Below are 144,179 nucleotides of genomic sequence, written 5' to 3'. Positions count from 1 at the left end.
TTATGCTTAGGAGCCTTACTGCACCAGTGGAATGTTTATTTATTTCCCCAGTTGTAACAAATAACTCTTAATGGCAGCGTAATGTTTTCTCTCTAGCCTCATCATGTTACAGAATCTCCACTCTATTCTACTTTTGATTTATTAGATGACACATTCAGTACCACCTAGCATACCATTGATGTGAGGATAATTTCTATCTGTGTCTGACCAGTAGTGCAAATAGCTTGAAGTGGTGAGTGAAGTGAAGCAGTACGACTAAATATAGAATGATCCAGTACTTATAAATACACTACCCTATAGATTTAAATTAAGTGAATTCCATACTTTTGCACAATGAAGTAGTAATTTTAAATATGATCATGAAATGTCTTTTATGCAATGGTGTACGTTTATGCAAATTATTGTTGACTCTTAGCTGTCACTCATTTGACTAATTTATGTCAGCCCATTGCACATGTTTCGTCATAGCGTTTTACTTTTATAGTAGCCAACTGGTCACAGCACTCGGTGTTGCTCTCCTTACTCTTTGCAGTTGCACATCTCATAGTGATGAGTGTGGTACCCAATACTAAGTATTGATGGACAGGGTCTTGTGAAAATCTCGGAGAAGACTTACACTTATTGGGACTATCAACTTACTCAGCCTCACAGGAAAATGTGAAGAACAATTGGACCTTATGGAAATGAGAAAATTAATAATACTGGGAATGTGTGAAATAAAATGAAGAAATGAAGGAACCAGTACACACTGTATTGGCATGGAAATAACAGAGAGACGAAGAATGGTGTCAATTTCATCATGAATAAAGATCTTAAAGGAGTCACTGACATTCAGTACATTAGTGAGCGAATAATAGAGATGACTGTACATTTAGGGAAAGGAAAACTAACTTTTGTACAGGTGTATGCACCTCAAACTGGATGTTGTCAAAAGGATACGAACAAGTTTCTTGAAGATTTGCATAAGTCATTAGTTAAGAGAGAGTGATCATTATAGGAGACCTAAATGCACAGATTGGGACAGGTAGAACACAATATGAGAATGTAATGGGACCCTATTGATATGGTAGAAGAAATATAGAAGGTGAGCATCTCCTTGGCGTCTGTATGAGGAATGAGTTGGTGGTGTAAAACAGTTGGTTTGAGAAGAGACAGAGCCATCACGATACAGTTTAGATGGATTACAAAAGACTGTAATTGATTATGTCATCACACATGAAGAAAGGAGTAGAATGGTAACTAATGCCAGAGTAACTCCTAGCGAGAGCCTTGACAATGATCACTGTGATCACTCATTGGAGCAAGGGTGTAATAATTCCTCTGGTAAGAAAGGTAGCAGGTGGAAACCCACTAACTATATAGGAATAACCCTATTGTCTCATGGGTTGAAAATACTTGAGAAGATCATAGAAAAGAGACAGAACTATCATAAAACTACAGATGGAGGAGGAACAATATGGCTTCAGAAGTAACAGATCAACAATAGATCTAATTTTTAGCACTCACATGTTGATGGAAAAATATTGAGAGAAAGGCGAGAACCTGGTCATTGTATGCCTGTATATAGAAAAATCCTATGATAGTGTTATAAGAGATAAGATCTGGGAATGCCTGAGGAGAAAGACTGTGCCTGAAAGACTAATAAGAAAAATCCAGATGTTGTAAAAAGACTGTACTAGCTGTGTACGAATTGGGGAAGGATGATGATCGTGGTTTGAGACCAAGAGTGAAGTTCAGCAAGGAAGTGCCAGGTCCCCACTACTATTCATCACTGTTCTGGATAATATAATGAAAAACATCAAGGAGAAGTCAGGTGAACGGAATGGATTTGCCTCTGCTGATGACATCATGATATGGGGAGAAACTGAAGAGGAAATACAGATCTGACTAGATGAATGGAAATTTCAGTTCCAGAAATATAACCTCAAGATCAGCAAGACCAAGACTTTGGTGATGGCAGTCAACAGAGATGGACAACCAGCAAGTGTAAAACTAGGAGACCACCAACTAGAGTGTGTGGACAGTTTTCCTTATCTTGGAAGTGTAATCTCCAGTGATGATTTGGTCAGAAATGAAATCATCAACAGAGTGCAAAAAGAATCTGAATTCTACAAACAAATAAGATCACTTTTATGGGACGACTTCATTCCCAAAGCGACTAAACTGATGATGTTCAATAGCTATTTCATACCAATATTGAGGTATTGAAACATGTACCCTCACAAATAGAGAATCATCAATGCTGCAAGCATCAGAGATGAAAATTTTTAGATGCACCATCCAGGAGACAAAGATGGACAAGGTAAGGAATAAAGACATCCCTATTAGATCGAATTGGCACATCAAGATGTCGATGGTACTGGCATGTCATGAGAAAGAAACCAACTAGAACAGATAAAGGTGGATGCTAAAAGCCCTCAAGGGAGACCTCATACCTAATGAATGGACTTGATTAAGGCTGATGTAGTGACCAGAGGATGGACTGTGGATTATGTTCTCTGTGAACTGGTGTATTTGCACAGGATGAAGTGGAAGAGGCTCATTACCAGTACCGGTACCCAGGAAACTGGAACTGTTAAATGATGATGATAACTAAATATTGCAACCATGCATGTGCCACTCTGCACCCAAAATCATCATAGCTAGTGTCGAATCTGTCAAAATTGGATTACAAAGCAGCACCCACAATGCTAACTCCTAATGAATCGCCAATGTCTGTGCTCTACACACCATTCCCAGTGGAACTGACATGCATGATGTAACCAATCCAAACCACCAAATGCTTTTGACAGAACTAGATGTTCATTTATTTTAAGTTAACATTTATATCCCGTGATAAATTTTAAACCCAACTAAATGACAATTACAGTTACACACATACAAAAACAATTTAATTACACTAGCTCCTCATTATCCCTACCTTGAACTGATTGATTGCCCTTTCCCAACCTCCATCTGCCTCGAATCACGCCAACTATTCTTAATAAATCCTTGTGTGAAATTGTAAATGCTTCCTTATTCTTTCAATTCCCTTGAGCACTATTAAGATCAAAGTAACTCAAGACATAAATATCCTATGAATATTTTTATATTAAACATGTATTACTTAATAATTTTATGCATCATAATTGTATATCCATTATGTACAGTAATGGTGAGTGAAACAGCTCCTCTGTGATGGAGTCTGGGGTGATTCTCAAATAAAAATGCATTGTTTTCTGTTCACCACCAAGCATCTCGTTCAATATAATTCTTGCTGTTCTACCTTCTTCTTCGAATTTTAACCATTATTTCATATAACTTCACATCATCCTATACTTCATCATAAAATCAGTGCACCACACATCTTTTATTAAGATGTTAGCGCAAGAGATGTGGATGATTAATTCTTTTTCAAAGATTGTGAAATTGAAAAGATGTCCGTGGAATGTCTATGATGTGAATATCAGGGGTCAGGCCTCAGAACAAGGACTTAGAACCGACCTAATTTGATACAAATGGAGGGTACCATTAATTCCAAAGGAGTGCTCTTTGGTAGTTACAAATACTTAAACATTAACAGAGATTTAAGGCCAAAAAATGTTGGTGAAAGTGATGTGACATTTTCCGTATTGGCTGAGATAGTGGAACTGTTAGGTTGGAGGAATCAGGTGAGTTGTTGTTGGAGGAAGATGAAACTGTGTGGTAAATATCGATGGCAAGGCTACTGAGAGTAATATGATGGAAAAAATATGAGTACATTAAATTCTGTTGAGAGCGTCGAATCAGACTTTGAATGACGAAGTCCAAATGGTTTGTAGTACAAATGATCCAGAAAAGTAAACTAAAGATGAATAGTATTTATGTAGTCAAAATTACAGACATCAGAAGGGTATGTGAGATTTTGAAAAGGCCAAGATAGTGAAGGAGATTGATAAGAGAACCAGGTGTAGAGGAATTACTTGATAAATTAATGGAAAGAGATAATGAGTTTCAAGACTGATAGAAGAGATGAATACAGTGTAGGTGCAAAGAAATAGAAAAGAATCCACGAACAGCAAAATGTTTGGAGGATGAAGAAACTGAAAATGTACAGCCAATCATAGCAATGAGTGTTTGTGACAAGAAAATACAGGCACTTATCAGTTCTAAGAACAAGGTGTCATCAGTGTTCAAAATTTTGTTAAATAAGCATAAGACCAAGAAATTGGTAATTTTTATCGTAACTGGGGAACAAATTAGAACTGCAACAGGTGTGTTGCGCAAGCCCATAACAGAAGAAATGTTAGTAGAATTGCAAAGTCATTGATTTCAGTTCACAATGAGTTGGTTTATTGTGAGAGGATTAATAAAAGATGTTGTGTTGGGCACTGATTTTGTGATGTACGAGGTGCATTCAAGTTCTAAGGCCTCCGATTTTTTTTCTCTGGACTGGAAAGAGATAGAAACATGCGCATTGTTTTAAAATGAGGCCGCGTTCATTGTCAATACGTCCCAGAGATGGCAGCACCGTACGGCAGATGGAATTTTACCGCCAGCTGCGAGAATGAGAACTGTTTTAAATACTTAAAATGGCGACATTTTCCTTACTTGAACAGCGTGCAATCATTCGTTTTCTGAATTTGCGTGGTGTGAAACCAATTGAAATTCATCGACAGTTGAAGGAGACATGTGGTGATGGAGTTATGGATGTGTCGAAAGTGCGTTTGTGGGTGCGACAGTTTAATGAAGGCAGAACATCGTGTGACAACAAACCGAAACAACCTCGGGCTCGCACAAGCCGGTCTGACGACATGATGGAGAAAGTGGAGAGAATTGTTTTGGGGGATCACCGAATGACTGTTGAACAGATCGCCTCCAGAGTTGGCATTTCTGTGGGTTCTGTGCACACAATTCTGCATGACGATCTGAAAATGCGAAAAGTGTCATCCAGGTGGGTGCCACGAATGCTGACGGACGACCACACGGCTGCCCGTGTGGCATGTTGCCAAGCAATGTTGACGCACAATGACAGCATGAATGGGACTTTCTTTTCATCGGTTGTGACAATGGATGAGACGTGGATGCCATTTTTCAATCCAGAAACCAAGCGCCAGTTAGCTCAACGGAAGCACACAGATTCACCGCCACCAAAAAAATTTCGGGTAACCGCCGGTGCTGAAAAAATGATGGTCTCCATGTTCTGGGACAGCGAGGGCATAATCATTACCCATTGCGTTTCGAAGGGCACTACGGTAACAGGTGCATCCTACGAAAATGTTTTGAAGAACAAATTCCTTCCTGCACTGCAACAAAAACGTCCGGGAAGGGCTGCGCGTGTGCTGTTTCACCAAAACAACGCACCCAAACATCGAGCTAACGTTACGCAACAGTTTCTTCGTGATAACAACTTTGAAGTGATTCCTCATGCTCCCTACTCACCTGACCTGTCTCCTAGTGACTTTTGGCTTTTTCCAACAATGAAAGACACTCCCCGTGGCCGCACATTCACCAGCCGTGGTGCTATTGCCTCAGCGATTTTCCAGTGGTCATAACAGACTCCTATAGAAGCCTTCACCGCTGCCATGGAATCATGGCGTCAGCGTTGTGAAAAATGTGTACGTCTGCAGGGCGATTACGTCGAGAAGTAACGCCAGTTTCATCGATTTCGGGTGAGTAGTTAATTAGAAAAAAAATCGGAGGCCTTAGAACTTGAATGCACCTCGTAGTATAAGGGTGGTGCTAAGTTTTAAGAAAATATGGCTGGAATCCAAACAAGAAAGTAGAAAGGAAGAAAAACATCAACAGGATGCTTGGTGGGAAACAGGAAACACATTTGCATGTTACACTTACCCCAGACTCAATAACAGATGAGTTGTTTCACTCATCATAACCATGCATGTTGTATATACAATTATGCATGAAGTTATTAAGTATTACATGCTTAATAAAAAAGCATTCATGGGATATTTATGTTTTGTGTTATAGTGATCTTAATAGTGCTAAAAGAACCATAAAGAATATGGTGGGACTTATATATTCACACCAGGAGGTATTACAAACAGTCAGCACAATTTGAGGTGTGTGGAGTTTGTCAAACAGCTAGGGGTTAATCGGTTCAAGTATGGATAATGAGGAGCTAATGTAATTCAATTGTCTTTGTGTGTGTATAATGGTAATTGTCATTTTTTTTAGTTTCAAAATTTCTCCAGGGATATAAACGGTTACTTAAAATAAATGAACATCCAATTCTGTTGACACATTAGGTGGTTGCATTGCCTCTTACATATGTGTCGATTCCACTGGGGATGGTGTGCGGAACACAAATTTTCGGAATTCCTTCAGACTTAGTATTCTGGGGGCTGTTTAGTGATTCAATTTTTACAGACTATACATCATCTTTGCTGATGGTGGGTGGAGAGTGACACATGCATGACCGCAGTGCTTAGCCTCAGGTACCACACACATCACCATGAGATGTGCGGCTGGAAAGAGTGGGCAGAGCAACACCACATGCTGTGACCATTTGGCTATTATAAAAGTGAAGTGCTGCAATGGAACATGTAATATGGCGAAACACCACGGGCTGGTGTAAATTATGCAAATAAGTGAAAGCTGAGTGTCAACAACAACTTGCATAAAGGAACACCATTGCATAAAAACACTTTCACAATAATATTAAAAATTGCTTCCTGTTTGTGCAAAGGTATGCAGCTTTAAATCTACAGGATGCTGTATTTGTAAGTATTTGATCATTCTTTAGTTAGTGGTAATGCCTCAGTCCCCACTTCAAGCTATTTACCCAACTGGTTCAACACAGAAGGAAATTATGCTAACACCAATAGTAGGCTAGGTGGTACTGGATGTGTCATCTAATAAATCAACTGTAGCATTAAATACAGATTATGTAACATGATGAGGCTAGAGAGAACAAATTACAATACCATTAAGAGTTACTTGTTAGAACTGGGGAAACCAGGAAATTTTCCACTGCTTCGGTAAGCCCCAAATTGTAAACAATAAAAGACACTACTTAATGAGTGTTGCATGGAAAACCAGAGCAGCAAAAGAGCATAACCAGTAGTTTGAACTGCTGAAGGACGGCAGGGATGGTTCTCTTTCAGGAAATGCATTCAACTTGGATTTAGTATAAAAAAAATGTTGATTGTGCTGTATATTTGGACAAAGAATGGGTAAACAGTAATGGGTTCAACTGCGCTTGACATGACGAGGACCTGTGGAGAAAGGGTGTATTAGCAGGAGTGAGAATCTGTCCTTAAGTGGTAGGGACTTACATGAAAAAGCCAAGAGGCCGGCGAACAGCTAAAAATATCCCAAGCTGTGTTGTTTGGAAACACCAAGTCTCTGAACAGAACAACTACTCTAATAACTTAGAATGAGACAAGAAACATTAATGCAGTAAGCATAACAATTTTATGTCAGTCCAACAAATTCAATTATATGTACACTAGCACCAACTGTAACTACAAGCATAACTAAACTCTATACTGTAGGCATTTACACATAAAATAAGGCAGTCCTACAATATAGACATTATATCAGATAATGCATTGCACAGTAATTATTAACCAGTAGCAACACAAATTTCATTATCATCATTTAATATGCTACGATGATAAGTGTTTACATTAAGTGTGTCATACCAGAAAATTACTACAGACATACACTTATACAGGAAGCAGTACATAGTTAATTGTATATCAAATTAATTTAACTTATTGATCTTGTCGACAGTATTTGATTGAATGTGTGACACATACACATTCTTGCTTATGAAAAGCATACATCTGTGCTTAAAGGAACAGTAATTAGTATAAGTCGACTTGGTATCAAATAATGTAATGTAACATATGTAAATTAGTTGTGAAATTAGTAGTGCAGGAAAGGGGTCCAATTCCGTTTACCATTACATCTACATCTACATTTACATTTCCAGGTCATTTTCACTCCATTTCAACTGCACGCAATCTATCAATGTGTTGCAAAAAGTGCATAATGTGGTAGGAAGCTAATAGAGATCCAATTAGTTATCTTTGGTAACTTTACTGGACATGGTGATAGGAGATGTGGTCTTGGGAGCTGCTGGAATATGCAAGGACCAGTTATGTTATGGCCATCAGATTATGGCCATCAGACAGAGAGAGCTGGTTTGGTTTTTCTGATTATGACCCTCATAAAAGTTTAATTTTCATGATCGGGAGTCTAGCGAAATCACAGATTATAACAGGGACTTCAGATTCTGACTTTGGCTGACACAGTATGGGTCTGTATTGCATTTTATGTGGAGTTTAGTTTATGCACCTGAGAGTGGGGTTAGAAGACCTGGAGTATAGACATACTTAGCAATTTAAGCATATTAAGTGATGACTACCATCACGCGTGTGCTGCTAGTTATGTTGCAAATGGAACATTCTTACTAAATAGACTCCCAGTTTTGTTTTATTAATCACCACAATTCAATAGGAAGCTATATCTAGCTAAAACCTGTTACATAAAATATAAATCTGGAGTAAAGCATATGCTATTACTGCCATTTTCCTAATATGTTATGTTTAATAATCTTTACTTGCATTATGTGTCTGCCCTCAACTATTTGATGGAAAGATTTCCAGTGCAGTAGACGGATTGGTTTCTGCCATATCAGGGTGTAATAAAGAGTGTGTATGCCACAACTCTGAAAAAGCTATGAGCCAAATTTTTAACTAACAGAGTCATGCATTAGGCCAAGGAAGTTAAGTCACAAATGGGGTCTTTCTTGTCTGGAATGTGGTCTTAAATTTATTTAGTTCTGAATTTACAATCAAGAATGTGTTGTCCCAGTCCTGAGAGGTGTAAACAATTTTGTATAGGGGCTTCGAGCTTAGAAACATTCAGCAGTAGTAGTAGTAGTACACAAAGTTGCTAGTGATATTAAGCAGTGGAGGAGGGAAGATGATAGCACAATGAAAGTGCACTGGACAAGTGTCATCAGGTTCAGCATCAGAGATCAACAGTGCAGAAATCAGCTACAACCATGAGAGCTCCAGCATCGTCATCAGCAGCAGATCCAGAATCGGCAGAAATTAAAATCAATGTAGATGTTATGATTGAGTAGAAGTTAAATCAAATCAGAACCAAAATTGACAAAACTCCCAATGAAGAAGGCTGTGTGGACGAGGAAATAAATGATGTTAAAAAGATCAACGGACCTAAAAGTGGAAAAGATGCATAACTGTTTTCTGATGCAGAATGCACTTTTGGGGGAAACACAAGATGTGATTCAGAATGTGTCTGAAAGAACTGTAAATTGCAAAATGGTCATTGGAAAAAAAATCACTGGTGTTTGGAGGAGACGAGTTTGAAAGTAGATTTTTTAGTGATGGATCAGGTCACCGCGTTAATAAATGTACCTTGTGGTGGACCAAGATCTTCAATATGACAGATTTTCTCGTAGCATGTAAAGACAGCTGCACACCAGGAATTTCTAATGTGCGAAAAATAAAACTAGTGGAAAAATAGTTAGAAAGTTAGAGCGAAATGTGCAACATTTGGAAAAACTGTTCAATGACTTGTTTAGCAAATATAAGGAATCTGAAAAATGTTTTGTAAATAAATCCCAGAGTGAGGCAAAACAGACGAAACTTCAGAACAAGTTCTTTAATGGACCAATTTACAGACATGGCAATACATTAATGAGAAAGCTTTGTGTATGTGAAGTAGCTAAACCCATGCACAAAACTTGAGTGCTGGATGTTCTAACTGAAATTAGAATGCTCAAGTGACAATTTCCAGAATCGATGCAATGGGACTTAATACACAGCCCAACCAACCCAGTAGCCAAATTCTTGGAATTTGTAGTGAAACTGGAAACCACAGGGTTTCACAAGCAGGCAAGGGAATGGGAACTACAATGTATATTTTAATTAGGACAAAGGAATCAATCCAATATATTTCACAGGAGCAGCAGTAATTATGGAAATAATTAATAAAGGGGGAATAATGAGAAAGAAATTTTAGACATCAGGACAAAGAGTAAAGGTTTAAACAACCAGCAATGCAAGGACAACGTAACCACACCAGGAGAGCAGAAAACTAGATTTCTCTGCATCTCAGGTCCAGAGATGTCAATCTAAACCAGCATGGTAAAGGACAAGATGGGTAGCCAAGCCAAAAAAATATAGTGAGTTACAAACAAGGTTGAAATAATGAAAATGGAGATTCTAAAGGAGGGCAAGAAAGTAGGGACAAATCAGATGCAGAGTAACAGCAAGGAAAGAGAAATACATGGAAAAGATGTATCAAATGACAAGAAAATCATGTACACTTCCTTTATAAGCGAATGTGTGGAGAATTTTCTGGTATGGCTCAATTAATGTGCACGTTCATTATCATGGTATTTTAAATAACAATAATATAATTTATGTTGCTACTCATGATAATGACTATTGTGCATAACCATTATCAAATATTACGTCTACCTTGTAAGACTGCTGTGTCTGTTATTTATAAGGACTAAATGCCTACAGTGCACAGTCTAGTTATGCCTGTAGTTACAGTTGGTGCTTGTTTACATAACATTGCATTCCTTCGACTGGCATATAACCCTTTGGATTACTGCCTCAATATCTCTCATCTCATTCTAAGTTATTAGAGTGTTTGTTCTATTCTCAGCTTCGTATTTCCAAACAACACTGCTTTGCACATTTGTAGCTGTTAGCTGCACTCTTGTCTTACACGTAAGTGCCTACCATTTAAGACTATATGCTCACTCCTGCTAATCCATTCTTTGACCATAGGTCCTCGTTACACCGAGCTCGGTGTAACCATCGCCATTTACCAGGCTACATCCATATACTTAGCAACATCAACTGTTTCCTATAGTAATCCCATATTAAATGCATTTATCAAAGGAGAACCAAAGTAATGTACTTCAGCAGTTCAAACTGATGTTATGCTCCTTTGCTACACTGGTCTTTCATACCACACTTGTTAAGGAGTGTCTTTTATTGTTTATGTTCAGCGGCCTTACTACAGCAATGGAACATTTACTTATTTCCCCAGTTTTACAAATAACTCTTAATGGCAGAATAATGTTTTCTCTCTAGCCTCATCGTAATACAGAATCTCCACTCAATGCTACATTTGATTTATTTGATGACACATTCAGTACCACATAGCATACCATTGATGTTAGCATAATTTCTACCTGTGTCTGACCAGTAGTGTAAGTAGACTGAAGTGCCGAATGAAGCAGCAGTGATAATTATAGAATGATCCAGTACTTATAAATACACTATTGTATAGATTAAAAATTGAGTGACTTTGCATACTTTAGCACAATGAAGCAGTAACTTTGCATATTATCATGGAACGTCTTTTATGCAAGAGTGTACCTTTCCGCAAATTATTGACTCTCATTTGTCACTTATTTGAAACATTTATGTCAGCCCATTATACATGTTTCATCATTGTACTTTACTTTGATAATGGCAAATTGGTCACAGCACCTGGCATTGCTCTCCCTACTCTTTCCAGTTGCAAATCTCATGGTGATAAGTCTGGTACCCATCAGTAAGTACTGTAACCATGCCTGTGTCACTCTGCACCCAACATCAGCCAAGATGATGTAGAATCTGTCAGAATTGGATCTCAAAGCAGCCCCCACAAGTCTAAGTCTGAATGAATCCCCAAAGTCTGTGCTCTGTACATCATTCCCAGTGGAATTGACATGCTTGTAAGAGCCAATGCAAACCAGCTTAATGCTTTGACAGAACTAGATGTTCACTTATTTTAACTAACATTTATATTCCTTGATATATTTTAAACCTAACTAAATGGCAATTACAGTTATACACATACAAAAACATTTTAATTACATTAGCTCCTCATCATCTCTACTTGAACTGATTGATTGCCCTTTACCAACCTCCACTTGCCTCGAATGAGGCCAACTATTTGTAATACCTCCTGGCGTGAAATTTTACGTTCCTCCTTATTCTTTCAATTCGTTCGTGCACTATTAAGATCACCATAACACTAATATCCAATGAATATTTTTACATTAAACATGTATTACTTAATAATTTTATGCGTAATTTTATATCTGTTATAAACAGTAATGGTGTGTGAAAAAGCTCATCTGTGATGTAGTCTGGGGTGATTCTCACATACAATTACATAATTTTTTGTTCACTACCAAGCATCCCGTTCAATTTTATTCTTGCTATTCTATGTGCTTCTTTTCATTTTAACCATTTTTCATATAACATAACATCATGCTATACTTCATCATAAAATTAATGCACATCATCTTTTATTGAGATGTTAGTGCAAGAGAATTGTATGATGAATTCTGTTTAAAATAATGTGAAATTGAAAAGATGTCTGTGGAATGTCTACAATGTGAATATCGGGGGTCAGGCCTCAGAACAAGGACTGAGAACAGGTCCTAGTTGTATAGAAATGGAGGGTCCCATTAATTGCAAAGGAGTACTGTGTTGGAGCTACAAATATTTAAACATTCACAGGGATTTATAGCCACAAAATGTTGGTGAAGGTGATGTGATGTTTTCCTTATCTGCTGAGATAGTGGAGCTGTTAAGTCAGAGGAATCAGATGAATTGTTTTTGGAGGAGGATGAAAAACGTGAGGTAAATAATTAAATTATATGTGTAGATGGTAAAGATACTGAGAGTAATACAATGGAAGAAAAGATGAGTACATTAAACTCTGTCAAGAGCACTGTATTAGACTTTGAATGACGAAGTCAAAATAGATTGTAGTACAAAAGATCTGGACAGGTATACTAAAGATGAATGGTGTTTATGTAGTCAGAATTACAGACATCAGAAGGGTATGTCAGAGTTTGAAAAGGCTAAGATAAGGAGTGAAATTGATAAGAGAACCAGGTGTGGCGGAATTACTTTATGAATTAATGGAAGGAAATAACAAGGTTCTACAGTTTTGCATGGGGAAAATACAGACTGATCTAATAAATGAAATTTCAATTGTAAAAACCAACTACATTCAAAGACAGATGAAGCTAATTAAAGTGGATATAAATGGTATAATTGAGAGGAAGTTAGCTCAAATCAGAACCAGCATGCCACATGAGAAAATAAATGATGTTAAAAAGTCAATGAGGCTAAAAGTGGAAAAGATGCATTACTAATTTAGGGGTGGTGTTAATAATTGTTTGCTGAAGCAGAATGCACTTTTGGGGGAAACATGAGATGTACTTTACAATATGCCTAAGAGAACTGTACATTGCAAAATGGTCTTTGGAAAAACTCAGTTGGGTTTGGAGATGAGCTTGAATGTAGATGTGTTAGCGACTGATCAGGTCGCCACTATAATAAATGTACCATGTGGTGGACCAGGATCTTCAATATGCTTTCCAAACAATGGAAAGTACCATCTGATAGATTTTCTTGCAGCATTTAAAGACAGCTGCACACCAGGAATGTCTCATGCGTGATAAATAAAACTAGTGGAATGACAGAAGGAAATGTGCAACAGTGGGAGAATTGATGAATGACTTGTTTATCAGTTATGAGGCACCTGAAAAATGTTTTGTAAATAAAGTCTGGAATGAATCACAATGGATGAAACTTCCGAACAAGTTCTTGGATGAGCCAGTTTACAGACACAGGAATACAAAAATTAGAAAGTTTTGTGTATGTGAAGTGGCGAAACTGATGCACAAAACCTGACTGCTGGGTGTGCTAACTGAAATTACAATAGTCAAGTGACAATTTCCAGAATAGATGCAATGGGATCTAATACACAGCCCAACAAACAAAGTAGGCAATTTGTAGTGAAACTGGAAACTGCAGAGTTTCAACTGCAGGCACGGGAATGGGAACCACAATGTAAATTTTAATTAGGACAAAATGAATTGGTCCTATGTATTTCACAGAAACAGCATTATTTATGGAACTAATTAAGAAAGGGGGAATAATGATGAAGAAAATTTTAGACATCATGAAAAGGAACAAAGTTTTGAATGACCAACAATGCAAGGACAGCAGAACCACAACAGGAGAGCAGAAAACTAAATTTCTCTGAATCTCAGGTCCAGAGATATAGATCTAAGCCAGAATGCAAAAGAGAAAGATGGGTAGCGAATCCGAAAATATATAGTGAGTTAGAAAGCGAGGTTGAAATCATGGAAATGGAGATGGTAAAGGAGGGCAATAAAGTAGGGAAAAATCAGAAGCAGAGTAACAACAAGGGAAGAAAAATACATGGGAAACATATATCAAATGACAATAAAATGGGAGTAAAATATTTTTTGATTCAAGGGAGGAAGAGGCTAATGGTAAAAGACTTTGTAAAACAAAATCACTACCAGTTATATGACCAGAAGCAGATACAACCTTGGCAGAGACTGAATGGAATCTTGTCTCAATCCATATAAAATGCAGCAGCAGTAATCATTGTGATGTCAGGTGTAATTCAGTGAACATACTGGTGAATGTTCAAGGTGACACTAATAGAATTTCACATGTAGTATTGATGTATGTAGAGAAGGTTGAATTTATGTCGACAACAGATGTAATTCATTCATCGTGAAAAGTGAGGAGGAGATTTCAGAGAATACAGTAGTGGGTGAGGATTGTAATACTGCTGGATTAGATGTGTCAGAAGAGAGAATTAAAGCATTCATTTCTGTAGTGGATAGTGGGCTAATTGTTTTATATGATGATAAAATGTCAATGAGAGGTTCTAAGTCAGACCCACAGACCAGCAAGAAATTATGAGGAAACTATTGAGCGGGATTATGAAATTAGTACTGAGTAGTACATAAAGGAGGAAGTAGAATACAGTTTTATGATAGGAGATCATACTGGAAAATTTCAAAATCACTATCACTGTAATTGTGGAACAATAAATAGATTAAGGTGATGAAAGTGCTTATTACAAGGAGAGAAAAATTAGCCCAACAGAAGTATATGATGAGTTCTTATTAAAAGATTGTGAAATTGAAAATATGTCCATGGAATATCTGATGTGAATATCAGGGGTCAGACCCGAGAGGGGTGGAGAACAGGTCCTAATTTGATGGAAATGGAGAATCCCTTTAATTCCCAAGGAGTACTCTAGTTTAGTTAGAAATATTTAAGCATAAATGGAGTAGCTCACTACCAGATAATGCACTTTTACAAACTTTGACAGATTGTGTGTGGATGAAATAGAACGAAAATGCCCTGGAAATGTAAATGTAGGTGTAGGTGTAAATGTAAATGGTATTGGACCCTTAACTGCAATAATAATTCTACAATTAACTTACACATTTTACATTAAACCTTACTTGGTACCATGTATACGGATACTAATTACTATTCCTTTAATTACATGTCTAAGCTTTTCATAGACAAGAATGTGTGTTTATTGCACTTTCATTCAAATACCATTCATTCACAAAATCAATATTTAAATTAATCTGTTATTAATAATGTACAGCATCTTTTATGTGTATGTGTGGAGTAAATTCTGGTATGACACAATTAATGTTAACACTTATAATCATAGCATATTAAATGATAATAACATAATTTGTGTTGCCACTCATGATGACTACTGTGGAATGCCATTGTCCGATATTATGTTTACCTTGTAAAGCTGCTGTTTTTGTTAATTATAATGTGTAAATGCCTACAGTGTAAATGCCTAGTTACACTTGTAGTTGAAGATGGTGCTGGTGTACATAGGATTGCATTCCTTCAACAGACATATAACTGTTTGGCTTACTGCATCAATATTTCTTGTCTAATTCTAAGTTAATAGGGTTTTTGTTCTATTCAGGGCTTAGGCATTTCCAAACAACATTACTTTGGGCATATGTAGCTGTCCTCTTGTCTTTTACATGTAAGTGATTAATGCTTAAAGCTACCTGCTCACTCCTGCTAATATATTCTTTGTCAATAGGCCCTCACCATGCTGAGCTCAGTGGAACCCATTACCATTTGCCAGGCTACATCCATATGCACAGCAGCATCAACTGTTTCCTATAGTAATGCTGTGTTGAATGCATTTCCCAAAAGGGAACTGTCCTTGACGTCCTTCAGCAGTTTGAACTAATGGTTTGCTCCTTTGCTGCTCTGGCCTTTCATACAACACTTGTTAAGGAGTGTCTTTTATTGTTTATGCTTAAGGGCCTTATGGCAGCAGTGAAACATTTACTTAATTCCCCAGTTTTAAGAAATAACTTTTAATGGCAGTGTAATGTTCTCTCTCTAGGCTCGTCACGTTACAGTATCTCCACTCAATGCTACATTTGATTTATGAAATGACACATTCAGTGCCACCTAGCATACCACTGATGGTAGCATAATTTCTATCTGTGTCTGACCAGTAGTGTCAGAGGTGAATGAAGCAGTACTACTAACTGTAGAATGATACAGTACTTATACCTGACAGAGAAATCTTATTATACTGTGGATGAATATCTGAAAGAAAATGTATACCATCACTAAACTTATTGTGTCTAGAAGTAGTTCAATTGATCTTATTGTGCATTTGGGCATTAGCACACTTTTTGTAACAACAGATTGGCTGTATATGTATTTACTCTTGTAGGCCTAATATCTGATTTAACTTTGTGCTCTTATCTTTAACCTTTATTTGAAACTCCTTTTTCTGTTAAATGGTTGTTATGTTATCTAGCTGACATTGTATCTGTTACTGTATTTATAGTATGTCTTACTTAAAATATGTACAATTTGCCATTGAATTGCCCTTGTATTTATTGTAAGTTTAAATTGAAACCTGTACAATTTGACACGTTCCGTATCCTTGTGATTGACTCACTAACTGGATCTACGGAACAAGAAATAAATAAATAAATAAATAAATAAATAAATACACTATTCTATAGATTTAAAATTAAGTGAATTTGCATACTTTTCACAAAGAAGTAGTAATTTTAAATACTATCATGAAAGGTTTCTTATGCAATGGTGTTCAGTTGTGTGAATTATTGTTAACTGTCAACTGTCACTTATTTGAATAATTTATACCAGCCCATTTCACATGTTTCATCATAGCACTTCATTTTCATAATAGTCAATCGGTCACAGCACCTGGCGTTGCTCTCCCCACTCTTTCCATTTGCACTTCTCATGGTGCTGAGTCTGGTACCCAACACTTAAGTACTGCAACCATGCATGTGTCACTCTGCACCCACCATCAGCAAAGATGATGTAGAATTTGTCAAAATTGTTTCATTAAACAGTTCCCAGAATACTAAGTCCGAATGAATTCCCAAAGTTTATGCTGTGCACACCATTCCCAGCAGAACTGGTAAACATTGTAGGAGCCAGTGCAAACTGCCTAATGCTTTGGTAGAACTGAATGTTCATTTATTTTAAGTTAACATTTATATCCCTTGATACATTTTAATCCTAACAAAATGACAATTACAGTTATACACATACAAAAACAATTTAATTACATTAGCTTGTAATTATTGCTACTTGAACTGATTGACCTCTTGCCCTTTCCCAACCTCCACATACCTCAAATTCCGCCAACTATTTGTTATACCTCCTGGTGCAAAATTGTAAGTTCCTCATTATTATTTATATTCCTTTGAGCTCTATGAAGGTCACCATAACACGAGACACAAATATCCCATTAATATTTTTATATTAACATGTAATAATTAATAATTTTATGCATAATTGTATATCCATTATGTACAGTTATGGTGAGTAAAACAGCTCCTCTGTGGTGCAGTCTGGGGTAATTGTAATATACAAATGTGTTGTTTGTTGTTTGCCACCAAGCATCCCATTAAATTTTATTTTTGCTTTTCTAGCTTTTTCTCAAATTTTAACCATTTTTTTTCGTATAACTTAGCACTGTCCTAGACTTCATCATAAAATCAATGCCCAACACAACATCTTATTAACTCTTTCAGTATTAAGCAACTCATTCTGAAATGAAATCAATGACTTTGCAGTTCTACTAACATTTCTTCTATTACTGACTTTCTGAACCCACTTGTTGCAAATCTAATTTTTACACCAGTGACAGTAGCAATTACCAATTTCTTGGTTTTTTGCCTATTTAACACATTCTCTAAAATTGCTGACACCTTGCTCTCATAACCGATAAGTTCATGTATTTTCCGATCACAATTATTGATTTCTATGATCTTCCCCAAACATTTTTCCTTTCACACATCATTTTCTATGTCTCTGTCCTTCCAGTGCATACATCTTGTCTGTCAAACAGTCTTGAGCCTAGTTATCTGGTTTCATTAATTCATCAAGTAATTCCTTCACTTCCGATTATCTGATCAGTTTCCCTACCTATCTTGGCCTTTTGAAAATTCCATATACCTGTATGATGTCTGTAATTTTGACTACATAATCACCATTCCTCTTTTGTGTAATTGTCTATATCTTTTGTACTCCCATGTAATTCGACTTTTGTCATTTGAAGCCCAATTTGATCCTCTTGACAGAATGTAATGTACTCATCCTTTCTTCTATCACATTACTCTTCATAGCTTTACCATGTAAACATAAAATATAATTATTTACCTCATCCTTTTCATCTTCCTCCAACAACACTTCATTTGATTCCTCCAACCTAACAGTTTCACTAACTCACCTGATGAGGTGTTTGGTGGCTGCGGTGGCAGGGTGGTGGGTGATTTACTCTTGGGAGCTGCTGGAAAATGCAAGGAATGGTTATGTTACAGCTATCAGATAGAGAGGACTGGTTTGGTTTTTCTGACATGAGAGACAATGTTTAATTATAACCATCAGAAACTTGTATTTTTCGTGATGTGGAATGGAGCCAGGTGATAGATTGAGAACAGAGACTTGAGACTGTATCTTTAGCTGATGGAGCATGTGATTGCATTTCATTATATATGGATTCTAAAATCCATATATAATAAAAAGCATTCACGTGCCCCATCAGCTAAAGTCTGCTTCTGATTGTGGGGTTAGAAGATCTGATGTATAAATGCACTTAGCAATTTGAGCATATTAAGTGGAGATTACCATCACTCGTGTGCAGTTAGTTAGGTTGAAAATACCACATCCTTACTTGATGGGGCCACATTTTTATTTCATTAAGGACCACCATTCAGTAGGATTCTGTATCTTTCTAATTAAATAAATTACATAAAATGTAAATCTGAATTGCAGCACACATTATTACTGTGATTTTCCTGATCTTTTATCTTTAGTTATCTCTAACTCCCATTACATGTCCACCCTTAATCATTTGACAGCAGGGTCACAGTGTTTTGACTGATTGGTCACCACCATATCAGGGTGTTTCATCCCTGAGACATCTACGAGTGGAGCTTTTAAAGATCACCACCACCACCACCACCACCACCATTATCATCAGCTGAACTGTGACTTTCACATTCAAAATAGAATTAAGAAACAATGATTTTCATGTAGACTTCACCCTGTAGTTTAGGGTTGTGAATGGAGTCCTCTGCTCTGGTGGCAAGATATTCAACAAGTTTCCACACAACATAAAGAAAGAAACTCTGAGTATCTACCAATTCAAAAGAAAATTAAAAAGCATACCAAATTACCAAACTTTCTACAAATTACATGAATGCCCTAACACTGGGAAATGATAAGTTGTTGCCTATAAAGCAAGTATCAAAGTGTGACTAAAAACTGCATAACAAGCAGTTATGTACTCTAAATAGAACTCAGTATATAAAGCTTTAGGTACATATTTCCTTTGAAATATACCATTCTAATAAAGTAAATATTAAGCTATCAATATCAATAAGCAGCAGCAATATGACACGATTGAGATGGCACCATCCTTTTGTTCAGAGAAGCAGATTTCCTTAAATTTAAATGATAAACAAGGAAAGTGTTACACAGTGTAGTGATAATTTAGAGTTAAAGCAGTATAAGGATAAGGTTTCCACAATTTCCATGTCTTTTCTTAATTAATTTTTATCTTAGATCATTTCACATCCCTGAAGGCTATCGTTCTTGATGGCTCTACGAAACATGATGAAGAAATGAATGGAACTGGATTTACATTTATCCTCTAATTGTCTTACGTGTGGATATGAGGAATCAATGAGCCCCCCATGTATGAGTTTTTTCAAGAACCTTCTCCAAAGAGCTTAAATTGCACATGACACCACTGGGCCTTGATTTTACTTAAAAAATGCTATTGTAACATGGTAATCATTTCCCAAAAAGTTTTGAGCTAGTTCTGATATTCCCCCTTTTGTGGCTATTAGCCAGCAATAAGATCTTTATGGTCTTCATAAAAGTTTTCTTCCCACACCGACTGCTTGAAACTTCTTGGGTTCTCTGAATGCTTTTGCCCTCACATGGGGAGGAAACAATAGCTAGGCTGGAAACTTCAAAGTTTTAGGGGTCCATGTATCAATAATCAATTTAAGCTGGAAAAAAACACATTTTGGAACTCTTAAAAGAACTTAGTTCACCTGCATTTGCACTTCAAATCATTGCAAATCTTGGAGCCAGATGAATCAGCACATTGATATATTTTGTGTATTTTCATTCAGTAAGATCATATGGGATAATGTTCTAGGGTAACTCATATTTGCTCAAAAATGTGCCTGCAAGAATAATATGTGTTCACCCATGATCAACATCTGTTTAAGGGATTAGGTATTTTGACTACTGCCTGAAAGTCTATTTATTCCCTCAAGAAGTTTGTTGTAACTAGTCCACTGCCGTTGGATAGGCATAATAATATACATATTTACAGTGTGATATACATAATCACAATATCAGAAGACAAAATTACATAATTACATTCATTACTCTGCCTAACGGTTGTTCTTAGCACAAAAAACTGTGCATAATGATGCCACCAAAATTTTTGGTCACTTTACCTATGATGTAAAATATCAGACAGAGAGAAAAGTTGCATTTTAAAATAAACAGAAAAAGATTCTTTACTTAATGTGAACTTGTAACGAGAATGTAGAATGTCTTATTCCACATTATAATGATTAATTATACAAATGCTCCATGGAACATGTACCTAAATCAGTCTCCAAAGCAATGAAGCTATCAGAGACAAGTAGAATGAAACAAATAGATTTGGAGCATCACCTTGATCTTTGTACAGATTTAGAAGGCTTGACGGTGATCCAGTGTTCTAGTCTAACCATAATATTACAACTGCAGACCGCAGCTCTCAAAATTGCCAACTCTTCTTGCACTACTATCAAATTGGCACCTAGTTTCAAGACAAGCTGCTTGTTTTTCGAACACTTTGCCACAGAAGAGACAGTCACTGTGTTTCTAGAAGTGACAATTAATGGTTTGTCATGTATATTGCATTACAACATCCCAAGCGGAGGAAAAAAAAGTAAGAAAAAAAGAAAATGCTTACATTCCTCACACTTGCTGCCATTTATGATGATTCTGTAGGAGTAATAGTAGTAGTAATAGAAGAAGAAGAAGAAGAAGAAGAAGAAGAAATAGTAGTAGTAGTAGTAGTAGTAGTAGTCATCTGTGTATCAATTTTACAAGGATATTGGACATAACACGGTATTACAATTTAAGAAAAACAAAAATAAAGTAGTACACATATACAGACATTTGCATACTTACAGTACAGTATGGCAAGGATGCAACAGGTACTTGGCTGTGGCCTTGCAGTAGTAACCACCTGAAATCCTGAAGTAAATGAGAGAAACCATGGAAAACCTGAATCACAATGGCTATATGAAGATTGGAGCCTCCATCCTCCTGCAACAATTTGCACACTTGTTTATTGTAACACTCATGGTAATTGGTTAGAACGCTATTTTAAAGGAAGATAATGCACACGGGATTTGTGCAAAACTGTTTGAAAATAAGAATTATTTTGGGGAAAATTAGTTACATAATTTAAGAGAAGCTTTTCAAGTTTAAGTACTATTCGCATCACAATGAAATTTATTTTACGAGAGAATATGAATATTATTTATTGGTGAAGATTTTAAGACAGATGTAAATTCTCTTGTCACAGAAACGAAGGTTAGGTTAGTTCACAGCTACTACACAGTCGTGATAAAATGAAGTAATCTGATGGTATTCAACTAGTAATTTTGTGGATACTGGCGTTATACTAAACTATAGTATAAATAGTACCGGCAACTGCACAAATCTACTGATATTTTCCTAAAACTACATGCTAAAAGTTGGCTACAGCTTTGTTTTACAACGTCGATGCGATGTATTTTCTCCCTAACACATATAATCTACTAAGCACAGATAAACTTTATATACTGCAATAGCTGTAACAACGAAACTTTAAATAGCCGCGTCTAAACTATAATTATGACTAACCAGAAAAGCAATTCAGTTATTAGAACCTTGAGTTACATTACAAACCTATATTTCACAACAACCTCTATTCAAAACAAGTAATTAAGAGAAATGTCGAATCTGCTGTGCTGAAAATTCAAAGGAAGATTAACCTCCGTAAAACGTCGAACAATTTCAATTCTAGCGCTTCGAACGTTTCGCTCGTTCCACGTCTCTCATTGGCTGCCGAAAACAGTCCTCCCATTGGCTAGGGGACTGACGCAGTGCCAACATTTATCAATTGTAATTGTTTCAAAGAAATTGCATTTTTTGCATGCTGCACATCGAAATTTTTATTTATGCACCCAGACGTAAAAAATGGAAAAATCATGTAATATATCAGGACACCCACTGAAGATGCCTTGCAAAAAAGGCGAAAAATACAAATTTCGATGTACAGCATGCAAAAAATGCATTTTCTTTGAAACAACTGCAATTTATATACAGCTGCTGCGAAAACAACCACTACAAGAAACGTGCCAACATATATGCTCGGAATAAAAGTAGTTGTTGACACTACCTTGACACAGATCGTGACCCCAATATGAACTGGAAAACTGGCATGTTAGATTTTATTTCTGCCAAGCATCTGTTTTGCTCTTGAAGGGCCAACACACGCACGAATTTATTGACCGGCCGATCCCCCACACCATTTCGTCGAACACATCATGTCTTGTGCAGCGCTGTCGTGACAAGCGTCCAACAAAAGTTCAGATACCGGTCATGGGTAATCGGCGGTTAAATGTATCAGGAGACATATGACACAGTACACGAATGTTGACTGTCCTTTATCATTTTGGTGTAGTGAGGAACGTCCTCAGCTGCGCGTAAAGAGATTAATTTCCAAATACGACAATGCTGTTTCTCGACCAGTCATGAATAAAAATGTTATTGTTTAGCTTCACGTTTCAGATAGCTTCTGCGACTTATCATTGTCAATAATTTACTAATTTACCATGAAACACGGAAAATGAGAATGATTTATACGGCAAAAACAAACTCCCACTCGTTGTTAGAAAAAACACGAAAAAAGACTGATCCATAAGAGAAAGAATTAACAGATGACTTAGTCTCACTGTCAGTCGCCTGTAGGGTCTAAAAGAAAATTTACAAGCTAGTAATTTTAAGCGACAACTTTTCCAAACAAGAACGTCTTCAAAGAAAGCACTTATGCCGACGAAATTTATTATGGTACTGGTACAGGCATATCCGTGCCTGTGTTTTTTTTCTCGTTGTTTCAGTTACTTTCAAGAGCGAAGGTAGCATGTATTAACAGTGAACTGTAATTTTTCGCAAAAATTATAATGTACTTCATCCAACCAACACACTTATTTAGCATTGGGGGAGCTTCTGAAGTACTTTTCGTACTACATACCAGTAGTAGGTTCTCACTTTTCAAGGAAAAAAAAGGCAGCAACAGTCTCCAAGTTTGCAATGAATAAACCAGATGAACATGTAAAGAGCTCCTGCTTTAATTTGTCTGTTAGAATAGCTGCCATAATCACGATTGTACCTTGATAACTGATACATTTATTGATGCCTTTGAGAAAGGCAAGATATATTTTTGAAAGGAGCGCAGCTACATTACCTCTCGTGATGTGTATAAAAAAGGCATGTAACACTACTCTCTGCACTGTTATGCAAATCTGGCATGGACTCCCGCTCCTCTCTCCTTTTACTTTTATCATGCCCAACAGATCCTCGAATGCCATGTGCTCCGCCCGGTATTTGGGCTCCACTTACCCCCACCCCCCCTGCATTCTCTGCCAACTTAAAAATTCCCCAGACTACTCCTTCATCATGAAGACCCCCATACCATAAACTCGACACTACCCAACCCCTAGCACTCCATCCCTCCCCCAATTCACTGACTGTGCTACTCTGCTGTACCTCTATCTCCACATTTCCCCCCCCCCCCCCCCCCCCTCCATCACCATCTCCGCACCTCACCTCCACATCTTGTCCCAATGAAACTTTAACTGCCTTCCTTTCCCAACCACGAAATCCACCCTGAAATATATGTATGCCCATCCTACCAGATCTAATAGATCCCTACCACCATCCCATTGTCAGGGCAATATTCCTTTCCAGTCCTCTCCACCCAATACCTAAGTCTCAATGTCGATTCAGAGCACTCCCTCCCATTTCACCCTTCACCAGTCCTTCCTTCAAACATCCACCCACACATCTGTTTTTATATTTTAATTACTCATCAAATCAACCTTTAATATTTTAACTTACACAGCTGATAATCTGTCTTTTTATTGTTCAAAATGTTTACTCATCACCATTTCTAATCTTTCTTCTTCTGATCTAAAATGAGTTCCCAGATCTTAAAATTATAGGAAACATCATTCATGCGACATACGAAAATAAATACTGATGCAGCCAACAATGAATTAATTTCCTGTGCCAACCTTTTCATATCAGAGAGGCACTTACAGTCTACATTTCAATTATTTGCTGGATGTGTCCCAATCTCTGTCTTCCTCTACAGTTTTTACCCTCTGTAGCACCCTCTACTGCCCTGAAAGTTTTCACTGATAACTTAACACCTGTACTGTCATACTGTCCCTTTTTCTTGTCAGTGTTTTTGATATATTCCTTCCTTCGTTGATTCTGTAGAAAACTTCCTCATTTCTTGCCTTAGCAGTCCATCTAATTTTCAACATTCTTTGGTAGCACCAAGTCTCAGATGCCTCTATTCTCTTGCATTCTGGTTTTCCCACATTCTGCGTGTCAGTGTCGTACAGTGCTATACTCCAAATGTACCTTGTCAGAAATTTCTTCCTCATACCAAGACTTATGTTTGATACTAGCAGACTACTCTTAGCCAGGAATGTCCTTTTTGCCAGTGCTGGTCCTCCTTGCTCCATTCATCATGGGTTATTTTGCTGCCTAGGTAGCAGAATACCTTAACTTCATCTACTTTGTGATAACCTATTCCTATGTTAAGTTTCTTGGTGTTCTCATTTCTGCTGCTTCTTATTACTTTTGTCTTTCTCGGCTTACTCTCAATCCATATTCTGTACTCATTAGACAATTCATTCCATTCAACAGATCCTGTAATTCTTCTTCACTTTCACTGAGAATAGCAGTGTCACAGTGGATCTTAACATTTATATCCTTTCACTTTGAATTTTTATCCCATTCTTAAAACTTTCTTTTATTTACGTAAACACTTCTTCAGTATATAGATTGAACAGGGCAAAAGACTGCAACCCTGTCCTACACCCTTTTCAATCTGAGCACTTTGTTTTTAGTCTTCCAGTGCTGTTGTTCCCTTCTGGTTCTTGCAAATATAGTATGTTACCCATCTTTCCATAGAGCTTACCCCCGTTTTCCTCAGGATTTCAAATGTCTAGTACCATTTTACTTTGCCAAACACATTTTCCAGGTCAACAGATCCTATGAATGTGTCTTGATTTTTCTTCAGTCTTGCTTCCATTATCAACTGCAACATCAGACTTGCCTCTCTGGTGCCTTTACCTTTGCTAAAGCCAAACTGATCATCATCTAACAGTTCCTCAATGTTATTCTCCAGTATTCTGCACATTATTCTTGGATGCATAAGCTTTTCAGCTGTTTGAGTGATACTTCTCACATTTGTCAGCTCTTGCATTCTCGGGAATTGTATGGATCCATTTTTCTGAAAGTCTGATGGTATACTGCCATACTCATACATTCTATACACCAGTGTCAGTAATCATTTTGTTGTCACTCCCCCCAATTATTTAGAAATTCTGATGGAATGTTACCAATCCCTTCTGTCTCATCTGATTGTAAGTAATTCAAAGCACTTCTAAAGTCTGATTCTAAAACTGCATCTCCACTCTCTTCCCTATTTATTTTTGTTTCTTCTTCTATCACATCACCAGGTAAGTCCTCCTCCCATAGAGACTCTCAATGTACTCTTTCCACCTACTCACTTTGTCCTCTACATTTAACAGTGGAATTCCCATGAACTATTTCTTCTGTTACCCATGTTTTCTTTGCAGTTATCTTCCTTGCACCCATGTTTTTCTCTCTAACTTCTGTGACTGCCCATTTTAGAGATGTCCATTTCTCCTCAACTGAGCTGCCAACTGAGCTATTCATTATCACAGTATGTATAGCCTCAGACAACTTCAAGCGTATCTCTTCATTCCTTAGTACTTTCATATCCTACTTCTTTGTGCACTGATTCTTCCTGACTGGTCTCGTAAACTTCAGCCTACTCTTCATCATCACCAAATTGTGATTTGAGTGTATATCTGCCCCCAGGTACGTTACAGTCCAATATCTGATTCTGGAATCTTTGCTTGACCATGATGTAATATAACTGAAAGATTCCTGTATCACCCAGCCTTTACTAAGTGTATCTCCTTCTCTTGTGATTCTTGAGCAGAATGTTCACTGTTACCATCTGAAATTTATGTCAGAACTCAATTAGTCTTTCTCCTCTCTCATTCCTATTACCAAGCCCATTTTCTTCCATAACCTGTTATTCTGCTCCTTCACCTACAACTGCATTCCAGTCTCCCATGACTATTGATTTTCATCTCCCTTTACATACTGAATTATCCATTCAATATCCTCATATACTTTCTCTATCTCATCATCTTCTGCTTGCAACATCAGCATGTATACCTAAAATATTGTTGTTGTTGTTGGTCTGCTGTCGATTCTGATGAGAATAACCCTATAACTGAACTGTCCATAGTAACTCATTCTCTGTCCTACTTTCCTATTCATAATGAATCCTACTCTCATTATTCCATTTTCTGCTGCTGTTGATATTACCCTATGCTCATCTGACAAGAAACTCTTTTCTTCTTTCCATTTCACTTAACTGAACCTACGATAGTTATTTTGAGCCTTGGCTTTTATCTTTTCATATTTTCAAGCTTCCCTACCACATTCAAACTTCTGAGATTCCCTGCCCCAACTTGTAGAAACATTATCCTTTTGTAGGTTGTCCAATCTTTTCCTCATGGTCACTTCTCCATTCATAGTCCCCTCACAGAGATCTAAATTGGGTGACTATTCTGGAATCTTTTGCCAATGGAGAATCATTATGACACTTTGTGAGCTGCAGGCCACATGTCCTGTGGATATATGTTATCTGTCTTTGACGGGATGGTTTCCATTGACCATTGAATCCAGGTGCCATTGATAATTGTTGCTTTACCATGATGCATTTCCTGTACACCTGTAACTAATGCCGCAGATTTCAGGAATAATTTTACACAATACCTGAATTAGAGATCTTGCTAAGTTCTGTTAATAGCTAGAAAACTTGATACATTGAAGAGCTGCTCCTCACAGCTTACTGCTTCTCTTATCACTGTACCAGTATCCTTTTTCATTGAGTGTAACTTAATGTGCTTCAGCAGCTTGGAAAAACACTGTATTGTATTGTATTGTATTTTTTATTGGTCCTGTTGTCTACATAGCAGCTTATGCATAAGACATTGGACAAGTGAAGTTATAAATATACAGGCCGAAAGTCATTTCAAGGCATACATATTTATGGTTACAATAATACACTTTACACGTAAGTATTTATATAACACTTTTCATAAATTCAAATATTCTTCAATGGAGTAAAAGCAGTGATGCTGTAAATATGTCTTTAGAGATTTTCCAAATGTATTGACCTTTGTGATAGCTTTTATGTTTTCAGGAAGTTTGTTATAAAGCTTAACTCCCATGTGAAAAGTACCTTTTTGGCACAATGCTGTGCTGATTTGAGTCATATGTAAGTTTCTGTTTTGTCTGGTAAAGTGATCATGTATATCACTGTTTTTTTGCAGTCTCCAGTCCTTACCTGTAACATTTAATTTAAAGAACAAAAGGGTTTCCATAATGTATACACATGGTAATGGAGGAATACCAGATTTCTTAAACAGGGGTTTACAAGAGTCTCTAGTCTTGCACGCAAACAAGATTCTAATGGCCCTTTTTGTAGTTTAAAAGTGCTATTAGCTGTTTTAGAGTTTCTCCAGAAGGTGACCCCATATCTAAGATGAGAATGAAAGTATGCATGATATGTATTCAATACTGTTTTCTCACTACAGCGTGATTTTAATGAACAAAGAAGGTAACATGTTTTGCTCAGTTCTGCATTGAGATATTCAATATGCTTATTCCATCTGATGTTACTCTGCAGCCAAAGTCCTAAGAATTTGATTTCAGTATTGTTACCAACTGGTTTGTCATTGATAGAAACTGATGGGATAAACATGTCCTTGTTAGGCACATTGCGGAATTTTAGAGCAATGGTTTTTTTTACTGTTTATTACAAGCTGATTACCCTGTGCCCAGCTGCTAAGTTGTTTTGTGACCACGTTTACTGTCAGCTGTAACTGTTCATTTTCGCCTCCTTTTAGTAGAATCGTGGTGTCATCTGTAAATATGATTGTTTTGTGTGCATCAACATTTAAGCTTAGATCATTTATGTACAGAAGAAACAGGAGGGGTCCCATTACTGATCCTTTGGGTACACCACATTTAATTTGTTTATAGTCAGATAAGTGATTATATACAGTTTTTAGTTGAATATTTGTGTGCTTGATGCACACTGCCTGCTTACGATTAGTCAGGAAGGAACTGATCCACTTGTTGGTCAGACCTCGAATTCCATATCTTTCAAGCTTTGATAGCAGAATTTTATGGTCTACCATGTCAAAAGCTTTTGACAAGTAACTAATTACTCCTAGTGTTTCCTGGTTTTTGTCCATCGGGTTTAGGATGGAATTGATGCACTCATAGACAGCAGTTGTCATTGACCTCTTATTTCTGAATCCATGTTGTTCATTACATAGGATGCTGTTTTTATTTATAAATGTCATAAGCATCTCTCATCAAGCCTTCCCTTTATGAAGGATGCAATGTTTTTGTGTGACAGCTCTAATATTATTTTTCTGCCATCAAGCTTTGTTAAGAATTTTAAAATACACTGTGCCTTGTGGGACACAATACCACTTCTAAAGAATTTTATTCAAAAATGTATGGTTTTCGAACCAGTTTAATGTAAAACATAGGAAAGTAAAATCAGCTATAGAAGAGTCGCAGTGAGCTGAATGATGTAAGTAAAGAACTGCATATTTTCTACTTTACTTAAATTAAACATGTCATTTCCCAAACGTCAGGTACATTTGACTATTCTCTATGTGATTATTAGGCTCACAGCTACCTCACGATCGAAATGTTTCAAATTTATGACACACATTTGTGATTATGTTGCACTTAGCAGTACACCTACTGTGGTGTTATTAACCGAAGCCTTCGATACCACTTTACCAACTCACAACCAAACTGCCACTTTGCAGACTAACTTATGCATCAGGCTACACTACAGATCACTATGCCACCACAAGGTTTTTGTATTCACAATAGTCGGCTTTGAAGAGTCACAACACAATTTTCAACTTTCAATGTAATCCATGTCTTGCAAAAGAAGAAAAAAAACTGTCAGTGAGCGGTTCTTTTCCTTTGTGCATGTATGATGCTACACACCATATCATCAGCATATCCCGAGATAATGCTGACATATGGTATCAATAGTTTCAGTTGACCCATATTCATGTACAATGATGTGTACTTAACAAGCAAGGAAATAAGAACTGCCACAATCCATTTTTTGTTTCTAAAGATTCTTGAAATTTCATATATCTTCAGTGACTAGTTGATGACAATATACTTTCCCACCAACATATTTTTATGAACTTTAAATCTCGCAGGTATACAAATCTACCTTGTGGTATTATCAAAAATTATTGATGGGAGACATCTTTGTCGCAGAAAAGAATGAGAGTCTTAGGACATAGTGGACACTCATCAGCAATAAGCACTGATGACAATCATGTGATATGTACTGTTAAGTATTAACTTAATACAAAAACGGTATTTTGTAGGCCTTATATGTGTAGCATGTAGAATTCAAATTCAGTAACGGAAAGAAGTTTGATTGAAATTACAGAAATTGTAATGAAAGCTACTCCTGATGTAGAAGCTGCTTTTTTACATTCAATGAGGATGCAAGGGATGAAGTAGTGAAGGCAGCAGAGGATCAAGTAGGTAAAAAGACGACGGCTAGTAGAAATCCTTGGGTAACAGAAGAAATATTGAATTTAATTGATGAAAGGAGAAAATATAAAAATGCAGTAAGTGAAACAGGCAAAAAGGAATACAAATGTCTCAAAAATGAGATCGACAGGAAGTGCAAAATGGCTAAGCAGGGATGGCTAGATGACAAATGTAAGGATGTAGAGGCCTATCTCACTAGGGGTAAGACAGATTCCGCCTACAGGAAAATTAAAGAGACCTTTGGAGATAAGAGAACGACTTGTATGAATATCAAGAGCTCAGATGGAAACCCAGTTCTAAGCAAAGAAGGGAAAGCAGAAAGGTGGAAGGAGTATATAGAGGGTCTATACAAGGGCGATGTACTTGAGGACAATATTATGGAAATGGAGGAGGATGTAGATGAAGATGAAATGGGAGATACGATACTGCGTGAAGAGTTTGACAGAGCACTGAAAGACCTGAGTCGAAACAAGGCCCCCGGAGTAGACAATATTCCATTGGAACTACTGACGGCCGTGGGAGAGCCAGTCCTGACAAAACTCTACCATCTGGTGAGCAAGATGTATGAAACAGGCGAAATACCCTCAGACTTCAAGAAGAATATAATAATTCCAATCCCAAAGAAAGCAGGTGTTGACAGATGTGAAAATTACCGAACTATCAGCTTAATAAGTCACAGCTGCAAAATACTAACACGAATTTTTTAGAGACGAATGGAAAAACTAGTAGAAGCCAACCTCGGGGAAGATCAGTTTGGATTCCGTAGAAACACTGGAACACGTGAGGCAATACTGACCTTACGACTTATCTTAGAAGAAAGATTAAGGAAAGGCAAACCTACGTTTCTAGCATTTGTAGACTTAGAGAAAGCTTTTGACAATGTTGACTGGAATACTCTCTTTCAAATTCTAAAGGTGGCAGGGGTAAAATACAGGGAGCGAAAGGCTATTTACAATTTGTACAGAAACCAGATGGCAGTTATAAGAGTCGAGGGACATGAAAGGGAAGCAGTGGTTGGGAAGGGAGTAAGACAGGGTTGTAGCCTCTCCCCGATGTTGTTCAATCTGTATATTGAGCAAGCAGTAAAGGAAACAAAAGAAAAATTCAGAGTAGGTATTAAAATTCATGGAGAAGAAATAAAAACTTTGAGGTTCGCCGATGACATTGTAATTCTGTCAGAGACAGCAAAGGACTTGGAAGAGCAGTTGAATGGAATGGACAGTGTCTTGAAAGGAGGATATAAGATGAACATCAACAAAAGCAAAACAAGGATAATGGAATGTAGTCTAATTAAGTCGGGTGATGCTGAGGGAATTAGATTAGGAAATGAGGCACTTAAAGTAGTAAAGGAGTTTTGGTATTTGGGGAGCAAAATAACTGACGATGGTCAAAGTAGAGAGGATATAAAATGTAGAGTGGCAATGGCAAGGTAAGCATTTCTGAAGAAGAGAAATTTGTTAACATCCAGTATTGATTTAAGTGTCAGGAAGTCATTTCTGAAAGTATTCGTATGGAGTGTAGCCATGTATGGAAGTGAAACATGGACGATAAATAGTTTGGACAAGAAGAGAATAGAAGCTTTCGAAATGTGGTGCTACAGAAGAATGCTGAAGATTAGATGGGTAGATCACATAACTAATGAGGAAGTATTGAATAGGATTGGGGAGAAGAGAAGTTTGTGGCACAACTTGACCAGAAGAAGGGATCGGTTGGTAGGACATGTTCTGAGGCATCAAGGGATCACCAATTTAGTATTGGAGGGCAGCGTGGAGGGTAAAAATCGTAGGGGGAGACCAAGAGATGAATACACTAAGCAGATTCAGAAGGATGTAGGTTGCAGTAGGTACTTGGAGATGAAAAAGCTTGCACAGGATAGAGTAGCATGGAGAGCTGCATCAAACCAGTCTCAGGACTGAAGACCACAACAACAGCAACAACATTCAATTGTTTTGTTGTGATACTAAGCACTGCATTCTGTGCTCCAATGAATTTTATTGTGTTTTACAATGTACACGTGTGCAGTGAGCCCTTTGATGAAATATAGTTTCCTTTGAGCAGTTCCATGCAGAAGTCATCACAAGATTCATTCTTTTGTGAGTCCATAGAAGCTACAGTACTGTTGTAGGTGTATTGCAGCCAATAGGCTTAATTTACAACCTCAAGAATCACCACAAGGTCAGCAGGCTCCGTGTGCTACTCCGAGCAGAGGGAGTACACATAAGAGGAGTACTGACCATTACACGTCAGCAGTTGGAGTAATTGCTGGAAAAAAATGTGTGCAACACTAACACTTCAATTTTTTTAATCATCAGTCTGCTGACTGTTTTAATGCAGTCCGCCACGAATTCCTCTCTTGTGCCAACCTCCTCTTCTCAGGGTAGCACTTGCACCCTGAGTCCTCAATAACTTGTTGGATGTATTCTAATGTCTGTCTTCCCCTGCAGTTTTTTACTCTCTACAGCTCCCTCAAATACACATGTGCTGTCATCCTGTCTTTTCGCCTTGACAGTGTTTTCTGTATGCTCTTTTCTTTGCCAATTCTGCAAAGAATCTACTCTTTCTTATCTTATCAGTCCACCTAATTTTCAGCACCCTTCTACAGCACCACATCTCAAACAATTTGATTCTCTTCTTTTCCAGTTTTCCACCAATGCATGATTCGATATTGTACAATGCTGTGCTCCAAATATACAGTACATTCTCAAGAATTTCTTCCTCAGACTGAGACCGATATTTGATACTAGCTGACTTCTCATTGCCAAGAATACCCTCTTTGCTTGTGCTAGTTGGCTTTGTATGTCCTGCTTGTTTCATCTGCAATGTCTTATTTTGCTTCCAAAGCGGGAGAATTCCTTGAAAATGGAAATGAAGTCCCATGCTTCTTTACAGAGCGTAGGGGAACGATGCGGGAGACCCGCACCGCCTTACGAGGTAGTTTGCCGTTGCCTTCCTCCGACCGTAATGGGGATGAATGATGATGATGAAGACGACACAACAACACCCAGTCACCTCGAGGCAGGAAAAATCCCTGACCCCGCCGGGAATCGAACCCGGGACCCCGTGCTCGGGAAGCGAGAACGCTACCGCTAGACCACGAAGGGCGGACCGGGAGAATTCCTTACCTTTGTCTAATTCACATTCTCACTTTCCATTGTTAAGTTTATTGCTATTATCATTTTTGGCACTTCTCTTTAATGTTGCCTTTCATGGATTTTCTCTCAATCCATATTCCATTCTCATTAAAATATCTGTTCCACTCAGAATGTCCCTTAATTGTTCTCCTCTTTTGCTGCGGATATAAATGTCCAATGTCATCAGTGAATCTTATCTAATTTTAATCCCATTTGAAAGTCATTGCTTCCTTCCTGTCTCACACCCTTCTTAATCAAAACCGCTTCAGTCTTGTTCTTCCATTCTCTTTGTATGCTCTCACATGGTAACCTCCCTATCACACCCCCCGCAGATTTAGTTATAAGTTGGCACATTGGATAGGCCTTGAAAAACTGAACACAGGTCAATCGAGAAAACAAGAAGAAGTTGTGTGGAACTATGAAAAAAATAAGCAAAATAAAATAACCTCACAAGCTTGGACAGTATGAGGAAAGTAGTATGAACCATTTGGTTTCATTTCTTGTCGACAGACACTACACCTCAACATGGCCTCTGTTCTAATGAATGGTGCAAATTTTTGAAATGTAAGGAAAGTGGGGATGCTTATACCCATAAAAATAACCATCCTTATGAGGTTTCAATGGCCATTAAACCAACTTTTAGAGCACTGACTTCACCAGAACTGCTAGAAAAATGTCTGCATGGGAAAACACAGAACCCAAATGAAAGTTTCAATGCTCTTATTTGACAAAGATGTCCAAAGACTATGTTTGTTTCCAATTTGATGGTGAAGATTTCTGCTTTGGAAGCTGCAGTAGTGTTTAACAATGGGAATGTGGCAAGATTTCACATCCTCAGCAAGTTGGGCTTTACTCCTGGAGTCTTCACTGAGCAGATACTGCAGATCATCGATAAGCAAAGAATCGCGAAGGCGGAGAGTTCAGTCGAGGACATACAAAAAACTGCTAGGCAAAGGAGCAGAAAAGCTAAGAGAGCTGTAGAGGATGATGAAGAAGAAATGGAATATGGATATGGGCAGTTTTAGCTAAGGTATGATAGACTTTTTTTTTACATTTCATCCAAACTTTATAATGATTTTTCTGCAACTTAAAGTTTTCTGCTTTCAGGAACACAAATATCAGAAACTACTGGAAGGATAGCAGTGAAATTTGGCACACCTATTCTTTTACTTTGAAGTAATATTTAAGTGGAACAAAATTTTAATCGAGATATTATACACAGTTTTGTGGTTGATAATATATTGAAAAGTTTGCTTGTAAAAAATGTTCGAATCCAAAATGCCACAGAAAGTAATAGCATTAATTTACCAAAAAGTTACTGCACTTAATTGTACACCTTTTAGTGTAGATTATTTTGCCATTAAAAAAATTTGCCTCAAAATTATGAAAAAGTGTACCTTAAAATAGTAATGCAATAAAAAATTCAAAATTATCTCACTGCATTAGATTGTTTTTAAAAATTCTATTTAAAAAAATCATATTAGATCTCTATACATAAGTGTGCAAAATTTCAATGAGATTGAACAAAAATGGCAAAGATACGAATTTACAAAAATATCAGTGCAAGACTGCCACCGTCTCCCCTTAACATTTGCAGTCAGTAAAGAGTTTACTTACTCACTGAACAAAGCCCAGAGCCCAGTGGAATCCCTACCAGATTCTACACCTAATTTGCAGCTCAGTTAGTCCTCTGTTAACTGTACTCTATCATAATACTGTGAACAAAAAACTTGGAAGAAAGACTAGATTTCACCTACATACAAGCAGAAGTGTCCTCAAAACTACCATCCAATATCCTTCAAATCCTTTGTTGCAGAATCTTAGGACATATTCTGAGCTCAAACATAATGAGGTACCTCACAGAGAATGGTTAGCTCCATGCCAGCCAGCATGGATTTCGAAAACATCAATCATGTGAAACCCAACCCTCACTTTTCTCACACGACATACTGAAAGGCATGAATAGATGCAGTCAGGTAGATGTATTATTTCTCAATTTCTAAACAGCATTTGACTAGTACCACACGTACAATTATGATCAAGATTACAACTGTAGGGGGGGGGGGGGGGGGGTAATCAAAAGAAATTTGTGGCTGTGCTAATCATTTTTTGTTTGGGAGGATGCACAAAGTTATCTTAGATGGAGTCATAGATACTGTAGGGAAATGTGTTGAGACCCTTGCTGTCCATGTTGTGTATTTTAATAGCAACCTCAGATTTTCACAGATAATGCAGTTATCTATAGCAAAGTGCTGTCTGAAAGAAGTTGCACAGATATTCGTTCAGATACTTCTAAGAGTTCAGTGTGGTGCACAGACTAGTAACTTACTTTAATTGTTCAGAAATGTAAAATTGTTCCCTCCACAATACGAAAAAAATGCAGTATGCTGTGACTGCAGTAGCAACGAGTCACAGTCGTAATTGGTATACTCATATAAATACCTGTGTGTATCTTTTTATGGGGATACAAGGTGGAATGATCACATAGGCTCAATAATGGGTAAAGCAGGTAGCAGACTCTGGTATACTGGTAGAGTAATGAGGAAGTGCAATCAGTTTACAGAGTAGATTGTTCACAAATCACTTATGTCACCCATCCTAGAATATTGCTCAAGTGAGAGTGGGATCCATACCAAGCAGGACTCATAGGAGATATTGATGTATACAGAGAATGGCAGCACGAATGGTCACAGCTTTGTCTGACACTTGGGTGACTGTCAACAGAGATGCTGGTCAAACTAAACTTGAAGATAGATCTTGTGAAAACCTACTTACAGACTTTCAAGAATCAGCTTTAAATAACGACTCTAGGAATATACCACAAGTCCCTATGTATCAAACCCATTGAGATCATGAGGACAAGGTCAGACTAATTACAACATACACAGAGGCATTTAAACAGATATCCTTCCCATGCTCCATATGTGAACGGAATGGAAAAGCCCTTACAACTGGTACAATAGGACATATCCACAGCCATGTACTTCAAAATGGTTTGCAGAGTATAGATGTAGAATTGTGTACAGATACCACAAAATAGAGAGACGTTAAATCTTGGATGTAGTTTTGCAGAGATTTTGCTTGGTCCTCTTTCCTTTAAATCAGTTCATATTATCGCAGAAGGAGCTGAGTAGTACCATGGTTTAGTGGTTATGACCCTAAACTGTTGAATGGTGGGTTGTGAATTCAAACCTCACCCGGACTGTACCATTTTAATTTCTATATTTGGTTCGAGTACATTCTAGAAGTATCCACAAATGTCAAAAATCACTGTACTGGGATGTTCTGTAGCTGTATATATACTGTATGTGTTGTGGCTGGAGGCAGTTCGCTCCACGCTCTTGTATGTGCAAGTGCTGAATAAACCTTGGTTAAGTGAAGTTAGTGTTCGTCATTCATCTAAGTATACCTTCTTGCACGTGACGTTATTCTGGTGGAGACGCTGGGTATTGGAACTTGTGAGAGTGCACATTATCAACAACACAGTCGTTCCCATCAGGCCACAACGGAGCCACCGTTTACGTGGCGAGAAGCCCAAGTTCGAGCCATATTCAGCAGATCGCAATCTACCGGAGGCAGGAGAAGAAGACATTACAACAACAGCAACTGTGTGCCACCACATGAGACATCCTTCCGGGTTCTCTGGTGATGATGGCCAAGATCCAAATAAGTGACTGAAGGTATATGAACTATATGAGCATATTGCCAAATTTAATAAATGGGATGACACTTTGTGTTTGGCTAACGTATTTTTCTACTTGGAGGGCACTGCCAAGCAATGGTATGAGAACAACGAGGAGAAGTTCACAAGCTGGGAAGTATTCCAGGTTGAACTGCGCAAGTATTTCGAGGACACACAACGACAGAAATGCAAGGCTGACGATAAATTAAATTGTAGGGCACAGCGTCCAGTAGAAACAACAGCATCCTACACTGAAGACGTCTTGGAGCTGTGTAAAATAATGGATCCTAGAATGAAGGAGGAAGATAAGGTTGCATATCTCATGTAGGGTGTTGCTGAGGACATGTATCGAGCCCTACTCCTGAAGGGGGTTTCGACAGCAGACGACTTCATAAAATGGTGCCGGTATATCGAGACAAAGCATCAGAAAAGAAGTTTGAACAGCTTCCAAATGTCGTATCGATGTCTGTGATGGAGGAAGCAACTGATTTCACAAGTGTTCTTCGTCAGGTAGTGAGAGAGGAAGTTCAGATGGCACTTGGATTGCACGGCGAGCAAAAAACCGAGACGCTTCAAGAGGTCATAATGGAGGAAGTGGAACACATTGAAGCCAGTCTTTCGTTCTTCATTTCCATTTAAAACGGTGAAAAAGTCGAGACCCAGGCGGACTTACGTTCCTACAGTGCTGCATGAATAACCTGTTTGGGCACTAAGGAAGACTGCCTTCTGGAGGACCCATGATAACCAACCAGTATGTTTCCACTGCGGACGACTGGGACATGTGGTGCGCTATTGTTGAGAAAGGCGGTGGATATTTGATGATGCCCGTGCCAGAAGACAGCAGACCGATCTTAGCCGACGCCAACTCCGGGATGACGAAGATGAACAAGAAGATGTCGGTGCAGGACGAAGTAGGTCACCATCACCGCAAGCTAACTGCTGGAGATGACGCTCCCCAACACGCCGATCAAGGTCTCTATCGCCGTTTAGAAGCTCCAGCCGATCACCTTGCCGCCGCAACCTGGAAAACTTGGACGTGAGGCCGCCGAAGAGAAAAATCCTCCACTGACGATCACTACAAAAATGATAGGAAACTTGGTCGATATCCTCATGGATGACCGACCAGTCCAAGCTCTTGTGGACTCTGGAGCATCATACTCAGTCATTTTGGAGAAGTAATGTCGCCAGTTGCAGAAAACCGTATTCGTCAACAAAACATCTCTGCTGAAGGTGGCTAATGGGATACATATAAAACCTATAGGAATATGTAGCATTCGTGTGGGTATAAGTGGCCATACACTTACAAGAGTGTAGTCATGATGTCATTCTCAGATGGGACTTTTGGGAGCTTCTCAGCCAATTATAGATTGTGGTTGCACTAAGATTATGCTAGACGAGATGAGATACTGTGGACGGGAAGATGCGCATCCGTGTGTGTGGAGACTATGTGTGCTGGATGAAGTGACCATTCCTGCAGTCAGCGCTAGAAAGGTGATTGTCACGTGTCATGCCATGCATCAACCCATGGATCTTGTAGTGGAATGTAACAGAAGCATACCACCGAAGAATGACTTGGTCATCCCAGCTTCTGTCGTCTCGTTTAAGAACGGATTTGGTGAACTGTGGATAGTTAACTGTCGCCGAGAACCAGAGATCCTTCCGAGACGCTGAGCCGTTAATTGAAGAACAGCTGAGCATCATAGAAACCTCCCATGCCTCATCTGTGGGCGAAATTAGTGCTACCACAACGAGACAAGATCTTCTAGCTCGGCTATCACCAGATCTCACTAAGGAACAACAGAAGAAGCTACTTGCCATTCTTCAAGAGTTGTCTGAATTCTTCAATCCACAGGTGAAGAGTAAATTAGACAAATCGACGGTGAAGCACCAGATTAGCGCTGGAGACCATCAACCAATAAGCCAGAGAGCATACCTTGTGTCAGCAACGGAACGTTGAATAATTTGTGACGAGGTAGAGAAAATGATGACATCATTCAGCCTTCGCAGAGCCCATGGTCGTCACCAGTGGTCCTCGTCAGGAAGAAGAATGGCAACTGCTGCTGTTGTGTTGATTATAGGAAGCTTAATAAGATAACTAAAAAGGATGTACACCCTCTTCCACGAATTGACGATACACTAGATTGAATGAAGGTGGCTAAGTTTTTCTCAACCATGGACATGTACTCGGGATACTTGCAAATCGAAGCAAGTGAGGCTGATGGTGAGAACACTGCATTCATCACCCCCGAGGGCCTGCGTGAGTTTAAGGTTTGTATAATGGACCAGCAACTTTTGAAGGGATGGTGGATAACTTTCTATATCACCTGAAGTGGATGACATTATAGTGTTCTCAGAGACATTTGATGAACATATAAAAAGACTGAGGGCCGTTCTTAAATGTCTCCAACAAGGCGGACTGAAACTTGATCCAAGAAAGTGTTTCTTTGGAGCAAAAGAAATCAAAATACGTGGACACCTTGTGTCAAACGAAGGTGTGCAACCAGACCCAGAAAAGGTGAGCTCTATAACGGAACTTCCTATTCCTAAAAGTATTAGAGATGTGAGAAGCTTCCTCGGATTATGTTCTTATTACCGTCTTTGATAAGACTTTTGTATCAAAGCCAGGGCACTCCCAGAGTTGTTAAAAGCTGATGCTAAATTTATATGGGGTGGTGCTCAACAAGATTCTTTCGATGTGCTGCGGAAAGCTCTGACGACTGACTCTGTACTTGGTCTGTATGATGAGAGAGCACCTACAGAACTTCACACGGATGCCAATGGGTATGGGCTTGGTGCTGTTCTTGTGCAAATTTCGGATGGAAAAGAGAAGGTTAATGCTTATGCTTCTAGGACATTTACAAAAGCCGAGGGAAACTACTCAACTACAGAAAGAGAATGTCTTACTGTGATGTGGCCCATATGCAAATTTCGACAGTATCTCTATGGAAGACCGTTCACAGTTGTTACAGACCATCATTCACTTTGTTGGTTGACAGAAGGGTCCAACAGGACGACTCGCCAGGTGGGCTCTATGTCTTCAAGACTATGAAATTACCATAGTGTACAAAAGTGATAGAAAACACCAAGATGCCGACTGTCTCTTAAGAAACCCTGTGCAAGACCATCAAGACTTTGATGAAGATAGTGACTGTCTCGCTACACTCCAGGATCTCTCTGCTGAGCAGAATAAGGACGCCAAGATATCTCAAATTATGCTTGCCTTAAATCGGCCAGGGGATGTGAAAGGACAATTTAAGGTAGTTAATGGATTACTTTGCAAGAAAAACTTTGATCTGTTTGGAAAGAGTGATTCCTAAACACATGTGTTTAGATGTTCTACAGAAATTCCGTGACACACCTGAGACCGGACATTTAGGATTTATTGAGACTTACGATAGAATCCGCAAGAGAATTTTCTGGCCAGGTTTATTTAGGAGTGTCCGTCACTATGTGTCGCAGTGTTGAGAGTACAAGAGGAGAATGGCAGTTCCTCAGGAACCACCTGGCCGACTCATACCAATCCCACGAGCCGAAACGCCTTTCCAGCATGTTGAGTCTGACCTCCTCGGACGATTTCCAACGTCTGCTAGTGGCAATAGATGGATTATTGTTTGCACTGATTATATGACACGCTATGCCATTACGAAAGTCGTGAAAACAGCCGAAGCATCCGAGGTAGCCAAATTCATCGTGGAAGACATTGTATTAAAACACGGTGCCCCAAGGTCGTTAATTACAGATCGAGGGAAAGTTTTTCAATCGAATCTTATGACAGAGATAAAGTGTCTGTGGAACATTACACATCACATGACGACGGCCTACCATCTGCAAACTAACGGGCTTACTGAACGCCTTAATAAGACCTTGGCCGACATACTATCAATGTTCGTCAATGTTGAGCAGAGCAACTGGGATGAGGTGCTACCTTTCGTGACGTTTGCCTGCAACAACACCAAACAAGACACCACAGGATTTGCGCTATTTTTCCTGGTGCATGGGCGTGAGGCGACTACGACGATAGACACTGTGTTTCCATTACATCCTGATGACGTGGACGACGATTACATCGGCCAAGTGTTAACCAGAGCTGAGGCAGCTCGACAGTTAGCTCGATTCCGCATGCTGCAGCCTCAATAAAACGATCTCCGAAGGTATGACGCGAGTCACCACCCTGTTGTCTATCAGCCTGGTGAACTCATCTGGATTTTCATTCCTGTTAGGAGAGTTGGTCTCTCTGAGAAGCTCCTCAGGTGCTACGTTGGACCTTATAAGGTTGTAAGACAGCTGTCTGATGTTACTTATGAAATTGAAGTTTTCGACCCCGACACAAGACGACGAACGATCAGAGTTACGGTCTACGTCCTTCGAATGAAGCCCTATAAGGATCCTGCAACCCAGGGTAAATTCGAAGGCCCAGCAACAGGCAACAAGTGGAAAGGTGACGAAGAGCGTAGCGGCAAAGGAAGTTCTAAGACGATCACTGCCAGGGCGAACGTCAGTCATCGGGAGCCGGAGTAATCAGGAACGATGACTCGTTCCTGGACTAGGACGACATAACACCAAGATGCTGTTCTCCTAAGGAAGGATTAATGTTGCAGAAGAAGCTCAGTAGTACTGTGGTGTAGTGGTTCTGATACTAAACTGTTGAATGGAGGTCGTGAGTTCAAAACTCACCTCGAGTGTACCATTTTAATTTCTATATTCGTTTCGAGTACAATCTAGAAGTATTCACAAATGTCAAGAATCACTGTTCTGGCATGTTCTGTAGCTGTATATATACTGTATGTGTTCTGACCAGAGGCAGTTCACTCCACGCTCTTGTATGTGCAAGTGCTGAATAAACCTTCATTAAGTGAAGTCAGTGTTCGTCATTCATCTAAGTACACCTTCTTCTACGTGACAATATATTCAGACACAATACTGTAGTAGTCTACAAAACAGGTCTTTGCCAAAAATGTGACACAGCTTGCTCTGAAGTTAATTATATTATAAGATACAGGGTGTTTCAAAAATGACCGGTATATTTGAAACGGCAATAAAAACTAAACGAGCAGCGATAGAAATACACCGTTTGTTGCAATATGCTTGGGACAACAGTACATTTTCAGGCGGACAAACTTTCGAAATTACAGTAGTTACAATTTTCAACAACAGATGGCGCTGCAAGTGATGTGAAAGATATAGAAGACAACGCAGTCTGTGGGTGCGCCATTCTGTACGTCGTCTTTCTGCTGTAAGCATGAGCTGTTCACAACGTGCAAGTGTGCTGTAGACAACATGGTTTATTCCTTAGAACAGAGGATTTTTCTGGTGTTGGAATTCCACCGCCTAGAACACAGTGTTGTTGCAACAAGACGAAGTTTTCAACGGAGGTTTAATGTAACCAAAGGACCGAAAAGCGATACAATAAAGGATCTGTTTGAAAAATTTCAACGGACTGGGAACGTGACGGATGAACGTGCTGGAAAGGTAGGGCGACCGCGTATGGCAACCACAGAGGGCAACGCGCAGCTAGTGCAGCAGGTAATCCAACAGCGGCCTCGGGTTTCCGTTCGCTGTGTTGCAGCTGCGGTCCAAATGACGCCAACGTCCACGTATCGTCTCATGCGCCAGAGTTTACACCTCTATCCGTACAAAATTCAAACGCGGCAACCCCTCAGCGCCGCTACCATTGCTGCACGAGAGACGTTCGCTAACGATATAGTGCACAGGATTGATGACGGCGATATGCATGTGGGCAGCATTTGGTTTACTGATGAAGCTTATTTTTACCTGGACAGCTTCGTCAATAAACAGAACTGGCGCATATGGGGAACCGAAAAGCCCCATGTTGCAGTCCCATCGTCCCTGCATCCTCAAAAAGTACTGGTCTGCGCCGCCATTTCTTCCAAAGGAATCATTGGCCCATTTTTCAGATCCGAAACGATTACTGCATCACGCTATCTGGACATTCTTCGTGAATTTGTGGCGGTACAAACTGCCTTAGACGACACTGCGAACACCTCGTGGTTTATGCAAGATGGTGCCAGGCCACATCGCACGGCCGACGTCTTTAATTTCCTGCATGAATATTTCGATGATCGTGTGATTGCTTTGGGCTATCCGAGACATACAGGAGGAGGCGTGGATTGGCCTCCCTATTCGCCAGACATGAACCCCTGTGACTTCTTTCTGTGGGGACACTTGAAAGACCAGGTGTACCGCCAGAATCCAGAAACAATTGAACAGCTGAAGCAGTACATCTCATCTGCATGTGAAACCATTCCGCCAGACACGTTCTCAAAGGTTTCGGGTAATTTCATTCAGAGACTACGCCATATTATTGCTACGCATGGTGGATATGTGGAAAATATCGTACTATGGAGTTTCCCAGACCGCAGCGCCATCTGTTGTTGAAAATTGTAACTACTGTAATTTCGAAAGTTTGTCTGCCTGAAAATGTACTGTTGTCCCAAGCATATTGCAACAAACGGTGTATTTCTATCGCTGCTCGTTTAGTTTTTATTGCCGTTTCAAATATACCGGTCATTTTTGAAACACCCTGTACTAGAGTGTAAGTCTCTGTGGCTTCAACAGACTCAGTTTAATAAAGGTTGCCACTGATCAGATAATTTCTTATGTAGTTGAGCAAAACATGCCAAGTGTAATGCAAATTTGCTTTACTGCCTTGAAAATGATAAAATGTTCTACCTGAAGTGTAAATGTGACTGTTCTGCTATTGTTTATAGTTGCTAGGTATGTGAAAACACCATTCACAAAAGAATAAATGTTAAATAAACTACTGCACTCTTCAAAGTGTTTTTAATTTTCTTACTGCATTTAAGTGCTGTGGCTAATTTTGCGTTATTGGATACAAGTATCTATTTGATGGATTTTTCCCAACAGCTTCCCTGACCAGATCCCAGACGTAGTTAAAATGAGAAATATTTAACCTGAAGATTTCACAGAACTTTGTATTTGTTAAATAAATGATGATTCTTAAGTGTCATAAAGAAACTCTTATCAACCTTGTCTTAAAGATGCAGAAAGCAGAATAATAATTCACAATCGCTAATTTGAAAAATGTGTGTCTATTTAAATGAACTGTTCACGACTGAGCCGCAGGTTACAGTACTTGCCCATGGCATGTTCAGTCTGTGCGCTCAGCGCAACAAAGCGCAATTGATTTACTTCTATTTCATTCCAACTTTAAAAACAATTTCATTATATTAACTGTATTTTATATTCAGCAATATATCACCTAAAGTGAATGTAACATGAAGTAGCCAGCGAACACATCTCTCATTGCAGACCTTTCAAAATTTATGATATGTAATACTTAGAAAATAAGTAACACAATAACTATGACCAGTATCAAAAAAATAGACACTTCGTCACCAAGACACAGCATGAAACTATAAGACAAAAAAAAAAAAATTTATTTGCTAATTAGTTTCCTCAGACTTGACTGAGAAGTCATCATCATCATCATCATTTCCTTCAGCCTTTGTCCCACTTCAACGTGGGGTCGGTCTTGTTACTATGGATTTGACATTGCTACTGTCAGAGGGTGGCCGGATGCCCGTCTTGTTGCCACCTGTCCCCCTGGGACGGAATTAGCGTACCCCAGCTGTCTGCGTCAAGTGTAAGCCATGAAATAGTGTTTACATGTTCAGATGTCTGTGAGTCGTCTAACTGAGGCGGGACGTGGTGACCAGCCCGGTATTTACCCAGTAGGATGTGGAAAACTGCCTAAAAACCACATCCAGGCTGGGCGGCACACCAGCCCTCGTTGGTAATCCGTCGGGTGGATTCGATCCGGGGCCTGTGCGCCTACCCGTCTCAAGTATGCAGCACATTAGTACTCTCCGCTAACCTGGTGGGTCACGTGAATGAGAAGTATTAAATAGTAAATCCTCAATTAATCTTTTACAATTTTTAAAGGAAAATGTGAACTTCTACTGCCAAACTAACTACAGAAGTTGGTACAGCTTTGCTTCATTTACGTACAGTATTTTTTACAGCAAGAAAATCTGAAAACTAATTTTTCTCGTGTGCTGATATCAGACACGTCACGGGAACTACTTCCCGTGTGGCGTCCCTTGCCGCCGAAAGCCACTGGCACATAAACTGCACTGCCAGGTCTTTAGAGACCTTGAATGTACTCTTTCCACCTATCAGCTCTCTCCTCTGTTCTTAACAGTGGAATTTCCATTGCACTCTGAACATTGATGCACTCGATGTGCATTTTCAACTTCTCGCGGCGTAGTGGATAGTCCATTAAATTTCGGGCATGCAGCCGCACAAATAAAATTTCCTCCACTGATATTTCGGCCGCGTATAGTCCGGCCAGCCTCAGAGTGAGTCACAAGACTGACGACAAGATGCCAAGCGCGGCCTTATATGCTCCACCGCGGCGGAACTGTGCATGCGGGTCACAGATGCTGGCCGGCGGCAGAGGAATACGCTTACACATGCGCCGCCTGTGGCAAAGGCGTACAGACATACGATTCACTTATCGATGTATGACCGGTGGCGGTGACGCCATGACGACTTCTCTGCAGTTTAATTACCCCAAGAGCCGGATTCCACGCCTTGTCCAAATTAAAACCATTATCTCTGTTGTATTAAATTATTAGCTAATCTAATCTCTATAGCTCCCTTGAAGACAGATTCCCAAAAAGAAGAGGTGGATGTTAAAATCTTCACATCACTGTAATTCATGGAATGGCCAGTATCAATGCAAAGTTCGACCACAGTTGACTTGCCTGGCTGTAATAAGCGTGTGTATCTTCGATGCTCCACACACCTCTCATGAACGGTGCGTGTTGTTTGACCTATGTACGACTTCTCACAATGTCCACAGGGAATCTGATACAAACCCGCTTTATGAAGCTGTAAATTGTCCTTCACAGAGCCGAGCAAAGCTGCAATCTTCGTGGGGGGGCCGGAAGATCACCTTAACACAGTGGTTCTCAAGAATACGGCCTATCTTCGAGGAAAGAGCACCCACATAGGGCAAAAACGCACTAGATCTGAAGGAATTACTATCTTCTTCCCCATCACATACCTGCATTTTAGGTTTTGCATCGAATGCTCTACGAATTTGTTGCGGAGAAAATCCATTTGATTTCAAAATGCTCTTGAGGTATGTGAGATCTTCTTGTAAATTGTCTTTATTTGATATACAGTGCGCCCGATGCACTAAGGTCTTAAGGACACCTATGATCTGTCAAGGGTGATGGCAGCTACTGGCATGTAGATTTGTGTGTGTTGGTTTCCGATATACGGAATGTCCTAATCACCTTTACGGCGAATGACAACATCCAAAAAGGGGCGGCAGCCATCTATTTCTATTTCCATAGTAAATTTAATGTTAGCATGGATAGAATTCAAATGCTCAAGAAATCTATGTAATTCACCCATCCCATGGGGCCATACAACAAATGTGTCGTCCATGTACCTCCAGCAGACCGTTGGTTTAAAACTTGCTGAGTCCAGTGCCTTGTCCTCGAAGTCTTCCATGAATAAATTAGCTACCAGAGGGGAGAGGGGGCTTCCCTTGGCAACGCCGTCAATTTGCTCATAAAATTCACCATTATACTGAAAATAAGCTGTTATTCAGATGAGGCCGTAATGTTCTTATCAAAATGTTGGCCGATAAGAGATAAAAGAGTCCTTTAAATGTACACAAGCTGTGACATCGTCGCGAAAAAAACAGTGACCCGTATATGTAATAAGTTTCCTTTAATCTACGTCTATGGTCACAAACTTTTTGTTAACAGATTAGTGGTTTCGGTATTTAATGACCATAATCAGATCTGTTTCATAAAAACAAAGTCCTAATGTACTGCAGCCATAGTGGCATCCTCAAATGTTAAATGCGGAATCTGCACCAGCATCGTCAAATACATATAAATAACATGACTGGTGCATGGCTGCAGTACATTAGGACTTTGTTTTTGTGAAACAGATCTGATGGTGGTCATTAAAGATCGAAACCGGTAATCTGTTAACAAAAAGTTTGTGACCATAGATGTAAATTAAAGGAAACTTTAAAGGTACCTTGATGTATAATGATACCACGTCAAAACTAACAAGACATCTGTACTATTTAGCCTGAAATTGCTAAGCCTCTGAATAAAATCCATAGAGTTACTAATGTGGCGACTACATTTTCCTATCAATGGTTTTAATAAGGAAGCTAAATATTTGGCAGAAAAATACGTTGGTGAACCAATAGTGCTCGTTATAGGTCTCATAGTCAAGTCCTCTAGACGCTCATCCTTAGCCATCTTGTGAACTTTAGGAAGACCATAAAAACTCGGTGGTACTGCACCTCGTACTTTTTAAACTTCGTCGTAAGTGTATTTCTCTGCCACCGACCAGCATCGCATCTGTGACCCGCATGCGCAATACCGCTGCGGTGGAGCATATAAGGCCACGCTTGGCTTCTTGTCGTCAGTCTTGTGACTCACTTGGAGGATGGCCGGACGATACGCGGCCGAAATATCAGTGGAGAAAATTTTATTTGCGCGACTGCATGCCCGAAATTTAATGGACTATTGATACACTCACTTTTAATTTCACCGAATGCTGCTTTTACTTTTCTGTATGCTGAAGCAGTCCTTCTGACAAAAATTTCTTCTTCAGTTACTTTACATTCTTTCTACAGTCATTTCACCTTAACTTATTTTCTCTCTGTGTTTATTTCATTCATAAGTGGCTTATATTTCCATTCTCCTGAACTTCTTTGAATATTTTTCTATTTCCTTGTTTCATTGATAAGTTGAAGTATTTCCCCTGCTACCCAAGGTTACCTTGCCGTTGCTCTCATTGTACCAATGTTCACCTCTCTAACTTCTGTGATTGTTCTGTTTAGGGATTTCCATCTATCTTCAGCTGAGCTGGCTAGTGTCTTATCTGTTACCACTGTTCTCACAGCCTTAGAGAAAGTCAAGTGCATCTTATTGTTCATCAGCACCACAGTATCCCACCTATTTCCACATCATTTTTTCTGGATGACTACGATCGTTGAATTATATAAATCTCTATCTGGTCCTGGGTATACCTTACAATCCACTATCTGATTCTGGAATCTCTGTATGACCATGATGTAATCTAGCTGGAATCTTCCTGGATCTCAATGTCTTTTCCAAGTATACCCCCACCTCTTGTGATTTTTAGACATGTATTCACCGGCATGAGCTGTCCGTTCTTTTCCTCCCTCCAAGCCGATATTCTCCCACAACTCTTTCTTCTGCTTCTTCCCCTACTAACACATTCTGTTCCCAATAATGATAATGGCTTCCATCTAATCACTTGTTGACAAGTCTGGTGTGGCAGTTGAAGATAGCATGCAGGAGAATCAAACAAACATACTGTCATTTGACTATCAAATAGACTCCTGTATGGATGACATAGTAATAAGCATCCCTGGCATAGAGAAACAACTGAAGGAGTTGAAAACAAATAATTCCCCACATCTGGATGGAATCCGAATTCGGGTTTTCAAAGAGTACTCTATGGTATTGACCCCTTACTTGCCTTGCATTTATCACAAATCTCTCGCCCAGCCCAAAGTCCCAAGTGACTGGAGAGAGGAAAAAAGAAAACCACGCAGGTGACTCCTGTGTATAAGAAGGGCAACAGAATGGACCCGCAAAATTACAGACCAATATCCCTAACTTCAGTTTGCTGCAGAATTCTAGAACATATTCTCAGTTTGAATACAATAAATTTTCTTGAGACCGAGAAGCTTATGTCCATGAGTCAGCATAGTTTTAGAAAGCAATATTTGTGAGAAACTCAGCTTAGCCATTTATCGCATGATGTACAATGAACTATGCATGAACGGCAACAGACAGATTCCATATTTGTAGATTTCCGAAATGTGTTTGACATAGTGCCCCATTGCAGGTTGTTAGAGATGGTATGAGTATATGGAATAGGTTTGCAGATATATGAGTGGCTCGAAGAAGTTATAAAACGCAGTATATCGCCTCAACGATGAGTGTTCGTCAGAGAGGAAGATATCGTCAGTAGTGTGACAGGACTGGCATTATTCTCTGTATACATAAAGGATTTGGCGGACAGCAATCTGCTGTTGTTTGCCGATGATGCTGTGTTGTATGGGAAGATGTTGCTGGGTGACTGTAGGAGGAAGCAAGGCAACTTAGACAAAATTTGTAGTTGGTGTGATGAATGGCTGCTTGCTCTAAATGTAGAAAATTTCTAAGTTTATGCAGAACGGTAGGAAAAATAAACCAGTAATGTTTGGATACAGCATCAGCAGCATCTCGCTTGACACAGCCATGTCATTTAAATATCTGGGCATAACGTAGCAAAGCAATACGAGGTGGAACTAGCATGTTAAAACTATGATAGGGAAGGCGAATGGGGAGACTTTTAGGAAAGAGTGGTTCACGTGTAATGGAAATTACATATTGGATGCTGGTGTGACCAATCCTTGAGTATTGCTTGAGTGTTTACGATCCGTACCTGGTCAGATTAAAGGAAGATATTGAAGCAGGAAATAAAGAATGTACATGTAAATAAACAGCACAGTACGTGTAAACTCGTACGCATGTTCGTTGTAAATAAGCTGCAAAGACTAATGCTAGACTAAGTGGTAGACAAGTTTACTTTTATATCTCCTTAAACTGGTTTCTCCAAACCTATGTTCCCTGCATCAAATTGTTCAGTGGAGCCTACTCTGTGTCATGTTAGATTTTTGCATGTTCTTACGGAAACATCCTGTATAATAGTGTTTTCAATCATCACCCGATCTGCGGTTTCAGATGGCATTATCCAATCAAATACTTGTTATTTATTAAAAGAAACAGCCCTTTTGTCTAAGTAATGAAATGTTATTGTACAGAAAGCCATTGTCACTTCCGGCAAATTTCAAAGTCAGATTAATTATTTTGCGGTTGTGGTTCTCATTCTTTAATTTGTTCAAATTCACCTTGGTTTGCATGCCAATAAAATTGGGACAGTCTTCCTTTCTTTCAGACATGCTTGAGAGTCGATTAATGTATTTCTTGTTTCAATTATCGAGACTGCATCCTTCTCCGAGATTTATAAAGTTTTTTTTTCAACCAGAGACAAGTTTAACTGTAGAAAAATGAAGTAAATTTCACTGATCAGACTGCTGAAAGAAATCTGTAATTATTTTAGGTGGCCTGTCGGCGGCGTCAAAAAGTTATCTTAATGGAATCCGGACCTTAATAGTTCTCTCAACTACTGGCATTAACGACACCCATATTTTTTCGAGTCGGATGATTGACATCAACGTATAAGCAGAACTCTTTCAGTTTCTCCGTCCTTACCGTGTATATTGAATAATAATCAAATATTATCATGACGATTATTTAAATGGCGACAGTTATGGCTCCACCAGCGCTTGGTATAGTATTGTGGAGAATATGGATAGCCCATTCAGTGCCTTCTACATTTTTTTCCTAGTTCTGTGGTTTGGTGAAACACATTCCGCTGGCCGCTTCCATGAAGCCCTCCGAAAATGGTATTGGTATTATCTTCACATAAAGCGATTCGTTTATCTAACGGAATTTGCAGTTGCCTTAAAATGTCTAGGTAAAACTTTGCAGTTGTGTCCGGTGTTCCATTATTCAGCGAATCAGACTTCAAGAGCTTCTGTTGGATTCCGTCAGCTTCGGTAAAGCACTGAACAACTGAAGGAAACATGTTTTAAGCCTTGTGGTTCGGTGCGTCGGTGCCTGTGCCGTAAAATGAAACTCTGTACAGTTGTTTTATGCAATTGGACACGAAGTGTGGTGGGAGAATATTTTTTCAATCGCTGTAGTTTTGGTCTTGGCGATAGACTGCTTTGCGGCGACTTTGGAGTCAGGGTACATTTCGGCATTCAGTTTTACGGTACAGTCAAGGGAACTGAAAGATTGATGATGCTTGACAACTTTATAAGCTGCTGTTATTTCTGCAGCAGCAACGAGCAGTTTTTCCTGGGTATCTTCTTTGGTGATGAATGTGGAAATAGGCTTTGATGTAGATGCTACGGCGAGTCTATTGTATGATTCTTCGTAGAAATGCGACGCCTCATATTTGTGTTACTTCGGCGAGTTACCGAGATGAAACAGCTACAAATCTCACACAACGCTCCCCGATCCGTACCTCCTTTCTTGACAAAAGGCCATTCTTTCGCGTAGACGGTAAAGACTCGACAATAACACTTTAGTCGTCGAAGCACACGTTACTACACACTTCACGGCCTACATACCCGCAGTAAAGTCTTGAAACATTATTAACTTGTAGTCGTTGTTCATATTACGTTTTCAAAGAATGGTCTTATCAGATCGCTGTTCAAATGACAACTACCCGATTCTTCCTCGTAGCACTTGTTAAATAGTTCCAGCCCTGTACTCCTGGAGAAGTCTGGTATTTTCTCGAATGATGGCGCTAGATCTACATGGCGCTAGATGCAACGCCATCTGTGAGACGACTTTGTCGACGTAATATTTTTGACATAAGTAAAACTAACAACATTTACGTGTTGCGCTAACAAATGACGTTACTTCAGGACTTGATCCAAGCTTGTAACAGTATTTTGCAAAATGGGGACAAAATTGGGTCATGTCGGGACAAGAAGGTCTATAACGGCGACGATGCCGATATATCGGCACGGAAGGAAATCCTATATATTATAGACATCGATCTGTTGTAGAAACGCATTCCGAGGTGAAACATAATGAGGTATATCGAACAAAATTATGCGTTAGTTAGGAATGTGCTCTTACGACCTTTTTATAAGCTAAAATACTATGACATATATCAAAAAGAGTTAGAATTCCGACCGGATAGCGTCGCTGCTTTCAGTGCTGAAGGGCACGGGTTTGACTGGCACGCTGGCTCAGCGTGTTCGGTCGGGGGAAAAGGCCACCCTCAGAAAAAAGAAAAATGGCGGGGGGCCAACTGCGAGTAGGACTCGCGCACTGGGAGTTCCATACAAACTTAATTAGCCTATACAGTTCATCCACTCCGGGAATCGAGAATCTCTACAATTTTTGCCAGTTATCGATACCTGCAAGATATCGATCCCAGGATATCAAAGACCATACTAAAATTTCTACAGTTGTTTCTCAGGCTGGCTCGCACATAGAAAAAATGCGTGCAGATACTTCAGTTTACTTAGTTTACTTATGTAGAGACAGGAGATTTAATAAAATATTTTCATTTACTTACCGAAACATGTCTACAATTTACATTTTACGTTTAGATTAGATTTACTTTCGTTCCAATTGATCCATAGTGAAGAGGTCCTCCAGGATGTAGAACATGTCAGAAAAACAACAATACATGACAAACATTTACAACACAAACAAATAAGCCAATATACCATTCCACAGGTCCCAAGTGGCATGGTCGTCATTTTTTAATGAACGCTATATGAAAGAATCATTTTACAAATACTAATGCATTGAATTTAAAATAAAAAAGTTTTTTATTTATTTATAAGGTAATAAACATGTAATACAACTACTAAATACCTATTTACAATGAACAGATGACTGCACTGAACTGGTGCAGAAGTTAAATTGTACTTATACACACACACACACACACACACACACACACACACACACACCCACACTTATTTACAATGAACACATTACTGCACTGGAATTGTGCAGAAGTTATATATATATATATATATATATATATATATATATATATATATATATATATATATATACAAATCAGTTGGTTCTACTGAGAAATTCATCAATGGAGTAGAAGGAGTTGGCCACCAATAAATCCTTTAGGCTTCTCTTAAATTGGATTTCATTAGTTGTTAAGCTTTCTATCGCTGTTGGCAAGTTATTGAAAATGTGTGTCCCTGAATAATGCACACCTATTTGTACAAGACTAAGTGACTTTAAATCCTTGTGAAGATTATTCTTATTTCTAGTATTGATTCCATGAATTGAGCTGTTGGTTTGAAAAAGTGATATATTTTTAATGATAAATTTCATTAAGGAATAAATATATTGGGAAGCAGTAGTTAGTATCCCTAATTCCCTAAACAGGCTTCTGCAAGATGTTCTTGAGTTCACACCACATATAACTCTTACCGCACGTTTTTGTGCCCGGAAAACTTTAGCTTGGCTTGATGAATTGCCCCAAAAGATAATCCCATATGACATTATGGAATGAAAGTGAGCATAGTATGCCAGCTTTTATATTTTTATATCCCCTATGTCTGACACAATTCGCATTGCAAATAGAGATTTGTTAAGACACTTCGCCAGCCGAAGTGGCCGTGCGGTTAAAGGCACTGCAGTCTGGAACCGCAAGACTGCTACGATCGCAGGTTCGAATCCTGCCTCGGGCATGGATGTTTGTGATGTCCTTAGGTTAGTTAGGTTTAACTAGTTCTAAGTTCTAGGGGACTAATGACCTCAGCAGTTGAGTCCCATAGTGCTCAGAGCCGATTTTTTTTTAAGACACTTCAGCAGTTCTGTGGTGTGCTCCTCCCAGTTGAATTTATTATCAAGCTGTAATCCCAAGAATTTAACACTGTCCACTTCTTCTATCTGCTTATCATCGTATGTTAGACATATACTCGAGGGACACCCCTCACAAGTTCTGAACTGCATGTAGTGTGTTTTTTCAAAGTTTAGTGATAAAGAATTGGCTAGGAACCAGTGATTAATGTCCACAAATATTGTATTAGCCGATCTTTTTAAGACCACACTTGAATTGCTATTTATTGCAATGTTTGTATCATCGGCAAACAAAACGAACTTGGCTTCTGGTAATGTTACTGAAAACGTCATTGATATAGACAAGAAAGAGTAAGGGCCCTAAAATGGAACCTTGTGGGACCCCACATTTAATTAGTTCCCAGTTGGATGATGCCTGATAGCTTGATACATGTCTCTTTCCTAATAACAGTCTTTGTTTCCTGCCAGATACATAAGATTTGAACCATTTTGCATTTAGTAACACTCTTCTAAAATTTAAACATGGCTGCGAAACAGCAACTGTGTAAATTTGAAGAGGCTGAAAAAATCTTCCCACCAGTCACCAAACATAGGTTTGTTAGCCCATGACCTAGGTTTCGATATTTCTAAAAATGTCTTCTTCAGAAGGAGTCGGCCCTAAAAATATATGCAACCAGCTACAAAATTATTTTTACAAACATAGCGAAATATTAATAGAAAAATATTTGTGTGGTAACGTTGCCTCACAAATATTTTTCTATTAATATTTTATTATGTTTGTAAAAGTAATTTTGTAACTGGCTATATACATTTTTAGGAACCTTCTCCTTCTGAAGAAGATATTTTCAGAAAAATCAAAACTAGATCAAGGGCTAATAATCTTTTGCTTGGCAACTGGCTGCCTGATTTTTTTAACCTCTTGTAATACTGATCTATTTTGCTTTTGGCAGATGATGAATGCAGAAACATATACGAGGCGTGTTTTTTAAGTAAGGTACGTTTCGTTGTAGATACTAGTAGTTCGCGCGCATACCGCAACGAGCGCGTGCGTTGTGTACCAGCTTGCCTCGGGAACATCTGTGCCCAGTTTCAGCTCTGTAGCTAACCTCTACGGTTCTGTTCTGTGCTTTCAAAATGTTCAAGAAAATCAACTCGCCCGCCGCGTCTGAGGTTCGCTCAGTGACACGGTTTTTGTCAGCAAGGAACCTGTCTGCTGCCGAAATTCATCGAAAGATTTGCGAAGTGTACGGTGATACTGTTATGAGTGAAAGCAAAGTGCGTAAGTGGGTACAAGAATTCAAAGATGGCCGTGACAACGTCCATGATGAGGATCTCTCCGGTCGCCCTTCTTTGATTACAGGCGATTTGGTGGCTTTAGGTGAAGCGAGAATTCGTGAGAACAGGCGCTTCACACTAACAGGTCTCTCAAACGAATTTCGTGACGTGTCGAGATCAGTGCTTTACAACATTGTTTCTGAACACCTAAAGTTTAGGAAACCGTGCTCCCGTTGGGTCCCAAAACTCCTAGCAGAGGACCACAAAAACCAAAGATGAAGTTCTTGACTCGTTATCACGAAGAAGGTGACGGCTTCTTGAGTCAGATCGTAACTGGAGGCGAAACATGGGTTTCGCATATCACGCCCGAATCGAAGCAATAGAGCATGACATGGAGATACACACACTGACCTGTAAAGGTGAAGGGCAAACAGACTCTGTCCCAGCGCAAAATAATGGCGTCGTTGTTTTGGGATAGACATGGTGTTTTGTTGGTCGACTTCATGCAACGAGGAATCACTATCAATGCAGAAGCATACTGCCAAACCCTGAGAAGGCTACACAGAGTGATTCAAAACAAAAGACGCGGCATGCTGACAAAGGGAATTGTCCTTTTCCATCACAATCCATGGCCTTACACTCCCGGTTAGACCCTCGATTTATTGGACAGTTTTGGCTGGGAAGTTTTAGACCACCCACCCTGCTGTCCTGCTCTTGCGCCGAGCGATTACCATCTCTTCCTCCACCTCAAACAACACCTCAGTGGCAACCGTTACATTGACGGAGACGACGTGAAAACAGCAGTGAACTCTTGGTTATTGGAGCAGGCAGCAAGTTTTTATGAAGAGGGTATTTTATAGTTGGTTGAGAGGTATGATACATGTTTCAACAATCTTGGCAACTATGTCGAAAAATAGAGTGAAGTATGTACTTTCTGAAAATAAATTAACTTTTTTGAAATAACCTTTTATTGCGTACTTATGTTCAAATGGACCTTACTTAAAAAACACACCTCATATATTATACGATATAATTACAATTTAACAATTTTATGATTTTTTCCTTACTTGAACCGTGAAACCATGCTTCCTATTAAGTTCCATGATTATAGATCAACGGGAGGTAACCTAGAGGTTTAGGTCAGTGAGTTTTCCAGTATCAAAATAACTAACCTAAATGACAGAATTTTTTGATTGCATTGACATAGAAACTTAAAATTTTTGTACTGCCAAGAGATCGTAGGCCTTAATATCTGACGCAAATTTCAACTTCCCACGTCTACCTGTTCCTGAGAAAAAGGGTTCTTAGCAGTCGAACAGACAGACAAACAGGCAGATGGACAACACCGCCTTATAACAATTCTAGTTTTACAGATTGAGGCATGGAACCCTAAAAAATAAGTGTAACACATGTCGAAATAGGTCCTTTACTTCAGCACTAAGCCTAACCTCAATTAACTGTAAGGAATCATATAAACGAAAGTGAGTGAAGAGAGAGGCCACGTCGAAACTTACTAAAATGAAATAACTCCCTCCAATCGACCCAACAAATCTGCCAGGTTCTTAATTTGACACTCATATCGTTTAACTAGTGAGCTCAACAGCATAGGAGGGTGTTTGGGAACACTGTATTTTGGCGCTCCATTGTTACTGGAAATAGACCTAAGAGGTGTACCTTCCTTGTAGATCTTCAGAAGGCGACATAATTTAGATAGAAGAGTACAGTAAGCAGTAAGAAACAAGTCTCTTGACAATCTCTCGCAACAATGAACTTTTACTTAGGAAATTGTGAATCTTCCCCTCAACCCTTTTTGTCAGATCAACACTGAACATGCTGTACACTGGATCATATAGTAAACACAACATATTTTGACGTAATTCTGCTTGTCCAACACCACAGTAGCATAGCCCTTGCCTATGAGTAAGATGAAAATGTCAGTATCACCCTTGAGTGAACTAAATCAGCTCTCTCGGCTGCTACGACGTGCTCTAAAGCAACATCACAAAAATCAGCGGATGGCCATATGTGCTTATTTACATGCTCGTCATGAAGTGGTTTGTTAACAACACTGACTGTTCCTATCTTGTATCGTTATTAGTGATGATAAATGATGTCTTAATGTTATCATAAGGAAAAGGAAGGAATGGGTGAGCCCAAATGAAGCAGCAATTCCCCGTACAAAAACCTGCGTGCATCTGCTAGAGATCATGTCATACATCTGGTGGAACAGCGACGGGCTGGTGTACTAGAAATTGCTTCCCCAAGGTGCAACCATCACTGATGCCATTTACTGTCAGCCGGCCGGAGTGGCTGTGCGGTTCTAGGCGCTACAATCTGGAACCGAGCGACCGCTATGGTCGCAGGTTCGACTCCTGCCTCGGGCATGGATGTGTGTGATGTCCTTAGATTAGTTAGGTTTAAGTAGTTCTAAGTTCTAGGGGGATGATAACCTCAGAAGTTAAGTCTCATAGTGTTTAGAGCCATTTGAACCATTTTGAGCCATTTACTGTCAACAACTGAGACGTCTTACAGATGCAGTCCAAGGACAACGACCAGGAAGACTGCGTGAAGTGATGCTACTCTACGATAATGCCTCCCAGCATTCTGCTAGACTGCAAGAAACACTATACCGGAATTGGGTTGGGATGTCATTCCGCACCCATCTTATTCACGTGATATTGCGCGCTCAGATTTTCACCTTTTCCGCTCTCTGTCGAACAACTTTCAAGGAAGTTCCTTTCTGGATTAAGATGCGCCCTAAACTTTGCATCAAAACCACCTGATTTTTACAGTCGCGAAATCGAAAAGTTACCTCAGTGTTGGTAGACTGTTGTAAATAGTGAAGGAGACTATATTGTTGATGAACAAAGTCTCTGTTTTCTGTACTGTTGTGCTTAAGGAAACACGCTACAAACTTATCCATAAACCCAATATTACTCTTGGGCGAACGTAACCCAGTCAATAAACAACATGCTTCTTCCCTAATCTCGACGGTAGCATCAGGAGGAGTTTAAAAACAGCGTGTTCTACAGCACTTTTAAAATCAACAACCAGAAAACGCTTGCGCGTCAGTGACAATTTTAAACCTTTCTCTAGAACGGGTAAACCGGCTCAGTGAGGCTGATCGAGGTGTAGCATTAAACTCCAAGCCAAATTCCAGGCAGTTACAAAAAGAAATTCCTAGTCAAGAAGCATCGTCCAGCAGTCCCAAGTACCGTCTTTTCTCGAAAGAATAAACGGAAACGCGGCAGGCATTTTCAGAATTACAACTTTCGTGGTGAAAAGTTTCCTCAAAAGCCAAAATGAAGACTTCTGGAGCGAACACCTCAGCCAGGGGAAGCCAGGTTATCCCTCGTTGCAAAAAATGTGTTCCATTAAGGGCTGAACACCCAGAGAAGTACTAAAACCATTACCATATTACATGGTTCCAACTTGTATCTTTTCGAGGCGATAATGAAGACTGTATATACCCAATGACCAGGTAAATAAACAGTTGTCTCTTCTGTTGTATAGTCCGTCGGTGTAAGGAAATGAAAGCTTCTCTAGTGGCACACAAAAAATGAGACGAACACTTTCGTTGGAATGTTTTATTCCATAGCTACAGCAGTTAAGTTTTGGATCTGGCGAGAAGGCGCACATAACAAAGACTTCGGATACAGACAAGGTGTTCTTAATCGTATTGTTCCAGATGGAGGTCCAGTGGTCGTCATTGGCGAAGTTTCTTCATCTTTTCTTCAGATGGCAGCAGCAGCGACAAGAAGCCACACACTGCGAAAGAAAATGAAAAGGTCTCGAATTAGTGTCTGGATATGACCAGCAAAAATATACTTCGCGCCAAGAGCGGTGCGGTGAGATAGTTAATATGCTGCTATTGGATAACCCATTCAGCCGTTTTATTGATAGTATTTAGTTGACATATTGGATTTCTAAATTTTACAATTTCAACTTCAGACATGCCAGTGGCAGTCCAACTCAACCTCAACAACGAAGTACCCTAATCTCCCATAACAATAATCCAAGCACATAACTATAGACCAAGCCGCGAGCCTTGAATTACACTGAACAGTCAAAGAAACTGGTACACGTGCTTAATATCGTGTAGGACTCCAGGCAAACACATAGAAGTGCAGCAGCATGACGTGGCATGAACTCGACTAATGCCTGAAGTAGTGCAGATCCTGCAGATCTGTCCATAAATCCGTAAGAGTATGAGGGGGTGAAGATCTCTTCTGAACAGCACGTTGCAAGGCATCCCAGATATGCTCAATAATGTTCACGTCTGGGGAGTTCGGTAGCCAGCGGAAGTTTTTAAACTGAGGAGAGTGTTCCTGGAGCCACTCTGTAGTAATTCTGGATGTGCGGGGTGTCGTATTGTCCTGCTGTAATTGGCCAAGTCCGTCGAAATGCACAATGGATATGAATGGATTCAGGTGATCAGACAGGATGTTTAGCTACATATCTTCTGTCAGAGTCGTATCTAGATGTTTCGGGGGTTCCATATGACTCTAAATGCACACGACCCAGACCATTACAGAGCCTCCACTAGCTTGAACAGTCCCCTGCTGCCATGCAGGGTCCATGGATTCATGAGGTTGCCCCCATATGTGTGCACGTCCATCTCCTCGATACAATTTGAAATGAGACTCGTCTACCAGGCAACATGTTTCCAGTCACCAACAGTCCAATGTCGGTGTTGATGGGCCCAGGCCAGGCATAAAGCTTTGTGCTGTGCAGTCATCAAGGGTACACGAGTGGCCCTTCGTGTCCGAAAGCCCATACCGATGATGTTTCATTGAACGTTTCGCACGCTGACACTTGTTGACGGCCCAGCATTGAAATGTGCAGCAATTTGGGGAAGGGTTGCACTTCAGTCACATTGAACGATTCTCTTCAGTCGTTCTTGCAGGATCTTTTTCCACCCGCAGCGATGTCGGAGATCTGATGTTTTACTGGATTTCTGAAGTTCATGTACACTCGTGAAATGGTCGTACAGGAAAATCTCCAATTCATCGCTACATCGGAGATTCTGTGCCCCATCACTGGTGCGCCGACTATAACACCACGTTCAGACTCACTTAAATCTTGATAACCTGCCATTGTAGCAGCAGTAACAGAACTAACAACTGCACAAGACACTTGTTGTCTTATATAGGCGTATTCTACCTGTTTACATATTTCCGTATTTGAATAGACATGCTTGGACCAGTTTATTTGGTGCTTCAGTGTAAATGAAACTGTATTGTTCAGGAGACATCTATGATGTATGTACGCAGACTGAAGCAATGAATGAAAATTTGTATCAAGCCACGATTCAAACCTGTTCAACAGTGCGGTGCTATTCCGGTACACTTGGAGATCCCCTGCAATGCGTTTCGAATTTGGAGGGAACACCAAGTGAACTGAAGCGTCAATGAGAATGTGTATGGAGGAGAGAGGAGCGCTAGGGAAGTGTAGTCCATGCGGCTGTGCACAGCCACTGTGCCAGAGTGGCGTAGTGCTTAGAGAATCTGCGTAGTGAGCAGGAGACCCAGTTTCGAATCCCAGCCTTGGTACATATTTTCATTCGTCCCTTCAGGCTGCGTACACACATCAGATTCTATGTCAGTGTCTTTTAATCGGTCCACGTGACCTGTAAGTGACATCGGACCCGCATGCCGATACTGGCAGGTTACGTCTACAGGGCTCCGTATGGCAAGCACTGGATAACTGTTACTTTGGAACTAAAGTTTACTGCATAATGTGAGCTTACCACAATGTACAGAGATCACTTATAAGGACTATTGGCAAGTGATACATTGATGCGACCGGAAGACCTGCGCGAGCCATCAGTACCTATCGGCTGTAATGTTAAAGCTGAAAACTGAGGCGGCTGTGGGATCACCTGTGCCGGACTCAGTTAATTGAAGAACTCTTCGGAAAAAGGAAAATCCGAAAGAAACAGCACCGAAGCACAGTAATGTATTTTATTCTTCGAACACAGTTAACAATACTAGAACGTACGTAAGGCAGAGGGACTGCTCAAAAAATTCAAATCCTGCGGATAGTATACTGCTCTAACTGCGGAAAGGCCGGACGCAAAAATGAGAAGTTTAACATCACTGGCCCGAAATCTACTGACAGATTCGGCGCATCTATAAATGTCGTCGAGGGAACTGCCTGTTCAAAGAAAAAAAAAATCGTGGGGCTTCTTAGGCTAGGATATCTCTTCTTCACCTTTGCCTCACTTGGGAACAGGCATCATATCCTGCGTGACCTATTTCTGAGTGCATCACGAAACTATCCGAAGTGTAATCATAGCGTGTAGGCTTTCACGGCCGGCGTATTCAGTAATTAAAACTTCCGTGTAGTTGTGGGAAGGTTTACATTGGAACCACAAAAAGAAGTATCAATACTCGCCTAACTGAACAGAAAAGGAACTGTCCACTGGGACACACGGACAAATCGGCTGTAGCGGAACATGTTTTTGAACCGGATGACCATGACATAAAATTTAGTGAGACGAGCGTGCTAGCTAAGACATCGCATTATTATACCCGTATGTATAGAGAGGCTATAGAGATTTTTAAACACCACAATAATTTTAACAGGAAAGAAGAAGGCTTGAAGCTAGATAAGATATGGCGATCGACTCTGTACCAAAGATGTGACAATCGATTACCTTCGATCGAGAGTAATGACGCCAGCCAGAGATAGTTTCACTGTTGACAACACGTGACGAGTGGTGGCGCCCTCTACGCGCTCTATATAAACAGGACCTCCACGGCCTGGCAGGCTTTCGGCCATCCTTCTCTTCCGACGATCTTCTCCTTCACCTCACTCATCTCCTTTCCGAACAGCTCAATTCCCGTCGCTCCGCAATCTTCCTCTCTCTTGACCTCGAACGCGCTTATGACCGCGTATGGCATTCCGGTCTCCTTTTCAAGCTCCAAACCTTCGCCCTTCCCATTAACTACGTCCGTCTGATCGGTTCCTTTCTCTCCCGCTGTCCTTCCTATGTCACCATCCATAACACCGATTCCTACACCTTTTTCCCCTCCGCCGGTGTGCCCAAGGCTCCGTCCTCTCCCCCCTTCTGTACCTGTTGTACACGGCGGACATGCCACCGCCGTCACCCCCCGTCCACCTTCTCCAGTTTGCCGATGACACCGCCTTCCTTGCCCTTGCCCCCACCCTGCAACGCTCCCAACGCCTTCTCCAATCCCATCTTGACCGGTTCACCGCGTGGTGCAACCAGTGGTTGCTCAAGGTCAATCCTTCCAAAACCCAGGCGATCATTGTAGGCCAAACCACCCCTTCCTTCCGCCTCCTTGATTTCTATCTCACCGTCTATGGCCATCCCATTGCCCTCACTCCCACCCTTAAGTACCTTGGCGTCACCCTCGACCGTCGCCTCTCCTGGACTTCCCATCTCCAGATAATCCAAGCCAAGGCACGTTCCCGCCTCCATCTCCTCAAGCTCCTTTCCGGCCGTACGTGGGGTCTGGACCCCTCCACCATCCTCCACACCTATAAATCCCTCATCCGCCCTATCCTTTGTTATGCCCATCCAGCATGGATCCCCGCTCCTCCTACCTTTTATAAATCCCTCCAAATCCTTGAACGCCATGCTCTCCGCCTCGCCTATCACATCCGTCTCCCCTCCCCCACGCGGATCCTGTATGATCTCATCCCCTTCCCCCACCTCCTACTTTTCCTTGAAAGGATACGGATCCTGTACATCTCCCGTAAACTTGATCCTCCTCACCCGCTCGTATCCTCGATCCTCTCCCATCCCCGCCCGCTGCCGCGCCTGTATTCCCACGTCCCGCCCGGTCTTCATCTCTCCACCCTCCTTACCCTCTCCCAAGGTGGCTTCCGCCAGCTACCCCTCCCTGATGATGCCCTCCTCCCCTCCATCTACCCCTCCTACCAACTTTGATCGTCCCGCCCTCCTCCTGTGCTTGCTCCTCTGGGCACCCTCCCTCCCTTCTCTCCTTTTTTCCCTCCCTCCCCCTTTTCTCCCCCTCCTCCCCCGGGCCTCCCCTCCGCTGTCCCTCTCCTCCTGCCCCCGTCTCCTCCACCATTGGCATCCTTTTTCTCCCCTCTCCCCCACCTCACCCCAGTTTCCCCCCCTTGGCAGGTCCCCGGACTCGCACACACTACGTGGACATTCGCGCGCCGGAGATCACCGCCATCAGTGTTTCGTGTGTGCCGTCGTGTTTAGTGTTCAGTGTTCATCGTCACACTCCCTCGTTCACCAGTGCCATTGTCATCTTCAGTGTTTGTGCGTCGTCTCATCAGTTAGCAGTGTGGATTATCGACGAGTGTGAACGGCTCCGTGTTTGTATCTATGTGTCTCCTGTTTTATTGCCCACCGTTCTGTAACTTCTGTGTCTTCTCCTGTTTTTGCTGCTTGTTTATTCTATGGCTGAAGAGCAGCGTAGTGTGCTGCTGACAGCCTGCCTATTGCACAGGCTTTAAAATAACAATAAAGTAAAAAAAAAAAAGGCCTAGCAGCCAGTCGTAGACTCACCTCAGATGATGTTGCCCGCAGCTGGCAACGAAACGTCAGGGAGAAGTATTTCTATTACTGGACCACGGCCTCTTAGCTCGGAAGTTTTAATTACTGTATCCGAAGTGTGCTCGTCTACCTTCAATGTGTCACCGCAGAGAAGGGTTAGCTGGTTACTTTTTGGTATAAGTAATATTTACAAAAGGCTGGGACAGGAGAGTAGTTTGTGTCGAGACTCATCAAACCAGTCAGAAGACTGATGACTAATACACTACTGGCCATTAAAATTGCTACACCAAGAAGAAATGCAGATGATAAACGGGTACTCATTGGAACTCCTGGAACAGCTAAAAAATTAAGCAAATTCCAGTGTTACATTGTTGAGTTTCTTTATTTAAACTTACGACTTATCGCCTGAATATGTTTTTTATATTTCATTTTATCTGTTTCTACTATCGTGTTATAATTTAATGTATTGACTCGTTCCATGACCGTGGAGACTTCTCCTTAATTTGGTCCCACGGAACAATAAATAAATAAATAAATAAAAATATTAATACACGGCTGAAGGCCTGGCACAGTACCTGCGACCAAATGAAATGACCATCACAAACAACAAACATTGGTGCTCAGAAGTGTTCCAAGGGTCGGCCTGGGGAGGAAACTCTAACCACTGTTTAGGTGAGACAGACAGCCAAGCGTAACACTAAACGATCGGGTTGCAGCACGGCCTACGGATGGCTGAAGAACCAACCAACAACCTAAACGAATCCCTCTCTTCCAACCGACCAACTGCCCACTCCAGTACGCAGACAGCATTTATCTTCTCAGTGGAAATCACAGAAGCTACACACGGTTCCACGTAAACACACTTGCACAAGAACTCGAACAATCGTAAGAGCAATCACTGTGGAACCAGAAGGACGAACCAGTTCGACACACAGAGAGTTTCCACAAGCGGTCGGCGACCACATACACGTCCACCGATGACACGACGGATGAACGACCGACCCAGGTCGTTCCCACTCAAGTTACGTGTGTCGGCAAGGGTCGGGTGAGTCTTGGCTGTCCGAAGCTGACTGCAGCTCCAACCCGACTCAACTCCATGTCCGCTCGGAACTTGGAGACACGGCGACCCGGGCACACGGGCTCGGACCCAACTGTGCAGAAGTAACACTTGCCCATTGGCCACCTGACATCTCTGCACAAGGAAGGAACCGACCCACGTCCGGCAAGATGACCAACTGACGAGGCCCAGAAACGGTCAAAAGCCCAAATACACGTCCCCTGATGAGACGGCCGACCGAACTACCAACCAATTGTCGTTCCCGCTGCAGTCTCCTTCCGTCGGACAGTGCACGTGTGTCGCCAGCGGTCGGCGGGTACTGGCTGTCCGCACCCCACTGGCGCTCCGTCCCCGACTTCACTGCAGCTGCGTCCGTACTGAGCTCCCCACTGAACTCCAGACACACGACGGCCAGTCAATACTATCTGTCGCTCCAGAGATGGTACAACAGTGCACTTATCGATAAGCGCTGCTGCTGCTGCCACTCACGGGCAGTTAAGCCAGCAACTTAGTGACGTCAGTGAACCGAATAAGAAATTACCTCAAGGACAAGATGTTAAACAATAAACGGTACGAAGACGGGCAGCGCACGGCTGTGTACCACATTGATTTCTGCGGTTATTTCAGGCAGTGTTGCTTATCTGTTCGCACAGACAACTCTATGCTGATGCCGCTGCTCTCGGTCTTATGTTATGTTATGTTAACCGGGGGCCTAGAAACGACGGAGAGGCTCCGTCCCCGCCTCAGCCGCAGTGGTCCACAACCCCACGACGACTACCGCAGTCCACTCCACCCCTCCGCCGCCCCACAGCGAAGGCAGGGTTATTGTGCGGTTCGGCTCCCGGTGGACCCCCCAGGGAACGTCTCACACCAGACGAGTGTAACCCCTATGTTTGCGTGCTAGAGTAATGGTGGTGTAAGCGTACGTGGAGAACTTGATTGAGCGGCAATCGCCGACATAGTGTAGCTGAGGCGGAATAAGGGGAACCAGCCCGCATTCGCCGAGGCATACGGAAAACCGCCTAAAAACCATCCACAGACTGGCCGGCTCACTGGACGTCGAAACAAATCTGCCGGGCGGATTCGTGCCGGGGCCAGGCGCTCCTTCCCGCCCAGAAAGCCGTGCGTTAGACCGCACGGCCAACCGGCTCTCGGTCTTAGTGAAGGCTATAGTGATGAGAACCTATGCCTGAATTGTGCTGTTCTCGTCACACAATTTGACACTGTGGATGTCGGAATACTGAATTCCCCAATTGAATTCCGAAATGCAGTGTCCCGTGCGTCTAGCTCCAACTATGATTTCGTGTTCAGAGTCTGTTAATTACCGTCTTGAGCGCATAATCACGTCTGAAACCTTTTTACATGTATAACCTGAGTGTAAATGACAGTTTCACCAATGCTCTGCCTTTTTAAACCTCGTTGTACGCGATACCTCCACCATCTCTTTATGTGGACACCTCTATCTCGGGACTCTTTGTCACGCCAGTGTAATGTATACCGTTGATTTACAATGACTACTGGTAAGTTATAAACTGGTGCTACCTGAGAAGTGTGTGGTGTATTACACTGGGTGTTCAGTTAGTGTAAACAATGTTTTATGACAATATTGCCGACAATATCTAGGCGTCCCTAACCCCTCTCCCTAGTTCATGCAATTTCAGTGTGAACCAGAGTGCTCTGTGGTCAGTAGCGCTTCGTTCAGGATTCACACAGACTGGCTGTTAAAGCGCCATTGCAGCTGCCCAGACGGGGTTTAGTTTTACTCACACACAACGTATCCTCCCAGGATGGAGACGGCGACGACGCAGCTGGAGTCTATGAGGGCGCCCAGCATGAGGGACGTGACGAAGGTGCCCAGGCGGCCGAAACACAGCGACAGGCACACCGCCATGGCTCTGCAAGAAGGTCAGGCAGTGAAGTCAGTGTAGGTCCCTCTGAAGAACTGCGAGTACTGTGCTGCTACTCCTATTTCAAAGACTTATTAAAACTAAACTGCACTACTGGCCATTAAAATTGCTACACCAAGAAGAAATGCAGATGATAAACGCGTATTTATTGGACAAATATATTATACTAGAACTGACATGTGATTACATTGTCACGCAATTTCGGTGCATAGATCCTGACAAATCAGTACCCAGGACAACTACCTCTGGCCGTAATAACGGCCTTCATATGCCCGAGCATTGAGTCAAACAGAGCTTGGATGGCGTGTACAGGTACACCTGCCCATGCAGCTTCAACACGATACCACAGTTCATCAAGAATATTGACTGGTGTATCGTGATGAGCCAGTTGCTCGGCCACCATTGATCAGATGTTTTCAATTGGCGAGAGATCTGGAGAATGTGGTGGCCAGGGCAGCAGTCGAACATTTTCTATATCCACAAAGGCCCGTACAGGACCTGCAACATGCGGTCGTGCATTATACTGCTGAAATGTAGGATTTCGCAGGGATCGAATGCAGGGTAGAGCCACGGGTCCTAACACATCTGAAATGTAACGTCCACTGTTCAAAGTGCCGTCAATGCGAACAAGAGGTGACCAAGACGTGTAACCAATGGCATCCCATACCATCACGTCGCGTGATACAAAAGTATGGCGATGACGAATACAGGCTTCCAATGTGCGTTCACCGCGATGTCGCCAAACAAGGATGCGACCATCGTGATGTTCAAAACAGAATCTGGATTCATCCGAAAAAAGGACGTTTCGCCATTCGTGCACCCAGGTTCGTCGTTGAGTACACCATCGCAGGCGCTCCTGTCTGTGATGCAGCGTCAAGGGTAACCGCAGCCATGGTCTCCGAGCTGATAGTCCATGCTGCTGCAAACGGCGTCGAACTGTTCGTGCAGTTGGTTGTTGACTTGCAAACGTCCCCATCTGTTGACTCAGGGATCGAGACGTGGCTGCACGATCCGTTACAGCCATGCGGATAAGATGCCTGTCATCTCGACTGCTAGTGATACGAGGCCGTTGGGATCCAGCACGGCGTTGCGTATTACCCTCCTGAACCCACCGATTCCATATTCTGCTAACAGTCATTGGATCTCGACCAACGCGAGCAGCAATGTCGCGATACGATAAACCGCAGTCGCGGAAGGCTACAATCCGATCTTTATCAGTCGGAAACGTGATGGTACGCATTTCTCCTCCTTATACGAGGCATCACGATAACGTTTCACCAGGCAACGCCGGACAACTGCTGTTTGTGTATGAGAAATCGGTTGGAAACTTTCCTTATGTCAGCACGTTGTTGGTGTCGCCACCGGCGCCAACCTTGTGTGAATGCTCTGAAAAACTAATCGTATGCATATCACAGCATCTTCTCCCTGTCGGTTAAATTTCGCGTCTGTAGCGTGCCATCTTCGTGGCGTAGCAATTTTAATGGCCAGTAGTGATTTAACGTCCCGTCGGCCACGAGGTCATCAGAGACGAAGCACAAGCTCGGATTAGGGAAGGACGGGGAAGGAAACCACCCGTGCCCTTTCAAAGGAACCATCCCGGCATTGCCTTGAGGTGATTTAGGAAAATCACGGAAAGTCTAAATCAGGACCGGCAGACGCCGGTCTGAGCCATCGTCCAGTGTGCCAACAGCTGCGCTACCTCGCTCAGTATGACCACTTGCCTAATAGCGTTTTGGGTTGCCTCTGGAACGTAATACATCACCGATTCTACGTATCACTGATCCGACAGTTTGCTGGTAGGTGTGGAATGTGTGGCACCGGACTTCTACGTGTAAGTCATGTAATTTCCATAAACAACGGCTTGTTGATTTGTGCGTTGACACCCGTTGGCGACGCATATGGATTCCATAGGATTCACATCATTTGAGGGCAAGATATCAAGTAAGTTCATTCTCATGTTCCTCAGACCTCTGTAACACGCTTTTGGTTCCGAGACAAGGACAATTATACCGCTGAAAGATGACTTGGACGTCGCGGAAGGAACGCAGGTGGTTCGCAGGTGTTGGCGTGTTTTGATTACTACCACAGCTCCCATGCAAACGCAGGAGAGTGTCTCCCATAGGATAATACGGCTCCCATCAGCTGTGCACGTTTAGAGCCTCATTTGCGTGGATGATGACGTCTGCGGAGACAATCATTGACCTGGTGTAGCAAAAACGTGATTCGTCTGACGAGGTGACACGTTTCCATTGATCCATGGTCCAGTCTCGACGTTCCAGTGGACACCGCAATGGTGGTTAATGCTGTCGATGGGTCCATATGTGAAGACGTAGTGGTGGTCTGATGTGGAGCTCCGTGTTCAACAATGTGCGATCAACGGCCTGCTCCGAAACACTTGTGCGCGCACCAGCACTGTGCTCTTTCGGAAGAGATGCCACAGATCGCCACCTGTCCTGTTTTACAGAGCAGACAAGCCTCCGAAGCCCACGTTCTGTGAAGAGTCGTGGACTTCCGACCATTTTGCGCCTAATGGTAGTATCGCTGTCCTTCTACCTGTTTCCGTAGATGCTGACAACATAAGCACGTGAACATACGACCAGCTACGGCGTTTTCGAGATACTTGTTCACGGGCTCTGTTTAGTAATGGTATCACTTTTGTCAAAGTCGATCATGTCAACAGAGTTCCCCATTTGCGGCCCGTGTCGTCGCTAGAATAATTCCCCATTCGTCATTGGTCCACTTATACATTTTCCTTACCGCGTCATGTTCCCATAACGCCACCAGACAACGTCCCACCTCGTGGTGGGCAATGGTCAAATGTTTTGGCATAGCCGGCTGGAGTGGCCGAGCGGTTCTAGGCGCTACAGTCTGGAGCCGCGCGACCGCTACGGTCGCAGGTTCGAATCCTGCCTCGGGAAAGGATGTGTGTGATGTCCTTAGGTTAGTTAGGTTTAAGTAGTTCTAAGTTCTAGGGGACTGATGACCTCAGCAGTTAAGTCCCATAGTGCTCAGAGCCATTTGAACCATTTTTTTTTTTTTTTTGGCATATCAGTGCAACACAAAACATCCTTACTAATTTTGTAAATGTTAGTAATGCACTTAACAGTGAGGTTCTGCTTTTATAGCAGTTCTTAAGAATAAAATGATTCATCCGGATAGAGAACACTGTCAGATCAGGTCGATTAAATAACTAGGCGTAACGTTGCAGAGCGATGTGAAATGGAACAAGCACGTAAGGACGGTAGCAGGGAAGAAGACTGATCGACTTCGGTTTATTGGAAAAGCTCTAGAAAGGTGTAACTCCTCGTTGTGGGACATCTGCACCGAAAACCAGAGCGACCTATTATTGAGTACTGTCGAGTGTTCGGGATCCCCACCAGATCGGATTAAAGAGAGATATAGAAACGATTCAGAGGCGGACTGCTAGATCCGTCAGCGGTAAGTTCGATCAACATGCTAGTATTCCGGAAACGCTCCGTGAACTCAAGTGGGAATCACTGGAGGGAAGTCCACTTTCTTTTCGCGAAATACTGTAAAGGAAGTTTAGACTAGCGGCATTTGCGGCTGACTGCAGAACGACTGTACTAGCGCCAACGTAAATTACTCTTAAGGACCACAAACATAAGATATGAGAAATTAGGGCTTGTAAGGAGGCAGGGGTAGGAAACTGCCCCTAAAAGGCGGAATTATCAGCAGTGGTCAATGGTATGGGGGTGCAGAAGGTAGTGGAAACCAGAGCATTAAAGACATTTTGTGAGCATCCACAGGACATGTGGCCGGTAATCGAAAAGAATGGACCGCGCGGGATTAGCCGAGCGGTCTTGGGCGCTGCAGTCATGGACCGTGCGACTGGTCCCGGCAGAGGTTCTAGTCCTCCCTCGGGCATGGGTGTGTGTCTTTGTTCTTAGGATAATTTAGATTAAGTAGTGTGGAAGCTTAGGGACTGATGAAAAAAAAAATGTTCAAATGTGTGTGAAATCTTATGGGACTCAACTGCTAAGGTCATCAGTCCCTAAGCTTACACACTACTTAGCCTAAATTATCCTAAGGACAAACACACACACCCATGCCCGAGGGAGGACTCGAACCTCCGCCGGGACCAGCCGCACTGTCCATGACTGCAGCGCCTAGACCGCTCGTCAGGGACTGATGACCTTAGCAGTTAAGTCCCATAAGATTTCACACACATTTGAGCATTTTTTAAAAAGAGTCATGATGATCTCTTCATTGGCAAAAGATTCCAGGCAAGCCCCCATTCGGATCTTCGGGATGGGACTGCCAAAGGGGAGGTGACCAAGAAGAAAACATTGAATAAACAACGAAAGGCTAACGTTCCACGAGTCAGAATTTTGAACGGAGTAGGGAAACCAGAGAATCTGAAGTTTGAACGCAGCAGGGAAGCTAGAGAATCTGAAAAGGGAAATGCGAAGGCTCAATCTAGATATAGTAGGGGTCAGTCAAGTGAAATGGAAAGAAGACAAGGAGTTGTGGTCAGACGAGTATAGGGTAATATCTCAGCAGCTGAAAATGGTATAATGGGAGTACGATTCGTTATGAATAGGGCGGTAGGACAGAGAGTGAGTTACTGTGAGCAGTTCAGTGATTGGATGGTTCTCATCAGAATCGACAGCAACACACTAGGTAGTCAGAAAGTGGCCAGCATTGCAGTTTTGTTGGTCATGCAAAAGGCCGCTTCACATCCATGTGTTCGATGAAACTGTGCGTGATTCCACTAATTTTTCCAAGTCATATTGTTTGTTCTGACGTACTACACAACAAAAAATGTCAACGCAAATTTGCCTTCAATAAATATGCACTGTTCCTTCTACGTCAGAATGGAAGGAAGGTGAACAGCGCACGGACACGTGGAGCGTCTCACCTGAGGTACGTGGGGACAGCATCGACGACGACGATATTGACGACGGACACGCACGTTCCGGAGAGCACGACGTACGCCATCGGCAGCATCAGGATCTGCAGCTCCGTCTGGGCCCAAAGCACGGCGACACCGCACAGCCCCGATGCTATCAGGCTGACGGCTGCAACACCAAAGTTCGTCTGTGTACACGGACGTGTGGGAGTACGCCCTGTGCGTGTTTGTTTTCCAGAATAGCTGCTGTGGAACATGCGGAGCAATCTCAGCTGTTAATGGGGCACCTATAACTTTACCATATCATGCGACTCACTACAGGGTGTCTCACAGGAAGCAGCAAGTTTTCAATCGGCCGACCTCACGATACGTAGTTGGGCTCGATTTATTATGTTTTATTTAATATTTTAGGATGACAGTCTCATATGATGAAGGTTTCATAGATTGTAATCGGTCATAAAATAAGAAAAAAATTCCGATCAATGACTTTGTTGAATCCTACAAATGGTACATATTTTCAGTCACTTTATGGCCTGTAGTTATTTTTAACAAAATCTGTACAATTAAAATGGTTCAAATGGCTCTGAGCACTATGGGACTTAACTTCTGTGGTCATCAGTCCCCTAGAACTTGGAACTACTTAAACCTAACTAACCTAAGGACATCACACACATCCATGCCCGAGGCAGGATTCGAACCTGCAACCGTAGCAGTCCCGCGGTTCCGGACTGCGCACCTAGAACCACTAGACCACCGTTGCCGGCGTAGAATTAAAACTACTTTTATTTGGTGTGATGGACCTATGCCCTCCTGTGGCACTACGACTTCAGTCCAACCTTATTACAATTGTTCGGTGGAAATCAGTAATGGGCTAAATGCCAAAAATGTTTTTTAGTTAGACCCGAAAATCAAAGATAAGTTCCGTTGCCAACATGAAAAGCTGGCTGAGCGCCAGTAGAGCATATAAGACCCGAAAGATGGTATGAGTGGTATGTGGCGCCCTCTGGTGAAGCTCAAGAGGGACCAGTGCGACCTTTGTCTGCCACGATACAGTGCAGCCACACTCCATTGTGCGCAGTGACACGAGAAGAGGAAGAAAGAAGGGAGAATGAATTCATGATGAAAGCAAGTATCTTAGAAGTGAAGAGAAACTTGACGTGAACAAGCGGCAGTGAAATTGCTTCGTGCCTTCATAAAGCACTCAGCAGACCTTATCGTTGCAGGAAACGAAAGTTGGGTCGGAGACAGATCTGATGAAATAAATCATAAATTGTTGATCTCTTGCCATTCGTTTGCGTCATTTGACAGAGGTTTTGGCCAGACTGAAAGATGTAAGAAGCAGGAAGAATGTAAGTAGGGGAGACAGGGGACAAAAGCAACATTTTGCATATTGCATTTTTTTATTATCTCCCTATAAACTTTTGAAGCAAAAGGAACTAATGTGTATGTTCTCTGAAGCTCTCCTAAAAGAAATGAATTTAGTTTCCACAAAATTACATATATTTGGTATTTGTAAAACTAATTTTAAAGCATCAGTGTACCTGTTACTTTTGTCCTCGTTACTTGGGACAATAGTAACACAGGTAGGTTACGAAAGTTACATAATAAGTTAAGCCACATTTTACTACCTAAAGGACTCATACAGTAACGTAAAGTACATCTACATCTACATCTACATCTACATCTATACTCCGCGAGCCACCTTACGGTGTGTGGCGGAGGGTACTTATTGTACCACTATCTGATCCCCCCTTCCCTGTTCCATTCACGAATTGTGCGTGGAAAGAACGACTGCTTGTAAGTCTCCGTATTTGCTCTAATTTCTCGGATCTTTTCGTTGTGATCATTACGCGAGATATATGTGGGCGGTAGTAATATGTTGCCCATCTCTTCCCGGAATGTGCTCTCTCGTAATTTCGATAATAAACCTCTCCGTATTGCGTAACGCCTTTCTTGAAGTGTCCGCCACTGGAGCTTGTTCAGCATCTCCGTAACGCTCTCGCGCTGACTAAATGTCCCTATGACGAATCGCGCTGCTTTTCGCTGGATCATGTCTATCTCTTCTATTAATCCAACCTGGTAAGGGTCCCATACTGATGAGCAATACTCAAGAATCGGACGAACAAGCGTTTTGTAAGCTACTTCTTTCGTCGATGAGTCACATTTTCTTAGAATTCTTCCTATGAATCTCAACCTGGCGCCTGCTTTTCCCACTATTTGTTTTATGTGATCATTCCACTTCAGATCGCTCCGGATAGTAACTCCTAAGTATTTTACGGTCGTTACCGCTTCCAATGATTTACCACCTATGGCATAATCGTACTGGAATGGATTTCTGCCCCTATGTATGCGCATTATATTACATTTATCTACGTTTAGGGAAAGCTGCCAGATGTCGCACCATGCATTAATCCTCTGCAGGTCCTCCTGGAGTACGTACGAGTCTTCTGATGTTGCTACTTTCTTGTAGACAACCGTGTCATCTGCAAATAGCCTCACGGAGCTACCGATGTTGTCAACTAAGTCATTTATGTATATTGTAAACAATAAAGGTCCTATCACGCTTCCCTGCGGTACTCCCGAAATTACCTCTACATCTGCAGATTTTGAACCGTTAAGAATGACATGTTGTGTTCTTTCTTCTAGGAAATCCTGAATCCAGTCACAAACCTGGTCCGATATTCCGTAAGCTCGTATTTTTTTCACTAAACGTAAGTGCGGAACCGTATCAAATGCCTTCCTGAAGTCCAGGAATACGGCATCAATCTGCTCGCCAGTGTCTACGGCACTGTGAATTTCTTGGGCAAATAGGGCGAGCTGAGTTTCACATGATCTCTGTTTGCGGAATCCATGTTGGTTATGATGAAGGAGATTTGTATTATCTAAGAACGTCATAATACGAGAACACAAAACATGTTCCATTATTCTACAACAGATTGACGTAAGCGAAATAGGCCTATAATTATTCGCATCTGATTTATGACCTTTCTTGAAAATGGGAACGACCTGCGCTTTCTTCCAGTCGCTAGGTACTTTACGTTCTTCCAGCGATCTACGATAAATTGCTGATAGAAAGGGGGCAAGTTCTTTAGCATAATCACTGTAGAATCTTAAGGGTATCTCGTCTGGTCCGGATGCTTTTCCGCTACTAAGTGATAGCAGTTGTTTTTCAATTCCGATATCGTTTATTTCAATATTTTCCATTTTGGCGTCCGTGCGACGGCTGAAATCAGGGACCGTGTTACGATTTTCCGCAGTGAAACAGTTTCGGAACACTGAATTCAGTATTTCTGCCTTTCTTCGGTCGTCCTCTGTTTCGGTGCCATCGTGGTCAACGAGTGACTGAATAGGGGATTTAGATCCGCTTACCGATTTTACATATGACCAAAACTTTTTAGGGTTCTTGTTTAGATTGTTTGCCAATGTTTTATGTTCGAATTCGTTGAATGCTTCTCTCATTGCTCTCTTTACGCTCTTTTTCGCTTCGTTCAGCTTTTCCTTATCAGCTATGATTCGACTACTCTTAAACCTATGATGAAGCTTTCTTTGTTTCCGTAGTACCTTTCGTACATGATTGTTATACCACGGTGGATCTTTCCCCTCGCTTTGGACCTTAGTCGGTACGAACTTATCTAAGGCGTACTGGACGATGTTTCTGAATTTATTCCATTTATGTTCCACATCCTCTTCCTCAGAAATGAACGTTTGATGGTGGTCACTCAGATATTCTGCGATTTGTGCCCTATCACTCTTGTTAAGCAAATATATTTTCCTTCCTTTCTTGGCATTTCTTATTACACTTGTAGTCATTGATGCAACCACTGACTTATGATCACTGATACCCTCTTCTACATTCACGGAGTCGAAAAGTTCCGGTCTATTTGTTGCTATGAGGTCTAAAACGTTAGCTTCACGAGTTGGTTCTCTAACTATCTGCTCGAAGTAATTCTCGGACAAGGCAGTCAGGATAATGTCACAAGAGTCTCTGTCCCTGGCTCCAGTTCTGATTGTGTGACTATCCCATTCTATACCTGGTAGATTGAAGTCTCCCCCTATTACAATAGTATGATCACGAAACTTCTTCACGACGTTCTGCAGGTTCTCTCTGAGGCGCTCAACTACTACGGTTGCTGATGCAGGTGGTCTATAGAAGCATCCGACTACCATATCTGACCCACCTTTGATACTTAACTTAACCCAGATTATTTCACATTCGCATTCGCTAATAACTTCACTGGATATTATTGAATTCTTTACTGCTATAAATACTCCTCCACCATTGGCGTTTATCCTATCCTTGCGGTATATATTCCATTCTGTGTCTAGGATTTCGTTACTGTTCACTTCCGGTTTTAACCAACTTTCCGTTCCTAATACTATATGCGCACTATTTCCTTCAATAAGAGATACTAATTCAGGAACCTTGCCCTGGATACTCCTGCAGTTTACCAATATTACGTTAACTTTTCCTGTTTTTGGTCTCCGAGGACGGACATTCTTTATAAACGATGATAATGTCCTCTCTGGTAAGCCGTCAGGTATTTTATCGTTTCGCCCAAGGGGGGGTCCCTCTAACCTAAAAAACCCCCGTGTGCACGCCACACGTACTCTGCTACCCTAGTAGCTGCTTCCGGTGTGTAGTGCACGCCTGACCTGTCTAGGGGGGCCCTACAGTTCTCCACCCAATAACGGAGGTCGATGAATTTGCAACCATTATAGTCGCAGAGTCGTCTGAGCCTCTGGTTTAGACCCTCCACACGGCTCCAAACCAGAGGACCGCGATCGACTCTGGGCACTATGCTGCAGATATTAAGCTCAGCTTGCACTCCGCGTGCGATGCTGGTTGTCTTCACCAAATCAGCCAGCCGCCGGAAGGAACCAAGGATGGCCTCAGAACCCAAGCGGCAGGCGTCATTCGTTCCGACATGTGCTACTATCTGCAGCCGGTCACACCCAGTGCGTTCAATAGCTGCCGGAAGGGCCTCCTCCACATTACGGACGAGACCCCCCGGCAAGCACACCGAGTGCACACTGGCATTCTTCCCCGACCTACCCGCTATTTTCCTGAGGGGCTCCATAACCCGCCTAACGTTGGAGCTCCCTATAACTAATAGGCCCGCCCTCTGTGACTGTCGGGACCTTGCCGGAGAATCGGCCACTGGCCCAACAGGCGAGGCACCCTGTGGTGGCTCGGAAACGATGTCATCACCACTAGGAAGCACCCCGTACCTGTTGGAAAGGGGTAAGGCAGCTGCCACGCGGCCAGATCCCACCTTCGCCTTTCGGCCAGGCACGCGCGAGCCCACCACTGTCCGCCATTCACCCTGGAGTGATGGCTGACCGGTAAGATGCTCACTGCCGGAAGACGCAGCGACATCAGGGGTTCCATGTGATTCCAAGGCCACCGAAGTAGGCATAGGTCTCACCACAGTTGCCCCAACGCCACTACGAGCCGACGCCTGCGCCTCGAGCTCGATGAGCCTAACAGACAAAGCCTCCACCTGCCCCCGAAGAGTGGCCAATTCTCCTTGCGTCCGCTCACAACAACCACAGTCCCTACACATGACTATGTTTACCCTACTCTATACGGTGACAAATTCCCAAGATAATCTTCTGATGAGCTACTCTGATAATCAAGAAACACTCACTGAAATACGAGACGCGAAAACTACGCTAGGTTTTCCCAGAAAAACTATTTAAAAGCTAAGCGCAGCAAATAAGTACAAAAACGCTTTGTACAAACAGTACTCGCTGCTGCTGGTGCTCTCGCTCTGGCTGTCACAAGACAACTGCTGATTCAAGTGACTAGTGTCTAACGGCCGCGAAACAAACAAAAGACGGTTTTAGGGCGCCTTCTGTTCTAAACGATCAAGAAAATACTAAGAAATCTAACACGAAAACTACGTAAAGTTTTATCAAGAACTGTTAGTTACTATGCAGAGCAGATAAACACAAATAGAATCCCTTCCTTAGTGGAAGGTCGTAAACAAAATGCAAAATAAACGCTTTATACAAACAGTACTCGCTGCTGCTGGTGCTGTCGCTCTGGCTGTCACAAGACATTACCATTACAAAACATTAATTAATTCGCTTCCAATTATTATATTAACTGAAATAGCAATTAATAGCACCGAAAGAATTCAGGATTTATGAGTAAATGTTCAGTGAGTCAAAAAAAGAGAAAAGTAATGCATTTCTTAGTCCTATTCAGATTCACAATTGTGGCACACGTAAATATCCCCCCCCCCCCCTTTGGTACAAGCAACATGAAACCAACCCTTAAATTCCCAACACTGAACCCACTTCTCTTTGGAACGACTGTGGCAGAAAGGATCGACGCATACAAGGCAGTAGCTGTCGTTGTCTCCCGATGATGATTCTTCAGCTTTTTTCTGCTTTCGCACTCTTAGCCCGCTGCTTTTTAAATTTAGTTTCTTTTCCACTTTTTTCTCCTGTGGACGGGCCTTTAGCTCTTCTTCTATAGCCAGTTTCTCTGGAGTGTCGGTCACAATTGTAGACTTTCTCCTTTTTCTTCCTTTTCTTATTTCTTGCCTTGGGCCTACTATTGGTAACGGACGAACACTTTCGGGTGAAAAAGCTGCGCGAACTGAAGAATATGATCGTAAACCACTAGGTCCTGCATCACAGGCTGTGACATTTCAAAGTGTTTTCTCGCATATTACCACTGGATCAGGATTAGATGTCCTCCCGGCTTCAGATGGTTCACTAGAAATCGCTAATGATTCTGCTAAGGACATAGTTTGCTTTCCATAATTGGAAGCTTGTGCTGGGCGATCAGTGACAGAAGATGGTGCAAAATCGATGTCACTGAACGCACTCCTATTAAATGGTACTATGCCTGTACAGTGAAATCCTGTTGCAATGTTTTTGGGAGTTACAGCAAGTGGAAGTGCTTCCCTTACCATTGAAGGGCTGTCATAAATTAACATGGTCTTTCCCGGATGATCCTTGATCCAGTTGTCAGCAAAAGCATTCACCATCTTTTTAAATGGACCATAAGCAGAACGGTCTAGAGGATGCATCCTGAGTGTACAGTGCGGTGGGAATGACAGCAAAACAAACCCCTTGCTTTTGCAATAGTTCAGGCTTCTGATGGACATATGAGATTCGTGATTGTCGAGAAGCTGTAAACATTTGTGCTCAGGAGTTGGTTTAGCAAATTTAACGAAGTGGTGCAAGAATAACAAAAATTCTTCCTCTTGTATCCAGCCACTCGCATTTCCTGCTCCAGTGCAACCAATAGGACCGTCTCGAATAAAATGGTCACGATCCCTCAAGCGAGGTAATACAAAGAGAGGTGGTGTACTGTTTCCCTGAGCGTTGATGGCAATAGCAACAGTGACAAGAGTGCCTCTTTCAGCCGACGTCATAGCTCCTACCTGCTTTATTCCCCGTTTAGCAGCAATCCTGTTTGGTTTCTGAACAGTGGTGGCACCTGTCTCGTCCATATTCCAGATGTCCATGGGCTGTAACCTATATCTCTCCATAACGCTGACCAGGTTGTTGAAAAAGGCATTCACATTTGTTGGGTTAAAGCTCGTTGCTCGAGCAAGACTTGTGGGTTGAGGCGACCGAATAAACAACTGGGGATTCCTCTTCATGAATGCTGAAAACCAGTCTGGACCAGCAGTTTGATTGTCCACCCAAGTTGATGGAACTGGTATATTGTTTGTCGTTGCCAGTTCGTGAGCTTACTTACGGATATCCTTACGGCAAAGTCCGTAAAATATCTCCGACGCTTTAATCACATATTCAGTTGTAATGTTTTCGTCTTCATCAGAGAACATTCGTTTTGCACTTCTACATCCAACACGAGGCATTGGTGTGCTGCTATCAGTCATACGTTTCTCTTTCTTTTTAATGTACCGGTACCAATGCAATGTCACATGGCATACATTGTGTTTCTTTGCTGCTGTTCTAAACTTATAATTTGCAACATCATCTGCCGCGGTTTGATATACAGTAGTAGAAGTTAGTCCTCTTGAAGTAGTCGTAACCCGTGTTCGTGGCATAATTCCTTGCAACGAAATAACTAAGTAAATAACAAGTCTGTTCAGTAATAACGAGTTTGTTCAGCAAGACACTGCAACTCCGAACAGTATCATACCTAATCTACTGTTCGCTAACGGAAAAAAAACCGGGAACCTGCAGCTAATAATACTTTTTCAGTAACGGGGACGGAAGAAACTCTGTTACTTTCGTCCCCAGCAGTAACGTTTCTTTTGTCACCGACCACGCTTTTCCGTTTAATTGATATTTTAGACACAATCTATACAAGCAATGAAAAAGTTGATAATGGTGGCATAAAACGGAAAGTTTCACACAGTTAAATTATTACAGTAGACTTACGTTTACAGCGTGATGCTACCGTTATCACAAAACTAAGGAAATTGAGAAAACTTCGATGAGACACTGAAAAAAGGTTTTACTGCGCCGCACTCAACAGAGACTCTCCAATACTGGCCAACAATTGGTAGGCAGCTGGGAAACATGAAGGGAATACATTGTTTGACTCACGTGATTTTCGGAACTACATGCGAAGGTAGGGGAGGGATGTTACTTTCATACCCTGTTACTTTTGTCCCCGGTCTCCCCTACCTAATGAACTTGGAGAACGCGACACCTAACAGTCGATTTGCAGTTACTATTCTCCAGCCTGAGGACTTCTTCTGATTATGGAAAAGCTGCCGATACACGCAGTAAATCAACGATGGTAAATATTTCCATATGTAGTTAGGCCCAAGTTTAAAAACTGCACCTGGTGTCATCAATTCGAGAACAATGTTTAACGAGCTTGAAGACACACCTTTAAGGTTTTGAAGGAAGGAGTTACCATTGATGTAATAAAGAACTTTGTTTTACCGTCACAAGAATGTAAAAACAACGTGGCAGCAGAAAAGGCAAGGTGTCTTCAACAGATGCTTATGTATTTGAACGTAGCTTTATGCGCTATTGAATTCAAAGAGGAATTAAAAATAATTCAATCACAGGATAGTGTCTCTGTAAAATGTTATTAAAAAACTGGTAAATACTTGCGCTTTTTTTCATTGGCAGTTACCGATAACTGCCGATAACCGCGTGCAATTAAGCAGGTTCTGCGTTTTTCAAAATAAAGTATTTATTTTCATAAAAGGAAGCGAATTTAAAAACTTTTTGCAATAGTTGTGTGACTCTTACTGAAGACAATAAGCAAAAAATCTTGTTCCGGTTTTTTCTTTAAAATATTTCTGTCAAAACAAACAAAACAAATTGAATAACTCGGGACCAGGTTTTTGTCACTTACACCCCTTACCACCAAATGGCAGACACTCTGATCGGCAGCAGACATTGTGTGTCGATAGAGTATCAACCAAAACACCGATTTGGTTCGTACTATGTGCTGTCGTCCAGTAGAACATCGGTAAATCGTAATGAAATGTAACACCAGAGATACGGAGTGTAGGAAAACCGTATCTGTCCGCTCTAAATCTGAAAACCACTGTGAGGTGAGTAGGTAGAGCATAAGACCATTGTGCGAAAGGTCCCTTTGCCGAAACCCACTGATGACGACTTTTTATCAGTTTACACGTGAACTTGTTATATGGGAGAGCATTTTTCTGTCAGATGAAACGACGTTTCCGAGTATGTAGCAATGTTCTTTTGGCAGTCTGGTTCCGCTTCGCTAGTCGAAACTAGCAAACCTATAGCGTACATTTCTATACACAGGTATGGTGCTGTCTACAAGTGCACGCTATAGGTTTGCTAGTTTCCACTAGCGAAGCGAAACCAGACTGCCAAAAGAACATTGCTATATACTCGGAAACGTCCTTTAATGTGACAGAAAAATGTTCTCCCATATAAGAAGTTCACGTGTAAACTGATAAAAAGTCGTCATCAGTGGGTTCCGATAAAGGAACCTTTCGCACAATGGTCTGATGCTCTACCTACTCACCTACCAGTGATTTTCAGATTCACAGCTCACAGATACGCTTTTCCTATACTCCGTAGCTCTGGTGTTACAGTTCATTACAATTTAGACATGTTCTACTGGACGACAGCACAGAGCACGAACTAAATAGGTGTTTTGGTTGATACTCTATCGACATAGAACTTTCGGTAACAATCTGAGTGTCCGACATGTGGAGGTTTGAGTGTCGGTCCGTTATTCGTTTGCATTCAGCAGTTATTTGTTTGTGTGAGGTGTCGGGCTGCTCACCCAGCAGGAGCCTCTTGCTGACGATCTTGACGAGGGGGATGATGGCGACGTAGGCGATGGCGAAGCCTGCGCCGTTGATCATCGAGTTCTGGAAGCTGACCTCGCTAACCGTCGCCACGCACACCTCGGGCCCAGCGGTAGAGCTGTCTAGTGCGGTCGCTGTCCAGTTGGCACCACTGTCGGCGAAGCCGTCCACGGTGGTCCAGTTGGCGAAGGCAGATACTTCGGTGGTAGTGTATTCGGCTGTTATGCTGTAACATGTTGATTGTTTCTGTATGTCCGTCATTTCAGAGATGGTTGCGTGATTCGGCTGTTCAGTACAGACTGTCAAAACAAACACCTTTCATCAAATAAAACAACAAGTTTACTTTTACCAGTCACTGTTTTTTTTATCTCCACAACGCGTTTGAAAGGCTTAAAGTTCCATCATCAGGTGGATTTACATTTGTTGGTATGACGTGTGTGTGTGTGTGTGTGTGTGTGTGTGTGTGTGTGTGTGTGTGTGTGTGTCGCGTTACGATTTTTTGGAGTGACTATCTAGTGGAGAAACAAAACAGTATGGTTATGGGTTTGTTTTGACAAAAGACTAAACGTATATCTAATGGTAAAAGTAAAATAACTAAAACAGAGTACCTGCAGTGGTCACAGGTTCCTTTCACAGTCGTAACCCATCACATGTATGCTGTCATATTTTGTGAATAATTTGCCAAAAAGCTTTGAGCGGGAGCATTATCGTCATTCAGTTTCCACGAGTAATTTCGCCACAATCCCGATCGTTTTCTTCGGATTCCTCCACGCAAACGGCGCATAGCTTCCAGGTAGTATTCCTTACTGCCCGTACGACCATAAGGCAATACCTCATGATGCACTATCTCACTGTAATCGAAGAAAACAGTGAGAAGAAGCTTTACGTGTGATTCGACTTGCTGATTTCTTTTTCCATCTTGGCTCTTCAGGCAGTTTCCTTTGGCATGACTGGGCCTTGGTTTCGTCAACATACCCATATGCCCTTGTTTCACAACCTGTTATAACCTTCTTTAGATGTTCCCGATCGTCGACTTCATTCAGCAATTTCTGAGCCATGTCTAGGCGAAGTCATTTTTGGTCGAAATTTAAGAATTCCTTTACAAATGTTGCTGGTTCAAAAAATATATATACAAAAAAAAAGAAAAATTAGTTGGCGAGAACCATCAGCAATCCCTCTGATGGTGATTCGGCGATTTTCCAGAGTAATTTTCTTTACGCCTTCCACACTGTCGTCAGTTACTGATGTCTTAAGGCATCCAGCGCTGTTGTCGTCTGCGGCGACTTCTCGACCCTCTGTGAAAAGTTTATGCTGAAAGTAAAAGTTCGCTGAGCACTCGAAAACGCATATAACCTTTTCGACTGTCAACAATAAACTAAACATTCAAAACAGCTGAGTATGCAACCATACATCACGAACATCTGTACTAACAAGATGAAAACAGTTTCGAAAATCGGATGTACAAATCCCATGAAATTAAAAAAATCCCATTAGTTTTTTGATCACGCCTCGTACGGGATGTTTGAGGACGAATAGAAAATATTTTAGATTATGTCAGTTTTGACTATTTCGAGTAAAACGTCTCATATAACGTGTATCCATTTGTTATTGGTTACAGAGATAGAGCTGGTTCTCATTTACATCTTACTCTGCAAATCACACTTAAGTGCCTGGCAGAGGGTTCATCGAACCACCTTCACTGTAATTCTCTATTATTGCAATCTTGAGCAGCGCACGGAAAGAAACGAACGCCTATGTCTTTCTGTACATGCTCTGATTTCCATTATTTTATTATGATGATCGTTTCTCCCTACGGATGTCAGCGTCAACAAAATATTTTCGCATTCGGATTAGAAAGTTGGTGATTGAAATTTCGTGAGGAAATTCCACCGCAACGAAAAGCGCCATTGCTTTAATTATGCGCACCCCAAATCCTGTATCATGTCAGTGCCGAAGTAGCGGCTCTGAAACATGGAGAGCGGAATGTGGCCGGGGCAGCGGTGTGCTGCCCCACCCCCCTCCATACTGCACCCACTGACGTCACTGACGGAAGATGACAGCTGTCGGTCGATGACTGGTCCGTCAGGGCCAAGAGCTAGATGACTGATTGCTTTCCATCTTTTGGAATCTTGGTTGGAGTCTTTCTTTCTTTTTTCTTTTTTTTTCGTCATTCTTCTGACTTAACTGATGTGGCCCCCCACAGTGTGTCAGAGTAGCGTTTAGACCCACCAAACCCGATAATTTTTTTGTACATGTCCCGGTATACATCTTTCTCTGTAATTTCATCGAAGTTGCTCGCTGACGTCTTAAGACATTCTCTTCCTTCTTCTTGTCGGCTTTCTCAACAAGTTCCTCTCCTAGCAGATTCCGCAGAACCGCCTCATTTCCTAGTTTATCAGTCAAACTTTCAACAACCTTCTGTAGCAATACGTCTCAAACGCTTCGAATGTGTCTTCTTCTCATTCTCTCAAAGTCCCCTAATCACTTCCATACAACGCTGTTCTCCAGACATACGTTCTCAGAAATCTCTACCTTAAATTAAGTCTTACGTTTGATACTGGCAGGAATCTCATTGTGAGGGAATTTCTCTTTGCTTGACTTAGTCTGCTTGTGAAATTCTCCTTACTTTGTACATCACGTTTTATTTTGCTTGCAAACTGGCACAGTTCACTTACATTGTCTACAATGCTGCTCTCTATTTTGATGTTCCCTTTATTGGTAAATTTATTTCTGCTACTCTTCGCTACTTAGGTCTTTCAGTTGGTATTGTGTGCTCATTCCAGTCAATAACTCTCGTATTTGAATAGGACAGCTCAAACAACTTCTAGACTGTACGCTATTTACTCATGTGGCAACATTTTCGAAATGAATATTTGTATATCTTTGATGGTAAATATTTCAGCACTCGCTGTTGCATTGGGGCTGTGAGAAAAACACAGAAACTACAGTTTTAAGGAGGTCGACGACTCCACCACTGCTGAGCTGCTACCTTCTGAGAGGAAGAGGAATCACGATTCCCAATTGTTGTACTACACTGTGCGTACTTTCCCCCGGAGAACTTACTTGGAGTAGGTGGTTTGGAAGCGTTCCACGGCGACTGGTGGCGACATCTGGCCTGCCAGGATGGCGATGACGTCACACACGGCAGCAGGCTGCTCTGGGTAGGCGTCGTTGTACTGGCCCACTCGGTTCAGCAGCTCCGGCAGCCACATGTAGAACCCATTGGAGCTGCAAAGCCGTCACACCGAGCATGTAAAGACAGCCAGACTGTAAAATAAACTGCGAGAAAAAAATTAGTATATCTGGAAACACGACATCGATTTTGATCCAATGGTGGCATATGCCACCTGACGGATAGTACATGTATTGATAATTGTTTCAGCGTCATCCACCAACAGATAGCGTAGTGGAACAACTACCAGAGTATTATCTGTGTCCACCCTTTAATAAGTAATGCTCACATCCAGAAAGCTCAGCATGATGCAAAGGTATGAAGCAAGCAGGATGCACTCGTGTTTGCTACAGCCAACTGAGCAACTTTGAAAAGGGTCATACTCTGGTCTTCCAATTGATGGGATGATCCTTTCAGAGAACTGACACACATGTTGGATGTGCTGCATCAGTTGTGCAACAATGTTGCCATCAGGATCATGTGAACATTCTCACACCTGCAGACAAGTTTCTGGGTGTCCATACAGCACAGACGATTGTCAGGATAGTTGTATCATAAAGGCAGCAGTGGCAGATCGCACAGCTACCAGTGCACAGATAAGAGGACTTGTGAAGCAAGACCTTCAACACAAACTGGTGCAAACCAGTTATTATCAGTGGGACTACAGGCATGCTCACCTCTAGCCCATCTTCCACTCACACCACAGCATCGACATGCACAGCTTGATTTGTGCCATCAGAGCATCACTTAAGAAATGGAATAACGCACTGTGGTCTTCAGTGATGAAAGCAAATTCTGCCTGCACGTTAGTGAATGTCATCTGTGTGTATGATGGAGACCTGATGAGCGCTCTCTTGTAGAGCACATTTGTCCAAGACTCACTGGGGGGTGTTAATCGGCACTCAGCATGTGCAGGATGTTGTTAGACCCATTCTTCTGCCATTATTGCGATAGGAATGTGATATGCTGTTCCACCAGGATAACGCTCACCCAAACACAGCCTTTGAAACTCAATGTGCTCTGCAAGATGTGCAGCAACTTCCCTGGCCAGCATAATCCCTGGTCGCCATTTGAGCACATGTTTGATATGATGGGATGTGAAGAGACTTGAGAACAACAACTCTTAGAGAACCACATGAACAGGTCAAGCAGGCGTGGCATATCATATCCCAGGACAGTATTAGCCATCTATGCGATTGACTGCATGCCAGAGTCAGCGCCTGCATTGCCACCCACGTAGACTACACCACATATTATTATAGACGACTTTGCAGGGGTCGATATCTGCCATGCGGAGGGGCCGTGTGGTTTGAGGCATCGTGTCACGGACCGCACGGCCCCTCCCGCTTGAGGTTCGAGTCCTTCCTCAGACATGGATGTGTGTGTTGTTCTTAGCATAAGTTAGTTTAAGTAGTGTGTAAGTCTAGGGACTGATGACCTAATCAGTTTGGTCCCTTAGGAATTCACACACATTTGAACATTTTGTTGATATCTGGTACTGCTTGTGCTGTTGATCTGTAAGTGTAGTCACTTCATGTACTCCATGTGCACTGTTGCAACAGTAAATCTTCAGTGAATTGGAAATCTCTAAAATGGTGTACTATTTTCTTCTGGCAGTGGACTATGTTATGGCATTATAATATGTATAAATGTGTCACAAGAACAAAACATGAACATTTTGTGGCCAGATGACCATTAACTTTGGAATGCTGTAGATGGTGTGGGACTGATGACAGACAGTGAAGTCATCCCCTCTTCCACTGATACAAGACATCACAATGGAGTGATGGGCTCGATAAATCCTCTTCCAAGCTGTTAAATATGAAATGCAGGGTAGTGATGTAGATGCAGGTGTAACTGTCGGCTGTATCGAGTCAGCACGGTAAGATTGGTGGATATGTAGACATGACAGAATGGCAGAAAGCATCTGTCATGATAGAGGTGGCCAGAAGCACCCCATTGATGATGATGTCTGATTTGTTGGTGTATCAACACAGGCCGCCCAACGCATCTACAATGTATGGTGCTACACTCACAGGCATGCAACACGGCCTAAGAACAATGGTCGTAAAAAGATGCTGACTGACAGGTGTAGGAGGCGAGTGTTCTGCCTTGTCAATGAGAGTCGCTTTCCAGCCCCAAAGGAACTGCTGCCGTCAGTGAATGCGTATGCATGTCGATGAGTTTCTAAACTAAGAGTGGGAAGGGAACTCCTGTTGTCATTTTGAAAGATGAGAATGCGTATGAAGAGACAGAAAAAATGGTAACACGGAGTCATAAGGAATGACGACATAAATGTCCTACTCCATGTTCACACTCACCCGCATCAGTGGGCTCCAGCCAAGGTACGAAAAACACGTAACACCTCTGTTTTGAACCATGCCCTCCAACAACTGCGGAGGGCATGGTTCAAAACGGAAGTGTTTACATGTTTTTCGTACCTTGGCTTAAGCCCACTGACGCGGTTCAAGCCAAGGTTATTCTTTTTTGGCTTGAGCCACAACAGTGGGCTCAAGCCGAGGTACGAAAAACACGTAAACACCTCCGTTTTGAACCATGCCCTCCAACCACTGCGGATTAACCGCCTTATTGGGTCATCAGTGCACTCGATGCCTTCTATCATGCGAAAATAGGGGTAAAATCGGTATTAGTTGAACGACACTGCACACCTCTAGCCGGCCACTAGATTTTTGTTTATTGATCAATTCAAAATGAGCAGCTTTATTTGCTTTTGTAAGCTATTGCCTTTTGCGAGGCACCCAGCATAAAATGTCCATTACTTGCATCTCCCTTTCAATACCCGCTCCGAAACTGTTTGAAATGAATCTGTGTTCACTTAGAGCAGCAATTCCTGTTCGATGTGAAACTGGTTGTGGTTGACAATGTGCGAGACTGGACTCTTGTCCCGGTCAGTTAGATTCTCTTACTGCCACTGTCCTTACGCTGTGAATACCACATCAGCCCTTGTACTCACTTGGTATACTTTACCATGATACACTAACAAATTGGGCAGCTTCATACACGAAATGGTGACGGTGGCGTCCAGATACGGTAGCTCCTTTCTATCATTCCATCATCATCTGGCTGTGCTTGTTACATACAACCAGCTGGCACACACACACACACACACACACACACACACACACACACACACGCACACACGCTACTTCATTGCTGTGACTTACGTCACCAGTGGGGTATAACATGACTGCCTGGTATCAGTCCTCCACCATCTACAGCACTCGAAAGCGACCAGTTTGGTTTTTTAGATGAGCTTATTTTTTAGAACTTGGTTAGTAAATAGCATTTTCCAACATTACCCGAACACAGGATTAATGTTGCTGTTGTGTGTTTAGTCCCAGTTGGTGTCCACTTGTACTGAAGTCAGTCTGGTGCCAAATTTGAATGTTGTTTAAGTTTTTACCTGCCTCTGTGTGTTTAGCTGTTTCTGTTGTATTTTTTTCTGTATAGTTCACTTAAAAAGTTAAATAACGTGCCATTGCATAATGTAATGTAGTTGGTTATAACACTCTGGGGGTCCCAACTGGAGACACCTGTAATTGTCTACATCTACATCTACATCTACATTGATACTCCGCAAGCCACCCAACGGTGTGTGGCGGAGGGCACTTTACGTGCCACTGTCATTACCTCCCTTTCCTGTTCCAGTCGCGTATGGTTCGCGGGAAGAACGACTGTCTGAAAGCCTCCGTGCGCGCTCTAATCTCTCTAATTTTACATTCGTGATCTCCTCGGGAAGTATAAGTAGGGGGAAGCAATATATTCGATACCTCATCCAGAAACGCACCCTCTCGAAACCTGGCGAGCAAGCTACACCGCGATGCAGAGCGCCTCTCTTGCAGAGTCTGCCACTTGAGTTTATTAAACATCTCCGTAACGCTATCACGGTTACCAAATAACCCAGTGACGAAACGCGCCGCTCTTCTTTGGATCTTCTCTATCTCCTCCGTCAACCCGACCTGGTACGGATCCCACACTGACGAGCAATACTCAAGTATAGGTCGAACGAGTGTTTTGTAAGCCACCTCCTTTGTTGATGGACTACATTTTCTAAGCACTCTCCCAATGAATCTCAACCTGGTACCCGCCTTACCAACAATTAGTTTTATATGATCATTCCACTTCAAATCGTTCCGTACGCATACTCCCAGATATTTTACAGAAGTAACTGCTACCAGTGTTTGTTCCGCTATCATATAATCATACAATAAAGGATCCTTCTTTCTATGTATTCGCAATACATTACATTTGTCTATGTTAAGGGTCAGTTGCCACTCCCTGCACCAAGTGCCTATCCGCTGCAGATCTTCCTGTATTTCGCTACAATTTTCTAATGCAGCAACTTCTCTGTATACTACAGCATCATCCGCGAAAAGCCGCATGGAACTTCCGACACTATCTACTAAGTCATTTATATATATTGTGAAAAGCAATGGTCCCATAACACTCCCCTGTGGCACGCCAGAGGTTACTTTAACGTCTGTAGACGTCTCTCCATTGATAACAACATGCTGTGTTCTGTTTGCTAAAAACTCTTCAATCCAGCCACACAGCTGGTCTGATATTCCGTAGGCTCTTACTTTGTTTATCAGGCGACAGTGCGGAACTGTATCGAACGCCTTCCGGAAGTCAAGAAAAATAGCATCTACCTGGGAGCCTGTATCTAATATTTTCTGGGTCTCATGAACAAATAAGGCGAGTTGGGTCTCACACGATCGCTGTTTCCGGAATCCATGTTGATTCCTACATAGTAGATTCTGGGTTTCCAGAAATGACATGATACGCGAGCAAAAAACATGTTCTAAAATTCTACAAGAGATCGACGTAAGAGATATAGGTCTATAGTTTTGCGCATCTGCTCGACGACCCTTCTTGAAGACTGGGACTATCTGTGCTCTTTTCCAATCATTTGGAACCCTCCGTTCCTCTAGAGACTTGCGGTACACGGCTGTTAGAAGGGGGGCAAGTTCTTTCGCGTACTCTGTGTAGAATCGAATTGGTATCCCGTCAGGTCCAGTGGACTTTCCTCTATTGAGTGATTCCAGTTGCTTTTCTATTCCTTGGACACTTATTTCGATGTCAGCCATTTTTTCGTTTGTGCGAGGATTTAGAGAAGGAACTGCAGTGCGGTCTTCCTCTGTGAAGCAGCTTTGGAAAAAGGTGTTTAGTATTTCAGCTTTACTCGTGTCATCCTCTGTTTCAATGCCATCATCATCCCGTAGTGTCTGGATATGCTGTTTCGAGCCACTTACTGATTTAACGTAAGACCAGAACTTCCTAGGATTTTCTGTCAAGTCGGTACATAGAATTTTACTTTCGAATTCAATGAACGCTTCACGCATAGCCCTCCTTACGCTAACTTTGACATCGTTTAGCTTCTGTTTGTCTGAGAGGTTTTGGCTGCATTTAAACTTGGAGTGGAGCTCTCTTTGCTTTCGCAGTAGTTTCCTAACTTTGTTGTTGTACCACGGTGGGTTTTTCCCGTCCCTCACAGTTTTACTCGGCACGTACCTGTCTAAAACGCATTTTACGATTGCCTTGAACTTTTTCCATAAACACTCAACATTGTCAGTGTCGGAACAGAAATTTTCGTTTTGATCTGTTAGGTAGTCTGAAATCTGCCTTCTATTACTCTTGCTAAACAGATAAACCTTCCTCCCTTTTTTTATATTCCTATTAACTTCCATATTCAGGGATGCTGCAACGGCCTTATGATCACTGATTCCCTGTTCTGTACATACAGATTCGAAAAGTTCGGGTCTGTTTGTTATCAGTAGGTCCAATATGTTATCTCCACGAGTCGGTTCTCTGTTTAATTGCTCGAGGTAATTTTCGGATAGTGCACTCAGTACAATGTCACTCGATGCTCTGTCCCTACCACCCGTCCTAAACATCTGAGTGTCCCAGTCTATATCTGGTAAATTGAAATCTCCACCTAAGACTATAACATGCTGAGAAAATTTATGTGAAATGTATTCCAAATTTTCTCTCAGTTGTTCTGCCACTAATGCTGCTGAGTCGGGAGGTCGGTAAAAGGAGCCAATTATTAACCTAGTTCGGTTGTTTAGTGTAACCTCCACCCATAATAATTCACAGGAACTATCCACTTCTACTTCACTACAGGATAAACTACTACTAACAGCGATGAACACTCCACCACCGGTTGCATGCAATCTATCCTTTCTAAACACCGTCTGTACCTTTGTAAAAATTTCGGCAGAATTTATCTCTGGCTTAAGCCAGCTTTCTGTACCTATAACGATTTCAGCTTCGGTGCTTTCTATCAGCGCTTGAAGTTCCAGTACTTTACCAACGCAGCTTCGACAGTTGACAATTAGAATACCGATTGCTGCTTGTTCCCCGCATGTCCTGACTTTGCCCCGCACCCGTTGAGGCTGTTGCCCTTTCTGTACTTGCCCAAGGCCATCTAACCTAAAAAACCGCCCAGCCCACGCCACACAACCCCTGCTACCCGTGTAGCCGCTTGTTGCGTGTAGTGGACTCCTGACCTATCCAGCGGAACCCGAAACCCCACCACCCTATGGCGCAAGTCGAGGAATCTGCAGCCCACACGGTCGCAGAACCGTCTCAGCCTCTGATTCAGACCCTCCACTCGGCTCTGTACCAAAGGTCCGCAGTCAGTCCTGTCGACGATGCTGCAGATGGTGAGCTCTGCTTTCATCCCGCTAGCGAGACTGGCAGTCTTCACCAAATCAGATAGCCGCCGGAAGCCAGAGAGGATTTCCTCGGATCCATAGCGACACACATCATTGGTGCCGACATGAGCGACCACCTGCAGATGGGTGCACCCTGTACCCTTCATGGCATCCGGAAGGACCCTTTCCACATCTGGAATGACTCCCCCCGGTATGCACACGGAGTGCACATTGGTTTTCTTCCCCTCTCTTGCTGCCATTTCCCTAAGGGGCCCCATTACGCGCCTGACGTTGGAGCTCCCAACTACCAGTAAGCCCACCCTCTGCGACTGCCCGGATCTTGCAGACTGAGGGGCAACCTCTGGAACAGGACAAGCAGCCATGTCAGGCCGAAGATCAGTATCAGCCTGAGACAGAGCCTGAAACCGGTTCGTCAGACAAACTGGAGAGGCTATCCGTTCAGCCCTCCGGAATGTCTTTCGCCCCCTGCCACACCTTGAAACGACCTCCCACTCTACCACAGGTGAGGGATCAGCCTCAATGCGGGCAGTATCCCGGGCAACCACAGTCGTAGTCCGATCAGGGGATGCGTGGGACGAGCTGGCCGTCCCCGACAAACCCCCATCCCGACCCCCACAGTGATGCCCATTGGCAACAGCCTCAAGCTGTGTGACCGAAGCCAACACTGCCTGAAGCTGGGAGCGAAGGGATGCCAACTCAGCCTGCATCCGAACACAGCAGTTGCAGTCCCTATCCATGCTAAGAACTGTTTTGCTAAGAACGTCTGAACTAATCTACAGAGAGCGCAAACAAATCGACAAAATTTAAACGGTTATTAAAATACAAGATTGCCTAGTAAATGCAGTAATGCTGCTACTTGCGCACTGCTGACACTGCTCGGCGGCGGAAGGAGACTAAGCGAAATTACACTATTCAGGTACTAAAACACGATGCTACACTCTCAAATACTATAATACGCCCGAAATTTATGAATTAAACAATGCAAGAACCAAAAACACGCAAAGAAATTAAGAATTAAACTATGTAACAAATGAGTGAGCTAGGAGTAAACGACTTGCTGCTCAGCTGCTTATCCAACGGCGGCAGGGAGCACACTGACTGCGACCAACCGACACTGGCCGTTCAAAACAAAACAGTAGACAAACGACTACGCGAATTTACACTATTCAGGTACTAAAAACGCGATGCTACAACTCTCAAATACTATAATACGCTCGAAATTTATGAATTAAACAATGCAAGTACCAAAAACACGCAAAGAAATTAAGAATTAAACTATGTAACAAATGAGTGAGCTAGGAGTATACGACTTGCTGCTGCAGCTGCTTATCCAACGGCGGCAGGGAGCACACTGACTGCGACCAACCGACACTGGCCGTTCAAAACAAAACAGTAGACAAACGACTACGCGAATTTACACTATTCAGGTACTAAAACGCGATGCTACAACTCTCAAATACTATAATACGCTCGAAATTTATGAATTAAACAATGCAAGTACCAAAAACACGCAAAGAAATTAAGAATTAAACTATGTAACAAATGAGTGAGCTAGGAGTATACGACTTGCTGCTGCAGCTGCTTATCCAACGGCGGCAGGGAGCACACTGACTGCGACCAACCGACACTGGCCGTTCAAAACAAAACAGTAGACAAACGACTACGCGAATTTACACTATTCAGGTACTAAAACGCGATGCTACAACTCTCAAATACTATAATACGCTCGAAATTTATGAATTAAACAATGCAAGTACCAAAAACACGCAAAGAAATTAAGAATTAAACTATGTAACAAATGAGTGAGCTAGGAGTATACGACTTGCTGCTGCAGCTGCTTATCCAACGGCGGAGTCAGGAATGTACTGGGCAAGCTGCAGAGCATTTTTCAGTGCTAATAAAACATGATTAGTAAGTTAACATTTATTTGTTCAGATTTACACCTTTGTGTCTTCTTGTTAGCCTCAGCTGATGTGTCACACCAGTGACACAGTGAAATCCCATTGACTCTTGTTCTCAGCCTGGCTGGCTGGCCACCAAGTGACTCTAGCAATTCAGCCGAAGTCTACTGCGCTGCTGTGTGGCAGTTTGTAGCTGAAGTCATAGCATGGAACTATGCCCCCACATCCTTAGAGCATCCTCGACCTCATTCTGGACCCATCAGGATGTACCAATCTGATGGAGATTGTGTAGTAAATTGATCCTGGCCCCACCAGACAGGTAAGCCCTTGACGCCCTGAAGTGACTGCAGGTATAATAAGGAACAGAGGCAGACCCCTCACCCAGCTGTGATGACGATGTTAATGTGACAAGCACCACGAGATGTACCACTACTGGAAGACCGTCAGTGTCCCAATTAACAATATGGTACATGGCAGCCAGTGCAAGTGTCATGAGTGGCAGGTTGTGGTTACTTGGATGTTGTCACTTCAGGAATGGCAAACCGTTTGCCCTCGAGAAGTGCTGGAACATCTAGCACATGGATGTCGCTACACTATAATAATCACTGAATTTGGTATGAGTGCCACCAAACCTCAAGAGCAACTGAATTCAGAGCTAGAGGACAGCAGTATCCATGGAGACAGTGGGAGGTAATAACGTGAGACTCTGTTTGTTATGACTGAATGTAGCCCACTTCTTTGCTAGTGCTGAATGAATGGTCCTCATTCTGCTGTGTTTGTTAACAATTTGTTACTGGCTTTTATTGCACTGTCAAGTGTCTGAAATGTTCTGTTGCATCTGAGGTAGTGTTTGTTGCTTCACACAAAAAGAACTAACGGATCTCTCTCTCTCTCTCTCTTGGTTGAGGTCTTACTGAATGTGTATCTTGTGCCTGGCGATTGGTGCTGATATAGCAATTTGTGTTCATGTACGTAACCAACTTACAGTGTTGATTGTTCCTTTCTGCTGTGTAGCTATATCACCAGCTTTGCTTGGTGTCATCTATGGCTCTGCTTGGGTAAACATTAGAAAAATTTTAATTTCTTCCACATTTCTACTCTGTGATGTAACAATGTATTTACCTTCTGCTAATATCCTCTGTATGTGGAAGTTTTCTTCTATTGATAGGTTATGAAGTTCATGGTATGTGCTGTGACTAGATTTTACCGTTTTTAAAACTCTTTCTATTTTAGCACAAACTTGCTGAAACATGAAACTTCTTGGCAGGTTAAAACTGTGTGCCCGACCGAGACTCGAACTCGGGACCTTTGCCTTTCGCGGGCAAATGGTAGAGCACTTGCCCACGAGAGGCAAAGGTCCTGAGTTCGAGTCTCGGTCGGGCACACAGTTTTAAGCTGCCAGGAAGTTTCATATCAGCGCACACTCCGCTGCAGAGTGAAAATCTCATTCTTGCTGAAACATGTTTGGGGTTATTTGTTTGCAGAGCCTCAGAACATGTCTTACCAACCGATCCCTTCTTCTAGTCAAGTTGTACCACAAATTTCTCTTCTCCCCAATTCTGTTCAATACCTCCTCATTAGTTATGTGATCTACCCATCTAATCTTCAGCATTCTTCAGTAGCACCACATTTCGAAAGCTTCTATTCTCTTTTTGGTTAAACTATTTATCATCCACGTTTGACTTCCATACATGGCTACACTCCATACAAATACTTTCAGAAAAGACTTCCTGACACTTAAATCTATACTCGATGTTAACAAATTTCTCTTCTTCAGAAACGCTTTCCTTGCCACTGCCAGTCTACATTTTATATCTTCTCTACTTCGACCATCATCAGTTATTTTGCTCCCCAAATAGCAAAACTCATTTACTACTTTAAGCGTCTCATTTCCTAATCTAATTCCCTCAGCATCATCCGACTTAATTCGACTACATTCCATTAACCTCTTTTGTTGATGTTCATCTTATATCCTCCTTTCACGACACTGTCCATTCCGTTCAACTGCTCTTCCAAGTCCTTTCCTGTCTCTGACAGAATTACAATGTCATCGGCGAATTTCTTCTCTATGGATTTTAATTCCTACTCCGAATTTGTCTCTTTTTTTCCTTTACTGCTTGCTCAATATACAGATTGAAGAACATCGGGGATAGGCTACAACCCTGTCTCACTCCCTTCCCAACCACTGCTTCCCTTTCATGCCCCCTCGACTCTTATAACTGCCATCTGGTTTCTGTACAAATTGTGAATAACCTTTCGCTCCCTGCATTTTACCCCTGCCACCTTCAGAATTTGAAAGAGAATATTCCAGTCAACGTTGTCAAAAGCTACAAATGCTAGAAACGTAGGTTTGCCTTTCCTTAATCTATTTTTTAAGATAAATTGTAGGGTCACGTGTTCCAACGTTCCTACGGAATCCATACTGATCTTCCCCGAGGTCGGCTTCTACCAGTTTTTTCCATTCGTCTGTAAAGAATTCGTATTAGTATTTTGCAGCCGTGGTTTATTAAACTGATAATTCGGTAATTTTCACAGCTGCCAGCACCTGATTTTTTCGAGGTTGGAATTATTATATTCTTCTTGAAGTCTGAGGGTATTTCGCCCGTCTCGTACATCTTGCTCACCAGATGGTAGAGTTTTGTCAGGGCTGGCTCTCGCAAGTTCTAATGGAATGTTGTCTACTCCCGGGGCCTTGTTTCGACTCAGGTCTTTCAGTGCTCTGCCAAACTCTTCACGCAGTATCGTATCTCCCATTTCATCCTCTTCCATTTCCATAATATTGTCCTCAAGTACATTGCCCTTGTATAGACCCTCTATATACTCCTTCCACCTTTCTGCTTTCCCTTCTTTGCTTAGGACTGGGTTTCCATCTGAGCTCTTGATGTTCATCCAAGTGGTTCTCTTCTCTCCAAAGGTCTCTCTAATTTTCCTGTAGGCAGTATCTATCTTACCCCTAGTGAGATAAGCCTCTACATCCTTACATTTGTCCTCTAGCCATCCCTGCTTAGCCATTTTGCACTTCCTGTCGATCTCATTTTTGAGACGTTTGTATTCCTTTTTGCCTGCTTCATTTACTGCGTTTTTATATTTTATCGTTTCATCAATTAAATTCAATATTTCTTCTGTTACCCAAGGATTTAAACTATCCCTCGCCTTTTTACCTACTTGATCCTCTGCTGCCTTCACTACTTCATCCCTCAGAGCTACCCATTCTTCTTCTACTGTATGTCTTTCCCCCATTCCTGTCAATCGTTCCCTTATGCTCCCCCTTAAACTCTGTACAACCTCTGGTTTAGTCAGTTTATTCAGGTCCCATCTCCTTAAATTACCACCTTTTTGCAGTTTCTTCAGCTTTAATCTACAGTTCATAACCAATAGATTGTGGTCACAGTCCACATGTGCCCCTGGAAATGTCTTACAATTTAAAACCTGGTTCCTAAATCTCTGTCTTAGCATTATATAATCTATCTGAAACCTGTCAGTATCTCCAGGGTTCTTCCATGTGTACAACCTTCTTTTATGATTCTTGAACCAAGTGTTAGCTATGATTAAGTTATGCTCTGTGCAAAATTCTACCAGACGTCTTCCACTTTCATTTCTTACCCCCAATCCATATTCACCTAGTACTTTTCCGCCTCTTCCTTTTCCTACTGTCGAATTCCAGTCACCCATGACTATTAAATTTTCGTCTCCCTTCACTATCTGAATAATTTCTTTTATCTCATCATGCATTTTTTCAATTTCTTCATCATCTACAGAGCTAGTTGGCATATAAACTTGTACTACTGTGGTAGGCGTGGGCTTCGTGTCTATCTTGGCCACAATAATGCATTCGCTTTGCTGTTTGTAGTAGCTTACCCGCACTCCTATTTTTTTTATTCATTATTAAACGTACTCCTGCATTACCCCAATTTGATTTTGTATTTATAACCCTGTATTCACTTGACCAGAAGTCTTGTTCCTCCTGCCGCCGAACTTCACTAATTCCCACTACATCTAACTTTAACCGATCCAATTCCGTTTTTAAATTTTCTAACCTATCTGCCCGATTAAGGGATCTGACATTGCACGCTCCGATACGTAGAACGCCAGTTTTCTTTCTCCTGATAACAACGTCCTCCTGAGTAGTCCCCGCCCGGAGATCCGAATGGGGGATTATTTTACTCTGGAATATTTTACCCAAGAGGACGCCATCATACTTCATCCATACAGTAAAGCTGTATGCCCCCGGGAAAAATTACGGCCGTAGTTTCCCCTTGCTTTCAGCCGTTCGCAGTACCAGCACAGGAAGGCCGTTTTGGTTAGTGTTACAAGGCCAGATCAGTCAATCATCCAGACTGTTGCCCCTGCAACTACTGAAAAGGCTGCTGCCCCTCTTCAGGAACCACGCGTTTGTCTGGCCTCTCAACAGATACCCCTCCGTTGTGGTTGCACCTACGGTAAGACTATCTGTATCGCCGAGGCACGCAAGCCTCCCCACCAACGGCAAGGTCCATGGTTCATGGACTAACAACAATAATAAAGTAAAACCGACGTTTCGGCCGAATTTCAACGGCCTTCCTCAGGTTGCAATTCGGCCGAAACGTCGGTTTTAGTTTATTATTGTTGTTAGTTTTTAGCAATGACACGGCACAATACCCAGAAGAATTTCAATCACTATGTTTTGGTTTATTTGTTAGCAGCGAAGGCGGATCTTATATCTAGTAATTTTATCTGCAAACACGGCCACTGGAAGTGCAGCAAAGCCAAATGGCAATCCCATGAAGGTATGGGATAAAGATCAACAAAAAAGGAACAGGAGGGATGCTTATTTGTACGAAGGTGGGTGCCGTTTTGTGTGAAATGTTTTCTTCAACATACCACAGCCCGGCGCTCACCTGGCGTACAGTCCGAACTGTATGAAGCAGGCGACGGCGGTGTAGAGCAGGTACGGCGGTCTGAACAGCGGCGCGGTCTGCCTCCACATGTGGCGGGCCACGACCAGAGGGGACTTGGTGTTCACCCCGGCCGGCGAGGACTGCAGGCCGTCCTCCTGCAGGGCCACCACCTGGACAGCGGCACAGAAGATTCAGAGGGCTGGGAGGTGTCCGAGTCGTCGGCCGTCAGGGACACTCTCTGGAGCGAGCTGGAATCAACTTCCAGACAACAGAAGCGTCATCTCTGCTAACCAACATGGACTCCACATGCTGCAGTCTTGTGAAGCGCTGGTCTCTCTGTACGTCCAAGAACCCAAGCTGATAACGTATTCTTTGACTAAGATTGCGATTGAGTTCCGCGCTGTCTGCCAGTGAACAAAATATCGCTCAAATGGCTCTGAGCACTATGGGACTTAACATCTGAGGTCATCAGTCCCCTAGACTTAGAACGACTTAAATCTAACGTAAGTGTGGTGTCACCGCCAGACACCACACTTGCTAGGTGGTAGCCTTTAAATCGGCCGCGGTCCGTTAGTATACGTCGGACCCGCGTGTCGCCACTATCAGTGATTGCAGACCGAGCGCCGCCACACGGCAGGTCTAGAGAGACTACCTAGCACTCGCCTCAGTTGTACAGCCGACTTTGCTAGCGATGGTTCACTGTATACATACGCTCTCATTTGCAGAGACGACAGTTTAGCAAAGCCTTCAGCTACGGCATTTGCTACGACCTAGCAAGGCGCCATATTCAGCTACTATTCTGAACAGATAATATTGTGAATGATGTACCGCCGGAAGCGACGTTCATCATTAATGGATTACAGTTAAGTATGAAACTAATTACGTCCGATTTCTGAATTCTAATTCCTTGTCATGTTCCAGACCTCACGTGACTATAGTTCTTCCCTCTTCACGCCAGCCTGCGTGAGCTAAAACGCGTGCATTTCTGCCTCCATTCCTAACACGGTGTTGGCTCCTCTGCCAACACAAGGACGTCACACACACCCATGTCCGAGGCAGGATTCGAACCTGCGACCGCAGCAGCCGCGTGGTTCCAGACTGAAGCGCCTAGAACCGCTCGGCCACCGCGGCCGGCTGAACAAATGGCTCTGAGCACTATGCGACTTAACTTCTGAGGTCATCAGTTGCCTAGAACTTAGAACTAATTAAACCTAACTAACCTAAGGACATCACACACATCCATGCCCGAGGCAGGATTCGAACCTGCGACCGTAGCGGTCGCTCGGCTCCAGACTGTAGCGCCTAGAACCGCACGGCCACTCCGGACGGCGAACAAAATATGGACTTACGGAATGGTAGAATAATTTTTTAAGGACTCTCTACAAGATGGAAATCAGACATTGTTCTCTGGTGAACGACATCGTCCGAAATAAAAGTAACTGTGGCAGTTGCTGAAAACCGTCGTTGAAGGTATGTGTAAGGGATCCGTGAACCCACGAACATTGATGCTAGTATTCGACGCTCAGGTCGATAGCAAACAGTAGTCGATTGTCGAGCGCTGCAGGAGGCAGTGAGACTAGTGTCGAGTGAGCGGTGGTGCTGGAGAGACAGGCAAGAATGGTGGTCGAGTGAGTTGTAAACGGTAAAATTCACCGGAGTATGACGAGTGAGCACGTCCCCCTAACCATCGTGGGGTTGACCCTCACTAATACCGATTCGCGAGTGATATGAAACAGAAAGTGGCTGACAAGTGCCGAATTACGTGTTTCGCGTCAACCGCGTCGGCCAGCAACATCATCATTGCGTGTGTCGAAGTACTGAAAATCAGCAACCAATAAAAAGATATAACTGTAATTAGACGTGTAAGGCGAAGGTAGCAACTGCCTCAGAATTTGTGTGTTAGTAGGAAATATATATCAGTTTGTACATCGCAACCTTTATGGTACTTAATAATAGACAAACTTTCAATCATTCCACTATTCAGTCTCAGAACAGCCGCACTCGATTGAAATACTCCCGAGACCACAGCAGAAAAACCGATAGTCTTTCATCCATTAAGCACGCGGTCATATAATCATAATAATTAACTGTTTGGCCGCTTCGATAAATTACACGAAGTCCAATAAAGGAGTTAAACGGGGGTGTTTCACATGGCACAAGGGAAATGAAAAACTGGCAAGCGGCAGGAATGTAGAAACGCATAATTCGTGGATACAACAAAAAATTATCTTCATAGTGGTCTGCAGGTATGAAACCATTCTTCTAAGACAAAACAGGGGAGAAAAACAGAAAAGTAAAACGAGATTGGAGAGCAGGAGAGGCTGTGACGCTGTGGTACCAATACAGAGCCAATTTTGAAAGCTATCATCTTAGATGCAAGACTTAACTTTTCGAAAGAAAAGGAAATCGCGTGACATATCAGACACGCAGAGAATTACACGAGAAACACAAGAGAAGAGAATATGCGGAGAAGGAGAAGAACGCAGAGATGTGTGAGGCTTGAGTGGAGTACCAGACACGCTAGCTCAAGTAACGAGTAAACAAAAGTGGTTAACTTGGTACCAGCATGTAATGCGAAGAGGTAGAAGTTGTTCTAGCGACTGTGTTGAAAGATAACGTGGATGGGACAAGGTCAAGGGAAGGACTAACACAAAGGCTGGTAGATAACATGGCCTGCTTCGAAGTGGTCCAACAATTCATGAACCAGTTCGTTTCTGTGGTGTAAAAAACCGCCATTGTACCTGAGGCTTTCCAGTCTTAAGATTCCCACTCCCATTCCTTACGGAGCTAAGTGTTCTTCAGCTTACCATATAACACATAAAGAGTAGTTCGTAGTTTTTGCAGACACAAGAGTTATAATTAATCGTGTTAAAGACGGTAAAGAAATTGGTAATGAAAAGAACAGTTCATGTATCTCCTAAGCAAGAAGCAATAAGCAGAGTAGAATATTCAAGATATCTGGGTATTCGTACTAATGAAATGCGAACTGGAAAAACATATTGCTGGACTGCTGAAACAACTAAGACCAGCAACTGTTTCTTTTCGCATACTTGGTAATTTGGTAACAAACAAATATACGTCTTAAGATAGTTTGCATATTTTCACTCATTAATGGCTTATGAGATTTTTTCGTGGGGCAACTCATCACTTAGGAAGAAAGTATTGGTTGTAAAAAAACGAAATAGGTTAAATAGTGTCACTGAAGTGATACAGGATTTGGGGTTGGCATCATTGAAACAAAGGGATTTCTCATTGCGGGGGCGTCTTCTCACGAAATTTCAATCACCAACTTTCTCCTCCGAATGCGAAAATATTTTGTTGACGCCGACCTACATAGGGAAAAACGGTCGTCATGATAAAATAAGGGAAATCTGAGCTCGCGCAGAGAGATACAGGTGTTCGTTTTTTTTCTGCGCGCTGTACAGGACTGGAATAACAGGGAATTATTGTGAAGGTGGTTCGATGAATCCTCTGCCATGCACTTAAATGTGATTTGCAGAGTATCCATGTAGATCTAGAGCAGTGGGAATAGTGTGTGTTGTGGTACTGACAATAAACCTGTGGACGCCTCCTCAAGAAGTGATGCATATTAATAGCTGCTTCCTCATTCGTATATTCGCTAGTAAAATTAGTCATAAATAATTCATCATAATTTGGAAAGAATGGTGCTGTCAACAGCTAAACAACTGAAAGAAAAAATACGGACTTGGCTAAGTAGCAAAGGCGCTCTCAGGGTTCCGTACATACTTAATTATGTACATAGATGGTTCATCTACGGGTTCTGGTGAGTGAATTTGCGAGTATCAATATATGAAACTTAAATGGCCGTATTTTTTGATTGGGTTGATTTAGAAGCTTAAAGATTTTACACCGACAAGGGACCGTAGACTTTAGTATTTGACATAGATTTTAACTTGATCTCTGCATCAATCCCTGAGAAAAGCAGTCCTAATAGACGGACAAACAGGCAGACGGACAACATATAAAAAAAATTAAGTGATATAAATGCAAAGTAACAGTTCTCAGATTTTTCCCTTGCTTCTACAGTGAAACCTTGCTTCTTGCCAAATTTCATGATTCTAGGTCAACCCTATACGTTTCCATGAGTGAGTTTCAGAGTATCAGAGTTGTGACATAAACGCCCGTATGTTCTGACTGAGTGGAGTTAGAAGCTTAAATTTTCTATGCCGCCAAGGCATGGTAGAGTTTGGTGCGTGACGTACATTTCAACTTCATACCTCTGCCTGTTCCTGAGAAAAAGGGCTCTATAAGGGTTCCGTTTTTACCGGTTGAGGTACCGAAGGAATGTTTGCTAAGAATGTCAGTCATTCAAAAAAAGAGACTAGTATGGGACTGCAAAAATGTTCCATCATCTGATCAACAACATGAGAAGTGTAACAAATAGGAAAAAAAAATTGAATTTTGACTTAAAATCAGTTCTTCTGGTCAACGGCCAAAAATGTTTGTTTTTAAATCTGTGTTAAATATTTTTTGTTGTATCAGTAGTTACATGAGTAGAGTTATAGACTAAACTGCTCATTATTATTACTTTTACACCACTCCTCACAACCCGTAAATTTTCAGCACGTAGCCGCGGGTGACGTATAACGTACGACCTCACGTTATATCTTACGAAGCCAGAGACTTTCAACATGTTTTCCACACGAGAGAAAACTGCACGCTTTTTCAAATAATGAAGAAGATACTGTGCTGTAGGTGACTTTTCGACCCCCCTAGATGGCCGCGCGCGTTAGCACCCCACGTCCGGGATTCTGGGAGGGGCGCCGGTGCGGATGGAATCTGCCCAGCGAATTAACGACTGTACGGTGGCCAGCGTGGATGTGGATTTTGGATGGTTTCCAACATCCCGCAAGCTGAAAACCATGAGGTACACAAAATGCGCCCCAAGGGGAAGTGGTGGCGAGAGGAATGGCATGTGACCACCCCCTACCGAATCCAGTAATTAGTTAACCGAACGCGTGAAGATATGGGATAAGGCCAAGAAAAAAAAGAAGAACTGTAAGCGCCCTTTCATTTGATTATAAAAAGACCAGCGTGAACTGCTTAAATCTAACAGCCGCTACATAACAACGAAAAAAACGCATGTCATATTACAGGACACCCAATAAAGATAACTTGTTAAAAAGGCCAAGTACGTCAAAAATTCATGTGCAGTATAGTGAACATGTAAGTGCTACGTAATAAGTAGATCAGTTGGTGATAGCTGACAACTCTATAGTACCGCGTTTCTGCGCGTGAGCAGACTTAAACAAACTCATGATTGTAGAGTTCTGCAGTGGACACAGTCGACTGCCCAGTAACGTCAGCGAGCTCCTCGCGATGGCGACGGCGGCTGGTTTACACGCACCAACCTCACGCGCAGCCACCACCATCGGAAACAACGAAACAGGAAACGTAATACGAAATCACGCAGCCTACAATATCCACGGTGGTGTGAAAACTCATGGGACACCTGCTAATATCGTGTCGGACGCCTTTTACCCCGAGATAGTGCAGCAACTCGACGAGGCATCGACTCAACAAGTGGTTGGAAACCTGCTGCAGAGATACTGAGCCATGCCGTCTCTATAGCCGTCCATAATTGCGAAGGTACAGCCAGCCGGTGCATGATCTTGTGTACGAACTGACCTCTCGATTATATTCCATAAAAAATGTTCGATGAGATTCATGTTGGGCGATATCATTGCCCTGATGAGAATTTTGGTCAAACGAATCGCAAGCTACAGTGGTCCGGTGACATGGCGCATTGTTATCCATAAAAGTTCCATCGTTGTTTGGGAAAATGAAGTCCATGAATGGCTGCAAATTACTTGAAATTTGGAATTTGTGGTAAGTTCCTATGGGACCAACTGCTGAGGTCATGGGTCTCTAGTCTTACACAGTACTTAATGTAACTCACTCTAAGGACAACACACACCCATGTCCGAGGGAGGACTCGTATCTCCAATAGGGGAAGCCGCGCCAAGCGTGGCAAGGCTGCAAATGGTCTCCAAGCAACCGAATGTAATGATTTCCAGTCAAAGAACGGTTCATTTGGACCAAAGGATCCAGTCACTTCCATATACACACAGCCCGCAACATTGTGGAGCTACCAGCAGCTTGCGTAGTGCCTTGTTGACAACTTTGGTGCATGGCTTTCTGCGCTCTGCGCCACACTCGAACAGTACAATCAGCTCTTACCAACTGAAATGAGGGCTGATGTGAGCAGGCCACGGTTTTCCAGTCGTCTAGGGTCGAGCCGATATCGTCACGAGCCCAAGAGCGTCGCAACAGACGATGTCGTGCCGGCCGCGGTGGCCGTGCGGTTCTAGGCACTTCAGTACGGAACCGAGCGACCGCTACGGTCGCAGGTTCGAATCCTGCCTCGGGCATGGATGTGTGTGATGTCCTTAGGTTAGTTAGGTTTAAGTAGTTCTAAGTTCTAGGGAATTGATGACCTGAGTAGTTAAGTCCCATAGTGCTCAGAGCCATTTGAACCAGACGATGTCGTGCCGTTAGCAAAAGCGTCAGTCGTCCAAATTTCGTCCACGGGTGAGAGGTAATACCTGAAATTTGCTGTTATAGGCACTCACATAGAATGTAGTCGAAATAAGTCGGGTGATGCTGAGGGAATTAGATTTGGAAATGAGACACTTAAAGTAGTAAAGGAGTTTTGCTATTTGGGCAGCAATATAACTGATGATGGTAGGAGAGGATATAAAATGTAGAATGACAATGGCAAGGAAAGCGTTTCTGAAGAAGAAAAATTTGTTAACATCGAGTGTAGATTTAAATGTCAGGAAGTCGTTTCTGAAAGTATTTGTATGGAGTGTAGCCATGTATGGAAGTGAAACATGGACGATAAATAGTTTGGACAAGAAGAGAATAGAAGCTTTCGAAATGTGGTGCTACTGAAGAATGCTGAAGATTAGATGGGTAGATCACATAACTAACGAGGAGGTATTGAATAGAACTGGGGAGGAGTTTGTGGCACAACTTTACTAGAAGAAGGGATCGGTTGGTAGGGCATATTCTGAGGCATCAAGGGAGCACCAATTTAGTGTTGGAGGGAAGCGTGGAGAGTAAAAACCGTAGAGGGAGACCAAGAGATGAATACACTAAGCAGATTCAGAAAGATGTAGGCTGCAGTAGGTACTGGGAGATGAAGAAGCTTGCACAGGATAGAGTAGCATGGGGAGCTGCATCAAACCAGTCTTAGGACTGAAGACCACAACAACAACAACAGGCACACACTAGACACTTTCGATAGTGAAATATTGAATTCCCTAACGATTTCCTCAGTGAAATGTCGCATGGGTCTATCTCCAACTACAACTCCGAATTAAAAGTCCGTTAATTCCCGCCGTGCGGCCACAATCACTTCGGACGCTTTTCACGTGAATGGTTCGAATGGCTCTGAGCACTATGGCACTTAACTTCTGAGGTCATCAGTCCCCCAGAACTTAGAACTACTTAAACCTAACTAACCTAAGGACATCACATAACACCCAGTCATCACGAGGCAGAGAAAATGCCTGACCCCGCTGGGAATCGAACCCGGGAACCCGGGCGCGGGAAGTGAGAACGCTACCGCACGACCACGAGCTGCGGACCTACAGTTCCCTGCGCCCGCCATGTCCTTGCACCTGACACCGATCTAGTCTGCCGATACGCCAAGTGGACTGTGCAAGCTCCGATTACAAACGTATTTGGATAAGATCTTCTGGGTTTACAAGCCGCGTCAGTTGCAAAAAAAATTCTCGACCTTTCGACGGCTAGCTCTGCCATCGTCGTCAGGAGTAAAACTACTGCCTGACCCGGCTGGCACTATTTCCCGCTTATACCAGGTGTACCGGTATGAAATGAGCGTTAAGATACAAATGTGTCGATAGGGAACATTTGTTGTGAAGGAGCCTTAATCTTTGTTTGGTTGGTATGACATCTGTCAAAGATATTTAGTATACATCAAGTCATAGAACAAACAACATCATATGTTTTCATCGTGTTAACAATGTCAAATATTGTACCAGAAAGTGTTGATTTGCGGAAAGCATTAATTTTTTGTTTTCATTTGAAAAAAAAAAGTGCTGCAGAGTCGCATCGAATGCTTGTCGAGGCATATGGTGATCATGCTCTATCACAAGCAACAGGCAAAAGATGGTTTCAACGGTTCAGAAATAATGATTTTGATATAAGAAATTAAGAACGTGGAAGACCACCAAAAAGTTGGAGGACGCCGAATTGCAAGCACTATTGGATGAAGATGATACTTTGAGTCAGAAGCAAATGGCAGCAATGCTAAATGTTGCACAACAAACAATTTCTGACCGTTTGAAAGCTATGGAAAAGATCTAAAAGTGTGGAAAATGGATGCCACATGATTCGAATGAAAGAAGATGGAAAACCGAAAAACCATTTGTCAAATTTTGCTTAAAAGACATGAAAGAAAATCAATTTTGCGTCGAAATGTTACTGGCGACGAAAAATGGATTTATTTTAAGAATCCTAAACGGGGAAAATCATGGGTTAATCCGGGACAACCATCAACATCGACAGCAAAACCAGATCGATTCGGCAAGAAGACAATGCTCTGTGTTTGGTGGAATCAGAAAGGTGTGGTGTATCATGAGCTTCTAAAACCCGGTAAAACTGTGAATATTAATCGCTACAGACAACGAATGATCAATTTGAACTATGCATTAATCGAAAAAAGACCAGAATGGGCCAGAAGACGTGGCAAAGTAATTTTTTTTACACGACAGTGCACCTGCACACAAAGCAAAACTTGTTCAGGATACAATCAAAACACTTGGCTGGGAGCTGCTACCCCACCCGCAGTATTCACCAGACTTGGCCCCTTCCGACTACCATTTGTTTTGATCAATGGGACACGCATTGGCTGAGGAACAAATGGTTCAAATAGCTCTGAACACTATGCGACTTAACTTCTGAGATCATCAAACTTACAACTACTTAAACCTAACTAACCTAAGGACATCACACACATGCCCGAGGCAGGATTCGAACCTGCGACCGTAGCAGTAGCACGGTTCCGGACTGCGCGCCTAGAACCGCTAGACCACCGCGGCCGGCGGCTGAGGAACACTTCGATTGCTACGAAGAAGTCGAAAATTGGGTGTCTGATTGGTTTGCTTCAAGAGACGAACATTTCTGTTGGCGTGATGTCCACAGATTGCCAGAAAGGTGGTCAAAATGTATAAAAAGCAATGGACAGTACTTTGAATAAAATTTATTTACTTTTTATTTCAAAATTAGTGTTTCATTTTTACAAAAAAAAAGAAAAACGCTCATTTGATACCGGTACACCTGGCATACCTACAATTACGACCGCTAGCACCAATCGGAGGAGGACTGAAAGAGGCGTGCGCGGAAGGCGAGAAGATTTTATGCAGTCATGCTGCCGCAAAAGACTCCGAGGATACAAAGCTATTTGCTCACACATTGAATTTACCATTACGGTTGCAAAAAGATATAGCGAAGTTCGCCTGTGTGGAGCGGACCCCGCCCGTACCTCTTACCGGGTACTGGTCCGGCGGCAGGCCGGTGTTGGCGGCGAACATCCGGCGGAGCACGTCGATGGCCTGGTCGTGCCTGCCGGAGGCCAGCAGGAACTTGGGGCTCTCCGGCAGCAGGAACCACAGGCCGAAGAAGGTGGCGGCGCTGGGCAGCGCGCTGACCACGATGAAGACGCGCCACGAGCGCAGCGTGATCCAGCCGAGGGGCGCCGCCCACGGCTGCGGGATGATGGCCCACGCCAGACCTGCCGACACCCCCACCCACCACAGTCACCGCCCCGCTTACAGTGTCGCTCAGAAAGGCTGAGCCAGCCTTAAAAGTGACATCAGTGACCAATATTACACGGTGTGATCAAAAGTATCCGGACACCCCCAAAAACATACGTTTTTAGTATTAGGTGCGTTGTGCTAGCACCTACTGCCAGGTACTCCGTATCAGCGACCTCAGTAGTCATTAGACATCGTGAGAGAGCAGAATGGGGCGCTCCGCGGAACTCATGGACTTCGAACGTTGTTAGGTAATTGCGTGTCATTTGTGTCATGCTTCTGTACGTGAGATTTCCACACTCCTAAACATCCATAGGTCCACTGTTTCCGATGTGATAGTGAAATGGAAACGTGAAGGGACACGTACAGCACAAAAGCGTACAGGCCGATCTCGTCTGTTGACTGACGGAGACCGCTGACAATTGAAGAGGGTCGTAATCTATAATAGGCAGACATCTATCCAGATGTGACAGTACGTTACATAAATATTGACATTTTTAGCGGTTGTAAATCGTAGTTTACGTATTTTATGAATATAATTGGTTGGTTGGTTGGTTTGGGGAAGGAGACCAGACAGCGTGGTCATCGGTCTCATCGGATTAGGGAAGGATTGGGAAGGAAGTCGGCCGTGCCCTTTCAGAGGAACCATCCCGGCATTTGCCTGGAGTGATTTACGGAAATCACGGAAAACCTAAATCAGGATGGCCGGACGCGGGATTGAACCGTCGTCCTTCCCTTCCGAATGCGAGTCCAGTGTGTAACCACTGCGCCACCTCGCTCGGTTGAATATAATTAGTGTAAAAGATATAGTTAATGTTCTTGAAACAACTGATATGCAGAGAAGCATCTTTATTTACTGTCTATGAAAATAAAAAAGGATCAAAAAAGAGACGCGATTGTACGGCCAAGGAGGAAGGACATATTTTGTGGTACACACACTGTTTTGTTTCGCTATACGGAAGGCACCCATTGAGCGGCTACACATATTTTATGTAAGTTATTCGTATTTCTGCTTAAAAAAACTTGTTATTATTATTACAAAATGAATTTCTTTGTAATAGTCGTCACCTCAAATGCTCGCAGTGGCTAACTATTTTTAATAAGCATTTTTTCAGTAATTTGCGCTGCGAGAAGCTCATCTTCCTATGCAGCCTCTGGTCGGCCATTACCCGCCGAAGTATTAATTTATTTTTCAGTGTTAATAGTAACTGTAACTACGAGAGATTTCGTTATAAGAACCTTTTTAAATTGCAACAGATAATTAATTTACGTTAAAGTTCATGTTTTCAAACTATACAGATTCCATGAGTTCAGTAAGTTTTATCTTGGCCGCTCCACGGTAACAATCGAAATTCTCTCAAGCCTTGCTTTGCAGTCAATAAATAGAAATTAACAAAATTACATTCAATTCAGTTAACGGCAACTATAATTTAGTCATCACGTTCAAAATCTAAAGTTGGTACATGAATAACAGCGGCCCTTCAAGAACCAGTTTCATATTTACTTATGCACGTAAATAAAAGTGATAAGAGAAGACAATATCCCTGAGAGAAAGAATCATGCTGAGAAATTAAAAATAAGAGTATATAATATATATATATGTAATAATTTTTTTGTATGTGACGTAACGAATGCCACCCCAAAACGACGTCACACAGACCATCACACAGGAATTCCAAACTGTATCGGGATCCACTGCAAGTACTATGACAGTTAGGCGGCAGGCGAGAAAACTTGCATGTCACGGTCGAGCGGCTGCTCATAAGCCAGGCATCACGCCGGTAAATGCAACACGACGCCTTGCTTGGTATAGGAAGCGTAAACATCGGACGATCGAACAGTTGGAAAACGTTGCGTGGAATGACGAATTACGGTACGCAATATGGCGGACAGGTGACAGGGTGTGGGTATGGCGAATGCCCGGTGAACGTCATCTGCCAGTTTGTGTAGTGCCAACAGTAAAATTCCAAGGCGATGGTGTTACGGTGTGGTCGTCTTTTTCATGGAGGAGGCTTGCAACCCTTGTTGTAATCACGATGTGTAGAACATTTTCGAAAATATGATAAAACTCAGAAATCAAAGAGATTACAGCTTTTACAAAGAGTAATTACGTCGCCATATTTTGCGTTATACTCTTCAAATCAGTAAATACACTCTCGGAAAAAAATATTGCAGTACCAAAAAGGAGTTTTCCGTCGTACACGTAGGTTTGTTCGTACGTATGAAAGATGATTTTTCTCAGATTTCGAGGCCAGTCGCATAAGATTGGCGCTAGCGGCGCCGCTATGAGGGCGCAAGTCAGATTTGCTTTGAATACCACCGTAACGGTGGTGGGCGAGAGACTGGACCTGATTTGACATTAGTCAAGTATGCCTTTAAGGCGACAAAGAAGCCGTTATCAGCACGTCAATGAGTTTGAACGAGATCGTGTAACGGGGCTACGAGGAGCTGGATCTTCCTCCTGTGATATTGCAGAAATACTTGGTAGGAACGTGGCCACTGAACGTGATTGCTGGCAGCGGTGGCCACCGGAATGTACGGTCGCAAGCAGAGCGGGCTCCGGATGGCCACGTGGTACTACCGAGAGGGTAGACCGTCGTGTTCGGCACACGACTCTCGCGCATCGCACTGCATCTGCAGCAGCAGTCGGCACCGCAGTGACACAACGAACCGTTACAAATCGGTTACTTCAAGGACAGCTCCGAGCCAGAGGCCCTGTAACGTGCATTCCACTCACCGCAAACCACCGACATTTGCGACTTCATCAGTGTCAAGCGAGAGCTAATAGAAGGGCAGGGTGGATGTGTGTTTTGTTTTCTGATGAACGCTGGTTCTGCCTGGGTGTCAGTAACGGCCGTTGATACGGCGCGCGCCGCTATCCTGTGATCTTGTTTAGAGCGCGCGCTATAATCGATTATGGTTCGCTGTTCTGGTGCGGGTGGCGCTCCGGTGGTGATTTGCTATTACGTCGCTGGCGTGTGTTTGCGGTGGCCGGCGGAAAGCGAGACGGCAGTCGGTTTTCCGGGTATTGCACGGAACGTGAAGTTCGCTCTGCCTGACCTGCTGGTGACTTGCGCTAAGGTTGTTGTGCCTCGCAATATGAGCAGAGTGGTTTGGAGTGCAGGCGACTCGCCGCTGTGCTGGCCGTGCGGTGGTGATTGATTGGAGTCGGCGCACTTGTTCTGCCTGCCTGTCTGATGAGGAGGTCGGGTGGGGTCCTGTGATACTCTGGCCCGGAGACAACTAGCTGCTGAATTTTGGAGTCGTCTGCCAGGTTAGGGTCTGCGCTCGGTTGGCTCGCCAGATTTTCCACTGGAAGTTCCAGCAACGGTTTCTGAACTTCATTCTGATGTGAGATGCCATTGTTGGAAGTTTTTGCTGTGCGTGTGTGTGGGGGGGGGGGGGGGGGGGGGCACGTTACGATATTTGTTGGTACCAATTTATTTGCTCAGCTGGAGTATATTTTTTGGTTATCCCGCTGAGTGTGTCGATGGCCACCCAGTCTGCTCAGAGTTATTTTTGGTGGTGCCTGTTTGTTCCTTTCTGAAACAATTCACGTAGGTGGTTCATGTTACCTGCCCGGAGTTGCGTTCATGTATGGTATATTTGGCATTTGATGTGTTAGGCAAAGTCTGCCTAAGAAAGGCCGTTTTGGACAGTATATGCATGCCGGCCGGTGTGGCCGAGCGGTTCTAGGAGCTTCAGTCTGAAACCGCGAGACCGCTACGGTCGCAGGTTCGAATCCTGTCTCGGACATGGATGTGTGTGATGTCCTTACGTTAGTTAGGTTTAAGTAGTTCTAAGTCTAGGGGACTGATGACCTCCGCAGTTAAGTCCCATAATGCTCAGAGCCATTTGAACCATTTGAGTATATGCATAGTGAATTACTACTGCTTGGTATGTGTGGTCTTCTGAACAACAGGATCTCGTCAATGTGGTTTGCGTAACAGCATTTAGTGGTATGTTCTGTATTTTTATCCCACTCTGTTATTATTAACTTGGTGGAATAGTGGCGTTTGGTGTCGTTAAGGCACTTCTAAGACTGTGATTTGACTACTCATGTGCGCTTGGCTTTTATTGTTTTGTTTTAAGAAGCGAGAATTGTTTATTAAGATTTGTGTATGTTGGCTTCTGGCACTTGTTAAGAGCGCCCGAGTTAATGGCGCCGTGGTTATCATGTGCTGTCGGGATATTATATTGTTATTTGATTTTTGAATTTTATCTTGTGTTGATATTATCTGTCGTATGTTACAGAACATAACCAAGGTGGGTAAGTGATGGGCAGTTGTGGGTGGCATGTTGGGGAGATGGAAGCGTGCTGGGCCCATAACCCAAAGGTCCGTGGATCAGAACCACGCTCTACTACCATTGGAATGTGTGTTCATATAGGAAAACTATCCAAAGATTTCCCCCAATAACGCAGCAACTAGTTGTCTCTGCGCCAGAGCAATACCCGGAAAACCGACTACCCTTTCGCTTTCCGCCGGCCACCGTAAAAACACGCCAGCGACGCAATAGCAAATCACCACCGGAGCGCCACCTGCACCAGAACACCGAACTATAATCGATTATAGCGCGCGCTCTAAACAAGATCACAGGATAGCGGCGCGGGCCGTATTAGCCGTGTGTTGATTAGGACAAGGCCATTTGAGGGTGTGTAACCAACCTGTCTGCCTGCTACACTCACACACTGGGTCTACAGCTGGAGTTATGGTCTGCGATGCGATTTCGTATGAGGGGAGGAACACTCTCGTGGCTATCCCACGCACCGTCACCTCAAATTTGTACGTCAGTCTGGGGATTCGACCTGTTGTGCTGCCATTCGTGACCAGCATTCCAAGGGATGATTTCCAAGAGGATAACGCTCGCCCACATACCGCTGTTGCAACCCTACACGCTTTACAAGATGTCGACGTGTTACGTTGGCCTGTTCGACTACCAGGTCTGCCTCCAATCGAGCACACACCACACATCATTGGACGACAGCTTCAGCGTCATCCGCAACCAGCATTAACTGTGCGCTGACCGACCAAGTGCATCGGGCGTGTTACTCCGTCCCATAAACTGACATCTGGAACCTGTGCAACACAATCACGCGCGTTTGGATGCTTACATTCAACGTCCTGCTGGTTAAACCGGTTAGTAATGTACCAGCGTTTAATATCTGCAACGGCTTATCTCGTGCTTACATTAACCTCTGATCTTACAGTGTTAATCACTTAAACGGGTTATCTAGTTTACTCTGCATTTTGTTTTGGTGCTGCGGTTTTTTTCGTCATTGTACCGTATACTGCACACATTCAGAAGTAGCCTATCTTATTCTTCAACGTGCAAAATGTGGTTCGGTCTTGAAAGCGTAACAGAGTGAGTTACTTTCGCATATTAGAGTGGACATAGAAACAGGAGATGTAGATAGATAGAAGAAGAAATGCACAGGGTGTTTCCGCAAGAGCGTGCAAAAATTTAAGATGGACGTAGAGGATGTTCCTCTGAACAATGTAAGCTAGGGAACCTCGCGTCGGATTAGCCGAGCGGTCTAGGGTGTTACAATCATGGACTGTGCGGCTGGTCTCGACGGAGGTTCGAGTCCTCCCTCGGGCATGGGTGTGTGTGTTTGTCCTTAGGATAATTTAGGTTAACTAGTGTGTCAGCTTAGGGACTGATGACCTCACCAGTTAAGTCCCATAAGATTTCACACACATTTGAACATTTTTTTGAACCTCGCGTCGGAGAAGACAGATTAAGGAGATAATAGGAATAAAATCACACTGCTGTATACTTTTTTATTTACAATAAACACCATCACTGACACAATGAACGTACCATTTGTACTGATCTTACAAAGTGTGCTGAAACTTACGGCCATGAACCTCAACGCAAACATGACATCGGTCAACAAGATTCTGACTCATCCTGACACATATCCCTGATGTGTTTCGAATCACATCATTGGCACCTACAATTCTGGCAAGTAATTCCATGTCCTTATCCACTTGGGTTTCATACACAAGTGACCCATAGGAAATAATTAAGGAGTTTTTAGCTCAGGTGACCTCGCAGGTCATGGTGTAGAACCTTCCCTTTCAATCCAGCGACCGTGAAATAGTGCACCGGTACTGCTCCTCCGTACTGTACCGTACATCTCTCAATAGCACTGAATAATGAACGGGTGTGTAGTTGATTCATAGCACCTTCTGTCATGGCACGACGTAAATACGACACGACGAAGGCACGTTATGGACAAATAAAGTAAACAAAGCGTGCATCATGGATTACTAGTAATCAGGCTCGTCCTCCTTGTTTCCTTTCAGGAAATAAAAACGTGTCTGCAAATAAACAGCACAGTACGCGTAAAATTGTGCGCATGTTAGTTGTAAATAAGCTGGGAAAGAGTAATGCTGGACAGAGCGGTAGACAAGTTTAATGCCATATCTCCGTAAGCTGGCTTCTCCGACCCGGGTTTCCTGTCTCAAATTGTTCAGTGGTGCATACTCCTGTTACATTTTTGCCCGCTCTTACGGAAACGCCCTGCAGAAGAAGGATGGACAGATATAAACTACAGTTTTAGCTTACCGTCACTCGCGATTGATATCAGTTCTTTGTGAAGAAAACTCACACTCGTCTGAACAGTGGTACATCGGCTCTGGTTGTAGCCGGTGTCGGTACTGACCTGGCTGTACTAGAAGTGCGGCGGCGATGAAGAGGCAGACGTAGACCATGCTCTGGGCTCGCGTCTTGTCCGAGTGGAACTCCCCCAGGTAGGCGTACGTCACCGCCGACGGCCCGCAGATCCTGGGGGGAAAAGCAAACGTGCGACTCCAGCGTACACACACGGCTGGTAGAGAGGTAGTAGCCTGTTGGACTGGCACTTAACGTGTAGCCACGAAAGTGAAAGTAAAACAAGTTTTCTCCTCTGTTTTATATGTAACACCCAAGTAGTAATGATTTATCTCATTTCTACGTCACATAACAACAGGTCTCTACTGCATATTACCTTCTTACGCAGCACATTTGCTGTTGATGTGACAAATGGCTAGACATGTAGAGAAATAAATTCCAAAAATATCTACATATGACTTTGACACGAAATAAGGCGATGATTGCCGATTACACTTTAAAAATGTCAAAATAGTTTTGAAAGAAGAAGAATTGTAGTTCACAGAATGACTTTTAACTTCCTGGCAGATTTTAAGATCCACAGATGATTTGTAGTTTTCAAGAATGACATGCTTTCCAATAATATTTAAGGCTTGCAAAAGATGTTTCAGCACTTCAGAAGCTTCTCACAGCTTCAAAAACAAGCTCCCGAAGATCCTCAGAGAAAGCAACAGTCTCTATCAAAAACTCACAGTAGAGGAGAACTACCACATATAAAAAGCAATAATACAGTGAAAGAGAGTTCTGAATGAAAATACAACACTTTGCAACAAAACACTGTTTGGAACACTCAAGAAACTATACAACAATGACTCCCCACAAAAACTATAAAAAATACTTCTGTTTTCTTGGTTCTCAACCCACCTCTCTTTCCATCTCTCTCTCTCTCTCTCTCTCTCTCTCTCTCTCTCTCTCTCTCTCACACTCACACACACACACACACACACACACACACACACACACACACACATACACACACCTTCAAAATCAGCGCCATAACAAACACAAGACTAACGATGAACAAGTGAGCAACGACAATAACATGACACCTCTCACTGAGTGTGTTGTCAGAAGTGTCTGTGCAGATCACATTTTGCCACATTTTGTGTAATTGCATGTGAGGTGAAGTAGTGAGCGGAAATTTGTGATAAACTGAGTGAAAGCAATGCACTAAACAGCAGCTGATTGAGACACCAACCAGGGACACGAAAAAGGACGGAAAATGTAAGTACAGAAACGTACATAACCTCTACCCCCGAAACAGCTCTCAAAAAATACGAATAATTTTCTTCATGGCTAGTTTGCAGATGACATGCTGTCAAAAAATCGACGAAAACGAGTACTAAAATCGTTGTATAATAACACAGTTCAGTCAGCGATGTAATTTTAAGGTGCGTGTCCAAACAAAACGAACCAAATTACAAATATTGTATTTCTTAGGCCTACAGCAGCTAAATTATTACAAATGTGATATTGTGCTATACAGTAACAAAAAATCTGACCCACATAAGATGACACATTCGTGTCGAAACATGTCTGGGTAAATATAAAAAATAAGCTAATTGTGCTTGCATAAGGCTGATTTCCAAAACGACCCAGAAGTAATTCTTTTCATCTTCCCAGACAAGTCCCAGCTGTGCGTCTCGTTGGTGGTATCAGTGCGTGGAGGTTCAGAAGAGAATAGTTGCTCCTAGACTGACTTTGTCATTTTCGTACAGTTCTGTCGTTGTATGGTGTGACGTTGAGTACTGAACACGATCGCGTCGGGTTCGCATGGCTGGTAGTTCGGGGAGCAGCCGTTAGATTTAAGGCTGTGTCCAATCTTCAAGGACTTCGAGGGCGTTGTTTTCCAACAAGAGACTCCACCATCCTGTTTTACACGCAGTTTCTTGACCAGCACCGATACAGAGAGTGTTGTGAGTAGAATGGCTGTGGGCAAGTTGGGACACTTCCACCTGCCACGAACCTTGTCACCATCACATGCGGTCATTAACACTGAACATATGTCAGAGGAGTCGGCATAAGCCACGCTTCCTGTCTAGGATGGCATCATCATCATGAGTCAAGACATGAGCTGCTTTCGATGAGGCTACGGTGGCGGAAGTTTAAAATGAATGCGTGGTATTGTAAACTGGTGCTATGCTCAAAAGTATTCTGAGTGCACTATCCGAAAATTACCTCGAGCAATGAAACAAAGAACCGACTCGTGGAGATAACATCTTGGACCCACTGATAACAAACAGACCCGAACAGGGAATCAGTGATCATAAGGCCGTTGTAGCATCCCCGAATATGGAAGTAAATAGGAATGTAAAAAAAGGGAGGAAGGTTTATCCGTTTAGCAAGAGTAATAGGAGGCAGATTTCAGACTACTTAACAGATCGAAACGAAAATTTCTGTTCCGACACTGACAATGTTGAGTGTTTATAGGAAAAGTTCAAGGCAATCGTAAAATGCGTTTTAGACAGGTACGTGCCGAGTAAAACTGCGAAGGACGGGAAAAACCCACCGTGGTTCAACAACAAAGCTAGGAAATTACTGCGAAAGCAGAGAGAGCTTCACTGCATGTTTAAACGCAGCCAAAACCTCTCAGACAAACAGAAGCTAAACGATATCAAAGTTAGCGTAAGGAGGGCTATGCGTGAAGCGTTCAGTGAATTTGAAAGTAAAATTCTATGTACCGACTTGACAGAAAATCCTAGGAAGTTCTGGACTTTCGTTAAATCAGTAAATGGATCGAAACAACATATCCAGACACTCCGGGATGATGATGGCACTGAAACAGAGGATGACACGCGTAAAGCTGAAATACTAAACACCTTTTTCCAAAGCTGTTTCACAGAGGAAGACTGAACTGCAGTTCCTTCTCTAAATCCTCGCACAAACGAAAAAATGGCTGACGTCGAAATAAGTGTCCAAGGAATAGAAGAGCAACTGAAATCACTCAACAGAGGAAAGTCCACTGGACCTGACGGGATACCAATTCGATTCTACACAGAGTACGCGAAAGAACTTGCCCCCCTTCTAACAGCCGTGTACCGCAAGTCTTTAGAGGAACGGAAGGTTCCAAATGATTCGAAAAGAGCACAGGTAGTCCCAGTTTTCAAGAAGGGTCGTCGAGCAGATGCGCAAAACTATAGGCCTATATCTCTGACGTCGATCTGTTGTAGAATTTTAGAACATGTTTTTTGCTTGCGTATCATGTCATTTCTGGAAACCCAGAATCTACTCTGTAGGAATCAACATGGATTCCGGAAACAGCGATCGTGTGAAACCCAACTCGCCTTATTTGTTCATGAGACCCAGGAAATATTAGATACAGGCCAGGTAAATGCCATTTTCCTTGACTTCAGGAAGGAGTTCGATACAGTTCCGCACTGTCGCCTGATAAACAAAGTAAGAGCCTACGGAATATCAGACCAGCTGTGTGGCTGGATTGAAGAGTTTTTACCGAACAGAACACAGCATGTTGTTCTCAATGGAGAGACGTCTACAGACGTTAAAGTAACCTCTGTCGTACCACAGGGGAGTGTTATGGAATCATTGCTTTTCACAATATGTGTAAATGACCTAGTAGATAGCGTCGGAAGTTCCATGCGGCATTTCGCGGATGATGCTATAGTATACAGAGAAGTTGCAGCATTAGAAAATTGCAACAAAATGCAGGAAGATCTGGAGTGGATAGGCACTTGGTGCAGGGAGTGGCAATTGACCCTTAACATAAACAAATGTAGTGAATTGCGAATACGTAGAAAGAAGGATCCTTTATTGTATGATTATATGATAGCGGAACAAACACTGGTAGCAGTTGCTTCTGTAAAATATCTGGGAGTATGCGTACGGAACGATTTGCAGTGGAATGATCATATAAAATTAATTGTTGATAAGGCGGGTGCCAGGTTGAGATTCATTGGGAGAAAATGTAGTCCATCAACAAAGGAGGTGGCTTACAAAACACTCGTTCGGCCTATAATTGAGTATTGTTCATCAGTGTGGGATCCGTACGAGGTCGGGTTGACAAAGGAGATAGAGAAGATCCAAAGAAGAGCGGCACGTTTCGTCACAGGGTTATTTGGTAAGCGTGATAGCGTTACGGAGATGTTTAACAAACCCAAGTGGCAGACTCTTCAAGAGAGGCGCTCTGCATCGCGGTTTAGCTTGCTGTCCAGGTTTCGAGAGGGTGCGTTTCTGGATGAGGTATCGAATATATTGCTTCCCCCTACTTATACCTCCCGAGGAGATCACGAATGTAAAATTTGAGAGATTCGAGCGCGCACGGAGGCTTTCCGGCAGTCGTTCTTCCCACGAGCCATACGCTGCTGGAACAGGAAACGGAGGTAATGACACTGGCACGTGAAGTGCCCTCCGTCACACACCGTTGGGTGGCTTGCGGAGTTTAAATGTAGATGTAGTATCCGTACGAACTCGATTATTTATCAAAAATATGTAAGGATCTCGGTGATACTGCAGTATGTCGACGTCTGAGCTTTAATTTGTGAAAGCTTCACCTGAATTGCGTCATGGCAAGAACGGCGTTTCTTGTGGCGGCGTGACGATGAGGTCATAGACAGGGACGTGGCTTGCAACGTCGTATCTGACGTCATGAGTTCAGGATCAGTGACTGGTGTGAGCCGGTCGACGTGACCGAGCGGTTCTAGGCGCTTCAGTCTGGAACCGCGCGATCGCTACGGTCGCTGGTTCGCATCCTGCTTCGGGTATGGATGTGTGTGATGTCCTTAGGTTGGTTAGGTTTAAGTAGTTCTAAGTTCTAGGGGACTGATGATCTCCGATGTTAAGTTCCGTAGTGCTCAGAGCCATTTGAACCATTTGACGTGTGAGATCATCAGGGTTCAAGACCAGTCAAAATGATCCAGGTTGCTCCAAGCCATTCTAGTGTCGTGACCAGCCGAGGAAACTCTAATACCCACTAGAGTGTAAATGACAGAGGGCAGCAATCACACGGTAGTAACGTAACGTCTGATAGCGGTCAAGGAGCACTGGGCAGGAAGCTCTTGGATGTGTGGGCACTTGTCGGGGCTACGAGACCGTGAAGGCCCGAGACCACCCATTTATAAAGCGAACTGGGTTCCATGAGTTTGAAGTTGTTGTGGTCTTCAGTCCTGAGACTGGTTTGATGCAGCTCTCCATGCTACCCTATCCTGAGCAAGCTTCTTCATCTCCCAGTTCCTACTGCAAACTACATCCTTATGAATCTGCTTAGTGTATCCATCTCCTGGTCTCCCTCTACGATTTTTACCCTCCACGCTGCCCTCCAATGCCAAATTTGTAATCCCTTGATGCCTCAGAACATGTCCTACCAACCGGTCCCTTGTTTTTGTCAAGTTGTGCCACAAATTCGTCTTCTCCCCAATTCTATTCAATACTTCATCATTAGTTATGTGATCTACCCATCTAATCTTCAGCATTATTCTGTAGCACCACATTTCGAAAGCTTCTATTCTCTTCTTGTCCAAACTATTTATCGTCCATGTTTCACCTCCATACACGGCTACACTCCATACAAACACTTTCAGAAACGACTTCCTGACACATCTATACTCGATGTTAACAAATTTCTCTTCTTCAGAAACGCTTTCCTTGCCATTGTCAGTCTACATTTTATATCTTCTCTACTTCGACCATCATAAGTTATTTTGCTCCACAAATAGCAAAACTCCTTTACTACTTTAAGCGTCTCATTTCCTAATCTAATTCCCTCAGCATCATCCGACTTAATTCGACTACATTCCATTATCCTCATTTTGCTTTTGTTGATGTTCATCTTATATCCTCCTTTCATGACACTGTCCATTCCGTTCAACTGCTCTTCCAAGTCCTTTGCTGTCTCTGATAGAATTACAATGTCATCGGCGAACCTCAAAGTTTTTATTTCTTCTCCATGGATTTTAATACCAACTCCGAATTTTTTTTCCCTGCTTGGTCAGTATACAGTGGAATAACATCAGGGAGAGGCTACAACCCTGTCCCACTCCGTTCCCAACCACTGATTCCCTTTCATGTCCCTCGACTCCTATAACCGCCATCTGGTTTCTGTACATATTGTAAATAGCCTTTCGCTCCCTCTATTTTACCCGTGCCACCTTTAGAATTTGAAAGAGAGTATTCCACTCAAAGTTGTCAAAAGCTTTCTCTAAGTCTACAAATGCTAGAAACATAGGTTTGCCTTTCCTTAATCTTTCTTCTAAGATAAGTCGTAAGGTCAGTATTGCCTCACGTGTTCCAATATTTCTACGGAATCTAACCTGATCATCTCCGAGGTCGGCTTCTACCACTTTTTTCATTCGTCTGTAAAGAATGCGTGTTAGTATTTTGCAGCTGTGACTTATTAAACTGATAGTTCGGTAATTTTCACATCTGTCAACACCTGCTTTCTTTGGGATTGGAATTATTATATTCTTCTTGAAGTCTGAGGGTATTTCGCCTGTTTCATACATCTTGCTCACCAGATGGTAGAGTTTTGTCAGGACTGGCTCTCCCAAGGCCGTCAGTAGTTCTAATGGAATGTTGTGTACTCCTGGGGCCTTGTTTCGACTCAGGTCTTTCAGTGCTCTGTCAAACTCTTCACGCAGTATCGTATCTCCCATTTCATCTTCATCTACATCCTCTTCCATTTCAATAATATTGTCCTCAAGTACATCACCCTTGTATAGACCCTCTATATACTCCTTCCACCTTTCTGCTTTCCCTTCTTTGCTTAGAACTGGGTTTCCATCTGAGCTCTTGATATTCATACAAGTGGTTCTCTTATCTCCAAAGGTCTCTCTAATTTTCCTGTAGGCAGTATCTATCTTACCCCTAGTGAGAGAAGCATCTGCATCCTTACATTTGTCTTCTAGCCATCCCTGCTTAGCCATTTTGCGCTTCCTGTCGATCTCATTTTTGAGACGTGTGTATTCCTTTTTGCAGGATCCGTGTGTATTCCCAGAGAGGGACACGTGTGGACGCGGAGACTCACCAGATGCCGCTGAGGAGCCTGAAGACGATGAGCAGCGCGAGGCTGGGCATCAGGCCGGACAGCACGGAGCAGACGAAGTTGAGCCCCAGCGTGAGCGACAGCACCACGTGGCGCCCCCACGTGTCGGCCGCGTAGCCCCACAGGTGCGAGCTCACGATCATGCCTGCCAACACGGCGGGCGCCGTCAGCCAACACCTCGGTCTGGAACTTCGGTAACTGGATCTATTCACTTAGAAGAGTTTAGATCTGTGTTAAAATTCTCACGCATAAGCAATCAGGATTACGTGGTAGCCACGCAGTAGAGCTGGGCAATTGTTGAAAGTAATTTCTGAGCACTGAGAAGAAGGTCAGAGTTCCAAAATTGTGATTGATAAGAAAAACGAAATCGCAATAGAAAGTAATGTAAGAGTTATAGGATCGGCGATATAGGTCGATACTGGAAACTAATTCGACAGAATCACGTATAAAAAGATTGTGTGGAAAACGCTGAGAGAAAGAATGGACACGTTGACAGGTTGTCTTTAGACATCGGGGAATACATTCAGTCGTGCTAGAGGGAGGTATAAAGGCCAAACATTGTAGAGGAAAACAAAGACTAGACTCAGACAGTAAATAACTGAGGACGTCGCGTGTGAATAAAACCCAGAGATGGAGGGATCAGCACAGCAGAGGAAGTTGTGGTTGGTCCTCTCAGAGCACTCAGGAGGCTGGTGACCTACCCTCTCCCCATTTATGAATTTTGGTTGCGACTCGAGAACCACACATTGCTCTCGTTCATTTCCTGATTTTATTTATGAGTGTATTGGAGATACCGTGGAACTTCCTCTTCGATGACCGTGTTTTATGACTATTTCTGCAATAGGACAATTCCTACCAGCATCATTTCTTCATTTTTATGTAGGAACTTCATACATATTTACTAAGATTGTTGTTGTTGTTGTGGGCTTCACTCGGAAGAATGATGTGATGCAGCTTTCCGTGCTACTCTATTCTGTGCAACTCTTTTCATCTCTGAATAACTTTGAAACGTACATCCGTTCACGCTCACTGTATTCACCTCTTCGTCTCCCTCAACGATTTTTACCCCTCCCCCCCTCCCCAAACACACACACTTCCCACCACTACTAAATTGGAGACTTCCTTGATATCTCAGAATACGTCCTATCAGTTGAACCTCTTCTTTGAAACAGGTTTAGCCGGACAATTCTTTTCTCTTCAGTTCTGTTCATTAATTCCTCATTAACTACGTGATCTACCCATCTACACTGCTGGCCATTAAAATTGCTACACCAAGAAGAAATGCAGATGATAAACGGGTATTCATTGGACAAATATATTATACTAGAACTGACATGTGATTACATTTTCACACAATTTGGGTGCATAGATCCTGAGAAATCAGTACCCACAACAACCACCTCTGGCCGTAATAACGGCCTTGATACGCCTGGGAATTGAGTCAAACAGAGCTTGGATGGCTTGTACAGGTACAGCTGCCCACGGAGATTCAACACGATACCACAGTTCATAAAGAGTAGTGACTGGCGTATTGTGACGAGCCAGTTGCTCGGCCACCATTGACCAGACATTTTCAGTGGGTGAGAGATCTGGAGAATGTGCTGGCCAGAGCAGCAGTCGAACATTTTCTGTATCCAGAACGGCCCGTACAGGATCTACAACATGCGGTCTTGCATTATCCCCCTGAAATATAGGGTTTCGCAGGGATCGCAACACATCTGAAATGTAACGTCCACTGTTCAAAGTGCCGTCAATACGAACAAGAGGAGGCCGAGACGTGTAACCAGTGGCACCCCATACCATCACGCCGAGTGATGAGGCAGTATGGCGATGACGAATACACGCTTCCAATGTGCGTTCACCGCGACGTCGCCAAACACGGATGCGACCGTCATGATGCTGTAAACAGAACCTGGATTCATCCGAAAAAATGACGTTTTGCCATTCGTGCACCCAGGTTCGTCGTTGAGTACACCACCGCAGGCGCTCCTGTCTGTGATGCAGCGTCAAGGGTAACCGCAGCCACGGTCTCCGAGCTGATAGTCCATGCTGCTGCAAACGTCGTCGAACTGTTCGTGCAGGTGGTTGTTGTCTTGCAAACGTCCCCATCTGTTGACTCAGGCATCGAGACGTGGCTGCACGATCTCTTACAGCCATGCGGATAAGATGCCTGTCATCTCGACTGCTAGTGATACGAGGCCGTTGGGATCCAGCATGGTGTTCCGTATTACCCTCCTGAACCCACCAATTCCATATGCTGCTAACAGTCATTGGATCTCGACCAATGCGAGCAGCAATGTCGCGATACGATAAACTGCAATCGCGATAGGCTACAATCCAACCTTTATCAACGTCGGAAACGTGATGGTACGCATTTCTCCTCCTTACACGAGGCATTACAACAACGTTTCACCAGGAAAAGCCAGTCAACTGCTGTTTGTGTATGAGTAATCGGTTGGAAACTTTCCTCATGTCAGCACGTTGTAGGTGTCGCCACCGGCGCCAACCTTGTGTGAATGCTCTGAAAAGCTAATCATTTGCATATCATAGCATCTTCTTCCTGTCGGTTAAATTTCGCGTCTGTAGCACGTCATCTTCGTGATGTAGCAGTTTTAATGGACATTAGTGTATATTCAACTTTCTTCTCTATCCCTACATTTCAGAAGCTTCTATTCTCTTCTTGTCTAAACTGTTTACCTTCCGTGCTACATTTCCATGCATGGCTACAGTACATACAAATACTTTCAGAAATCATTTCCTGATTCTTAAATCTATATTCGATGTTAACAAATCTCTCTTCTTCAGAAATGCTTTTACTGACATTGCTAGTCTACTTTTTATATCCTCTCTACTTTGGCAGTCATCAGTTATTTTGCTGCCCAAATGGGAAACCTCATCTACTACTATGGGTGTGTCTTTTCGTAATCTAATTCCCTTTGCATCGCATAATTTAATTCGGCTGCATTCCATTACCATCGTTTTGCTTTTGTTGATGTTCATCTTATATCAGCCTTTCAGCACACTGTCCTTTCCGTTTAGCCGCTCTTCCAAGTCGTTTTCTGTCTCTGACAGAATTACAGTGCCATGCACAAACTTCAAAGTTTATATTTCTTAGCCCTGGACTTCAATTCCTACTCCAAACTTTTCTTTCGTTTCCTGTGCTGCTTGCTCCTTGTACAGATTGAATAACCCTGTCTCACTCCTATCTCAACCAGTACTTCTCCTTCATGTTCCTCGACTCTTATAACTGCCGTCTGGTTTCTGTACAAGGTGTAAATAGCCTTTCGCTCCGTGTATTTTACACCTGATATTTTCAGAATTTCAAACAGAATGCTCCAGTCAATGTTGTCAAAAACCATCTCTAGGTCTACAAATGCTGTAAACGTAGTTTTGTCTTTTCTTAACCAATCTTCTAAGAGTAGTCGCAGGGTCAGTATCTGGAATACAAACTGATCTTCCCCGGCGTCGACTCCAAGCTCTTCATTTTAGGAAGATTATGATTTCGTTTAAGGGAGCTTGAGGCCTACTGAAAATCATATGCTGATTTACTCAGGACTGTCAGCCTCGTTATGTGTGTTAGAATTAACGCGGATCTCCAGTTCTTACTTGGTTCCCATAATATAATTTATGGGTTTTGGGTAGAGGAAGTCCGGTACATTTTTAGGAGCGGAGGTAGCTATGTGAGAATTCCACAAAATTGTCTTCACAGGGCTATGGCCTCATTTAACGAGGTTGGGGACGACGCAACAACCCAAGATTCGCGCGTTTCAGGACTGGGAAGTAATTTACAAGTATTGGGAATAAAGCTAAGGTCCGGCATTCAGGTAAGATTATTTCCGTGTGGCTGAAAGTCCTGGTGGAAGTCTTCCGACTGGACGCTACTCCGGCGACTTGCGTGTGCCTAAACTACCCCAGTAGTCCAACCGGGCCTACAGTCTGACGTGGAATCAGAACCACACGTCGTTCCTGACGATTCCTCACATCGTTGGGAGGTGAACGATAGGTTAAAGGCTTCCGTGACCTTCGATTTCCAAGCATGCGCTTTACCACCATACCGCCACGGCTAATTTCAAGATCATGATTTCACGTACTGATTTTGGAGACGGTATGAGAAAACCAATGTTGATGTCCAAAGTTAATCGTTGATGAGTTTTGAGGACATTGCGAAACATTCTCTTTGGTTCAAAATGGCTCTGAGCACTATGGGACTTAACATCTGAGGTCATCAGTCTCATAGAGCTTAGAACTACTTAAAGCTAACTAACCTAAGGACATCACACACATCCATGCTCGAGGCAGGACTCGAACCTGCGACCGTAGCAGTCGTGCGGTTCCGGACTGAAGCGCCTAGCACCGCTCGGCCACAGCGGCCGGCTTTGTGTTTGGTGATCTCGTTTTTGATTACTGAGGACGGTGTAAGAAACTGACATTAGCACGTGGGAAAAAATCAATAATTTATTGGTATTTGGGGCTTTATGATATTCTCACAGTGGTTTCTTAGCAAGACTATAAACTCCTTTATGAGTACTGAGGACAAAAGGAGAGTTCAACTGTGGCCTTTGTTGCCTGGCTTGTGAATTCTAGGAATACACAGCCTTTTTCTTCTTTTTTTACCGGTCTGCGATATACGTAACTGTTGGAGCAATTTGAGAATACCCATATAGCTACTAGACTACACCATCTTTTCATTTGTGAACAATAGAATGATCTGAAAACATTAATTTGTTCCATAACCAGGTCTGAATCTCACTAATAGTTGTTTGATGGAATGGGTAAATTCCACTTGTCTCACACAAAATTCAGATTCTTATATGTCTCCATTCCGTTGTATTATATTTGTAAACTGATTAACCAAGCGTCCATTCTTAATATTCGTTTGGTCATGTAATGTGTATCTCTGTTGTGGAATTGCCCTTTGGACATTCTCTCACACCACAGACGCATGTATACCGCACACAACGCTTCTTCTGCCGTGTTAACATCTGATTCACCTGACGTTGGGGACAAGGCCGAGTTTCTGTCACTACACGCTGTGCCAAGCGGAGCCGGCCGTTACAGTTTTACTTATTTATAGCTGAAACGGAGCACTGATTTTATTTATTTAACGACTTGTTATATTAGCGTCACTCATGTATACTGACGTGACAAGAGTCACGGGTTAGCGATATGCACAGATACAGATGGCAGTAGTATTGCGTACACAAAATGTAAAAAGCTGCGCGGGATTAGCCGAGCGGTCTTGCGCACTGCAGTCATGGACTGTGCGGCTGGTCCCGGCGAAGGTTCGAGTCCTCCCTCAGGCATGGGTGTGTGTGTTTGTCCTTAGGATAATTTAGGTTAAGTAGTGTGTAGCTTAGGGACTGATGACCTTAGCCGTTAAGTCCCATAGGATTTCACACACATTTGATTTTTGAACAAAATGTAAAAGGGTAGTGCATTGGCGGAGCTGTCATAGGTGAATCATGTGAAAAAGCCTCTGACGTGACTGTGGCCGCAAGATGGGAATTAACAGACTTTGAACACGGAATGATATTTGGAGCTAGACCCATGGGACTCTGCATTTCGGAATTCATTAGGCAATTCAATATTCCGAAGTCCACAGTTTCAAGAGTGTGCCGAGAATTCCAAATTCCAGGCATTACCTCTCACCACGGACAACGCAGTGGCCGACAGCCGTCACTAAGACCTAGAGCAGCGGCATCTGCGTAGAGTTGTCAGTGCTAACAGAGAAGCAGCACTGTGTGAAACAACGCACAAACCGATGTTGGACGTACGCCGAACGTATCCATTAGGACAGCGCATCGAAAGGTGGCGTTACTGGGCTGTGGAAGCGGACGTCCGAGGCGAGTGCCTTTGGTAACAGCACCACATGGTCTAGAGGCCCTATAAATGCGTTTCAGTTATGGTGATTACGTTTCAAATAATAAACAATTTACTTGCACATAAGCCGACTGCGATTCTAGGCGTTTCAGTTTGGAACCGCGCGTCTGCTACGGTCGCAGGTTCGAATCCCGCCTCGGGCATGGACGTGTGTGATGTCCTTAGGTTAGTTAGGTTTAAGTAGTTCTAAGTTCTAGGGGACTGATGACCTCAGATGTTAAGTCCCATAGTGCTCAGAGCCATTTGAACCATTTTTTGAACTTGCATATAGGGTAAACCTACCTAACTTCGTGATGTTAAAGATTGTAAACGAAAAAGCAAAACAAATATACAATCTAGAAATTGTACACTATGTGATCAAAAGTATCCGGACACCCCCAAAAACATACGATTTTCATATTAGGTGCATTGTGCTGCCACCTTCTGCCAGGTACTCCATATCAGCGATCTCAGTAGTCATTAGACATCGTGAGAGAGCAGAATGGGGCTCCCCGCGGAACCCACGGACTTCGAACGTGGTCAGGTGATTGGGTGTCACTTGTGTCATACGTCTGTATGGGTGGTAATGTGTAATAGGCAGACATCTACCTAGACCATCACACAGAAATTCCAAACTGCATCAGGATACACTGCAAATACTATGACAGTTAGGCGGGAGGTGAGAAATCTTGGATTTCATGGCCGAGCGGCTGCTCATAAGTCGCACATCAAGCCAGTAAAGGCCAAACGACGCCTCAATTGGTGTAAGGAGCGTAAACACTGGACGACTGAACAGTGGGAAAAACGTTGTGTGGACTGACGAATCACGGTACACAATGTGGCGACCCGATGGTAGGGTGTGGGTATGGCGAATGGCAGGTGAACGTCATCTGCCAGCTTGTGTAGTGCCAACAGTAAAATTCGGAGGCGGTGGTGTTATAGTGTGGTCGTGTTTTTCAAGGAGGGTGCTTGCACGCCTTGTTGGTTTGTGTGGCAGTATCACAGCACGGGCCTAAATTGATGTTTAAAGCACCTTCTTGCTTCCCACTGTTGGAGAGCAATTCGGGGATGGCGATTGCATTTTTCAACACAATCGAGCACCTGTTCATAATGCACGGCCTGTGGTGGAGTGGTTACACGACAATGACACCCCTGTAGTGGAGTAGCCTGCACAGAGTCCTGACCTGAATCCTATAGAACACCTTTGGGATGTTTTGGAACGGGTGTTGTGTGATGTCCTTAGGTTAGCTAGGTTTAAGTAGTTCTAAGTTCTAGGGGACTGATGACCATAGATGTTAAGCCCCATAGTGCTCAGAGCCATTTGAACCATTTTCAGGATTTCCTAGAAGAAAGAACACAACATGTCATTCTTAACGGTTCAAAATCTGCAGATGTAGAGGTAATTTCGGGAGTACCGCAGGGAAGCGTGATAGGACCTTTATTGTTTACAATATACATAAATGACTTAGTTGACAACATCGGTAGCTCCGTGAGGCTATTTGCAGATGACACGGTTGTCTACAAGAAAGTAGCAACATCAGAAGACTCGTACGTACTCCAAGAGGACCTGCAGAGGATTAATGCATGGTGCGACAGCTGGCAGCTTTCCCTAAACGTAGATAAATGTAATATAATGCGCATACATAGGGGCAGAAATCCATTCCAGTACGATTATGCCATAGGTGGTAAATCATTGGAAGCGGTAACGACCGTAAAATACTTAGGAGTTACTATCCGGAGCGATCTGAAGTGGAATGATCACATAAAACAAATAGTGGGAAAAGCAGGCGCCAGGTTGAGATTCATAGGAAGAATTCTAAGAAAATGTGACTCATCGACGAAAGAAGTAGCTTACAAAACGCTTGTTCGTCCGATTCTTGAGTATTGCTCATCAGTATGGGACCCTTACCAGGTTGGATTAATAGAAGAGATAGACATGATCCAGCGAAAAGCAGCGCGATTCGTCATGGGGACATTTAGTCAGCGCGAGAGCGTTACGGAGATGCTGAACAAGCTCCAGTGGCGGACACTTCAAGAAAGGCGTTACGCAATACGGAGAGGTTTATTATCGAAATTACGAGAGAGCACATTCCGGGAAGAGATGGGCAACATATTACTACCGCCCACATATATCTCGCGTAATGATCACAACGAAAAGATCCGAGAAATTAGAGCAAATACGGAGACTTACAAGCAGTCGTTCTTCCCACGCACAATTCGTGAATGGAACAGGGAAGGGGGGATCAGATAGTGGTACAATAAGTACCCTCCGCCACACACCGTAAGGTGGCTCGCGGAGTATAGATGTAGATGTAGATGTAGATTTGTTTTGGAACGCAGACTTCGTGCCATGCCTCACCGACCGACAGCGATACCTCTCCTCAGTGCAACACTCCGTGGAGAATGGGCTGCCATTGCCCAAGAAACCTTCCAGCACCTGATTGAACGTATATCTGCGAGAGTGAAAGCTGTCATCAAGGCTAAGGATGCGCCAACACTGTATTGGATTCCAGCATTACCGATAGAGGGCGCCACGAACTTGTAAGACATTTTCAGGATCACATAGTGTATATTTTAAGTGTAAGAGACCAATACATTTCTCTAATAATCCATGATGAAGAAGATTTAAGGAATGAAAAAGTGTTGAGGTTATAAAATGCAGTAAATAAGGTGGCCATGCAACTAATTTCGTTATAGCGCACGTAATTCTGTGACACTATATCGTAAACTTCGCGATAATATTTTTAATTCTGGGATAATTTTCCTTTGCATTGCTAAAATTCACTTAAGGCATTTTTCATTGAATTTCAGCATCGGTGTCATCGTCACTAACATTTGCGCAAATATTACACACAAATATCGTAGCATCAGGTGAATCGATGGACTATGGACTGACAACTTTCGTGGAACCTTCGCAGACGAAAACAACGTTGAACCCAAGCACTTTTATTTTGCAGCTCTCTTTTCAAGTGGCTTAGAATCCGTAATTTCTTTTGTTCTTTGACTTCTGTTTTCTCTTAAACACTGATTTCACTGTGCTACAATGGTTAGTGGGTTATACAGTTAACGTTGTAACGTTGGGCCGAACCCTATTTCCTGCATTTGGGTTATGAAATTAACTTAGAGGCCACTCTCAAGGACAAACAATCTTCCCATTTTGCCAATGTTCACGTCGTCTTTGCCACCAAGACTGCGGTCTACATAGTCTTTTAAAGTACTCTATGGAATGGAGAAATGTTAAGAAGCTTCCCATTTTTGGCTTGCCCTTCTTCGCACATCTACTAGAGATGGAGCCATTGTTTCCGAAACGGACACAAGACTTGAAGAGATGTTGTCGTTTTCGTAAGCGAATGATTCGGTAGTAAGGCATTTAAATCCAGCTATGATGACTAAGATTATAAGTATGTTCTATTGGTAATACAACTGCAAACAAGTAATTGAGCAGCATACCTTAACTGAACTTGTGTTATAGGATCAGCGCAACTAACGATCTTTCCTGAAATTAGTAAATGAAGGTAGAGGTAAATCGAACAAACTTTCAGAAGTCGCCTGGGAATGGATTCAGAGCCGGTCAGCTGATCGAGACGTTGGCTTCCGTATAGTGATGTCATGTGCGATCTGTGTGATCTGTGGCTGTATTCACACGCCTCCTCGTATGACTACTTTGTGCTTGTTGATTTTGTCAGGAAATAGTAAAATGCAGCAACCACATCAGTAAATTGTATCCTCGTATCACCCACAGGTTGGCAGATTGAAATTGCAGCTCTCTGGCGTGTAGGTAGCAGAGGCGTAAAAATTCTCCAGCCAGCTTGCCTGTTGCTGTCCCCACCGCAACCATTAAGGAAGCTCAGCTTGCCACGGCGGAGACAGGCGAGTACGTTTTGTGTACTGAGGCACAGTGGTTAAAGCAAGCCAGCCTGGGTTAGCGCCAGCCGCGCAAGGTTCAGGAGACCGGTTCAGTCTGCTGGCAACGGGTTGTGCTATCAGTGCAAACTGGTTACAAGATAGCCAGCTGTACGTCTGCGTAGGTGGCTTCACTGCAGGTCAGCTAGCGTAACAATGGCAACAGCAAAATGAACAAGCCATACTTAAAGCAAATGGAGGAGAAACTAAGAATTGGGGAACAGCATGGAGAGCTGCATCAAACCAGTCTCTAGACTGAAGACCACAACAACAGCAACATGATAATCAGGAAGCAGGGCCCAGGTCTAGCAGAGGAAAAGTTGTGTGTCTATGAGGCAGTTTCAGCGGTAGATATCTCGCAGTGCAAATTGTGTAAAAAGTTAGTAAATACTTATTTGGGAACTTCGAGTATGTCACATGTTTGTAAATTTGTCCAGCTGTTTACCAACTCCAGAAATATTTTGAAAGAGGACAAACAACACTTAGTGGCTGACAACCGTGTAGAAATGTAGAAAGGCTTTCTACATTTAGTTCTGTACAGGCTTTCTAAGTGGGGGGCACACATTGACTGTAGTAGGAAAAAATATGGATCTGTGGATATTAAAAACCACATTCTGGCGGTGTGAAACGGAGTACGAAGAAAGCTTAGAGCGCAAGGAAAGCTTCTTCTTACAGACATGTGCTTTTTACACTAACATAATATGAAAAACGAACTTTGTGTTTGCTAAGATACATTTGGGGAATATACGGTGAACAATTTTGGCCACTTAGAATGAATTCAGGGAACCCGCAGTAGACCTCCTGCAAAAAGTAATTAACATTGATATACCTGCGGTCATTTTTGGCTGGAACATACTAAGGTAACTGAAAATTGACTTCCAAATGTTACTGTAGTTGGCTACGTAGTATAATAGACATCTTCCAAGTTCTTAAGTGCAAAGGATGTCAACTTTTAGAGATGGTTCTGCTTAGTATTGAAGGTGAGATGATAGTGAGCACTAGTCGTAAGAAGAATGAAGTTGCTGAGAGAACCTTTCACATTGATTCTTGTTGTTGTTGTTATGGTCTTCAGCCCGAACACTGGTGTGGTACAGCTCTCCATGCTACTCTGTCCTGTGCAACACTCACCATCTCCGAGTAATTACTGCAACCTACATCCTCCTGAATCTGCTTACTGTATTCATCTCTTGGTCTCCCTCAACAGTTTTTAAACACCTTTCCTATAATACTAAACTCGTGATCCCTTAATGTCTCAGAATGTGTCGTATCAACAAAACCCCTTCTTTTGTTCAAGCTGTGCCACTAATTTCTTGTCTCCCAAATTCTATTCAGTACCTCCTGATTAGTTACGTGATCTACCCATCTAATCTTCAGTATTCTTCTGTATCACCACATTTCGAAAGCTTCTATTCTCCTTTTGTCCAAGTTGTTTGTCGTCCATGTTTCACTTCCATACATAGCTACACTTCATACCAATACTTTCAGAAAAGACTGCCTGACACTCGATGTTAACAAATTTGTCTTCTTGAGAAACGCTTTCCTTGCCATAACCAGTCTACATTTTATATCCTCTCTACTTCAACCATCATCAGTTATCTTACTTCCCAGATAGAAAAACTCATCTACTACTCTAAATGTCTCATTTGCTAATCTAATTCCCCCTGATTTAATTCGACTACATTCCAGTGTCCTCGTTCTGCTTTTGTTGATGTTCATCTTATATCCTCTTTTGAAGATACTGTCCATCCCACTGAACTGCTCTTCCAGCTCCTTTGCTGTCTTTCAGAGAATTACAATGTCTTCGGCAAACCTCTTTTATTTCTTTTCCATGCATTTTAATTCCTACTCTACATTCACATCGATACAAATAAAAAAGCTCAAATTACGCCGAAAAGGAAATAAAAAGTACAAATAAAATCCACCATTTTTTGGTCTACAATGACCCAAAATGAATACATATAATTCGAACCCTACTCACAGTGTTTTGTAACGAGTATAGAATAAACTGCTACGTACGTAGCGTAGCACAAAGGGAAGACGGACAGGCTGGCTGGACTCTTGTAGCCTGCTCGGGTTGGACACAGCTTGGTTTGGACGGGAGGAAAGCAGCCTGCCCGTTTGGCCGATAACGTGCGGCAGTTTGCCTGCCTGGCTAACGGACGAGCACGGACAGGTTAAAAAAGGGGAACGTGTCCATCTCAGGTGACACTGACCTATGTTGATGGTTCCGCTGAGGAAGCCCTTCTCGAATGACGTCATGTCGAAGTCGCAGAGCACCGCCGGCGTGACGTAGGCGATGCCCAGCACCTCGAAGCACATGGCGACCAGACACAGGCCGCACACCGTCAGCAGCACCCAGTGAAACTTGCCCGAACCTGCAACACAACACACACACACACACATACACGTGGAGCATTCTGCCTCTGCCTTCGTCGTCTCGGTGTCTCTGGTGTTGTCACTGGTCTGGTGCGGGCCTCCACTCTATCCTGTGTTTACATTCCCCCCCCCCCCTACCCCCTCCTCGACCCTCGACACACATTCCCGATTTCATTGTACCTGAGGATCAACATCTACATGGAGATTTTGCAAAACAGCGTGAAGTGCATGTGAGAGGGCACTTGCTATGGCATCAAATGTTTGGGTTTCTCCCCAATCCAATCGCGCATGGAGCTCGACGGGGATTCACAGGTTAAACGTCTCCGTGCAGGCTGTGGTATGCTGATTTTCACTTTATCTTACACATCACTATTACCAATTTCGTGTACCGCCATCCTCAGATTATGAAACATAGTATCATTGTCAAACTAAATATGTTTACCTCGATGGGGACAGCTGCTAATGTGTGGCCCGACCGGGACTCGAACCCGGGATCTCCTGCTTACATGGCAGACGCTTTCTATCCATGTGAGCCACCGAGGACATAGATGAACAGAGTGACTGGGAGGACTTACCCCTTGCACGCTTCCCGTGAGACCCACATTCCCAACTGTCCACAATCTACATACATAATGTTCCTAATAGATATTTGCCCATCCACTCATTACTCGCACCAACGGAGGTGACGATTCTCGTAAGAGTTCGGGCAACCTGTGCGCATTCGCACAGACGAAGGTCAATGGCTGGGTAGCCTTTAACTATGTATAAGAAGATAGTACCTGTTCATGTGTGTTCTCGGTAGCTCAGATGGACAGAGCGTCTACGATGTGAGCAGGAGATCCCGGTTCGAGTCCCGGTCGGAGCGCACATCGAGGTATATCAACAACACCTGTCGGCAGTTGAGGGTTTCAATTAATTATTCTAGAGAAGCTGCATGGTCATCAATGGTATCTGTCCTTTCGAGAAGAATTACTATCTTCATATACAAACATGTTTAATTTGACGTTGATACTGCATCAGAATATTTTATGTTCTGACGACGGCAGTAGCCTAAACCGGTAATAGTGATGTATAAAAGTTTGTGTGATCAAGACGGACCTGTAAGATAAAGTGCCAAAATACTATCAAGGACTCATTTTCAGACCTTATGTCTTCAATTGATAGGCTGATTTTCTCATTGTGAAGGAGCGATGGGATGTACAATATCTCTGAATTCTTCCCTTAATATTGGTTCTTAAATACCTAAGAAATACCCAAGAAAGGAAATAGGTGTAATACGCTGAATTACGGACCTATATTACTAATATCGATTTGCAGTCGGATTTTGGAACGTATACTGTGTTCGGAGATTATGATTTACCTCGAAGAAAACGATTTATTAACAAAAAGCGAACACAGATTCAGAAAATATCCTTCTTGTGAAACACAACTATCTCTTTGTTCTTACGAAGTAATGAGTGCTATCGGCAGGGAATATCAAACTGATTTCACATTTTTAGATCTGGTTCAAATGGCTCTGAGCACTATGGGACTTAACATCTGAGGTCTTCAGTCCCCTAGAACTTAGAACTACTTAAACTTAACTAACCTAAGGACATCACACACATCCATGCCCGAGGAAGGATTCGAACCAGCGACCGTGGCGGTCGCGCGGTTCCAGACTGAAGCGCCTAGAACCGCTCGGTCACACCGGCCGGCTTTTAGATATCCAGAAGGTTTCTGACACCATTCCTGACAAGCGACTTCTAATCAGATTGCGTGCCTATGGAATGTCATCTGAGTTCTGTGACTGTGTTCGTGATTTCCTGTCAGAGAGGTCACAGTTCGTAATAACTGACGCAAAGTCATTGAGTAAAACAGAAGCAATGTCCGGCGTGCTGGCCCTCTGAGGTTCCTGACCTACGTAAACGACTGAGGAGACAATCTCAGCAGCTCTCTTAGATTGTTTGCAGATGATGCTGTCATTTGCCGTCTTGTAAACTCTTCAGATGATGGAAACGAATTGCAAAATACTTGTTTTGCAAATCCAACTGCCTTTTCCTGCTGCTAGTTACTTTATTTAATCCATACGCGTTTCGCCTTCTACTGTTTTAAGGCATCATCAGTGGGATCCATAATGATACAGTTTTGTTAGTTACAGATTATCGAACAGTCCACTTCGCGATTTTGTGTAAAAATGTAATTACTTACGATTTTCTGATCTGCGTTTCCTCACATATGGTCTGGAGGTCGCATACCACTTTTATCACTGTTCTACATTCCCATCTTTGTGATTTCGCCACCAACACACTGTTCAACGTGTTTGTCACTCTTTTTTGTGGTGGCCTGTCGTTCTTCTGTCACTTGATACAACTATTTCGTCGTACACTTCTTTTCACACAAACAAACTTGGAATTGAAAAATTATTTAGACAAGATATCTATACTGTGCGAAAAGTGACAAATGACTGTAAATAATGAAAAGTGTGAGGTCATCCACATGAGTACTAAAAGGAATCCGCTAAATAATGGTTACACGGCAAATCGCACAAATCTAAAGGCTCTCAATTCAACTAAATACATGATGACAATCATTAAACTTTATGAAAAAAAAGGAAAGTAGTTACAAACTACGGTGTGCACAGAAGTTATTCAACATGCTAACGTCACTACAGATATTCGGATCTAGGTTCTGACATGTTCGCTGTGTCTGCCATTACTGGCCACGATGTGGTGCAGATGAATAGCAAAATTCTGCATGACCCGCTGAAGTGTCGGAACATCGATGCTGTCGATGACCTACTGAATGTCTGTGTTCAGATCAGCAATGGTTTTGGGGTTAATGCTGTACACCTTATCTTTAATATAGCCCCATAAAGAACTAGTCGCATGCGTTCAGATCCGCAGAATACGGCGACTCTTTGCGTAGCCCTGAGCCAGAATGCGGTCCCCAAAGTGCTCCTCCAGGACATCAAACACTCTCCCGCTTCGATGAGATAAGAGTTCCGTCTTGCATGAACCACATTTTGTCGAAATCAAGGTCTCCTCGGATAATGGTGATGAAATCATCTTTCAAAACCTGTTCGGTAGTCACCGTGCCATCGAGGAATATCGCACCGATTATTCTGTGACTGGACATTGCACCCCATACAATCACCAGTTGAGGGTGAAGAGATTTCTCGACAGCGAAATGCGGATTCTCAGTCCCACAAACTCGCCAATTTTGCTTATTGACGAAGTCGTTCAAATTAGGGTGGGCTTCGTCGCTAAACCAAACCATACGGCCATACTAATTCCTATCATGTCCCGCGGCCAATCGTGTAGTTTGAACGCCCTAACGCAAACCGCTCAGAAGTTATGACGATTTTATTTCATATAGTTCAATAACTGACGTCCTGTACTTTGGGATTACAATTACGAATAACTAACTTTGAAGGATCACATAGATAATATTGTGGGGAAAGCAAACTAAAGACTGCAGTTTATTGGCAGAACACTAACATAATGTAACAGGTCTGCTAAAGACACTGCTTATACTTAGTTTATCCCCCTCTTCTGCAGTACTGCAGTGCGGTGTGGGATCCGCTTCCGATAGGATTGCCGAAGAACATCGAAAAATTTCAAAGAAGGCGAGGAGTACACGTATATGATACACGAATTGGGGCGGCAGGAACTTCTCATGATATTTAAATCACCAACTTTCTCCTCAACGTGTGAAAATATTTTGTTGGAGCACACCTACATAGGGAGAAATGATCATTGTAATAAAATAAATGGCCGGCCGGAGTGGCCGAGCGGTTCTACGCGCTACAGTCTGGAACCGAGCGACTGCTACGGTCGCAGGTTCGAATCCTGCTTCGGGCATGGATGTGTGTGATGTCCTTAGGTTAGTTAGGTTTAAGTAGTTCTAAGTTCTAGGGGACTGATGACCTCAGCAGTTAAGTCCCATAGTGCTCAGAGCCATTTGAACCATTTGAATAAAATAAATCAGAGCTCGCACGGAAAGATTTAATTGTGCGTTTTACACGCGTGCCGTTCGATAGTGGAATGGTAGAGACATAACTTGAAGGTTGTTCGATGAACCATCCGCCAGGCACTTTGAATTACAAGGTAATCATGTAGATGTAGAAAGTTTGTATGTAAGCTTTCGCGGCATATTTGCTGTCTGCCTTATAGGGTCTGCCAATTCAAGTTTCTCAGCATTTCTGTGATGCTCTCTCCCGTGTGTCTGCTCCAATATCCGCTGCTCGTCCTATTTGGTACGGGTCCCTCACACCTGAGCAGCACTCTACAATGGTTGGAACCAGTGTTTGTAAGCAATCTCGTTTGTAGACTGCCAGTACCCTGTCAGTGCCATGTACCTTACCTACGACTGAGCCGATACGATTGTTCCTTTTCATATCAGCATCTACATCTACAATCTACAAGCCAAATCATTCATGGTGTGTGCCGGGGGGTACTTCTGTTATCACAATCTACTGCCCCCTTTTCCATTTCTATTACCGAATGGTGCGTGTGAAGAATGATTGTTCAATTGTGTGTGAATTCCTAAGGGACCAAACTCCTGAGGTCATCGGTCCCTAGGCTTACACAATACTTAAAATGACTTATGCTAAGGACAACACACACACCCAAGCCCGAGGGAGGACTCGAACCTCCGGCGGGAGAGGGCCGTGCAATTCGTGACATGGCGCCTCAAACCGCGCGGCCACTCAGCGCGGCTGTAAACGGTTGTTTCTATTGTAGCCCTTTAAGGAAAGTGAAACGGCGACGATAAGTCGTACACACAAGAAGAGAACAGAAAGATTTTTTTTTTTTTGCAACTGATAAAAAATTACGGAAGTGGACTGAATAGTGAACGAGGAGGTATTGCATCGAATTGGGTAAAAATGAAATATTTGACTCGACTAAAAAGGCGATCGGTTCATTGGAAACCTCTTGAGACAAGAAGGAAAAGTGGCTTTGGTGATGAAAGGAAAAATGGGGGGGGGGGGGGGGGGGACGAAGTTATTGAGGAAGACGAAGACTTCAATATAACAAGCACGTTCAAACGGATATAGCTTGTAGTAGTTTTTCAGAGACAATGAGCATGTCTCATTATACTCATGCTATTGTTAATGTTAAACACTTGAGCCACTAGAATCTGAGGTAACTTGCTATTACGACTTCTACTGACCGCTTTAATTAATGTGTTTACTTTTAACGCACTTCTACTTCTTACCTTCCGCCGACATTTATCTCACTTGTTCAGTATAAGTTTGTTTGACTCGGAATTTTCTCTAGCTCCCGTCGCGCCATACTTTTCCAATCAACTCTTGGATCCTATGTTGAGGCTCCTTGAAAACGCAACCATATTTGGAAGTTCATTTGAGACTCAAAGAGGTTGTCGGATAAACGTCACCGAAAGTAAAATTTGGGTACTGGAGTGTAAGTTAGGTAATGCCGAGGAAATTAGACTAGGAAATGAGATACTTGACGTAGTAGACATGTTTTCGTACTGGGGTAAGAAATTTACTCATAAAGAAAAGTGTAGATGACGCGAAATTTAAACAGATAACAAAGAATAAAGGTTTTCTGAAGAAACGGAGTTGTGTGTACATCGGTTATGTAGTTAAGTGTTACGAATGATTTACGGGAAGTATTTGTGTGGAGTGTAGAATTATATGGAAGTGATAGCAGACGAGATACATTGCGCACAAAGGAAGAACAGAAGCTGTTGAAATGTGGTGCTTACAGAGGAATATTGAAATTAAGTTGGGCATTCGAGTGACCAATGAAAGGGACTACAATGTAGATAAAATGAAGGAATTCTGCTAACTTAGAAACAATATAATGCATGATGAGCGAAATAAGGAAGGTATTTCAAGTAGATTAGCAAAGGCAGAGAGAGTGTTCTTCGCTGGAAGAAGTATGCTTGTCTCAAATGTAGGTCATAATATGAGGAAGAAATTTATGAGAACGTGCGTTTGGAGCAGTGCATTAATGAAGCACAGACTATGGGAAAACCGGAAAGGAAGCTGATGGGAGAGCCTCAGCAGAGATGTCAGGAGAAGGGACAGTGTGATAGTAGTAGTAGTAGTAGTTAGTAGTAGTAGTAGTAGTAGATAGAGCTGTAGAGGTCGAAAAGTACAGGTACACATATCTGAATATGCACAAGAAATGGGTTATATGTAGGGAACAGAACTGGAGACACCAGAAAGTTTCAGGTAGGTGATACGTGTAATGGAAAGGCAGAGTTTCACAAGCCAGATTCTTAACAGGAAGACAGGTACAGATATGGACACTGGCCAAAATTCATTGATTATGAACTCCAGATTAAAATTGAAAAAAAAAAAAAAAAGGGGATGTGGGTATTTGGAAGTTGAAGCAGGTGGGACCTGGAGAAACGGAAAGAAACAGACGTTGTTGCGAGTTTCGTAGTTTCACAGGAAGCGTTGGGCACTTTGCGTGCAGGATGTATGAGACAGGCGAAATACCGCCAGTCTTCAAGAAGGATGTAATAATTCCAATTGCAAAGAAGTGATGTGCTGACGGTTGCGAATATAACCGAAATATCAGTTTAATAAGTCTTGATTCGAATATACTGACACGGATTATTTACGGGACAATCGAAGAACGTTGAATACGATCTTGAGGATGACCAGTTTAGGTGGCAGAGAAATGTGTGAACGCGCGAGGCAGTACTGACCCTACGTCTTATCAGGTTAGAGAAAGGCAAACCTACGTTTACAGACTTGGAGAGAAAGCTTCTGACAATATTGACTGGAATACGCTCTTTACAATTGGGAAGGTTTCAGAGATAAATCACGGAGAACGAAAGGTTATTTTCAACTCATACAGGAACCAGACGACAGCTACAGGGGTCGAAGGACAGTCGTTGAGAAGGGACTGAGACATGATTGTAGCGTAACTTCCACGTTATTCAGTCTACACGCGGAGCAAGCACTAAAGGAAATCGAATAGAAATTTCGAAAGAGAATTAAAGTTATGGAAGAAAAAATAATAATTTTGAATTTGCCGATGACATTGCTATTCTGTCAGAGACAGTAAACGACTCGGAAAGCAACTGAACAGAATGGATAGTTTTCTGAAAAGTGAGTGTGAGATGAACATCAGAAAAAGTAAAACGAGAATAATAGAATGTATTCGAATTAAGTTAGGCTGTGCTGTGGGAATTAGATAAGGAAACGAGACACTAAAAGTAGTAGATGAGTTTTGCTATTCGGGGAAAAAAACTGACGGTGGTCGAATTAAAGAAGATTACAAAATTTGGACTGGCAATGGCAAAAAAAGCGTTTCTGAAGAAGAGAAGTTTGTTAACATCGAATACTAATTTAAGAATCAGAAAATATTTTCTGCTACAGAAGAATTCTGAAAATTAGATGGGTAGATAAGGCAATCAATGAGAAACTGCTGAGTAGAAATGGGGAGAAAAGAAATTTATGGACGTAGCTCGACTAAAAGAAGTGATCGGTTGACAGGACACATTCTGCGATATGACAGTATTGTCAGTTTACTATTGGAGGGAAGTGTGTTAGGGGGCGGGAGAAGTAAAAATTGTAGAAGAGCAAGGCTTGAATACGATTAGCAGCTTGAAATGGAAGTAGGTTGCGGCAGAAGCAGAGGTGGAGAAACTAGCAGCACGGAGACCGGTCTTCGAACTGAGGAACACGAGCAACCAGCGAGGCAGACTGCTAACCAAAGGGGCCCGGGTTCGATTTCCGGCCGGGTCGGATATTTTCTCTGCACGGGGACTGGGTTTTCTGTTGTGCTGACGTTCGTATTGTTATAACTGACATTCTACTTTTGAGGTGACTTTACGGATACGCATCGAAAGCCAATAAATAAAGAAATTTAGGGACACAAGAGCAATGCTAGAGTAAAAACCTTACGCCTATTGCATTAGAGACAACGAGATGTGTTTACAGGTGATTTGGTAGGAGGGCCTCCTCACTTACCTGTCATGGCGACGGCCTCGTCAAACGGTGTGGCGATGCCACCTCTTCCTCCTGCACCGTTCGCCTCGAGTTCCTTCTCCATACAGAAGCCATTCTCGCCGCTCTTCATACCTGCACGTGAATTGAAATAAGGACCACATGATCAACAGCAAAGGATGCAGTATTGCAGACGTACAGAAGGCCAGCACTGCGTCCCTTATATAAACAGTATCACGACTATCGTGACGCTGGGGGCTCATGTTCTCGTACTTGACATTAGTTTTACGTAATTTGCTTCAAAAACAGGTTATTAGTGGCCCTGTTAACAGTATGTAATTATTTTGAAAGATGTTGTAATGCAGCTAGAATTATTACAAAGCTGCGGCAAGAAATAGACTATTGCTTACTGCTTGCAGCAGTGGGTACATAGTTTTCAGTTACAGCATTTGTAAATACAGTTACATATACACTGAAATGACAACGCACATGGGATAGCGGTATGCACATACACATACTTGGTGATCAAAAAGTCAGTATAAATTTTAAAACTGAATAAATCACGGAATAATGTAGATAGAGAGGTAAAAATTGACAGACATGCTTTGAATGACATGGGGTTTTATTAGAACCAAAAAAATACAAACGTTTAAAAAATGTCCAACAGATGGCACTTCATCTTATCAGAATAACAATAATTAGCATAACAAAGTAAGACAAAGCAAAGATGATGTTCTTTACAGGAAATGCTCAATATGTCCACCATCATTCCTCAACAATAGCTGTAGTCGAGGAATATTGTTGTGAACAGCACTGTAAAGCATGTCCGGAGTTATGGTGAGGCATAGGCGTCGGATGTTGTTTTTCAGCATTCCTAGAGATATCGGTCGATCACGATACACTTGCGACTTCAGGTAACCCCAAAGCCAATAATCGCACGGACTGAGGTCTGGGGACCTGAGAGGCCAAGCATGACGAAAGTGGCGGCTGAGCACACGATCATCACCAAACGACGCGCGCAAGAGATCTTTCACGGGTCTAGCAATATGGGGTGTTTTTTTTTTGTTCTAATAAAACCCCATGTCATTCCAAGCATGTGTGTCAATTTTTACCTCTCTATCTACATTATTCCGTGGTTTATTAAATTTTCAACTTTATACTGACTTTTTGATCACCCGGTACATCTAAGGCGCCAAGAGCGTGTTGAGAATAGCAAATTTTAGGCATTAACTTTCACCACGGGCAATACAACCGAGAGCATTGGCGTTTGCGTTTAGTTGTCAGTGCTAACAGACAAGCAACACAGAATGCAGCCGGCCGCGGTGGCCGAGCTGTTCTAGGCGCTTCAGTCCGGAACCACGTGGCTGCTACGGTCGCAGGTTCGAATCCTGTCTCGGGCATGCATGTGTGTGATGTCCTTAGGTTTACGTAGTTCTAAGTCTAGGGGACTGATGGCCTCAGATGTTAAGTCCCATAATGGTTAGAGCCATTTGAACCACCACAGTATGAAATAACCATAGAAATGAATGTGGGACGTACGACGAACTTATCCTGTAGGACACTGTTAGCAAATCCATTCGCGTGTGCCATATCCCACTGACGCCAGATTTCGCCCCACTGACCTATTGGATACGTTTGTCGTACGTTCCACACTGATCTCTGCGGTTATTTCATGCAGTGTTGCTAGTCTGTCAGCACTCTCAAATCTACGGAAATGCCGCTGCTCTCGGTCGTTAAGTGATGGCCCTTGGTGACAGGTAATGTCTGAAATGTGGTATTACCGGCACACTCTTGACACTGTGGGTCTCGAAACAATCAATTCCGTAGTGATGCGTCTAGCTCCAGCTACTATTCCTCGTTCAAAGGGTGTAAATCCACGTCGTGCGGCCATAATCGCGCCGGAAGCCTTTTCACACGAACCACCTGAGTACAAACGACAGCTCCGCCAATGCACTGCCCTTTTATACCTTGTGTACGCGATACAACCGCCATCTGTACGTGTGCGCATCGCTACTTCATGACTTAGGTCACCTCAGTTTATGATCATGGTGTATTATGTTTGGTTCAGCCGAATTATTCTCTCAAGTTGTTAAGTTACAACCGCAACCTGGTTCCCATCGAGACAAAATGAAAGCGCCTGCAGCAGTGCTGTACTCGGAAGACTGGCCGTTTGCAGCACTTGGCCGCGTGGGCAGCGCGTGTGGAGCCGAGCGACTGACCTGCCGCGTCCGCCCCCGCCGCCGCCGCCGCCCCCACTGCCCCCATGGCCACCGCTGCCGCCGCCGCCGCCGCCGTCGCCTTGGTCGCCGTTGCCGTCTTCTCGGTCTACGCCTCCTCTCTCGAGTGTTTTTGCCGCGACGGCAGCCGCCCTTTATACACCCAGCAAAGCCGGCGGATCCTCTGATAAGCGCGAAAACACATGCGTCCGAACGCACCACCCTGGGGAAGGACGATATCCTCCCGTGACCCGTGACGCAGTCAGCTGTACGCCTCAGCACCTCACCTCGTACACCGAGTATCTGTCTAGTCATCGTGAGTGCAA

The 144,179-nt window shown here is 42.7% G+C and overlaps 1 protein-coding gene across 1 annotated transcript; it reads right to left on the bottom strand.

Annotated features, from left to right (window-relative positions):
- Positions 1-58,482: 58,482 nt before the first annotated feature.
- LOC124552482 (synaptic vesicle glycoprotein 2A-like) lies at positions 58,483-143,907 on the bottom strand. The gene is made up of 12 exons (XM_047126763.1): positions 143,857-143,907; positions 141,662-141,772; positions 133,563-133,724; positions 121,570-121,732; positions 114,607-114,728; positions 107,673-107,914; positions 98,134-98,303; positions 84,549-84,713; positions 81,461-81,711; positions 71,254-71,413; positions 66,235-66,362; positions 58,483-58,678 (listed from the first exon to the last, which is right to left on the bottom strand). Exons 1-12 carry the CDS (start codon positions 143,900-143,902, stop codon positions 58,617-58,619), a joined length of 1,782 nt encoding a protein of 593 aa, XP_046982719.1. The 5' UTR covers positions 143,903-143,907; the 3' UTR covers positions 58,483-58,616.
- Positions 143,908-144,179: the final 272 nt, after the last annotated feature.

This window comes from Schistocerca americana, chromosome 10 (genome assembly GCF_021461395.2).
Source record: "Schistocerca americana isolate TAMUIC-IGC-003095 chromosome 10, iqSchAmer2.1, whole genome shotgun sequence".
NCBI classification, from domain to species: Eukaryota; Metazoa; Arthropoda; class Insecta; order Orthoptera; family Acrididae; genus Schistocerca; species Schistocerca americana.
Note: the sequence above shows the minus strand (reverse complement) of the source record. Positions and strands in the feature narration are given on the sequence as shown.

Coding starts and splice junctions, on each gene's coding strand:
- LOC124552482 (XM_047126763.1), bottom strand. CDS start 143,902: ATGGGGGCAGTGGGGGCGGCGGCGGCGGCGGGGGCGGACGCGGCAG. Junction 114,729..121,569: donor AGGCTCCTCAGCGGCATCTG/GTGAGTCTCCGC, acceptor TTTTCCCCCCAG/GATCTGCGGGCCGTCGGCGG. Junction 84,714..98,133: donor CAGTTCGGACTGTACGCCAG/GTGAGCGCCGGG, acceptor ACGGCTTTGCAG/CTCCAATGGGTTCTACATGT.